Source organism: Indicator indicator, chromosome 12 (assembly GCF_027791375.1).
Source record: "Indicator indicator isolate 239-I01 chromosome 12, UM_Iind_1.1, whole genome shotgun sequence".
Taxonomy (NCBI): Eukaryota; Metazoa; Chordata; class Aves; order Piciformes; family Indicatoridae; genus Indicator; species Indicator indicator.
The window spans coordinates 3,572,320-3,714,602 of NC_072021.1; the positions used below are offsets into that span (position 1 = coordinate 3,572,320).

A 142,283-nucleotide genomic window follows, 5' to 3' on the forward strand; every position below is an offset into this window, starting at 1 on the left:
TCAAACCGTTGCCCTTCATCCTATCACTGCAGGCCTTTGCAAACAGTCCCTCTGCAGTCCCTTCCTGTAGCCCCCTTCAGGTCCTGGCAGGTTGCTGTTAGGTCTCCCTGGAGCCTTCTCTTCTCCAGGCTGAACACCCCCAGCTCCCTCAGCCTGTCCTCACAGCAGAGCTGCTCCAACCCCCTGATCATTTTCATGTCCCTCCTCTGGACCCTCTCCATCAGCTCCATGTCCTTCCTGTGCTGAGAGCTCCAGAGATGAACACAGCACTGCAGGGGAGGTCTCACAGAATCACAGGGTTGGAAGGAACCTCAAGGGATCATCCAGTTCCAACCCCCCTGCCCTGGGCAGGAACACCTCACACTACAGCAGGTTGCCCAGAGCCACATCCAGCCTGGCTGCAAAAACATCCAGAGCAAAGCTGCATTGTTCCATCAGGCACAGATGAGAGGAAGGGGATTTGTGCCTTCCTACTTTATGAAGCCTGCAATTCCTTAAACCAGATATTTCAAAAACATTAGAGGAATTCAGCAAAAGGGTTTGGAACTCTCAAGTTTTTGGTTTCTACTTGCTGGTTTTGGCTCCATATTTGTGATGTTCCACATTAACATCCCTTGAAAATATTTTCTTTCCACTCAAGTTGTTAGAAGTTAATACTAATAAACTGCTACACTTGAGTGGAAAAAGATAAAACAGGATGAAATTGGAGTTGAAAATGATAAAACAGGATGAAATTGGAGTTGAAAATGACAAAACAGGATGCAAGTTGAGTAAGGAAATGCTCCTAACATCTGGGAGAAAGGGGAGAAAAAAATGCAAGGAATAGTGAAGAAAAAAAAATAAAGCACTGGTAGGAGCAAGCTGTTCCCTAAGCACAGGAACTTCAGAAGCCAGGATTTTAATGGTTTTCTGTGTCACAGATGACTGACTATTAGAAATGAATTATGGAAAAGCTGCGCTGTGAATTCCCCTGGATTAGACATGGGAATGGAGAACAAATTCAACAACTGAGGATAAAAACTCTTCAGCTGGAGTTTGTGGTACCCAGAGGGTCTCCTTTTCCTTTGGGAGTGAGGGAACTCACTTTGCTCTGGGGACTGAGTCCAGCTCTGGAGAGCTCAGCACAGGAAGGACATGGACCTGATGGAGAGGGTCCAGAGGAGGGTCCCAAAAATGGTCAGGGGGTTGGAGCAGCTCTGCTATGAGGAGAGACTGAGGGAGCTGGGGGTGTTCAGCCTGGAGAAGAGAAGGCTCCAGGGAGACCTAATAGCAGCCTGCCAGTACCTGGAGGGGCTACAGGAAGGATGGAGAGAGACTGTTTGCAAAGGCCTGCAGGGACAGGATGAGGGGCAATGGTTTGAAATTATGCCAGAGCAGATTTAGATTGGATGTGAGGAACGAGTTCTTCACTATGAGAGTGGTGGAACACTGGAACAGGTTGCCCAGGGAGGTGGTTGAGGCCCCATCCTTGGAGATATTCAAGGTGAGGCTCAACAGGGCTCTGAGCAACCTGATCATGAGCAACCTGAGGATGTCCCTGCTGACTGCAGAGGGGGTTGGACCAGATGACCTTTGGAGGTCCCTTCCAGCCCAGACCATTCTGTGAACACATCTCTCACTAGGATCCTGTGATGTGTCAGCAGAACTGAACCTATCTTACATTATCTGCTCCCTCCTACCCAGCTGTCTGTCTCCATTATTTGCAGGAATGTCACGGGTTTAATACCATAACCTCCCTGCCCTGGGATGGACCAAATCCAGAAGGCATTAGGAGTGCTGGCAGGACACATTTGTTTGCACTTAGGCACGTATGAGGGGTGTGAAGAAGCCTTGATTCCCTAGTGAGACAAGCTGAAGCCTACAGGAATTTCCTGTGAGTTAGTGTAACACTGTCCATGTAATGATGTGGACAAAAAGAAGCCCCAGAATGGATGGGTGTTGCCCAGAGGGGCCTGGACAGGCTGCAGAGGTGAGCTGAGGAGAATCTCATGAAGGTGAATAAGGCAAAGTGCAAGGTCTTGCACCTAGGTCAGGGCAACCCTCGGTATCAATCCAGCCTGGGGAATGACAAGATTGAGAGCAGCCCTGCAGAGAAAGGCTTGGGGATGCTGGTGGAGGAGAAGCTGGACATGAGCAATGGGCACTGGCAGCCCAGAAGGCCAATGGCAGCCTGGGCTGCATCCAAAGCAGTGTGGCCAGAGATGGAGAGAGGAGATCCTGCCCCTCTGCTCTGCTCTGGGGAGACCTCACCTGGCTGAGACCTCACTTTTGTCCAGCGCCGGGGGCCACACACAAGACAGACATGGACCTGATGGATGAGGTCCAGAGGAGGCCACCAAGATGACCAGAGGGCTGGAGAACATCTGCTATGAGACAGGCTGAAAGAATTGGGGCTGTGCAGCCTGGAGAGGAGAAGGCTCTGGGCAGACCTCAGAGCTGCATTTCAGGATCTGAAGGGGACCTACAGGAAGGCTGGGGAGGGACTGTTCAGAAGGGTCTGTGGGGACAGGATGAGAGGCAAGGGTTTGAAACTGGAGCAGGGCAGATTCAGGTTGGACATCAGGAGGAAGTTCTGCACAGTGAGAGTGGTGAAATACTGAACAGGCTGCCCAGGGAGGTGGTTGAGGCTCCATCCCTGGACACACTCAAGCTCAGACTGGATGTGTCCCTGTGCAGCCTGCTCTAGTTGGAGGTGTCCCTGCTGAGTGCAAGGGGTTGGACAGTCCTTTGAGGGTCCCTTCCAACCTGATGCAATCTGTGAAGCTGTGACTTTTTCAGTGCAGTTCAGGGGGTTCTGTTCTGTGTCACACATCTCAGATCTGGACTCTCTCTTGTGTTTATTGTACAATTACAGAGCTTTCTGTTCTGCTCTCCATCTCTGCCACATGAAGGGAAATCTGGGGAGAGGACTGATGAGGGGACTGAAGGACTGTTTAGGTTGTTTATACAGGGAAAATCCTGCCACATCAGGTTGGTTGGGCAGGAGTTTGGGTGAGGTTTTGCTTGGAAAAGCAGCAAAAATAATTTCCACATAGGCTTGAGGAAAGAGGCTTTTATTGAAGAGAGGTTTGTATACACAGATGGGATGTATTTACAGCCAGCTTGTCTCAAACATGATTGTTTAAAATCCTTCACAGATCTGTCAAGGATGAAAGAAAAGGAGGCTCAGAAGCCCTGCCAGCCCAACCCCCAGACCCAGAGTAATGCCTGAAGGTAACTGTAATGAGATAATCACACAGAGAGATATTCTTAGGAAGCAAGAGGACTGTGACAGCCATCAATGGATGGACTTCAGGGCAAAAGCTTTGTTTGGTTTCATCTCAGAGCAGATGAACTCTAAAGTCAAATTCCAACAGACAGATGGGGACCTGCCTTTCCCCAGGGGACAGGCAGACAGATTCTGGCCCTTCCTCCCCTGGTCTCTGCAAAGACAAGTCACAGTGGCAACCTCTATGGAAAGAAGCTGCTGGTCCTCTGTTCCCCTGGGAAGCTTTTATCCAGAAAAAAGCAGGACAAGCTCCACTCTTCTTCAGTCTGCAGAGTGTAGTCAGTGTGCTGGGGGAGAGGACAGGCATCCTCCTCAGGAAATGTGGGGACTCAGATGCCAGCCCAGTCACAGGAGACACAGCCCCTTGGCTTCTTCTCCAAGCTGTGGCTCAGTTCTGCACTGCCCTTTACATGGCACAGGGTGCAATGGCATCAGCCTAGCTTCAGCCTGTTCCCTCCCCACCAAGTGCAGAGGAGACAACACAGGGGGAAACAATGAGAGGTAGAGACACAGGTTCCCTTTTCCTGCTCCCTTTCACCTAGAAGTAGAACCTTCATCAACCACAAAACAATCACATGTGCAGGAGGCACTTCTCAGGGGGGAAAAGTCCACCTCACACAAGCAGTCAGGGGTGGAGGAGGCCCTTCAGACAGATTCTCAGCACAACCCAGTCATAAAGTACATAAAGTACTTTATGTCCTGTCATAAAGTACATCTAAACTCCCCACCCTGATGTGTAGGAGAAACACTCAGAACAGGGCTGCTGATGCTGCAGGAAGTTCCATGCAGGAGTTTCCCACAGGCTGGGAACTCACCTCTTAGAACCTGCAATAATTGAGCTCCCACTCAGTAGGAGGTTGCAATATTTACAGGCACATAGTAGTGGGAAAAGAACTGCAGGTGAAGTGTGAAAGAGGCAGTTGTGTCACCATGGGACTTGAAAAGCAGGGATTTGGGAACCTCAACATACTGTTTGGGAAGTTGGTGGGGAGGAGGAAAGGTGTGCAGGCAGGACAAGAAAATGACCAGAAGTTGGGAAGAACTCTTTTTTTCTTTTGAGGGCTGGAATGGTTGCAGGCTGGGACAAAGTGAGTCCATGCAGACCACAGGTTCTGGCTTGATACAACATCTGAGAGTGCTTTGTCTATTCCCATTTCCCATACTTATTCTTCCCAATTAAATCTGTTTCCCATTAGGCAGGTTGATGAGAATGCTGCCTAAGACTCATTCTACTCTGCCCTGGTGAGGCCACATCTGGAATACTGTGTCCAGTTCTGGGCCCTCAGTTCAAGAAGGACCTCAGGGAACTGCTTGAAAGAGTCCAGCACAGAGCCACAAAGCTGCTGCAGGCAGTGGAACATCTCCCTGTGAGGACAGGCTGAGGGAGCTGGGGCTTGGAGCAGAGGAGCCTGAGGGCTGCCCTCATTGCTGGGGATAAAGATGTGCAGGGCAATGTGGGGAGGATGGAGCCAGGCTCTGCTCAGGGATGTCCAAGGACAGCACAAGGGGCACTGGGGGCAAGCTGGAGCAGAGGAAGTGCCACAGGAACAGAAGGGAAAACTTTTTCCCTGTGAGGGTGACAGAGCCCTGGAGCAGGCTGCCCAGAGAGGTTGTGGAGTCTCCTTCTCTGGAGACATTCAGAACCCAGCTGGATGTGTTCCTGTGTGACCTGCCCTGGGTGATGCTGCTCTGGCAGGGGGGTTGGACTGGATGATCTCTGGAAGTCCCTTCCAGCCCCTCACATTCTGTGATTTTTATTGCAGTCATCATCCCTCGTAGCAGAATAATGACTCAATAAATTCTTTCAGACCAGGAATTAAGTGGAATATCACTTTTCCTTTTTGGGACTTGATCTGTATTCTGAAGGTGAAAGTGGGCATCTGAGAAACACATTTGTAATGCTTTGGATGTTCCAAAGTTACACTCTGAACCTGACTGAGAATGCAAATTTCTACTTTCTCTAACACTGCATGTCAGACATGGTGGAAAAAAAAGCTCCTCAGTGACTACTGTGACCTTAATGCTACTCAGAAATGCTCTGAAAGTAGGGCACTAGGTTCTGAAACACTACTGTAGGTGCAGCCAATTATTAAAACTATCTACAGGGTTTAAATTATACAATTTAGGTTTCATTGTGTCAGCAAAACAGCAAAGTATAACCCACAGGGGTCAGCTCCTGGAAGTGAACTTGTCAAACTATTGCTCCAGTGTCTGCACAGATTAAAGCTATCCTCCTCCCTAGGTACACAGCACTCTCTTCACTTATGCTGACACATAAGGGGGTGGTGGATCTTTAGCAGCAGCTCCATTCACAGGATCATCATACGGTGGCAACAGGACCTGCAGGAAAGAGGAAAATAATTTTAAACAGTGATATTTAAAAAACAAACAAACAAAAAAGCCAGCTGCTATGATTTAGAGAAAAGAAAAGCCTCTAGGCTTTGTCCTAAAAAAAAAAGAACAAAAGGGTAATTTAGAGCTGAAGCAGAACAGAAAAATAAACAAGTATTAGCTTGGATGTCAGAGCATCACAGAATGTTAGGGCTTGGAAGGGACCTTCCTCCACTGGATCAGGTTGCCCACAGTCCTGTTGAGCCTCACATTGAGTTATCTCCATGGATGGAGCCTCAACCACCTCCCAGGGCAACCTGTTCCAGTGTTCCACCGCCCTCATGGTGCAGAACTTGTTCCCAACACCCAATCTAAATCTGCTCATCTCTAGTTTGAAGCCATTGTCCCTCATCCTGTCCCTGCAGACCTTTGCAAACAGTCCCTCTGCAGCCTTCTTGTAGCCCCCTTCAGCTACTGGCAGGCTGCTGTTAGGTCTCCCCTGATGGCTTGTTCCAAGCCACCAGCTCTGCAAGACAGTTTAAGAAACTGTAGTGAGGCAGCACAATGTTGTCAGCCCTCCAGAGAGAGGGGTAAATGGATGGATTGCAGAGGGATACATGGATCCATTGCAGAGGGTAATGGATGGATTGCAGAGGGATACATGGATCCATTGCAGAGGGGTAAATGGATGGATTGCAGAGGGATACATGGATCCATTGCAGAGGGGTAAATGGATCTGTTGTAGAGGGATTAATGGATCCATTGCAGAGGGATAAATGGATCTGTTGTAGAGGGATTAATGGATCCATTGCAGAGGGATTAATGGATCTGTTGTAGAGGGATTAATGGATCTGTTGCAGAGGGATAAATGGATCTGTTGTAGAGGGATTAATGGATCTGTTGCAGAGGGATTAATGGATCCATTGCAGAGAGATAAATGGATCTATTGCAGAGGGGTGAATGGATCTATTGCAGAGGGAGAAATGGATCTGTTGCAGAGGGAGAAATGGATCTGTTGCAGAGGGATAAATGGATCTGTTGCAGAGGGAGAAATGGATCTGTTGCAGAGGGAGAAATGGATCTGTTGCAAGGGCACAGCAATATTTATGGACAGACTGTGATTACCCTTATGTGGGAAGAAAATTGGATTCAGGACGCTGTTGTTTTTTTCCTTTATGTGCAGCCTCACACCAGTGCTCAGGAGTGAGGGTGTAATTCACTTCTGCTTTCAAAGGCATGAAGGGATGACCCACCTCGGGCCACAGGCACCTTGGCCAGCCCTCTCCTGCTGCATCTCTCGTTGTGCATGGTGGGTTTGTGTGGACAGGACAGGTCTATTTTTGCAGGTTTCCCATCCTTCTTTTCAAAGTCAGCCCTTGCTGGAGGAGCTCAGGCTCTCTCAGGGGGGTTCCTGCCTGCACATCACCAGCACTGCAGACCTGCATTGTGCCTGGGCTTTGTGTAACAAATGGTTGATGACTGGAGTGCAGAGACTGTGACAGAGTAATAATATTTTGATGGATTTGTTAATTACTAACTCCCATCTCTTTCTGACATTGCCTCCTGTGATGATTACACCATGTATCCCACTCTTCAAGGCAGCTGCTGTGGTCGATAAGTCTGAAGGACAGGATGGGTGCCACCCAAAGGGATCTGAAGAGGCAGTTAGCTGAGGAGAATTTCATGAGGGTCAGGGCACCTAGGTCAGGTCAACCCTTGATATCAATCCATGCTAAGGGATGATGAAATTGAGAACAGCCCTGCAGAAAAGGACTTGGGGATGTTGGTGGAGGAGAAGCTGGACAGGAGCCAGCAATGGGCACGGGCAGCACAGAAGGTAAATGGCAGCCTGGGCTGCATTAAAAGCAGTGTGGCCAGCAATAAAGAGAGGAGACTCTGCTCTGGAGAGACCTCACCTGCAGTGCTGCGTCCAGCTCTGGAGCTCCCAGCACAAGAGAGACATGGACCTGATGGACAAGGTCCAGAGGAGGGCACCAAGATGATCAGAGGGCTGGAGAACCTCTGCTATAGGGACAGGGTGACAGTTTGGGTGTTCAGCCTGGAGAAGAGAAGGCTCTGAGGAGACCTTAGAGATATATTTCAATACCTGAAGGGGACCTACAGGAGGGCTGGGGAGGGACTGTTCAGAAGGGTCTGTGGGGATAGGACAAAGATCAAGGGTTTGAAACTGGAGCAGGGCAGATTCAGGTTGGACATCAGGAGGAAGTTCTGCACAGTGAGAGTGGTGAAATACTGAACAGGCTGCCCAGGGAGGTGGTTGAAGCCCTGTCCCTGGAGACATTCAAGGTGATACTGGATGTGTCCCTGTGCAGCCTGCTCTAGTTGGAGGTGTCCCTGTTGAGTGCAGGGGGTTGGACAAGATGCCCTTTGAGCTGTGACCAAGATGGGAAGGTTATTTTATATATATATACACACATACACATTCTCTGTTTGCTAAGATTCAAGGACAAGTGCCAAGGAAGAGGACTTCACTTCAGGTAGAATATGAGAAGCTAGGGCAGCTGAGCAGCTGTTTGTTGGCAGAAGCAGACTGTTGTGATAGTTTTCTACAACTGAGAATCAAAAGCTGGGGGTCCTGGTGGATGGGACACACAGAATGTTAGGGGTTGGAACAGGCCTCCAGAGATCATCCAGTCCAAGCCCCCTGCCAGAGCAGGACCCCCAGGGCAGGTCACATCCAGGTGGGTTCAGAATGTCTCCAGAGAAGGAGACTCCACAACCCCCTGGGCAGCCTGCTCCAGGGCTCTGTGACCCTCACAGGGAAAAAATTTTTCCTCCTATTTCCATGGAACTTCCTATGCTCCAACTTCCACCACTGCCCCTTGTGCTGGCATTGGGCATCACCCAGCAGAGCCTGGCTCCAGCCTCTGGGCACTCCCCCTGCACATCTTTATCACCAGCAATGAGGTCACCCTCAGGCTGCTCCTCTCCAAGCTACAGAGCCCTCAGCTCCCTCAGGCTCTCCCCATGAGGAAGATCTTCCACTGCCTTCATCATCTTTGTGGCTCAGCATGGGACTCTTTCAAGCACTTCCCTGAGGTCCTTCTTGAAGTGAGGGGCCCAGACCTGGACACAATATTCCAGATGTGGCCTCACCAGGGCAGAGTAGAGGGGGACATCTGGCAGGAATGAAAGACCTAACTCTGCACTTCTCAAACAAGTTGCTTTGAGAAATGGAGAGCCAGCAGAAGTGTTGATAGATTAATTAGAGGCTACTTAGCTGATGTCATGTCCACAGAAGGAATGTATCTGCATTGAAGGAACAAGGAACTTATTAACCATTGTGGCTAAATGTGTGTCAGACAGGATCCACTGGAGCAATTTGCTAAAGTACATCAGGACCTAAATCCCACTTTGACAGGAGATTTATGGCTTTACATTTTATCCCCACTGGCAGCACGACCAGAGATGAAACTTCCATTGATTAACTTCGGTCAGAGTTAAAAAATAAACAAACTGAAATCCTTTGGCTGTCCAAGAGCACAAAGGAGCTGTTCCTGCTCCACAGAATGAAATCTTGAACTTTGGGTTATCCTTCTGCACTTGAATGCTGCCAGTTTTATCCAGACTGGACAAACATTTCCAAGGTCCCACTGGCAAGCTTAAATTAGTGTAGAAAATTAATATTCATCCATGGTGTGCTTGAGCAGTTGGCAGGAAAAAGCAATCCCAGACTGGGAAAGTGGGAAAAATAATCTTCTGATTACTGTGGTTCACCTTACTGCCATGACAAAATGTCCTGCAGATACCTCCAGAAAGTGAGAGGAGAAAAGTATTGGAAAAACACTCAGGGATTGACAGATTGCATTGGGTTTGAAGCTGGAGGAGGGGAGATTTAAGCTGGGCATCAGGAGGAAGTTCTGCACAGTGAGAGTGGTGAAATACTGAACAGGCTGCCCAGGGAGGTGGCTGAGGCTCCATCCCTGGAGACACTCAAGAGCAGATTGGATGTGTTCCTGGGCAGCCTGCTCTAGTTGAAGGAATCCCTGCTGCCTGCAGGGGGTTGGACAGGATGCTCTTTGAGCTGTGGATTTAAAACCATAGCTCACCAGTCTGTTGAATCTCAAGTTCCACCTCAACATGAGGAGAAATGTCTTTACTGTGGGGGTCACAGAGCCCTGGAGCAGGCTGCCCAGAGAGGTTGTGGAGTCTCCTTCTCTGGAGACTTTCTGAACCCACCTGGATGTGTTCCTGTGTGACCTGCCCTGGGTGACCCTGCTCTGGCAGGGGGGTTGGATTGGATGATCTCTTGAGGTCCCTTCCAAGCCCTAACACTCTGTGATTCTATGATTCTGATTAGTCAATATGACCAACAGATCACAGGATCACAGGATGCTGGAAGGGACCTCTGGAGATCTTCAAGTCCAACCCCCCTGCCAGAGCAGAACCATAGAATCCAGCTCAGGTCACACAGGAACACATCCAGACAGGGATGGAAAGGCTCCAAAGAAAGAGACTCCACAACCTCCCTGGGCAGCACTGGAACAGCACTGGAACAGGCTGCCCAGAGTGAAGTGAAGAAGTTCCTCCTCATGTTGAGGTGGAACCTCCTGTGCTGCAGTTTATACCCATTGCCCCTTGCCCTATCCCAGGGCGCAACTGAGCAGAGCCTGTCCCTTCCTTCCTGACCCCCATCCCTCAGTTATTTCTCTAGATGAGGGCTGTCAGAGGAGGCTGAGGAGCTGTGCTGTGAGCTGGAGGCGGGCAGGCCCTGGGGGCCCCGCAGCCTTACCGCGGTGTCGTTGGTGGTGATGTAGACCAGCACGTCCGAGTTGTTCCTGCTGCTGATGTAGCGGTAACAGTTCCACACGCAGCTGATCAAGTAACCCTGCAAAGCAAAGGCAGTGATCCTCCTCTGCACAAAACCAAACACACAAGCAAAAAGATGCCCTTTGAGGCTCCCTCCCAACCCAATGCAACCTGTGAATCTTCTCCTTTATGAGCAGGAGAGATTCCAGTTTGGCCTTCGGAGATCAGCGAAGTGGCTGGAAGGAAAAGAGGAGGCAGTAACAGGTATGTGTGTGTGGGGGTAAGAGTCAGATGCTCAGCATGCCAGGGACCAGGCTGGTGGGACTAAGCTTTCTGCTTCCCATGCAGCCAGACACAACAGTGATGAGGACAACAAGGTGGTTTGGTAGTGACCAACTTTATCTTTTCACCTGGGAGGTTCTGCACAGCAATTCCCTCTCAAACCCAGCGCACGCGAACGGAGCTGCCAGCGCTGCCTGCATCTGCATCTGTGTCCCACTGAGTGACTCACAGCTGTCTGACTCACTTGCACTGCTGACCTTCCAAAAGCCTCTTATCCTTCTGAGCTGCCCTCTGCTTCCTCTCCAGCCAGAGCTGCCACACACTGTGTGTTTTCCAGCATGCCACATGACTCACTGGTGGCTCTCTTGCAGATTAAGCAGAGGTTTTTTTTTTCTTCCCTACCAGGGCCAAGCTGGCTGAAATCCAGTCAGTCTGCTCCTTCTTCTTTATGGCATCATACAGACCATGGATGAATTGAAGTTGCTGTACACTTGGGCAATATTTTAGACTATCAAATGGAGAGAGCCAGCTGAAGCCCAAAGGAGGGTTTGGTTGGCTCTGCAGCCTGAGCTGTGCACTGTGCAGCTGTGCCAGAGGCTGCTGAAAGGAGGGGAGTAAAAGCACAGACATGGAGAGCTGCATGCCTTCCAGAGCTGAATAAATTGCCACTGTTAATCAGGAGCAGGAGTAAGTGGTTCAGTAGCTTTCAACACCCAGGCACCATGCACTGGGAAATGCATAGGAGCTAGCACAGAACAGAGCCTGAGTACAGAACAGAGCCTGAGTAGAGCACATTTCTGAGGGGGCACAGCCCATCCCTTTAGGAAGCCCTTTACATTGGCCTTATCTATTTGAAAACCCCTTGCTACACCCCTTCTGTGAAAACCCAGTGTGAGGGAAGCCCTGTTTCAGAGAAGAATCTTATCTGGGAGAGGCTAGGAGGAGAAATGTGTTTTATTCACTCCATTCCATGCAGTGAACACAACACGTTTAAACACTACAATGAGCTCCTACAGCTCTTCCAGCACTAATCAGCCTTGTTCCTGCATGCACCAGCTTTTTCTCAGTGGGTGAGGTCTGTTCCAGCCCTGCAATTAAAGAGGTCATCAGCCAGCACACACCAAATAATTGGCCCCAAGATACTGACCCACATACAGCCCAGAGTGGGGGCAGCTCCAAACATGTCCAAGTGCTTTGGACATGTGCTGCTGGCCTGGGTGTTGTGAGTCATGGAAACTTCTTTTCCTCATCTTGGAACCTTTTTAAGCTTGCTCCTAATCACTGTTTTTTACTGCTGCTGCTTCTGCTGCACCATTACATGGGATTGCTGATTCAGTTACCTGAAAGGCCTGGCTGAGGTTTCAAGTCCTGCTTTAAAACATGTGGCTGGACACACAGTGTATAAATGCATTGATTTTTTTTTTTTTCTCCTCTCAGGAGACCCAAGTTAAGGTTTGGAACAAGGCCCTACACAAGAGGCATTAAGTGACTTCAGCCTAATCCACCTTTAGTGGTATTTCTGCAGACACCTTTGTAGGGGCAGATGGAAGCCCCAGGTAGCTGTCAAAGAATCATAGAATTGTCAGGGGTGGAAGGGACCTCAAGGATCATCCAGTTCCAAGCCCCCTGCCATGGCCAGGGACACCTCACACTGCAGCAGGTTGCTCACAGCCACATCCAGCCTGGCTGCAAAACCCTCCAGGGATGAGACTTCCACCACCTCCCTGGGCAACCTGTGCCAGTGTCTCACCACCCTCATGGGAAGCATTTCTTCCTAACATCCAATCTGAATCTACCCATTTCTAGTTTTGCTCCATTCCCCCCAGTCCTGTCACTCCCTGACACCCTCAAAAGTCCCTCCCCAGCTTTCTTGGAGCCTCCTTCAGATACTGGAAGGCCACAAGAAGGTCTCCTCAGAGCCTTCTCTTCTCCAGACTGAACAACCCCAACTCTCTCAGGCTGTCTCCAGAGCAGAGCAGCTCCAGCCCTCTGCTCATCCTCCTGGCCCTTCTCTGGACACCTTCCAGCACCTCCAGATCTTTCCTGTACTACGGGCTCCAGAACTGGACACAGAGCTCCAGGTGTGGTCTCTCCAGAGTGGAGCAGAGGGGGAGAATCCCCTCCCTGGCCCTGCTGGCCACACTTCTCTTGCTGCAGCCCAGGCTCTGCTTGGCTCTCTGGGCTGCAAGTGCTCACAGCTGGCTCCTGTTGAGCTTCTCCTCCCCCAGCACCCCCAAGGCCTTTTCTTCAGGGCTGCTCTCCAGCCAGTCCCTGCCCAGCCTGTATCAGTGCCTGGGATTGCCCTGACCCAGCTGCAGGACCTTGCACTTGGTCTTGTTGACCCTCATGAGGCTGGCTTGGGCTCAGCTCTGCAGCCTGTCCAGGTCCCTCTGGATGGATCCCTTCCCTCCAGCCTGTCAGCTGCACCACACAGCTTGGTGTTGTCATTGAACTTGTTGAGAGAGCCCCACTGCCTCTGTCCATGTCACAAACATGTTAAACAACACAGACAGCTGAAAAGGCAAGCAAGGGCAGCTGTGCAAGAAGGGCTGAATGTGGAAACAGACATTGTGCCTACTTCTACCAGCTTTCAGCCTTCCCCTTTGAACAGTGGGAAAGTGCTGCAGCCCCTGAGGAGCTGCAAGGCACAAGAGCTGAGAGCCCTGCCTGTTGCTGGTGTTGCTGCAGGTGCACTTGTGGAGCAGCACAATGTGCTGCCTGACTTCTGCACCCCACACACGTACCAACCAGCTGACTCATGAGCATCTCTGTGGCAATCAGAGCCTGCTGGGTCCTGCTGTTCCTTCTAACAGCAAGCAAATGTCTGTGCCAATTTGGGTCACAAATCGCTGGCAGCAAGCAGGCGACGAATGCCGCAGAGCCAGCAGAGCCCCCTCTGTCCTAATTTATTCCCCAGCTGCCTTGAGTTGTCTATTTCTGGAGCTGGGCTGGACTCCAGGAGCTGGGGAAAATGGGATAAAGATCAACATAAACTGAAACAGAACCATAGAATTGTTAGGGCTGGAAGGGACCTCAGGGATCATCCAGTTCCAGGCCCCCTGCCATGGCCAGGGACACCTCACACTACAGCAGGTTGCTCACAGCCACATCCAGCCTGGCTGCAAAAATCTCCAGGCATGAGGCTTCCACCACCTCCCTGGGCAACCTGTGCCAGTGTCTCACCACCCTCATGGGGAAGAATTTCTTCCTAACATCCAATCTGAATCTCCCCATTTCTAGTTTTGCTCCATTCCCCCCAGTCCTATCACTCCCTGACACCTCAAAAGTCCCTCCCCAGCTTTCTTGGAGCCCCCTTCAGATACTGGAAGGCCACAAGAAGGTCTCCTGGGAGCTTTCTCTTCTCCAGCCTGAACAGCCCCAACTCTCTCAGGCTGTCTCCATAGCAGAGCAGCTCCAGCCCTCTGATCATCCTCATGGCTCTTCTCTGGATACCTTCCAGCCCCTCCAGATCTTTCCTGTACCAGGGGCTCCAGAACTGGACACAGTGCTCAAGGTGAGATTCTACCAGATTGGAGTAGAATATATAGTATAGAACATATAGTATATGAAGATTTCAGAGGGATGCCAATGGCAGAGCAGTTGGCCATGTGTATTTCACAGAATCACAGAATGTTAGGGGCTGGAAGGGACCTCAAGAGATCATCCAGTCCAACCCCCCTGCCAAAGCAGGATCACCTATACCATGCTAGTGCTGCAGGAGGAGAAATAATGGGTTGCTGTGCTGATGAAATCTGCAATCAAATCCATCTCCTCAGCACCCTACAATGTGTATGAGAACCCACTCCTTATAACTGCAAGGAAATGCTGTGAGTGAAAAGAATTAATGATGCCAAACCCAACCACTAGCCTGCAACACTTAAACAGTGTCTTATATGGGCCAGGACACCATCTGGCTCACAGGCCAGTGGAGGGTGAAAGTTGAATCAAACAACCTCTGCTTTAGAGATGCTTCTCCTACCAAAGAATCACAGAAGGTTAGGGGTTGGAAAAGACCTCCAGAGATCATCCAGTCCAACTCCCCTGCCAGAGCAGCATCACCCAAGGCAGGTCACACAGGAACACATCCAGGTGGGGTTTGAAAGTCTCCAGAGAAGGAGACTCCACAACCTCTCTGCGCAGCCTGCTCCAGGGCTCTGCCACCCTCTCAGTAAAAAAGTGTTGAGGTGGAACCTCCTGTGTTCTAGCTCGGATCCATTGTTCCTTGTCCCATCACTGGGCACCACCCCAGAGAGCCTGTCCCCTCCATCTTGACCCCCACCCCTCAGCTATTGACAGACATTGATCAGATCCCCTCTCAGCCTTCTCTTCTCCAGACTCAACAGCCCCAGGGCTCTCAGGCTCTCTTCATAGCAGAGATGCTCAAGTCCCTTAATCATCCTCCCAGCTCTTTCTTTGTTGGATCCTCTCCAGTAGATCTCTGTCTCTCTTGAACTGAGGAGCCCAAAACTGGGTGCAGTACCCTATAAGTGCCCTGTCACCAGCAAGCCCAGTGCTGGGACCTGTCCCAGGCTTTTGTGGAACAGGTGGCACCCTCCTGGCTCTCTGTGGGCTGTTCCTGGAAGCAAGGATCATAGCCTGGCTGCTTGGGTCCCCAGCTGGTCCCCACCTGCTGTTCCACTGCCCCTGTGGAATGGAGGCAGACACCAGAGCCCTGTGCAACCAGGCCAGGAGGCATCCCCCTGGGAAGAGCCACAAAATCCCTCAGGGTGAGCACAGAACTACATTCTGCATCACTCCTTACCACCTGCTGAGGACACCAGGACATGCAGAGTGGTCTCATCTTCAGGCTCCACACCTTGTCCATGCAGGCAACAGCCATATTATGGAGACCAGGGTTAATACTCAGCTTGCTGAAGCCACGTCTGTCTCACTGAGCTGGAACACCTTTCCTCTGCCCCACTGGCAGCTCTCTCTTCCTACCTCCTTTCCAGAAAACAAAAACCAAACCAAACCACAAACCAAACCAAACACAAAACCCAAACCACATACACCACCAAAAGAAACAACAAACAAAACTGATAAAAACCAAACCAACCAAACAAACAAAAACCCAAAAGCAAAGCTAAGCAAAGCAAAGCAAACCAGACCAAAGCAAAGCCAAGAAAACCAAACCAAACCAAAGAAAAACAAAGCAAAGCAGAGGAAACCAAACCAACCCAGACCAAAGCAAAGAAAACCAAACCAAAACAAAGCAGATAAAACCAAACCAAAACAACCCAGATCAAAGCAAAGAAAACCAAACCAAAACAAAGCAGATAAAACCAAACCAAACCAACCCAGATCAAAGCAAAGAAAACCAAACCAAAACAAAGCAAAATAAAGCAGAGAAAACCAAACCAAACCAAACCAGACCAAACCAAAGCAAACCAAAGCAAAAAAAAACCTTAAACCAAAGCAAAACAAAGCAAAGCAGAGAAAACCAAACCAAACCAGACCAAAGCAGAAAAAACCAAACCAAACCAAAACCAAAACAAAGCAAAGCAAACTAAACCAAAGCAAAGCAAAGCAAAGCAGAGCAAAACAAAACAAAGAGGCCAAGTTCTGCAGCTGCAGAGTGTTCAGGGCAGTCTGTTTGTGTTCACCTGAGCCAACTTTGTTTGGGCCTGAGGGCTTCACCCGTGGTGGAGAGCAGGTCAAAGCCTCAGCAGAACCAAGGCCCTGTCCCCCAGAGCAGCTGCAGAGGAGGGCATGATTCAGAAGTTGCCTATGTGTCCTCTGAAGTCTTGTGTAAAGAAATACATTGGTGCTGCTGGGTGTCCTCCCTCATGGACCACCTGAGTTTCAGGTTTGTGGTTCAGGCTGCAGACACCAGGGAGTAGTACAAAACATTTTGGTCCTACTCTGAGCAAGGTTCTGCAAGAAACTGCCTGAAATATCCATTAGCTGCTTCAAATCCAAGGAAGTCCTAAGTGCTAAACAGCCAAATGCTTTTGTGTGGTTTGTTGGCTTCCTTTCTTACTATTCTCTTGTCTCTGTTCCCCTTCTCACAAACCCCCTCTCCAATATCACTGTAACTTGATTGCTGCCCAGCAGTATTTTCCTTTCCTTATAGCTTCACACAAAGCAGAAGTGTTGCAGTGCCAAATGTTTCTGAGGAATTCTGTGATTCTCTTTCATATTTCCCACCAGCTGAACACAGCTTTTCCTACTGCAGCCATTCCCAGTTTATAATGCTTGGGTTTGTCTTCCTGCTTCTTGTGGCAGAGGGAGCTCAGGCATATTTTTATGCTCAGTACCTTTTCAGTGTCGGTATAGGAACATGGGTCAGGCCAACCCCAGGCACAAATCCAGGCTGCAGAGTGGGATGAGAGTAGCCCTAAAGAAAGAGCCTTGGGGGTGTTGGTGGCTGAGCAGCTCCCCAGGAGCCAGCAGTGCCCTCCTGCAGCCCAGCAGGCAGCTGTGTGCTGGACTGCAGCCAGAGGAGTGTGGGCAGCAGGGCAGGAGAGGGGATTCTGCCCCTTGGCTCTGCTCTGCTCAGACCTCACCTCCAATCCTGCCTCCAGTTCTGGTGTCCCCAGCAGAAGGACACAGAGCTGCTGGAGAGAGTCCAGAGGAGGTCACAAAGATGATCCAAGGGCTGGAGCAGCTCTGCTGTGAGGAGAGGCTGAGGGAGCTGGGGGTGTTCAGCATGGAGAAGACTCTGGGGGGACCTTAGAGCTGCCTTCCAACAGCTGAAGGGATCCTCCAGGAAGGCTGCAGAGGGACTTTTCCTGAGGGTGTCTAGAGACAGGACAAGGGGGAATGGTTTGAAGCTGAGGGAGAGCAGGGTGAGACTGGAGCTGAGGAAGATCAGTGTGAGGGTGGTGAGACTCTGGAATAGGCTGCCCAGGGAGGCTGTGGCTGCCTCCTCCCTACAGGTACTGGAAGGTCCCCCTGGAGTCTTCTCTTCTCTAGAATGAATGACCCCAGCTCCCTCAGCCTGTCTTCATAGCAGAGGTGTTTCAGCCATACTTCTCCACTGTGGCCTCTATGTCCAGGCATTTAGCTGTGACATTTTATGCTTTTTTTCCCCAAAAAATGTTTATCACTTTGCTTTGAATAGAGCTGTCATGCTGCCTGCTCTGGAATTCCCTGGATCTTTAAAGTCAGGCCTCCCAGCAAAGGACATTCCAGCTATGACCTGAAATAGACTTTCTACACAGTAATGCACTTACCTTGAAAGCCAAAATGATGCTTATGAAGAGGAGGATAATCACAACCAGACAGGTAGGGTTGACAGACATAATCTCTTCCTTGTAGGGAAAATTGCTGGGCTGCATAAACAAAAAGAAGCAAACCACTCTGAGTTAATCTCAGGAGTCGTTGAAGAGCCATTCAATTAGTGCCCTGGATAATGAACAGCTTACAGGAACTTGCTGTGAGCTGCTAAAGGAGGAGCTCTCTGCACCACTGACTGGTTTCAGAAAGTGTGGCTGGAACAGGCATTGTGAGAGTGAGCTGCCAAAGGTTCCCTGGAGGGCTGAGGAATCTTTGCTTTGCATGTGGTGTGTGCTCTCCTTTCCTCCGTGCACACATCTGCCACAAACCAGCAAAGGACACCTCTCTGGGAGCTTTGCAGCAGGGAACCTGCCATCTTCAGCAGCAGCAGGCAAGTCCTGTACTTACTAACTGAGCCTTACACTGGCTTTGGCTGCCAAAGACCAGGGACAGCTCCCTCCAGAATGCCAAAGCAGGAAAACATCCCTGGAGGTTTTTGCAGGCAGGCTGGATGTGGCTCTGGGCAACCTGCTGTAGTGTGAGGTGTCCCTGGCCATGGCAGGGGGGATGGAACTGGCTGAGCCTTGAGGACCCTTCCAACCCTGACAATTCTATGATGCTATGAAAGCTGGACATCGGGAGCCTTTGTCCTAAACATCTGATCCAAAGACACAGGGTCCATTCTGCCCCAGCTTACTCTGGCTAAATTTGGACTGCTTCTCCAAGAGCACTTGGTAGTGTTGCTGCTGGAGTGCACAGCCTGGGGAGGCAAGGGTCCTACGGGGAGGCAATGTCATGATTTCAAACAGAAACGTGCTCCAGGTCCTTCTGTTACCTCACACATGACAAGGAGGTCACAATCTTTCTGCTTAGGGTAGGCTCTAGTCACTTACAATCACACAGAATGCCAGGTTGGAGGAGACCCCAAGGATCATCAGCTCCAACCTTTCCAGGTAGCTGAAATGAGCTGGCCCAGCACCCTGCCAAGCTGAGTTTTAAATCTGTCCAATGGAAGGGAATCCACTGCTTCCCTTGGGAGGTGATTCCAACAATAACATGGAACAGCTCAAAAAAAAAATAATTCTCCCACTTCCATTTTCCCCTGCTGCTTTAATTATCCAGCACAAGTCTGCTCTCTCTGAGGGCAAAGATGCAAACCCAACTTAAACTTCAGATGGGGAGTAAGAGGACACCCCCCAGCTTTGCATTCTCTCCTGCAGATGCTGCTGAAACACTTTAGGATCACTGGCTGAAGAATCACAGAGTCAACCAGGTTGGAAAAGATCTTTGAGATCATCAAGTCCAACCTATCACCCAACATCATCTGATCAACTAAACCATGGCACTGAGTGCCTCATGCAGTCTTGTTTTAAACACTTCCAGGGGCAGTGACTCCAACACCTCCTTGGGCAGCTCATTCCAGTGGCCAGTCTCTCTTTCTGGGAAGACTTTCTTCCTCACATCCAGCCCAAACCTCCCCTGGCGCAGCTTGAGACTGTGTCCTCTTGTTCTGCTGCTGGTTGCCTGGGAGAAGAGCCCAACCCCCACCTGGCTACAACCTCCCTTCAGGTAGTTGTAGACAGCAATGAGGTCTGCCCTGAGCCTCCTCTTCTCATCCTTTGTCCTTGCAGCCAGCTCTGCTGGGGCAGGCAGGACCTGAGTGTGCTGCTCAGCTGGCATCTCTCAGTCCATCCATGCTGCTCTTTAGGACTGACAAAACCTCTTGGTGAGGCCAAGCCCAACCAGGGAGTGCCCTCTCCTGGATAGTAACTTCAGGATGTTTCAGGATGCTGTCTAAAGGCAGCAGTGTCCTGGCACCCAGCCCCAGATCCCTCCCCAGTGCAAGAGGAGAGGACCTCTCTGTGAGCTTCACCTCAGCTTGCAAGCTTCATTCTGCCCACGGGCTGGGAAAGGGATGAGAGCCACAAGCAGGCTACAGAGGAAGCTGAGGAAGGGAAGCTTGCTCTGGGGTCCACCACTGCCTCCTTGAGCACTCTCCAAGCTGTCACAGGTAGGAGTGGGCCCTGCCATTACAGACAGCAACTGGAAGCCACTGAAGGGTCTCACCAGGGGAGTTCAGCTTGGGTAAAGAACAACCTCTAAAAGATGTTTTGCTGTCTTTGTGCCTGCTGGAAGAAAACACAGCCCTTAAAATGGATGTTGCAGAAGACTGTTCTGAAAGACTGCAAGGCACAAGCTCCTGTTTCAGCTAGAAGAGAGCTTTGTTCACAGACAGAGCTGCAACAGTGCCTCATTAGAGCTGAATGCAGTAGCTTCTTCCATGCACCACCCCCTTTTTCCCTTACAGGTCTAATTATTTAACCAGGCCAGATCTGCTTCTTTTTCAGGGTGATTAAGCAGCCAGAGCTATCACTGTGCTCTTGGCCACGAGGGTGTAAATCCAGAGTAACCCCTTCAACACCTTTTACACCAGCACTCAGCCCTCTGCATCAGGAAATGGTCTCCTTTTTGACAGCTGCTAGTCAGAGCAGCTTTCTTTAGTGCTTCCCTGCACTGTTCAGAGTGGTTAACATCAACAGCAGCTGTAACCCTCTGCAGAGAAATGTTACATAAGCACATTTTCCACTTCTTCTTTCTGTTCCTGTGCTCAGTTTCAGGGCTGGAGTTTTTATCACGTTGTCTTTATTGAGGTATAGCTTTGGTAGCAATTTGGCTCATGCAGCCCAGGAGGGAAATTGTATCCTGGGCTGCAGCCAGAGGAGTGTGGGCAGCAGGGCAAGAGAGGGGATTCTGCCCCTTGACTCTGCTCTGCTGAGACCTCACCTCCAATCCTGCCTCCAGTTCTGGTGTCCCCAGCAGAAGAAGGACACAGAGCTGCTGGAGTGAGTCCAGAGGAGGCCAAAAAGATGATCCAAGGGCTGGAGCAGCTCTGCTGTGAGGACAGGCTGAGGGAGCTGGGGGTGTTCAGCCTGGAGAAGAGAAGACTCCAGGGAGACCTCAGAGCTGCCTTCCAATAGCTGAAGGGATCCTGCAGGAAGGCTGCAGAGGGACTTTTCCTGAGGGTGTCTAGAGACAGGACAAGGGGGAATGGATTGAAGCTGAGGCAGAGCAGGGTGAGACTGGAGCTGAGGAAGAAGTTTCTCAGTACCAGGGTGGTGAGACTCTGGAACAGGCTGCCCAGGGAGGCTGTGGCTGCCTCCTGCCTGGGGGTGTTCAAGGCCAGGCTGGATGATGCCCTGAGCAGCTGAGTCTAGTTGAGAGTTTTCCCTGCCCATGGTGGGGAGGTTGGAGTAGATGAGCTCTGAGGTCCCTTCCAACCTGAACCATTCCATGTTTACATTTTGTCTTTGTATTTAGCAATGCAGCACACAGTAATTACTGAACTTGGGTTCTCAATCAGTCCATCCTTAGTGCTATTTACCTCTTCATTAGGCTTTATTAGGAGTGATTTTTCTGCCCCTGGAAGTACAGAGAGGTGCTCATTTTGGGCAATGCAGGGATAGGGGCTGTCAGAGGATGACATAGTAATCCAAAGAATGGTTTGGGTTGGAAGTGACCTCCAAAAGTCATCTGATCCAACCCCCCTGCACTCAGCAGGAGCATCCTCCACTAGATCAGGTTGCTCAGAGCCTTGTCCAGCCTAGCCTTGAATGTCTTCAGGGATGGGGCCCCAACCACATCCCTGGGCAACTTTTCCCAGTGTTCCACCACCCTCATGGTGCAGAATTTGTCCTAACATCCAATCTAAATTTGCTCTTCTCTCATTTCAAACCATTGCCCCTTGTCCTGTCCCTGCAGGCCTTTGCAAACAGTCCCCCTGCAGCCTTCCTGTAGCCCCCTTCAGGTACTGGCAGGTTGCTATTAGGTCTCCTAGAGCCTCCTCTTCTCCAGGCTGAACAACCCCAGCTCCCTCAGCCTCTCCTTGTAGCAGAGGTGCTCCAACCTCCTGATCATTTTTGTGGCCTTCCTCTGGACCCTCTCCATCAGGTCCATGTCCTTCCTGTGTTGAGGGCTCATCTATCTTAGCCTCCTGCTAGAAGGCTCAATCCCCCTACACAGTGAACCTGGGGAAGCTCTCCCAGGGCTGATGTTCGCTTTGAGAACAGCCTCTTGGCTACCAAGGTTATTAATGGAAGCCAGGAAGAGAGTGAAATCTACTGCAGATGCCTGAAGACCTCTCTCTGCCCAAAATAGAAACCCACTGGCAGATGGTCAGCTTAGCCATGACCCTTGCAGTCTGCCAGCTAACCTCTCCCAATCCATCTGATACATCCTTTATTGATCTGGTGCTTTATTGTTGCTCTGAACATCATGCTGTGAAGTCAGATGCCTCACAGAAGTCCATTATGCCCTTGCCCATCTCTATTGATGAAGCCAGGAACCCTGTCAGGGACAGCAAATGAGTTTGCCTTGCTGCACAGCCGACTTTCCGTAAGGCTGGGCTGCCATTAATCACAGCCCTCTGCTCTAATCCTTTATCAATTGACTCTCCTCTCAGCCCTGCTGCTGTAATTCTGCTTGGTAGCAATGTCAGGCTAATCAGCCTATAATTAGCCTGGAAATCCCCCTTGCTCTTTTGAGCACTCCTGAAGGGCTGCAGCATTTCGTCACCAGTCCGGGAAATGATTTACACCAGCAAGGGAGAGATGAGTGCCACCAAAGGGCTCTGAGGCACCATTCCCAGCACCTTCCAAAGCCTGCTCCTGGTATTTCTGCTATGGCAGGGCCTATTATTTTTGTATCTTTCCCATGGGGGTAGTGGAACACGGCAACAGTTTCCTCAGGGAGGTGGCTGGCGCCCCATCCCTGGAGATATTCCAGGTGAGGCTCGAAAGGGCTCTGAGCAACCTGATCTAGTGGAGGATGTCCCTGCTGACTGCAGAGGGGTTGGACTGAGTGACCTTTGGAGGTCCCTTCCAACCCAGCCCATTCTATGATTCTCTTGAGTCACAGTGATCTTCTAGCAGGCATTTTGAGAGTATGAGTTGCTCTTTACCCTTCCAGTGAGCTGGCTCCAGATGTGGCACCAGGCTTGCAGCACAAGAGCAGAGGCTTTTTAGGTGAAGCTCCAGGCCTGCTCCTGTCCCCCTCACACTCTGGCACAGCGATCAAGACTAAGTAAAACTTGGTTACAACATATCCAGGGAGTTCTCTTCCCCCTCTACTCTGCCCTGCTGAGACCACACCTGGAATATTGCATCCAGTTCTGGGCTCCCCAGTTCAAGAGGGACAGGGATCTGCTGGAGAGAGTCCAAGGGAGGGCTGCAAGGATGCTGAAGGGACTGGAGCACTGCCTGGGGAGGAGAGGCTGAGAGCCCTGGGGGTGTTTAGTGTGGAGAGGAGAAGGCTGAGATGGGATCTGATCAATGTCTATCAATATCTGAGGGCTGGGGGTCAAGAGGGAGGGGACAGGGACAGCCTCTGCTCAGTTGCACCCTGGGATAGGACAAGGAGCAATGGATGGAAACTACAGCACAGGAGGTTCTCAACAGGAGAAGGAACTTCTTTACTGTGAGGATGACAGACCCCTGGAACAGGCTGCCCAGAGAGGTTGTGGAGTCTCCTTCTGTGGAAACTTTCCATCCCTTTCTGGATGTGTTCCTATGTGACCTGCTCTAGATTCTGTGGTCTTGCTCTGGCAGGGGGTTGGACTCAAAGATCTCCAGAGGTCTCTTCCGATCCCTAACATCCTGGGATCCTGGGAACTCCTGTCTGGGAGTGCTGGGAGTTGCTGCAGCCACACAGGCACTTGTTCTGCCACCAGAGCAGGGCTGGCAGCCATGCAGAAGGGAGGGACTGCAGGTGAAGGATAGGGAGGGACTGCAGGTGAAGGATAGGGAGGGACTGAAGGTGAAGGATAGGGAGGGACTGCAGGTGAAGGATAGGGAGGGACTGCAGGTGAAGGATACGGAGGGACTGCAGGTGAAGGATAGGGAGGGACTGCAGGTGAAGGATAGGGAGGGACTGCAGGTGAAGGATAGGGAAGGACTGAAGGTGAAGGATAGGGAGGGACTGCAGGTGAAGGATAGGGAGGGACTGCAGGTGAAGGATACGGAAGGACTGCAGGTGAAGGATAGGGAGGGACTGCAGGTGAAGGATAGGGAGGGACTGCAGGTGAAGGATAGGGAGGGGCTGCAGGTGAAGGATAGGGAGGGACTGCAGGTGAAGGATAGGAGGGACTGCAGGAGAAGGATAGGGAGGGACTGCAGGTGAAGGATAGGGAGGGACTGCAGGTGAAGGATACGGAGGGACTGCAGGTGAAGGATAGGGAGGGACTGCAGGTGAAGGATAGGGAGGGACTGCAGGTGAAGGATAGGGAGGGACTGCAGGTGAAGGATACGGAGGGACTGCAGGTGAAGGATAGGGAGGGACTGCAGGTGAAGGATACGGAGGGACTGCAGGTGAAGGATACGGAGGGACTGCAGGTGAAGGATAGGGAGGGGCTGCAGGTGAAGGATAGGGAGGGACTGCAGGTGAAGGATAGGGAGGGACTGCAGGTGAAGGATAGGGAGGGACTGCAGGTGAAGGATAGGGAGGGGCTGCAGGTGAAGGATAGGGAGGGACTGCAGGTGAAGGATACGGAGGGACTGCAGGTGAAGGATACGGAAGGACTGCAGGTGAAGGATAGGGAGGGGCTGCAGGTGAAGGATAGGGAGGGGCTGAAGGTGAAGGATAGGGAGGGACTGCAGGTGAAGGATAGGAGGGCTGCAGGTGAAGGATGGGAGGGACTGCAGGTGAAGGATAGGGAGGGACTGCAGGTGAAGGATAGGGAGGGACTGCAGGTGAAGGATAGGGAGGGACTGCAGGTGAAGGATAGGGAGGGACTGCAGGTGAAGGATACGGAGGGACTGCAGGTGAAGGATACGGAAGGACTGCAGGTGAAGGATAGGGAGGGACTGCAGGTGAAGGATAGGGAGGGACTGCAGGTGAAGGATAGGGAGGGACTGCAGGTGAAGGATAGGGAGGGACTGCAGGTGAAGGATACGGAAGGACTGCAGGTGAAGGATAGGGAGGGATTGCAGGTGAAGGATAGGGAGGGACTGCAGGTGAAGGATAGGGAGGGACTGCAGGTGAAGGATAGGGAGGGACTGCAGGTGAAGGATACGGAGGGACTGCAGGTGAAGGATAGGGAGGGACTGCAGGTGAAGGATAGGGAGGGACTGCAGGTGAAGGATAGGGAGGGACTGCAGGTGAAGGATAGGGAGGGGCTGCAGGTGAAGGATACGGAAGGACTGCAGGTGAAGGATAGGGAGGGACTGCAGGTGAAGGATAGGGAGGGACTGCAGGTGAAGGATAGGGAGGGACTGCAGGTGAAGGACACGGAAGGACTGCAGGTGAAGGATAGGGAGGGATTGCAGGTGAAGGATAGGGAGGGGCTGAAGGTGAAGGACAGGGAAGGAGTGCAGGTGAAGGATAGGCATTAGGGTTCCAGCCAGCAGCAATGCCAGCTGCAAACCCTCACCAAGCTATGACTGTAATTTGCTCTTTCCCATTTGTACCTCTCAGAAGCTTGTGAATTATTCCTCTGCCCTTCTCCCAGAGCACCACCAGCTGTGGATGCAGGAGGGTGTTAAATAAGGCAAAGGATAACAGGCCCCTGATGCATCCCAGCTCCTGCTGCCTTGACACACTGCCCCTTCCCACAGCTTTGTGTGGCTCCTTCTCAGGCTGCTGTTTCTCATTACCTGTTATTTATACTGCCCTCCCTGGTTTTCCATCCACATAACAAAGCTCACAGCCAAGCTAATCTGTATTCAAGCTCTCAAGGCAGATTTTCAGCACTGGCTTCTGCAGAGCTCTGCAGCTCCACCTGAACCTCACAGCACATGGTCCTGTGAGGAGACAGGCTAGTGGGCATCTCTTTACCCTGTGGTTGTAAGCTTACACAATACTGCTGATGGGTGTTTGGGCAAAGCAGACCATGGGAAGAAGGGAGCCTCTCATTGTCTCTGAGAATCCAAACCCATTTTCCAGCCCAGCCAAACCTATATGGAATCAAACTCCTGCCTAATGAAATCTGTGTTCAACCCAGTAAATAAACATGAAAGGAGCAACAAAACATCCTGGCAACAGCACCAAAAATAAGCCACTGGGTATCAACACCATAGCTCTGAACAGCAATTACTTATGATCTGTGCCTTGCAACATGAGTCTCATCCTGAAGAAAGTGGTGCTGAGAGCTACCACAGGACTGCAAAGCTCCAGCACTGTGCACAAATATTGGCATAAGAGTTAGAAATGTAACCTTGCAAGGGTGCTGAGCACAGACTTAGCAAGGACTGAGAGGACACTGTCAAAGGGTCCATGGCCAAGTGGAGGCCAGGGACAAGTGGAGTCCCTCAGGGATCAGCACTGGGACCAGTCTTGTTCAACATCTTTGTCAGTGACATGGACAGTGGCAGTGAGGCTCCCTCAGCACCAAGCTGTGTGGTGCAGCAGACAGGCTGGAGGGAAGGGATCCATCCAGAGGGACCTGGACAGGCTGCAGAGCTGAGCCCAAGCCAACCTCATGAGGTTCAACAAGACCAAGTGCAAGGTCCTGCAGCTGGGTCAGGGCAATCCCAGGCACTGATATAGGCTGGGCAGGGACTGGCTGGAGAGCAGCCCTGAAGAAAAGGCCTTGGGGGTGCTGGGGGAGGAGAAGCTCAACAGGAGCCAGCAGTGAGCACTTGCAGCCCAGAGAGCCAAGCAGAGCCTGGGCTGCAGCAAGAGAAGTGTGGCCAGCAGGGCCAGGGAGGGGATTCTCCCCCTCTGCTCCACTCTGGGGAGACCACACCTGGAGCTCTGTGTCCAGTTCTGGAGCCTCTGGTACAGGAAAGATCTGGAGGTGCTGGAAGGTGTCCAGAGAAGGGCCAGGAGGATGATCAGAGGGCTGGAGCTGCTCTGCTCTGGAGACAGCCTGAGAGAGTTGGGGTTGTGCAGTCTGGAGAAGAGAAGGCTCTGAGGAGACCTTCTTGTGGCCTTCCAGTATCTGAAGGGGGCTCCAGGAAAGCTGGGGAGGGACTTTTGAGGGTGTCAGGGAGTGATAGGACTGGGGGGAATGGAGCAAAACTAGAAATGGGGAGATTCAGATTGGATGTTAGGAAGAAATTCTTCCCCATGAGGGTGGTGAGACACTGGCACAGGTTGCCCAGGGAGGTCGTGGAAGCCTCATGCCTGGAGGTTTTTGCAGCCAGGCTGGATGTGGCTGTGAGCAACCTGCTGTAGTGTGAGGTGTCCCTGGCCATGGCAGGGGGGTTGGAACTGGCTGAGCCTTGAGGCCCCTTCCCACCCTGGCAATTCTGTGATTCTGTGACACCAAACAGGCTGGGCCATGGGCTGAGGCCAATGGGAGGAGGTTCAACAAGGCCAAGGGCAGGGTCCTGCACTTTGGCCACACTAAGCCCATGCAGGGCTACAGACTGGGGGTGAGTGGCTGGAGAGCACCTGGCAGAGAGGGACCTGGCAGTGCTGGGTGACAGCAGCTGGGCAGGAGCCAGCAGTGTGCCCAGGGGGCAGGGAAGGCCAATGGCATCCTGGCCTGGGTCAGGAAGAGTGTGGCCAGCAGGAGCAGGGATGGAATTCTGCCCTGTCCTGGGCACTGGGTGGCCTCACCTGGAGCACTGTGTGCAGCTCTGAGCAACACTGCAAGAGAGATCTTGAGGTGCTGGAGCAGGTCCAGAGGAGAGCAACCAGAGTGGGGAAGGGACTGGAGGGAAAGGCTGATGAGGAGAGGCTGAGGGAGCTGGGGGGGTTCAGCCTGGAGAAGAGGAGACTCAGGGGGGACCTTAGCACTCCCTACAGCTACCTGAAGGGAAGCTGTAGGCAGGTGGGGATCAGGCTCTGCTCCCAGGCAACTTGTGACAGGATGAGAGGGCATGGCCTGAAGCTGTGCCAGGGGAGGTTTAGGTTGGATGTTGGGAAGCACTTCCTGATGGAAAGGTTGATTAGGCACTGGGATGGACTGCCCAGGGAGGAGGTGGAGTCACTGTCCCTGGAGGTGTTTAAGGAGAGATTGGCTGTGGCACTCAGTGCCATGGTCTGGTTGGTGTGGTGGTGTCAGGTCATAGGCTGGACTGGATGCTCTCAGAGGTCTATCCCAGCCTCAGTTATTCGGTGTGATTCTGTGACCTTGCAAGGCCTGCATAGGAAGTTAACAGGAAACTGCTGGCTCCAAACAGAGGACAAGCAGTGCACCTTGCCCTGGGGTTTGGCCCTAAAGCCCTCCAAGGCTTGTGCACATCAAGGGATTTACCAGCTGGCGGAGGTAGTCCTGGATGCTGCTGGGATAGACGAGCACACTGATGGCAACCAGCGTGTTGAGAGCAAAGTCAAAGATCTGGTAGCAGAAGAAAGGGATGATCCAAGCTGCATGTTGCTAAGGAAGGAAAGAAAACAAGAAGTCATCAGCCACAGGTGACAACGGAAGGACATTTGTCCTTCTGCATGAGAACCTGAGGAATATTGGACACAATGCAGTGCTAAATCATCTGAAATAAACAGGACACTCCACCAAGAGGGTTGGCCAGGCCGAGCCAGTCTGGCTGCTGAACCACAGTGATCTGTGTGGTGGTGTATGTCCCACAGGTGATTTTACCTCTGCCATCCCCTCCCCCTAATTAATAGGATTAATAGAGGGACAAAACACAGACTTGGGAATGGAATGGGACAAAAAAAAAAAAAATCCCCTTTGGAGGGATTTGCACCCAGTTGTAGCAGGTATAAGGTTCAGTTCTCTGAATGCACAGTGTGCTGAGAGCTTGGTCATATCTGAACCTACAGACAGTCACCACCACTAAACATTTTTCCTGGCTGCAGTTCAGGTCTGCAGCCCCTTTGACCCTTTGTGTTTTGTGCTTTGGGTTTCTGGGTTTTTTTCCCCTCTCAGTTTTTAGCTAAATAAGAAATTGTTAGGGAGAAAAATGTCCTTAATTTTGTTTCTACAGAGCTGTGTAGCTCACTTGATTCCCACCTTCACTGCTCAGAATGAATTACCTTGTATGCTCCATACGTGGCCATGGCACAGATGAGAATCATGAGCAGAGAAATGGCTGTGGCAATGCACATATCTGGAAGAGAAACACACCACAATGATTGCAGAGAAGTCTGCAGTTTCCTTCAGCTCTTTTGCCAACTACCTCAAAGGGCAGGGTGGGCAGTGGGTGGAGATGGGGGCAGGTGCATCTTTTAGCCATTGCTAGAGGACATCTCTGGGCCTTGTGGGAAACCTCCTAAATATGAGAAGCATAGGAAGTGCTGGAGCAGGTCCAGAGCAGGGCCATCAAGATGGTCAGAGGGCTGGAGCACCTCTGCTGTTAAAGACAGGCTGAAAGAATTGGAGCTGTTCAGCCTTGGAGAAGAGAAGGCTCTGAGGAGACCTTGGAGCTTCATTGCAATATCTGCAGGAGACCAGCAGCAAAGTTGGGGAGGGACTGTTCAGAAGGGTCTGTGGGGATAGGACAAAGATCAAGGGTTTGAAACTGGAGCAGGGCAGATTCAGGTTGGACATCAGGAGGAAGTTCTGCACAGTGAGAGTGGTGAAATACTGAACAGGCTACCCAGGGAGGTGGTTGAGGCTCCATCCCTGCAGACATTCCTGATGAGACTGGATATGTCCCTGTGCAGCCTGCTCTAGTTGGAGGTGTCCCTGCTGAGTGCAGGGGAGTTGGACAGGATGTCATTTGAGGCTCCCTTCCAGCCCAATGCAATCTGTGAAGCTTTGTTTCCATGCTGTGAAACCAAGCTTGTTCTGAACAGACCAGGTGTAAGTGATGAAAGAGAAGAGGTGGAGATGGCTGCCTGTAGAAACTATCCTCAGTCAAAAGCTTTTGTCAACGAGGCTCTTTGATCACTCTCTTTATTTCCACCATCAGTTGGAAGGCACTGCTCATGTGTTTCTCCTGTCCATTCTTAACCCCAGTCACCTCCTAGCCTTGTCATTGGCAGCAGATGCAGCAGTCACAGGCCTTGCTTTGCCCCTGACCACAGCAGTGCTGGTTCAGAGCCAGAGCCTCACAGTCTGTGATAAACTTGACACTGAAACTCTGCTCTGACACTCTCATGCTCCCTACATCTCCCTAGCTGTGCTCCACCATGCCAGGTCCCAGTTGGCTCAAGCTGGTTCTTCCTCATTTAAGGCTTCATTGGGTTTTGGTTTTGTTTATTTGTGGGGCTTTTTTTTGTTTGCTTTTTTAGCTGTGTCAGCTTCAATTAATCAGAACAAAACCAGATATGAAGCACATTAAATGAGAAACAAACAGGGCAGTGGGGATATTTTTTCCAGCCATGCTGTGCTTCCCATGGCATTCATGGTTGGAATGGCTGTACCTGGATCACTGCAGTGCTTATGCAGCCTCTTGTCCTAGGCAGCTTGCTGGGGTTTCTGCTTGGCTTTAAAGAAACCAGTTCAGGTGTTTTTGGTGCAGAACTTGTTCCTAACATCCAATCTCAATCTGCTCTTACCTAGTTTGAAGCCATTGTCCCTCATCCTGTCCCTACAGGCCTTTGCAAACAGTCTCTCTGCAGCCTTCTTGTAGCCCCCTTCAGGTCCTGGCAGGCTGCTATTAGGTCTCCCTGGAGCCTTCTCTTCCCCAGGCTGAACACCCTCAGCCTGTCCTTATAGCAGAGCTGCTGCAACCCCCTGACCATTTTCATGTCCCTCCTCTGGACCCACTCCATCAGGTCCATGTCTTTGCTGTTCTGAGGGCTCCAGACCTGCACACAGCACTCCAGGTGAGGTCTCCCCAGAGCAGAGCAAAGTGTCAGAATCACCTCTCTGGCTCTGCTGGCAATGCTGCTTTGGATGCAGCCCAGGCTGCCATTGGCCTTCTGTGCTGCAAGCTCACACTGCCTGCTCCTGTCCAGCTTCTCATCCATCAGCACCCCCAAGTCCTTTTCCTCAGGGCTGCTCTCTATCACATCAGGATCATGGTCTGTGTGCCTGGGGAAGCTGAGGGAAGACTGAGGTAAAACCCTCTGGGAAGCCAAAATGATTTCCAGGGCTTTTCTATCTCCTGCCCAGAGTACTACACAGGGCAGCTCACACATTTCTATTTTCTCCTAGTCTAGCTTCTAGTTCATAAACTCCCTTAGCCCCTGAGGAAATAATAAAACCAAAGATGAGACTAAATGGGCTCAGCACAGGAGGAAGCCTAACATTTTGCCCAGCTCCCAGATGGAGCAAAACCAGAAACGAGGAGATTCAGATTGGATGTTAGGAAGAAATTCTTCCCCATGAGGGTGGTGAGACACTGGCACAGGTTGCCCAGGGAGGTGGTGGAAGCCTCATCCCTGGAGGTTTTTGCAGCCAGGCTGGATGTGGCTGTGAGCAACCTGCTGTAGTGTGAGGTGTCCCTGGCCATGGCAGGGGGGTTGGACCTGGATGATCCTTGAGGTCCCTTCCAACCCTGACTATTCTGTGATTCTATGATTCTGTGCTGGAGAGGCAGCCAAACCACACACTTCCATCTACCACCTGGCAACTGCTCACAGGCTTTTATTTTCCCTCCCCATTTTTTCCCTTTTCCAGTTTTGAAGGGAAAAGCTCAGGCAAATCTTTTCTCTGCTTAATCAGACAGACATATTATAGCCTCTGGTATTGCCCTGAGAACCAAGATGGATCCGGAAATGAAGGCTGAGCAGCCATTTGTAGAAGAACTGATGCTGCATTGGCATTTTCAAGCAGTCTGCACCAGGCTGGCTCTGGCTCTGGCTCTGGCTCTGGCTCTGGCTCTGCATGTGGCAGGAATTTTTCCCACTGCTGGAACAGAAAATTGAAAATTTGCCACAAACAAGTCCTGAGCAGAGCCAGAAATTAACAGCAGTACAAATACTGGGGGAATCCTGGTCCCTTGGAAGCCAAGGGAAATCTGTCATTAACTTCAGGCTAGCCATAATTCCACTACTGTGACTCAGCTGATAAATTTCTTTCCAACTATTCCACCTATTTTCAGATGTTCTTATGAAGGAGCCTGCTGGAGAAGGGAGGGAAAGAGAGGGACACTTTTCATGCAAATTCTGCCTGCTTTGTCTGTTTGCTATTGATAGGAATATCAAAAATGGTAACGAGAATAACAGCTGCTGGTATTTATTATCATTATTATCATTATTTATCAACACAAGTACATCTAGATAACAGCTCTGGGACCTTCCTTAGCATAAGAGCTGATGTACCTTCCTGTAGTTCAGCAATTTCACATCTGAGAATTTCAGCACACACAGCTGACCTCAGAAATGTTTCTTCATAAAAGGCAAATACAAGAAGGAGAAGAGAAGAGCATGGGGAATCCTAGAATGATAGAATGGCTCAGATTGGAAGGGACCTCAGAGATCGCAGGATCACAGGGTGTCAAGGGTTGGAAGGGAGCTCAGAGATCATGTACTCCAACCTCCCTGCCATGGGCAGGGACACCTCTCAACTAGACTCAGCTGCTCAAGGTCTCATCCAGCCTGGCCTTGAACACCCCCAGGGAGGAGGCAGCCACAGCCTCCCTGGGCAGCCTGTTCCAGATTCTCACCACCCTCACAATGAAGAACTTCTTCCTCAGCTCCAGTCTAACCCTGCTCTGCCTCAGCTTCAAACCATTCCCCCTTGTCCTGTCTCTAGACACCCTCAGGAAAAGTCCCTCTGCAGCCTTCCTGTAGGATCCCTTCAGCTATTGGAAGGCAGCTCTGAGTTTCCCCTGGAGTCTTCTGTTCTCCATGCTGAACACCCCCAGCTCCCTCAGCCTCTCCTCATAGCAGAGGTGCTCCAGCCCTTGGATCATCTTTGTGGAAGTTTGTCTGATGTTTTAGCTCAGAAGCGAACATTTCCTCAGACTTGAGCAAATATAGTCATACTTAAAGGGAAAAAAAAAAGATAAAAACCCTGATCTCATGCCAGCTATTTCCAGTAAACTCTATGAGCATTATTCAGCTGCCTTTACTCAGTGAGGCATTAAACCAGAGGGAGCCAAAGAATAAAAGGAGACGTCAATTCAGATGTACAGTCCTTATTTAACTGCCTGTGAAATGCTCCCTTTTGCCCCACAGAAATGAGGACCCTTGGCCCACGACCCATCCTCTTCACTCTTTCAGGGTTCGCTTCAGAAGCCTCAATAAAAAATATAAAATAATAAAATGAAATGAAATGAAATGAAAAAAAAAAAAAAAAAATATTAAAATGAAATAAAATAATAAAATAAAAATTTAAATTAAATTAATTAAAATGAAATAAAAAATAATAAAATGAGGTGAAATAAAATTAAAATATTAAAATAATAAAATAAAATATTTAAAAGAAATAAAATAAGAAAATGAAATAAAATTAAATATTAAAATGAAATAAAATAATAAAATAAAACAAATTAATAAAATGCAATGAAATAAAATGAAATAAAAATAAAATAAAATAAAAAAAATAAAATTAAATAATAAAATTAATTCAAATAAAATAAAAATAAATAAGATAATAAAATAAAAAACCATTAAATTGCAATAAAATAACAAAATAATTAAATGAAATTAAACAAAACCAGATAAAATTATAAAATAAAATAAAATAAAATAAAGTAAAATAATCAAAGGAAATAAAATAAAAACTAAATTAAATAATGAAATGAAATGAAATAATATATTAAATTACAATAAAATCATAAAATAAAATGAAATTAAATAAAATGAGATAAAATAAAAAATAATAAAAGGAAATAAAACAAAAACTAAATTAAATAATAAAATGAAATAAAGGAAAATATTAAATTACAATAATAAATAAAAAATAATAAATAAAAATAATAAATAAAAATAAATAAAAATAAAATAAAAATATAATAAACTAATAAAATAAAAACTATAATAAAATAAAATATTAAAATAAAATAATAACATAATAAAATAAAATAAAATTATAAAATTATAAAATAAAATAAAGTAATAAAAAGTAAAATAAAATAAAATAAAATAAAATAAAATAAAATAAAATAAAATAAAATAAAATAAAATAAAATAAAATATGAACCCAATTCAGAGAAAATAAAATGAAAGATGAAAAACTCCAGTGTTTGAAGTGGAGATGGCAATCCCCCCAACGTACTTGATCTGGCAGCTACTGCATTACAAAACAGAATTACTCCTTCAAAGCCTTGGGCACTGACAGGCCTCTGATGTCAGCTCTCTAAGTCCACGCCGACAGACAGTCATTACCAAGGTTAATCTCTGAGAATTAGGACAAGGCAGTCAGTTTGAATATGTCAGAGCCAGCTAGGAGCCCATCTGTACTTGCTATGGGCCTTACTTTCTTCAATCCAGTTACATAAAAAGATGTTTGTTTTTTTTTTTAATGGGAGTGGGAAGTCGTAGGTGGTTTGATTTGAACAAGAAAATAGCAACTGTCCCTTATTAGTAATTAAAAGCACAGAACCCTCAAGGCACAGCTGTTACTGAAATAAGCACCCCTTAAGCCAGCAGCTCTAATACACCATGGGGTGCAATTATTTTCCTCCTCTCTGGGGCTATTTCTTTTCCTTCTGTTACTTCTGTTGATTTCAGGATGAGTGAGGAAAGTCCTAGAAGCCTTTTGCTGCAATTCTGAGCAGCAAGACTCAAGCAGGAGACCCTCGTCTCAGATTGCTGTGGGAAAAATGTTGAATGCAACAATCTTGTGAGCAGAAATTAAAACAAAAAAATAGAAAGAAAGAAAAAAAAAAGACAAAAAAGAAGACATGTTAATCAAAATTAGATGGAGGGAAAACTTTTCTAGGGATGAATTAAATGGTTAAAGCAGCTCAACAAACTAAACGTCACCAAATAACTTCACAGAATTGTCAGGGTTGGAAGGGACCTCAAGGCTCATCCAGTTCCAACCCCCCTGCCATGGGCAGGGACACCTCACACTACAGCAGGTTGCTCACAGCCACATCCAGCCTGGCTGCAAAAACCTCCAGGCATGAGGCTTCCACCACCTCCCTGGGCAATCTGTGCCAGTGTCTCACCACCCTCATGGGGAAAAACTTCCTAACATCCAATCTGAATCTATCCATTTCTAGTTTTGCTCCATTCCCCCCAGTCCTATCACTCCCTGACACCCTCAAAAGTCCCTCCCCAGCTTTCTTGGGGCCCCCTTCAGATACTGGAAGGCCACAAGAAGGTCTCCTCAGAGCCTTCTCCTCACCAGACTGCACAACCCCAACTCTCTCAGGCTGTCTCCATAGCAGGGCAGCTCCAGCCCTCTGATCATCCTCCTGGCCCTTCTCTGGACACATTTGAAACAGCCATGGACAAAAATTTAAACAATCATGGACAAAAGGAACATTTGCAAAGGACAGGAGGTTTTTGCAGGAGATATAAATGTCCTGGACCATGCTTCCTTGAAAGTGTATTGGAAGATCTGCTGTGAGAAGAGCCCTTTTGTGGGAGAAGGAAGCAGCCCTCTGTTATCACTATGTACAACTGCTGACTGCAGTGGGGAGTTGGACAAGAAGACCTTGGAGGGTCCCTTCCAACCCAATGCAACTGATTCGTGCAGATCATGCCATGTACAACGAGGGCTGGAGGTCAGGAACGAAGGGACAAGGGACAGGCTCTGCTCAGTTGTGCCCTGGGATAGGACAAGGGGCAATGGATGGAAACTGCAGCACAGGAGGTTCCACCTCAACATGAGAAAAAGAACTTCTCTACTGGGAGGGTCCTAGAGCACTGGAACAGGCTGCCCAGAAAGGCTGGGGAGTCTCCTTCTCTGGAGTCTTTCCAGCCCTGTCTGGATGTGTTCCTGTATGACCTGATCTAGATTCTGTGGTCCTGCTCTGGCAGGGGGATTGGACTTGATGATCTCAGGAGGTCCCTTCCAACCCCTAATATCAGATCCTGTGAACAGCAGCATGAGAGAAGCTGCATGCAGGCATGAGGGACAAAGGCAACATGTGCTGAGGCTGGGGCTGGCACCCTCAGCCACTGCTGCTGCTTCCATCTGTGCTGGGAGAAAGAGCCAGCAGCTTTGGTGGGATGTGAGGCAGCTCTGCTGGAGGAGAGGTGCAGGATTTAAGATGCAAGGAAGCAACCTCCTGTCCATCAGAGAGAGCAATCTGGTGCTTAGAGACTATGCAATGCACTAAGGTAGGAGTGAGTGAGCTGCCAGCTTCTGCACATCATTTGTTCCACACATCAGCACTGAACTGTGGTGACCCCTGGAGATAAGATGCAGGAGAGAAGGTGTCAGGAACCACAGCAGGTGATGAGAAAAGGAGTACTGCTATCATTTCATGCCCTTCACAGAGGTGCAGCTGCATGGTCTCTGTCCCAGCTTATCCGGGATTAATAAATACCATAATAATGATAAATATAATTAGAATGCTAATAAGGCTAATGGGAGCCTGGGGTGCATTCAGAGGAGTGTGTTCAGCAGATCCAGGGAGGTTCTCCTCCTCCTCTACTCTGCCCTGGAATATTGCATCCAGTTCTGGGCTCCCCAGTTCAAGAGGGACAGGGATCTGCTGGAGAGGGTCCAAGGGAGGGCTCCAAGGATGCTGAAGGGACTGGAGCACTGCCTGGGGAGGAGAGGCTGAGAGCCCTGGGGCTGTAAGCCTCTGAACACGGATGAACACATTGAGCCAGCTACATCAAGAGCAGTTTGGGTTCTTGTGCACATGCAGGCACCACAGGACATGGTGCTAAGGAGGCACAGGGACTCTGTATCTCCTTGTGTCTTGCAAAATCCTACCAGGGCTTCAACCTCATTCTCAGGGATAACATCTCCATGGGAAGGGTTTGCTCTGGCCCTGCCCAGCCATGATGCAGCAGAGGAAATGCAGTCCTGACAGACAGCAGACAGGATTGCTGCTGGGTAACCAGTTTGCCCTGTGCCATGGATACACCTTGCACAGTAAAAGTGCATCTGTAAGATACCAAAGGGGGAGCAGTAAAGGGAATGGAATGAAGGGTCAGTGAGAGAAATGCTAGAGCAATGAGTGCTAGTCTTCAGGCAGTTTGTACTTACTGGCATCATCCATAAACTCGAATTCCCCCCCTAATTCAGCACTGGTTAGGTGGTACTGGTCAGGGTCAGTCAGGGCGCTCAGCAGAATCATCAGAACCACTGAATTGATAATCTGCAGGAAAGGAAAAAGGGAAAAGGGTCAGGCTGTGAGAGCAATACATCAAAAGACCTCTGGGCAGCATGTGCTTAGCACAGCCTCTGGCAGAGGCTATTCTCCAACTCTACAACTGTAGTATGCAACTAACACTGCAGTTAATCTCTCTGACTGTGTGTAAACAGGACCAATTTCTTCTCCCAGTGGCTGCAGGAAAAGGCAACAAAACTTGCAGCACCCCTTTTTGTTCTGAGATTCTCCCACACCACCAGAAGCATTCCCACTGCTCTTTCTAGGTTCCTAAAATGTTTTAGCACACCCACTGCAGTTTGTTCTGCTGCAGAAAGCTAAAATCAATTAAAAGCAATCATTTGGAGAGTGTTACAAACCAGTGACGTAGTCAAGGATTATCAGCATGGCAGAACTGGAACTGGGCATCTGACAGATGATCAAAGAGGAGCTGGTTTGCTGGAAGAGGTGGAATTTCAAGAGGCCACAAGTGATGAGGTGATTCACAGGAGTTGCTAAATCAGGAGGACTTGGGGGGATGGGAGTGGGAGGCAGTCTCAGCCCAGTGCCTGATGTGCTCTTCCTGTGGTGCAGAGACACTTCCACATGCACTGAGGCTTTGGCTATGAAATGCAGCAAGTGGAATAAACAGCAGAACGTGGTAAAAAGTGATTCAGTACAAGTGGACTGTCAAGTATCAGCTAGGAGAGGAATGCAGGGGGAGCCAAGAGTGGTGTGTTGGAACAAATCTGAACAAAACACTATCACTTGGAAGTGAAGAGGGTCATTTGGAAGTGAAGAGGGATGACTGCAGAAGAGAGGATTGCTCAGCAGGGAATAACACAGCCTGGTTAAAAGGTTACTCTGCAGCACTAGGAGAGCAACTAATAAACAGGAAAATGAGGAGAAGAAAGCTGGGAACAGAATATCACAGAACATCACAGAATCACAGAGTGTTAGGGGTTGGAAGGGATCTCCAGAGATCATCCAGGCCAACCCCCCTGCCAGAGCAGGACCAGAGAATCCAGAGCAGGTCACACAGGAACACATCCAGATGGGTCTTGAAAGTCTCCACAGGAGACTCCACAACCTCTCTGGGCAGCCTGTTCCAGGGCTCTGTCACCCTTACAGTAAAGAAGTTCCTCCTCATATTGAAGTGGAACCTCCTGTGCTGGAGTTTCCATCCATTGCTCCTTGTCCTATCCCAGGGTGCAACTGAGCAGAGCCTGTCCCTGTCCCTTCCCTCTTGACCCCCAGCCCTCAGCTATTGATAGACATTGATCAGATCCCCTCTCAGTCTTCTCCTCTCCACACTAAACACCCCCAGGGCTCTCAGCCTCTCCTCCCCAGGCAGTGCTCCAGTCCCTTCAGCATCCTTGCAGCCCTCCCTTGGACTCTCTCCAGCAGATCCCTGTCCCTCTTGAACTGGGGAGCCCAGAACTGGATGCAATATTCCAGGTGAGGTCTCAGCAGGGCAGAGTAGAGGAGGAGGAGAACCTCCCTGGCTCTGCTGGACACACTCCTCTGAATGCACCCCAGGACCCCATTGGCTCTCTTGGCCACCAGGGCACATTGCTGTCCCATGCAGAACTTGTTGTTCACCAGCACTCCTAGGTCCTTCTCCACAGGGCTATTATTATTATTAGCATTAGCCTTATTAGCATTCTAATTATATTTATCATTATTATGGTATTTATTAATCCCGGATAAGCTGGGACAGAGACCATGCAGCTGCACCTCTGTGAAGGGCATGAAATGATAGCAGTACTCCTTTTCTCATCACCTGCTGTGGTTCCTGACACCTTCTCTCCTGCATCTTATCTCCAGGGGTCACCACAGTTCAGTGCTGATGTGTGGAACAAATGATGTGCAGAAGCTGGCAGCTCACTCACTCCTACCTTAGTGCATTGCATAGTCTCTAAGCACCAGATTGCTCTCTCTGATGGACAGGAGGTTGCTTCCTTGCATCTTAAATCCTGCACCTCTCCTCCAGCAGAGCTGCCTCACATCCCACCAAAGCTGCTGGCTCTTTCTCCCAGCACAGATGGAAGCAGCAGCAGTGGCTGAGGGTGCCAGCCCCAGCCTCAGCACATGTTGCCTTTGTCCCTCATGCCTGCATGCAGCTTCTCTCATGCTGCTGTTCACAGGATCTGATATTAGGGGTTGGAAGGGACCTCCTGAGATCATCAAGTCCAATCCCCCTGCCAGAGCAGGACCACAGAATCTAGATCAGGTCATACAGGAACACCAAGGAGGGATGAAGATGAAACTTATATGCCTTTAAAACAGCAGCACAATGTAGGGTCATAGTTTCTGCTGTGTTGTTTTGAGTACTTCTCTTAAGTAACATCTTTATTACTGACATATGCCCTCCAGCCTTCCACCAAGGAGTATAAAGAAAGCAAGTTCACCAATGAGAGCAAACTGGGGGTGGCTGACACCTATCAGGCTGTGCTGACATCCAACCAGAGCTGCACAGGCTGAGAGCTGGGGGCAGGCAAACCTCATCAAGTTCAGTAAGGACAAGTGCAGGGTCCTGCAGCTGGGGAGGAACAACAGCAGGCACCAGGACAGGTTAGGAGCTGCCCTGCTGGAGAGCAGCTCCATGGAGAAAGACCTTGGAGTGCTGGTGGACAGCAAGTTCTGCATGGGACAGCAATGTGCCCTGGTGGCCAAGAGAGCCAATGGGATCCTGGGGTGCAGCAAGAAAAGTGTGGCCAGCAGGGCTGGGGAGGTTCTGCTGCCCCTCTGCTCTGCCCTGCTGAGACCACAGCTGCAATCCTGTGTCCAGTTTGGGGCTCCCCAGCTCAAGAGAGACAGAGACCTGCTGGAGAGAGTCCAAGGGAGAGCCAGGAGGATGCTTAGGGGACTTGAGCATCTCCCCTGGGAAGAGAGACTGAGAGCCCTGGGGCTGTTTAGTGTGGAGAAGAGAAGGCTGAGAGGGATCTGATCAATGTCTATCAATAGCTGAGGGGTGGGGGTCAGGATGAAGGTGTGATGGTCTCTTTTTGGTGCTGCCCAGGGATAGCACAAGGCACAATGGGTAGAACAGTGGAAGGTCCACCTCAGCATGAGGAGAAACGTGTTTATTGTGAGGGTGACAGAGCCCTGGAGCAGGCTGCCCAGGGAGGTTGTGGAGTCTCCTTCTCTGGAGTCTTTCAAAATCCTACCTGCATGTGTTCCTGTGTGACCTGCCCTGGCAGGAGGGTAGGACTGGATGATCTCTGGAGGTCCCTTCCAACCCCTAATATTCTGTGGTTCTGTGAATTGGATTGTGGATTGCAATATAAAGTTATACACAGTAGGGTTTTTAGAAGGTAGCTTTGAACCTGAACAATCATCAGACCTGCCTTCAAAGCCAAGACCAGCCTGTCTATGACTTCAGCATTCCCAACACAAAGCCGTTTAACTGTTTTATGAAAAAAAAAATGCAGTGTTGGAGCACTCTGACCCCCTCCAGTCAATCTCTTCTGCTAGCCAACTGTTCTTATTGTTCAGAAGCTGCCTAACCTACACTTCCTTTTGCTGTCATTTAAATCTGTTATTTCACTTAGCTCCCAGTATATGAGGAGAAAAGTCTGTTGCCTCCTTCTTTTCCTTGCCGTCTTGCACATAGAAGACTGAGAGCATCCCCCTTCCCCATCTCCTCACTGAGGAACCCCAGTTTTTCATAGAATCATAGAATGGCTGAGGTTGGAAGGGAGCTCAGAGATCATCTCCTCCAAACTCCCTGCCATGCCCAGGGACACCTCTCAGCTAGACTCAGCTGCTCAAGGTCTCACCCAGCCTGGCCTTGAACACCCCCAGGGAGGAGGCAGCCACAACCTCCCTGGGCAGCCTGTTCCAGAGTCTCACCACCCTCACAATGAAGAATTTCTTCCTCAGCTCCAGTCTCACTCTGTTCTCCCTCAGCTTCAAACCATTCCCCCTTGTCCTGTCTCTAGACACCCTCAGGAAAAGTCCCTCTGCAGCCTTCCTGCAGGATCCCTTCAGCTATTGCAAGGCAGCTCTGAGTTTCCCCTGGAGTCTTCTCTTCTCCAGGCTGAACACCCCCAGCTCCCACAGCCTCTCCTCACAGCAGAGCTGCTCCAACCCTTGGATCATCCTTGTGGCCTCCTCTGGACTCACTCCAGCAGCTCTGTGTCCTGTTCCTGCTGGGGACACCAGACCTGGAGGCAGGATTGGAGGTGAGGTCTCAGCAGAGCAGAGTCAAGGGGAAGAAAATGCATAGTTCAGCTAATTCAACCTCCTTGATTCTCCCCCCTCTACCTTTGCCTTCCCACTGGCTTTGTTCTCTGCATCTTTCTTGCTTTTTTTCTCTTAGAATTGAAAATATCAATAACATCAGGAGTGCTCTTTTGCATCTAGAGGACACAAGAAGCCTACAAAAGGGGGAAAAAACAACACTAGTTCAGGGTTTAACTCAGTAGTTCAGGGTAGATTTGCCACAGCTGGGGCTCCTTTTCTAAACTCCTGGTTTAGCATTCATGGTGAGTTAAGATTTATGATTTAGAGCCTCATACAGGCAGATTTTTCTCCTTGCTCTCTCTCTCTTTCTGTTAGGCAAGGTAATTTTATTTAATTTTATTTCTTATTAAGGAGAAAACAAAGAGGCAATTTTAGCACTAGAGGTTTTACAGCTGTCTGAGTGCTGTGGAGAGCAGGCAAAAAACATGAGAAGGAACCAAGTGTCCTCTCTATGTGCCCAAGGTTCTTAACAGCTCTCCTGGCAATGACTCAGTCTTCCTCCTCAAGGCACACAGGACCCAGGGGCTACATCTGAGCACACCTCAGTCAGTGGTTTGAGCTCCTGGGAGAGGAGAAGCAAGAGGGCCCTGGCTGGCAGGGTGGATACCTCTTTTTTTTTCTGCTAAGCAAACCCTTCTGCACCATGCTAATGAAAATGTTTCAGCTCTGCAGTGCTGGGGGACAGGCTGCAGAGGTGTTAGTGATGCACACCTCTAGTGTGAGGTGTCCCTGCCCATGGCAGGGGGGTTGGAACTGGATGATCCTTGAGGTCCCTTCCAACCCTGACAATTCTATGATTCTATGAACTCAAGGAATAGTTCCAGGAAGGAAACCTAGCCACACTTTGTTATCTTTTCACCCAGTCTGGAGGGAAGCAGAAAGAAAGTTGGATGAAAAGGGACTCCTTCTCCACTTTCAGCACTGAAACTCATTACCTGGCACCATAAGTGAAGCCAAAAGGTTGAAGGAATACCAAAAATTATGAGCTGTTTGTTCAGGAAACTCAAGTGCTTAGTCCCATTACAAAGCATCTTAAACCCAAAATATAAACCTTCCAGCTTCAGGTTATTGCCCAACATGAAACTAATAAGGGCAGAAGAAAACATTGTCCCTGCTGCACAAGTTGGTTTGCCTTACTTCCCTGTGTGGTTGATGACCTTGAAGAAGACACAGAGTGTGTCAGCAGTAAGTCACAGATGGCATCAGGTTAGGAGGAGTGTTGACCTGCACCAGGGCAGGGAGGCTCTGCAGAGGGGCTTGGAGAGATTGGACCCACAACCAATGTTACCAGGATGAGCTTCAACAAGGCCAAGTGCCAGGGCCTGCCCTTGGGGCACAACAACCCCAAGCAATGCTCCAGGCTTGGGGCAGTGTGGCTGGAAAGTGCCTGGCAGAAAGGGACCTGGGGGTGCTGATGGCCAAGTGGCTGAAGAGGAGCCAGCAGTGTGCCCAGGTGGCCAAGAAAGCCAAAGGCATCCTGGCTGGGATCAGCAATGCTGTGTCCAGCAGGAGCAGGGAGGGGATTGTCCTCTGGCACTCAGCTCTGGGGAGGTCACACCTGGAGTGTTGTGTCCAGTTTGGGGCAGCTCAATCCAAGAGAGATGTGGAGGTGCTGGAGCCAGGGCAGAGGAGGGCAAGGAAGCTGGGAAGGGCCTGGAGAAGAAATCTGATGAGGAGAGACTGAAGGAGCTGGGGATGGTTAGTGTGAAAGAGAGGAGGCTGAGGGGAGACCTCATTGCTGTCTACAACTCCCTGAAAGGACCTTGTGGAGAGGTTGGTGCTGGTCTCTTCTCACAGGGGATTAGTGACAGAACAAGAGGGAATGGACTCAAGCTGCACCAGGGCAGGCTTAGACTGGGCAGCAGGAAAATTTTTTTCCCATCAAGAGTGGTCAGGGATTGGAATGTGTTGCCCAGGGAGGTGGTGGAGTCCCCAAGCCTGGATGTGTTTAAAGGTGGTTTGGATGTGGTGCTTGGGGATGTGGTTCAGGGGTGAGCCTTGTGGAGCAGGGTTAATGGTTGGACTTGGTGTTCCTGAGGATCCTGAATGATTCTGTGATTCTGATTCTCAAGAGTATGTTTCTGGCTGCTACCTTAAAGACTATGCTGGAATAGGGAGAGCATTAGTCCAGTCAGAAGGGGCAATGAAGGTTTTCTGTTCTTTGATCTGGAGAAGAGAGGGTAGAGCCCACAATTCTCATTGCTTAATTTTTCCATGGTACTTCTGATGAAAAGTCAAAGAATGATCCAAGAAGGCTCAGGCTGGTGTGATCCAGAGTGCATGTTGTAGAAAGCATAGCATAGAATAGAAAGCTGCATAAAATATTTTTAATCAGATTTTCTAGGTAATTCCAGCTTTGATTACTACAATGATGCCAAGCATTGAACTCCAAAGGCTCTGTTGATTAAATTGATATAGGAAGTCCAGCATAATTTATCAGCACTCTTCTATACAAATGACTCAAACTGCTGCCTACTGCCAGCCTTTTAAAGTCATAAAACCCAAACCACAAGAGCTCTCTTATTAATGAAATATGGTAATGACTAAATTTAGTTTAAAAAAAAATAAATTAATAATCTGACAGACTCTGCAGGATGCACACCAGAGGTTTCTTCCTCCCTAGAGACAGAGTTTAATTTGGTATATGCTTAAGGTTTAAGGAAATAGGATATTTGTATGCAAATTGAGCACTGGGCTCTCTGTTGCTTTTATATTCTACTTAAAGAAAGTGGAAGCTGTACCCTGAGCAAAGTCCTGCAACTGATTGCTGAGGTCTTCTCCTCAGCCCTGGGGAAATCCATTCACATGCCCACATTCAAGGTGCCACCCTGGCAGACCAACTCAGAGCTGCTGCCAAAGCACAGCTTGGTTCAGGATGCTGCAGAGAGCTGGCAAAGACTCAGTGCACACAAAAACCTTGTCAGAAACAGAGGTGTTTGACTGGGCTCTTGGGATTTGTTTGCTTTCTGCCTTTGGCCTTTGCTTCCAAAAATGGATTTGTCAGCCTTGCAGGGGCCTGTGAAAGGCTGAGGGCAGACCTGATGAATTGTTGTTGTTTGATGCGAGCTGTGGCAGCCCCCATGGGCCTGAAGCTCAGTGTGGACTCGTGGCAGGGGATGTGTCAGTCAGTGCAGCTGGAACTGAGTTCCTGGGCTGGCTTGCCCAGGGCAGCCCACAAGGCTGTCTGTGCTCAGACTCACCTCTACCCTCTCTGGACTTGTCACTGCACTGGTGGGAGGACTGTGCCCAAACTTCTGAGAGCAGCCACACATGCCCACTTGATGAGATAAAAACCTCCAAAACATACCAAACCTTGGCTCAGCTATTCCTAGGTAGTCACCACAAGCAATATCCACAGAAGCCATGCAAGGGACCAGGGCTGTCAGCACCAAACTGCATCCTTCTATCACTCTGCCACCCGAGGCAGGGATTTAGTTATGCAAGGAAGAGGCAGGCACACCACAAAGGATGGCGCAGCACAGATAATGACTGAAATAGTAAACAACATCACCACATGCATCCAACCCGAGTGCAGCTCTCTCATGGAAGGGAAATGCACCTCCACAAGGTGAAAACCTCCCACAAACTTCTGCTTCTGCCAAAAGCAGTTGGCCTGTCTGTTTTAAGCAGCTTAATCTACCTCCTGACAGAACAAGAGCTTGCTCAGCACGAGCCAGCAAGGAAATGACAAACAGTACTCTTCAAAGGCAGAGGACTAGGATCAGGGTAGGCAGTGGATTAAGATAAGGGTAGGCAGAGGACTGGGATGAGGGTAGGCAGAGGACTGGGATGAAGATAGGCAGAGGACTGGGATGAGGGTAGGCAAAGGACTGGGATGAGGGTAGGAAGAAGACTGGGATGAGGGTAGGCAGAACTGACTGGGATGAGGGTAGGCAGAGAACTGGGATGAGGGTAGGCAGAACTGACTGGGATGAGGGTAGGCAGAGGACTGGGATGAGGGTAGGCAGAACTGACTGGGATGAGGGTAGGCAGAGAACTGGGATGAGGGTAGGCAGAACTGACTGCAGACATCCAAAAGAGGAGGGCCACAGGAGGTCCAGTAACAATGTAGTGAGCTCAAGTTCAATCATTTCTTCAGGGATGCCTTCCTGCCAGAGTCACTGCCTCAGATCAACCAGAAGATCATGCTCTTGCACCTGCAGCAGGGAGCATGGTTTCTTTCTGCTACCTACTCTGCTGTTCGGAGATTTGGGGCTTTAAACCTCCAACCCAGGTGCAGAAGAACAGAGAAAACCCCATGGACATTTTCAGAGCTCAGCCACTTTAACTTGCAGAGTTTGAGAGTGAAAGCATCAGCCTCCTGATAAAAGCAGAGACAAAAAAGAAAGCAATCAAGGAAATGAATTCCTGGCTGGTTCGCAGCATCCGTTCCATATGTCCAGGAATACATAAGACTAATTGCATTTCCACTGACGTCACTCTAATCAACCAGCAGTTTACCCAGCTCAATGTGTTCCCCTCTGCCTCACTAGGAGATGCACATTAACCTTCAACAGGACTTCTAAACAGATTTCACTTCATTAATGCAATACCTCCTCTCCTTCCTATAAAGACATTCGTGGCTTGGGTATCGAAACTGAATGTAATCACAGCATAGAATCACAGAATTGTCAGGGTTGGAAGGGACCTCAAGGATCAGCCAGTTCCAACCCCCCTGCCATGGGCAGGGACACCTCACACTACAGCAGGTTGCTCACAGCCACATCCAGCCTGGCTGCAAAAACCTCCAGGGATGAGGCTTCCACCACCTCCCTGGGCAACCTGTGCCAGTGTCTCACCACTCTCATGGGGAAAAACTTCTTCCTAACATCCAATCTGAATCTCCCCATTTCTAGTTTTGCTCCATCCCCCCCAGTCCTATCACTCCCTGACACCCTCAAAAGTCCCTCCCCAGCTTTCTTGGAGCCCCCTTCAGATACTGGAAGGCCACAAGAAGGTCTCCTCAGAGCCTTCTCTTCTCCAGACTGAACAACCCCAACTCTCTCAGTCTGTCTCCAGAGCAGAGCAGCTCCAGCCCTCTGCTCATCCTCATGGCCCTTCTCTGGACACCTTCCAGCACCTCCAGATCTTTCCTGTACCAGGGGCTCCAGAACTGGACACAGAGCTCCAGGTGTGGTCTCCCCAGAGTGGAGCAGAGGGGGAGAATCCCCTCCCTGGCCCTGCTGCCCAGCATGCTGGACTCTTAGTGGGTTTCTTCCCTTGAACAAGCATTCCTGTAAAGGTTGCTCATCTTACAATCAGCTATCTGTTTTCTCACAACTATTCCATGTAATCCCAGTGGATTTTTTATCCAACTGAAGGCCTTGCTAAGAAAAAAACAAAAAAAGAAACACACCATTTTACAGAAGTTTGCAATTTATTAATTGATAACTGTCATGATAAGAAGAGACAGCTGTGTCATTATAGAGTCACAGAATGCTTTGGGTTGGAAGGGACCTCCAAATCCCATCCAGTCCAACTCCTCTGCAGGCAGCAGGGACATCCTCAACTAGATCAGGTTGCTCACAGCCCTGTCCAGCCTCACTTTGAATATCTCCAGGGATGGAGCCCCACCACCTCCCTGGGCAACCTGTTCCAGTGTTCCACCACCCTCATGGGGCAGAACTTGTTCCTCACATCCAATCTAAATCTGCTCTGCTCTAGTTTGAAGCCATTGTCCCTCATCCTGTCCCTGCAGCCCTTTGCAAACAGTCCCTCTGCAGCCTTCTTGTAGCCCCCTTCAGGTACTGGCAGGTTGCTATTAGGTCTCCTTGGAGCCTTCTCTTCTCCAGGCTGAACACCCCCAGCTCCCTCAGCCTGTCCTCATAGCAGAGCTGCTCCAACCCCCTGATCATATTTGTGGCCCTCCTCTGGACCTGCTCCATCAGCTCCATGTCCTTGCTGTGTGGAGGGCTCCAGAGCTGGACACAGCACTGCTGGTGAGGTCTCTCCAGAGCATAGCAGAAGAGCAGAACCATCTGCTGGCCACTCTGCTTTAGATGCAGCCCAGGCTGCCATTGGCCTTGTGGGCTGCCAGTGCCCATTGCTGGCTCATGCATGATGCTGGACAAGTGATGCAAGCTGTTTACTGCCATTGCCTTGATTCCTGTGCTCTGTGAAAAACCCCTAGTGTGCTTTTTGGGGATATTAAGGAAAAATTGGGCATCTAAGGGGATGAGAGCTTAAAGACACCCCCAGAAATCCTTCTGTTGTGTGACAGTGAATGCATGGACTGCCCAAAAAAAATGCTTACAAGAAATTTTTATCCCTCCAATGACTTGTCAAAAGGTTTTTTTTTTTTAAAACAAAAACCATGAATAAACCCAGGGATATGTGGCAGAGTCTGTGGATGACTCCTCCTCTCTGCAACACAGCAAGCACAAACCTGGCTCTTTGTACTCAGAACAGAAAGCAGAGGTAACCTGGGCTGTGGTATACCAAGGAATCCATCCTCTGTGCACAAAACCTTCCTGATCTGTCACCTACAGGTGAGTGATGAGGCTCTTTGCAAGCTGCCTTATTTACTGTGTGATTTAAATTCATGTGGTACTTCATCTTGTAATCTAACTGAAGAGGGTCTGAAGCATGAATTGGAGAAGGGAGGTGGGATAAGGTCCTGAACTGCAGAAACCAACCTGGGTTGGTGCCTGGTGAGGAGGAGTTCTTCAAGGAATTCTCCAGAAGCCATTCCTGAAGCCAGTAACTGTTATGCTAGTCAGAGCTCTCTCTCTAGATGAGTTACAGGCAGAATGTAGCTGTTGAGAAGGTCCTTCAGGCAAGATGCATTTTGTTCATGCTCCTGATCAGAGTCTCTGCTCTATCATGTCTAAAATGCATCCAGGTGTTCAGGTTCTTCAACATGAGGAGAAACTTCTTTACAGTGAGGGTGACAGAGCCCTGGAGCAGGCTGCCCAGAGAGGTTGTGGAGTCTCCTTCTGTGGAGACTTTCCAAACCCCTGCAATCCTGTGTCCAGTTTGGAGCTCCCCAGCTCAAGAGAGACAGAGACCTGCTGGAGAGAGTCCAAGGGAGAGCCAGGAGGATGCTTAGGGGACTTGAGCATCTCCCCTGTGAAGAGAGACTGAGAGCCCTGGGGCTGTTTAGTCTGGAGAAGAGAAGGCTGAGAGGGATATGATCAATGTCTATCAATAGCTGAGGGGTGGGGGTCAAGGGGAGGGGGCCAGGCTCTTTCCAGTGGTGCACAGTGAGGGTGCCAGAGCCCTGGAGCAGGCTTCCCAGAGAGGTTGTGGAGTCTCCTTCTCTGGAGACTTTCCAAGCCCACCTGGATGCATTCCAGTGCAGACTCCCCTGGGTGATGCTGCTCTGGCAGGGGGGTTGGACCGGATGATCTCTGGAAGTCCCTTCCAACCTCTGTGATTGTGCTGAAGAAAATACTGTTCAGGCCCTGAGCTGAGCCTTTTGTCTTGGGTCAGTCATTTATTTCTTGCTGGTCTTGAAGAAGGTAATGAAATGGATGTGATCCACTCCAAGAGCAAATACCCTGACCCTCCTCCAGCTCCAGTCTCAGCTGGATATTCAATGAGGGCACCAATCAGACAAAGGAAGCCTTTGAAAGCAAGATTCACATACTATTTTTTTTTTTATTCATCATGAATCCCAAGTTTCCTCTCCCCTCTTCTCAAGAGCAAGCATCCCCCTAGGAAGTCTCCAGCTGTCACTTGGGAATGTTTTGGGTTTTCTTCAGGCTCACAGCTTTCATTTTTATGAAAGAAGAAAATGTATGCAATAATGATCATGTTTTACAGACATGGGGAGACCTCATTGCTGTCTACAACTACCTGAAGGGAGGCTGTAGCCAGGAGGGGTTTGGTCTCTTCTCCCAGGCAAGCAGCACCAGAACAAGAGGACACAGTCTCAAGTTGTGCAGGAGGAAGTTTAGGCTTGATCTTAGAAAGAAATTTTTCCTAGAAAGAGAAGTTGGCCATGGGAATGTGCTGCCCAGGGAGGTGGTGGAGTCGATGTCCCTGGAGCTGTTTAAGAAGAGCCTGGATGAGGCACTCAGTGCCATGGTCTGGTTGATTAGATAGGGTTGGGTGATCAGTTGGACTTGATGATCTTGGAGGTCTCTTCCAACCTGCCTGATTCTGTGATTCTGTGATCTCCTGCTAAGGGATGGAAATTAGCCACTGGCACCACCCAGCTCTTCCCCAACACACTGCCCAGGTCTGGGCCATGGAGGGGCAGTCACCTAGTGAGCTCAGGAGTTGTCTCCCCAGTGCCACCAGTACTGGACTCTTTGTGGAGATGCTAAAGTCAGCATTACCTGCAAGGAAACCTGACCCAACATCCCAGCTACATCACACTGGCACGACATGGGAAGCAACATTCCTGGTTGGTGTGATGGAGCCTTCAGTGAGCTGGCTGGTCATGGGATCCCAGGATGTTTGGGGGTGGAAGGGACCCCTGAAGATCATCGAATCCACTCCTCCTCCCCCCACCAGAGCAGGACCATAGAATCCAGCACAGGTCACACAAGAACACATCCAGACAGGGCTGGAAAAGCTCCAGAGAAGGAGACTTCAAAATCTCTCTGGGGAGCCTGTTCCAGGGGTCTGTGATCCTCACAGTGAAGAAGTTCTTCCTCATGTTGAGGTGGAACCTCCTGTGCTGGAGTTTCCATCCATTTTCCCTTGTCCTATCCCAGGGCACAAGTGAGCAGAGCCTGTCCCTGTGCCTTCCTTCCTGACCCTCAGCCCTCAGATATTGATAGACATTGATCAGATCCCTCTCAGCCTTCTCCTCTCCAGACTAAACAGCCTCAGGTCTCTCAGCCTTTCCTGATAAGGCAGTGCAAAGTAAAGCTGGAGATCCTTTCTCCTTTGCTCATTCCACATAAAAGCAAAGCAAGCTGATTTTTCCTAGGAAAATACCAGGCCTCATCCCCCAGCTTGGCACTGGGATAACAGTTTCCACTTCCCTGTGACACCAGGCTTTCTAAGGGGGCAGTTTCCCCCTTTCCACAGTTTCAGTTCTCTTTTTCACTTTACAAACTCCCCCTATTGTCATACTTTTCCCCAAAATGAATTTCATTTTTTTCTTAGAATGTCTTTATTTTTCCCCAAAAGGGCCCTTCCATCCCAGTCAAGGGCCCCCCACTTACAGACATCCTCTGTTAATCATCCTCTGTTAACTATGTGGGAAGTGGAGAGAACTGAAAAGCTACAGAAGTGTAAGGCCAAGTTGGATGAGGACTGGAGCAATCTCATCTAGTGGAAGGTGTCCCTTCTAGTGTCAGGGGGGCTGGAACTAGCTGATAGGATGAGGAGCAAAGTGGTTTGAAATGAGAGAAGAGCAGATTTAGACTGGATGTTAGGAAGAAGTTCTGCACCATGAGGGTGCTGGAACACTGCAACAGGTTGCCCAGGGACGTAGCTGAGGCTCCATCCCTGGAGACATTGAAGATCTGGCTGGACCAGGATCTGAGCAACCTGATCTAGTGGAGGGTGTCCCTGCTGACTGCAGAGGGTTGGACCAGATGACCTTGGAAGTCCTTCCCAACCCAAACCATTCTATGAGGTCTCAGAGGGTGTAAAGGTTGCAGGAGTGGAGACAGAGCAGCCTGGAAGGACCCTGCTGTAGGTGTCTGTTGTTTACATGAGCAGTCAGTGCTGAGCTCTGCTCCCTGCTGACTAAGCCAAGATTTCAGTAATCTTCTGACTGGTGGTTAAGCACATTGCCAGACATGATCTTTTGCACAGGGCTTGAAAGAGGCAAGGAAATCATTGTGGCCCAGTTACAAGACATACACCTTGATTCTCTTTTTGCCAGCAGGATAAGTGCACCCTCCTGAGCTCAGTGGGGTGTTTAACCCAGAAATCAAAGAGGCTGTGGCAAAAGTGCTTTTGTTGTGCTTTACAGCAGAAAGAGGCCTCTTCCAGAACATCTTTTCACCCATTAGGATTCAATCCTTTCATTAAAAATCGACTGGGATGCAGGGTTCTGCAGGGTTTGGACTGTATATTCAGAAAAGCCCAGCACCAGGATGTCACAACCAGCAGCTCAGGCTCAGCTTGCCACAAATCACAGAATAACAGAACAGTAGAGCTTGGAAGGGACCTCCAGAGTTCATTCAGTCCAACCCCCCCTGCCAGAGCAGGGTCACCCACAATAGGTCACACAGGAATGCATCCAGGTGGGCTTGGAAAGTCTCCAGAGAAGGAGACTCCACAACCTCTCTGGGCAGCCTGCTCCAGGGCTCTGCCACCCTCACTGTGAAGAAGTTTCTCCTCATGTTGAGCTGAAACCTTCTCTGTTCAAGTTTGTCTCCATTGTTCCTTGGCTTATTCCTGTGCACCACCCAAAAGAGCCTGGCCCCCTCCCCTTGACACCCACCCCTCAGCTATTGATAGACATTGATCAGATCCCTCTCAGCCTTCTCTTCTCCACACTAAACAGCCCCAGGGCTCTCAGGCTCTCTTCACAGCGGAGATGCTCAAGCACATAAAACAGCAGCTCAGAGCCACCCTGGCTGAAAACTGGGGGCCGCTCCATTTACCTCCTTGCCGCACGGCCTCAGAGGAGCTGCCACAACTCGGCAGCGCAGCTATAAAAGGTTCTCAGCCTTCCATTAGCTTTTATTTTTAGCCCCCGGCTGCCGCGGCTGCGGGGAGGGCAGCTCGGGCAGCTCAGGGGCGGCTGGACAGCTCCCGCCGTGCTCCGGACCGGCGCTCCGGGGGACCGGGGCACGGCCAGCTCGGGAGCCCAGGGCGATGCTGCTGCGAGGTGGGGAGCAGGTGGCACATGGAGCTCAGAAATGAAAGCTCCTTAGAATCTTAGAATTGTTGGGGTTGGAAGGCACCTCAAGGATCATCCAGTTCCAACCCCCCTGCCGTGGGCAGGGACACTTCACACTGCATCAGGTTGCTCAGGGCCCCCCTTCTTGTAATGCTTTCAGTTTGAAATCGATGCCTTAAAGATTCATCTCCCAAGTCGGTGGGAAATAATTGCCATTGTCCCAGTTGGTGCTGGTGGAGTCTTGGGGGTGTCTATAAACCCACTGCCATGTGTGGGGAGAGAGGGGAATCCTTCTGTGACACTGTCAGCACATCTGGTGGTGTTCCTCCTTGGTGGCTTAGATAAAGGAAGTGGATTCCCTTTACTCAGGAAGAAGCCATGGTGTGTTCAGAGCTGCTGTTACTGACAGGGATGCTCCCCGACTCACCAGCACCAACTGGACCTGAACAAAATCACAGAATCATAGAATGGGCTGGGTTGGAAGGGACATCTAAAACTCATCCAGTCCAACCCTCTGCAGTCAGCAGGGACATCCTCAACTAGCTCAGGTTGCCCAGAGCCCTGTTGAGCCTCACCTTGAATATCTCCAGGGATGGGGCCCCAACCACCTCCCTGGGCAACCTGTTCCAGTGTTCCATTACCCTCATGGGAAAATGTTGGTTGTGCCCTGGATTTCAGCACCCAGGGGACACTGGAACCTAACTTGGTTCATTTCAATGCTACCACAGCCTCAGACATCACACTGACACAACTGGCTAACAAAACATGCCCTTCAGGGTATGACAAAGGATATGACAAGTTGTAAAACTTCTGTGCCCAAAAGACCTTCTGCTTTATTTCTTCTGACCTTTAATTTCATGTTGTAATATAGAGAAGCATAAAGCCCATGCCAGTGGGGTAAAAATCTGAGATTAATAACCAGCTGAACCAAACCACTCAGGTTTTGAAACTAATATTAGCCTCCAGCCAGCCATATTAATGCCTTTTAATCTTCAGCATAATCACAGAATCCCAGAACGTTAGAGGCTGGAAGGGACCTCCAGAGATCGTCCAGTCCAACCCCCCTGCCAAGAGCAGGATCACCCAGGGGAGTCTGCACAGGAATGCATCCAGGTGGGGTTTGGAAAGTCTCCAGAGAAGGAGACTCCACAACTTCCCTGGGCAGCCTGCTCCAGGGCTCCAGCATCCTCACTGTGCACCACCCAAAAGAGCCTGGCCCCCTCCCCTTGACACCCACCCCTCAGCTATTGATAGACATTGATCAGATCCCTCTCAGCCTTCTCTTCTGCAGACTAAACAGCCCCAGGGCTCTCAGTCTCTCTTCACAGGGGAGATGCTCAAGTCCCCTAAGCATCCTCCTGGCTCTCCCTTGGACTCTCTCCAGCAGGTCTCTGTCTCTTTTGAACTGGGGAGCCCCAAACTGGACACAGGATTGCAGCTGTGGTCTCAGCAGGGCAGAGCAGAGGGGCAGCAGAACCTCCCTAGCCCTGCTGGCCACACTTTTCTTGCTGCACCCCAGGCCACAAGGGCACAGTGCTGCCCCTATAGTATTTGTGTCCAACACAGCAGCACCCCCTCTTAAGCTTTTCTCTCCAAGGCAGTACACCAGTTCTTGAAGTGCAGGGTATTCTACAACCTGATCAGATCTTCTTTTTGGGAAGTTTCCTCTAGATTCTGCACCCTTTACAAGTTACTTTTTACACCTGAAGCACCTCAGTGCTCTGTGATAGAACCCATCTTGTATCCTGTGTATTGTATTGCAACAGCATGCAGTGGTATCTTGTATTCATAGATCCATAGAATGGTTTGGGTTGGAAGGGACCTTCAAGATCATCCAGTTCCAACCCCCCTGCCATGGGCAAGGACATCCTCCACCAGCCCAGGTTGCTCAATGCCTCATCCAACCTGGCCTTGAACAGCTCTAGGGAGGAGGTGTCCAGAACCTCCCTGGGCAACCTGTTCCAGTGTCTCACCACCCTCCCTCTAAAGAACTTCTTCCTACTCTCCAGCCTAAATGTGCCCTCCTCAAGCTTCAATCCATTCCCTCTTGTCCTATCACTGCAAGCCCTTGTCAAAAGCCCCTTCCCATCTCTCCTGTAGCCCCCTTCAGGTACTGGAAGGATGTTCTAAGGTCTCCCTGGAGCCTTCTCTTTTCCAGGCTGAACAGCCCCAACTCTCCCAGCATGTCCTCATAGGGGAGATTCTCCAGCCCTCTAATCATCCTTATGGCCTCCTGTGGACCCTCTCCAGCATCTCCACATCCCTGTCATGCTGGGAGCACCAGAACTGGAGGCAGTGCTGCAGGTGGGGTCTGAGCAGAGCAGAGCAGAGCAGAAGGGCAGAATCCCCTCCCTGTGCTGCTGGCATCTATGGTCTCAAGCCATATGATGTTATTCTAGACTGCACACCTGTGGCTCTTGAAGGAAGAAACTACAGACACACAATAACTAGAGACACATTAGCATTCTGAGATCCATTATGTTCCAAAATGGAGAGAAGTTAAATATTTATTTCCCAGCTACTGATAGTTTATGAGACTATTGTAAGCATCCATAGCTGCTGGCCATGCACACAACCTTCCCTCCCCTCACCTGTGTGGCAAAGTGCTCCCAGCACACAGCCCTGATGACTCCAGCTGCACTCCTCTCCCCACTCTCTCCTTTCTTTTTGCAGGATCCCAAACATTAAAACTAGAGAGCTAAAACATCATCCCAGAGAAAGGCACTATTTGTTTCCACATTTATTCAGACATGAAATCACAGAATCACAGAACTGTCAGGGTTGGAATGGACCTCAAGGATCATCCACTTCCAACCCCCCTGCCATGGCCAGGGACACCTCACACTACAGCAGGTTGCTCACAGCCACATCCAGCCTGGCTGCAAAAACCTCCAGGGATGAGGCTTCCACCACCTCCCTGGGCAACCTCTGCCAGTGTCTCACCACCCTCATGGGGAAGAATTTCTTCCTAACATCCAATCTGAATCTCCCCACTTCTAGCTTTCTCCATATCTGCCTCTTGTAATTCTGCTAACTCCAAAGTGGTTCAACGTGTGAAAATGTTACTTTAAATGCCTGTTAAAAGTTTTAAGCTACTATTTTCCCCTTCTTCAGAAGCCCCTACTAGTGAATTATCACAGTCACATAGAATTAATAAAACTTCCACTTCACAGAGAGTGAGATGTGAAAATGCAGCCAGGGTTTAGCATGGTTAATTTTGCACCACTGTAACTGTCATTTACAGTTGAGTGCACGAGAACAACTGCAAGGTCAGGGTAATCCCAAGCACAAATACAGGTTAGGTGAGGAGTGGCTGGAGAGCAGCCTGGAGGAGAAGGCCTTGGGGGTGTCAGTTGGTGACAAACTCCCCAGGAGCCAGCAGTGGTCCCTGGCAGCCCAGCAGGCAGCTGTGTGCTGAGCTGCATCCAAAGCAGGGAGAGCAGCAGCACAGGGAGGGGATTCTGCCCCTCTGCTCTGCTGAGCAAAAGGGTTTTTTTCCTCAAGTAATTTCCTGTAAAGCACAATAGGAAAGCAAACAGAATGCTGGTGTGGTGGAAAATCTAAGAGTTTGTTTTTGGGATTTACTTGAGGTAATGCTCATAGCTCACACATGGTTTGGAGTAATGCAACCACCCAATATGCATGCAGAGCAAAAATTTGCCACCAGAACAGCATCTATTCTTATATAAACCCTCAATAACAATTCATATCAGACCATAATTGTTCATCTGAGATCACAGAATGTTTGGGGTTGGAAGGGACCTCCAGAGATCATCCAGTCAAGCCCCCCTGCCAGAGCAGCATCACCTAGGGCAGGTCACACAGGAACACATCCAGGTTGGCTTTGAAAGTTTCCAGAGGAGACTCCACAACCTCTCTGGGCAGCCTGCTCCAGGGCTCTGGCACCCTCACCATACAGAAGTGTCTCCTCATGTTGAGGTGGAACCTCCTGTGTTTCAGCTTATACCTATTGTTGCTTGTTCCATCACTGGACACCACAGGAAAGAGACCTTCCTCCTTACACCCACCCCTCAGATATTTATAGATATTGATCAGACCCACTCTCAGCCTTCTCTTCTCCAGACCAACAACCCCAGGGCTCTCAGTGTTTTTTCATGAAGAGATGCTCAAGTCCTGACCTTTCAACCAAAGTAGCTATTTACTCAAGGAGCTTCCTAACTTCATAAGCTAGCAAGAATCACAGAACTGTCAGGGTTGGAGGGGACCTCAAAGATCATCCAGTTCCAACCCCCCTGCCATGGCCAGGGACACCTCACACTACAGCAGGTTGCTCACAGCCACATCCAGCCTGGCTGCAAAAACCTCCAGGCATGAGGCTTCCACCACCTCCCTGGGCAACCTCTGCCAGTGTCTCACAACCCTCATGGGGAAGAATTTCTTCCTAACATCCAATCTGAATCTCCCCATTTCTAGCTTTGCTCCATTTCCCCCAGTCCTATCACTCCCTGACACCCTCAAAAGTCCCTCCCCAGCTTTCTTGGAGCCCCCTTCAGATACTGGAAGGCCACAAGAAGGTCTCCTCAGAGCCTTCTCTTCTCCAGACTGCACAACCCCAACTCTCTCAGGCTGTCTCCAGAGCAGAGCAGCTCCAACCTCTGATCATCCTCATGGCCCTTCTCTGGACACCTTCCAGCACCTCCAGATCTTTCCTGTACTAGGGGCTCCAGAACTGGACACAGAGCTCCAGGTGTGGTCTCCCCAGAGTGGAGCAGAGGGGCAGAATCCCCTCCCTGGCCCTGCTGGCCACACTTCTCTTGCTGCAGCCCAGGCTCTGCTTGGCTCTCTGGGCTGCAAGTGCTCACTGCTGGCTCCTGTTGAGCTTCTCCTCCCCCAGCACCCCCAAGGCCTTTTCTTCAGGGCTGCTCTCCAGCCAGTCCCTGCCCAGCCTGTATCAATGCTTGAGATTGCCCTGACCCAGCTGCAGGACCTTGCACTTGGTCTTGTTGAACCTCATGAGGCTGGCTTGGGCTCAGCTCTGCAGCCTGTCCAGGTCCCTCTGGATGGATCCCTTCCCTCCAGCCTGTCTGCTGCACCACACAGCTTGGTGTGGTTGGCTTAGCATTTATTATCCACATGTATCTAAATTTCTATTCATAACAGTTAGCCTTAAAAATGTAAATATTTGCAACAGAGGAGAAAGAGCAGAGAGCAATGGGCACCTCTGAGCCAGCTTGAAATCTGCCCTGAAAAATCTACAGAAACAGAAGTGGCAAAGTAGGAAAAGTCATAAATCAGGAAATAGAAAATCAGGAAATAGTTAACCATAGAAAATTCAAACCCAGATTTTGCAGAAAAAAAAGAAAACTATTTGAAATGGGGGCTCTGGGATTTAAATGCAGTGGTCTGAAAAGCTGTCAGGCTTTTCTTTGAATCTAAGGCCAGCTGATGCACTCATTTCCCTCTTTCTCCAATATCTTTAGGTTCACTGAACAGCTAAAATATCTGCAGCCCTGCTTTTGTGGAGCCGATGTGAAAAGGCTGCATTCAGCTGAAGGCAAAAGAAATAATAAGCACCCTGGAAGAAAAAAGGGGAAACAAATGTTCAAAAAAGCTTTCAGGTCACATTAAAACTAAGTGGAACTTCCTGGCAGGCAGGGAAAGAGGGGCATCTTCTCCAGTGCTGTCACTATTTCAGATACTGCAGGCTAAGTGTATTGCATTCAATTGTGTTCTATTTTAGGGTGTCAGGTAGGGATAGGACTGGAGGGAATGGAGCAAAACTAGAAGTGGGGAGATTCAGATTGGATGTTAGGAAGAAATTCTTCCCCATGAGGGTGGTGAGACACTGGCACAGGTTGCCCAGGGAGGTGGTGGAAGCCTCATCCTTGGAGGTTTTTGCAGCCAGGCTGGATGTGGCTGTGAGCAACCTGCTGTAGTGTGAGGTGTCCCTGCCCATGGCAGGGGGGTTGGGACTGGCTGAGCCTTGAGGTCCCTTCCAACCCTGACAATTCTATGACTCTATGATTAAACCAGTAGCAAGAGACAGTTCAACTAAAGCAGCCTTTCCTCAGTGGTGAAATGTGTATTTATAGGACATGGAGCATTTTAGACACCATTTCTAGGACATAAATGCCAACCCAAGCCTTTTTTATTACACTGATTGAATCTATTTAATGAGCTGTCCTACAATGGAGGCCACCCCTGCATTTTTCACTTCCTTCTGGAGGGAATTTCAGTAGTTAGCAAAGAAGCCTGGGTCTAATCTGCTTCCGTCTGCAATCACTTGAAAAATGCTGCTTGGCAAGCAGCTCTGCCGTCAGACAGAGACTGGTATCTCACACCAGGAAGGCTGAGGAGGCTGAGAATCACATCTACATAACCCCAAGCGAGGGACCAGCTCTTTTTATTCTTGTGACACGTTTGCAAACCCTGTGACAGTGGCAAGGGCGGCTCTGGGAAAGCCTCTTTTCCTGCAGTGCTACCCAAGGGATTGAGAAAAGACTGTCAAAGGCAGCAGAGGAACTAAGGGCTTAATACACCTCCATCTCACCCAGCCTTTTCCCTGGCTGAATAATCAGGTATGGAGCCACCTCTGGGTCTGGTGGTAACCCACTAGAGCTGTGCCCCGAGGGTCAATGCTTCACTCTAACCCTCGCAGAGAACAGAAGTCTTGCAAGTACCTGATAGCAGCTGTCTGAAAGGTTCCAGCTCTCTGCCAGGCAGACCAAGACACCACTGACAAACAATTATCTAACCAACAAGGAGCAGCAGTGGCAAGAACAGCCGACTCCTTTATCAAGCAGCAGCCAGATAGGATGAAACAAGATTTCCAGAGCAGCATGGGCAGGGGCCAGGAGGCCTTGCTGGAGCAAACCATTCAGTGCTGCAGGCAGCCCCAGCCTCACACACACTGCTCTGAAGTTTGGAGGGAAACCCCCCCTCACTCCAAGCACCTTCACTCATCACCTTTTCATGCCTCAGACTGCTCTTTTTGCTAAAGACTTTGCTGACTCCCCCTTGTATTTCTTACCCCCGATGCCCTACCCCTTAAACACAGACATGAATCATTCCCCACTTTAGGCAGAGGCTAAACCGCAGCCTTCGCTCGCCGGGGGGGAAGCTGCTGCGGGTTAGCAGCGGGGAAGGCTGGAGCCGCTGAGCATTAGCTGCTGCTAACATGATTCCTCGGAGGAGTAGCTCCGAAATACGCCTCGGCCGCTGCTGCGGGCACCCCTTCTGCGGAGCATCAGCAGCCCACGCTGCCCCTGCAGCCCGTTCCGATCGCCGCAGGGTGGAAGAATCCCTGGGGTGGGGGTCGGGGGCAGCCGAGAGGCGCTTACCAGGTACCAAACGCCGAGGATGATGGTGCCAGTGCGGACATGGCAGCAGAGGCAGCAACTGTTGGAGTAGAATCGCGCCCAGGGAGAGCTCAGCATCTCCGCAGCTTCTCCGCGCTCCGCGCCGCTTCGGACTTCTGGCCGCGGCGCTCCGCGGAGGCGGGACCGGGGCCGGGGCCGCCCCTGCTGGCGGGCGGGACCGAGAGCGGAGGGACGCAGCCCAGGCGGCGGCGGGCGGGGGTGAAGTCGCCGCCGGCTCCCCCGGCAGTAGCTGCACCGCTGCGGACCGCGATGCTGCCCTCAGCCCGTCATGGCCAAGGGGCATCGGCAGCGACCAAACGCCTGAAGGACCCCGGAGGTCGCTGGCAAAATGCGAAGCTGAGGGCATTCAGCGAGCTGCCAACCTGGCCTTGTCTCTTTCAGGCTTGGTTTTAGGCAGAAGTTCTTCCCAGAAAGAGAGACTGCCCATTGGAATGGGCTGCCCAGGGAGGGGGTGGGGTCGATGTCCCTGGAGGTGTTGAAGAAGAGACTGGATGAGGCACTTAGTGCCATGGTCTGGTTGATTAGATAGGACTGGGTGATCGGTTGGACTTGATCTTGGAGATCTCTTCCAACTTGGTTGATTCTGTGATGATTTTGTCCCGGCGTGTGGCAGAGGACGGAACGATGCCACCCTCCTGCCGCTGCCACCCACCCTGCCCGGAGCTGGCGGTGCCCGGACCAGCCCCATGGCAGTGCTGCCCTAGCAAAGCATCCAGCAGCTCTTGACTGGCAAACCAGCGGAAGCAAAACTCCATTTCAATACGAAAGAGATCTTGGAACGCTTTGGATTTGTCCCAACTTCTGAACCCAGGAGCATTTTTCCTTTCGCAGTGCACTCCTAACCCGCTCCCAAAGTCGCTGCTAGTAAGGAGGCTGGAATTGCCCTGTGCAAACTTCGTCGTCACCACCACCACCCTGATAATGGGGGAGGGATGAGGGGGAAGCAGCCTTAGGAGGAAGGACCCAACGCTGCGTTTTCAAGCACTGAGGCAGGTAGAAGCTAAGCATTGTACCAAACGTATTTAATCCTTTGATGCTTGTATCACTCTCTAGGGGAAACAATGAAGAAAACTACCAGGAGGTCCATGTGCCCAGCCTGACGTTAAGAACAGTTTATTTAGTGCCATCTAACTTGGCTTCCTACCAACTTGGCTTCCTACCCACAATTTATATAATGCTGAAAAGAACTTGAATGTTTCCCTTCATGGCTGCTTTGGGGCTCTTCTTTATTTCATACAAACGTCTGCACAGAACAGGAACTCCAAGATAAAAGCCAGCTTGGCAAGGAGGAACATAGCCAGTCATGCTTTATCCCTACTTGTAAAGCTGCACCTGAGAAGGAAGAATAAGCTGCAGTAGTACAGGTTGGGAGGTGATCTGCTGGAGAGCAGCCCTGTGGAGAAGGACCTGGGAGTGTTGGTGGACAACAAGTTCTGGAATATTGCATCCAGTTCTGGGCTCCCCAGTTCAAGAGGGACCGGGATCTGCTGGAGAGAGTCCAAGGGAGGGCTCCAAGGATGCTGAAGGGATGTGTCCTATGAGGAGAGGCTGAGAGCTCTGGGACTGTTTAGTCTGGAGAAGACTGAGAGGGGATCTGATCAATGTCTATCAATATCTGAGGGCTGTGGGTCAGGAAGGAAGGGACAGGCTCTGCTCAGTTGTGCCCTGGGATAGGACAGGGGGCACTGGATGGAAACTACAGCACAGGAGGTTCCACCTCAACATGAGGCAGAACTTTAGTGTAAGGGTCACAGAACACTGGAACAGGCTGCCCAGAGAGGTTGTGGAGTCTCCTTCTCTGGAAACTTTCCAGCCCTGTCTGGATGTGTTCCTGTGTGACCTGCTCTAGATTCTATTGTCCTGCTCCGGCAGGGGGGTTGGACTCAAAGGTCTTCAGAGGTCCTTCCAACCCCTAACATCTTGTGATCCTGTGACTCTAAATCACATGTTGTGTTTTCCAGTTTGATATTCAGGAATGACACTGAAATTCTAGCAAAAGGAAACATCCATATTGCCAAACCAAGCAGTAGGGAGACCAAAGGTCTGGTCTGCCTCATTGATATCCTCAGCAAACCTTCTCCTTTAAGACCAGAAAGTCAGAAAGTTAGAAACTAACCCTTTGCACATACACCTTGTAAGTGTCTGTGGCAGATAAGAGCATCTGCCTCATGAGGGTTATCTGACCAAGGACCTGAGTGTTTCAAAGCAAAAGGGATAACAGATAAAAGGGGACACAGAGATAAAAACCCTGGTAGAAAAGGGACAATGGAGGCAATGCCAAAGACTGAAAGTCTCTGGTTACTGATTGAAGAGCTCCATTGAAGAGCTCCAGGTCCTGCTTTGCAGGTGGTCAGCTGGACTTTGTAACTGATAAAACAGGCAAACAAGTGCAACATGAGAATTCAGGATATTTGAGGGGGACTCTGCAAAACTTAGGAAGGAATGACAGGAGGAATGGGCTCAGGAAGGAGAAAAAGTGGGGATCAGACAGAAAGGGTTATGAGAGGGGTCAGCTATGTGTCTGACTGCCTCATCTGAGCCTCCTTCCTCATCGCCCTCTCTTCCTCTGTAGCCTTTCTTTTAACTCTCTGTGCAGTCTCACTCTCCCCAGTGTGTGTGGGGGCTGCAGGGAGTAAGTGGCAGCTATGGGGGGGATCAGCATGGCTTAGGTACATCAGAGGCTCAGTGCTGGCAGCTGGGGTGGGACCCTGGGTCACAGCCTGAGTGCCTAGGGCTGGCTGCTGGGAGGGTGAGAGCTGGTGTCTGCCCCAAACCATGCCCGTGTGTTATCCACTTGCAAACTTCATGCTGGACCATCCCCTCTGGCCTTGGGTCTTCTGTGAGTCCCACATGCAGGAGACACAGCTGAAGGCAACACCTCTTGTGGCCCTCTGTGTTGGCATCTCCGTCAGTGTCCTGGCCCCGCAAAAGGCAAGGCAGCAGCAGCAACTACCAGCCTGGATTGGGCACAAGCTGGGCTCCAGCATCCAGACAGGATGAGCCCCAGGCTCTGGAGCTTCTACAGGCAGCAAGTAGCTGCTTATAACATCCTGCAGCTCTTCTCTCTGAGAGGAGAAATTACTGCATGTCTCCTTTCTGCTTATGATTTCCCATCAATGGCTTTAACCTGGATATCCTCAGAAGAGAAAGGAAGGCAGAATGAGAATCATACAATCATAGAATTGTTAGGGTTGGAAGGGACCTCAAGGATCATCTAGAAGGTGAATGCTAATTACTTCAGAGCAGTTTCCTGTGTAATTATTAAGTCCACTCAAAAAACCTGATGGGGAAGATCAGGAAGCTTAAGGCTTCGTTTCACACTCCTGGTTTTTACCCAAGTCTAGAAGTCCAGGAAGGTATAAAGGCAGAGTTTAGAGAAATGATGAAGTCTGCTTCCAGTGTGGAATAAAACAGGACTGCTGCCCCAATTCCAAAGGGGTTCCAGAGGTCACTTATGCCTCTGGTTTGTTTAACAAGCAGAGAACAGGATTTCCCTGCAGCACATTACAACTCAGAAGACATCATGGAAGCCTCCTGGAAAGGCATCATGATGACACAGCTTGGTGTGCATAGAGCTAACCAAATTCTCATGGTTCAGTACCAATCATAGAATCCTAGAATGGCTCAGGTTGGAAGGAACCTCAGACATTGTCTACTCCAACCTCCCTGCCATGGGCAGGGACAACTCTCAGCTAGACTCAGCTGCTCAAGGCCTCCTGGAGAGGAGAAGGCTGAGAGGGGATCTGATCAATGTCTATCAATATCTGAGGGCTGGAGGTCAGGAAGGAAGGGACAGGGACAGGCTCTGCTCACTTGTGTCCTGTGACAGGACAAGGGGCAATGGATAGAAACTCCAGCAAAGGAGGTTCCACCTCAACATGAGGAGGAACTTCTTCACTGTGAGGGTCCCAGAGCCCTGGAGCAGGCTGCCCAGAGAGGTTGTGGAGTCTCCTTCTCTGGAGCCTTTCCATCCCTGTCTGGATGTGTTCCTGTGTGACCTGCACTGGATTCAACGGTCCTGCTCTGGCAAGGGGGAAGGTCTGGATGATCTCCAGAGGTCCCTCCCAACCCCTAACATTCTGGGATCCTGTAAAGACTCAGATTGCATCACATCGTCCCATACAGGAGCAACATGGAGGGGAAGCACAACGCTTTCTGGGAGGCAGTGTGTGGTGCTCTCAAGAGATGTTAGCTTTACAGTGTCTTTACAGCAGATCATTGCAGCCCAACACAATGCTCTCTGGCACCACAGGATGAGGAATCCCAGAGGCACACTAGCACCGTGTTCAGGTTTTTAGTGCTGGAGTTATTAATGCAAAGTGAAGCACTTGTGATCTTGCTTCCATGTGTCAGCCTTGTGCTGCGTGACAGACATCCTGCCTGCAAGCAAACAGGCAAAAAGCTGGTTCCTGACGTCTCACACAGGACTTCTGACCAAGTTTTCAAGGTGAGGGTGCCAGAGCCCTGGAACAGGCTGCCCAGAGAGGTTGTGGAGTCTCCTTCTCTGGAGACTTTCCAAACCCACCTCGATGTGTTCCTGTGTGACCTGCCCTAGGTGATGATGCTCTGGTGCAGGGGGTTGGGCTGGATGATCTCTGGGGATCCCTTCCAATCCCTCCTATTTTCTGGTTCTGTGTGATTCTCTGAAGTTTCCCATAGCCTAGGAATCATGGGATGTGACTGCAGGAACACCAAACATCAGACAATCCCTGGTTGGTTGTCTGTCTCTCTCTGCCACCGATATGCCAGGCTTTGCAACCCTTCAGTCATGCATCTCTGCCACGGTCTGTGAGCATTTTTATGTTCAAGACCATACAAGCTAAAACTCACACAGATCCATACAGATTGCATTGGCTTGGAAGGGACCCTCAAAGTCACCTTGGCCAACCCCCCTGCACTCAGCAGGGACACCTCCAACTAGAGCAGGCTGCACAGGGACATATCCAGTCTGACTTGAATGTCTCCAGGGATGGAGCCTCAACCACCTCCCTGGGCAGCCTGTTCAGTATTTCACCACTCTCACTGTGCAGAACTTCCTCCTGATCTCCAACCTAAATCTCTCCTGCTCCATGTTTCAACCCTTACAGACCCAATCACTAAATCTGCTGGTGCCTCCTAAGGACTTGTTCCTTACAACATGGTAAAGAAGTTCCTCAGTTAGCAGCAGGCTGTATGACTTGGATGACTTTGAATCACATCCCTGTGGTACATGAATAGGAAACAGCACAGTATTGATTTGCCAGCTCAGGTCTACTGCTGAGCATCTTGAGCCCACTCCAGAAAAGCACTTAAGGACATTTCACATCTCTTACTGTTCCAAAGTGTTCAATCCCCAGGTCAGATCTGAGGAATATTATTTTTGCTTATTAAGAAGACAGGCTGCTTGAGTTTTCTTTGCTTCACTTTCAGGCAGAGCTGAAGGCACAGCTTTGCTTGCTAGCTACAGGGTCAAGGAAATAGCACAGTTCAAGTGAACCAAGCTGTGGCAGCCTCAGTCAGGAAACTCTGAAAAATGCTCTGAATGTCACAGAATCACAGAATGTTAAGGATTAGAAGGGACCACCAGAGATATCCAGTCCAAATCCCCTGCCAGAGCAGGGTCACCCAGGGCAGGTCACACAGGAACACATCCAGCTGGGTTCTGAATGTCTCCAGAGAAGGAGACTCCACAACCTCTCTGGGCAGCCTGCTCCAGGCCTCTGCCACCCTCACAGGGACAAAGTTTTCCCTTCCGTTCCCATGGCACCTCCTCTGCTCCAGCTTGCCCCCAGTGCCCCTTGTGCTGTCCTTGGACATCCCTGAGCAGAGCCTGGCTCCATCCTCCCCACACTGCCCTGCACATCTTTATCCCCAGCAATGAGGTCAGCCCTCAGGCTCCTCTGCTCCAAGCTCCAAGCCCCAGCTCCCTCAGCCTGTCCTCACAGGGAGATGTTCCATTGCCTGCAGCAGCTTTGTGGCTCTGTGCTGGACTCTCTCAAGCAGTTCTCTGAGGTCCTTCCTGAACTGAGGGGCCCAGAACTGGACACAATATTCCAGATGTGGCCTCAGCAGGGCAGAGCAGAGGGGCAGGAGAATCTCTCTGGACCTACTACCCACAGCCCTTCTATTCCACCCCAGGATGCCCTTGGCCTTCTTGGGCACAAGAGCAGATTGCTGGCTCCTGGGCATCCTGCTGTGCACCAGGACCCCCAGGCCCCTTTCCCCTCTGCTGCTGACAGATCAGTCCTCAGCCTATCCTGGTCCCTGGGGTTGTTCTTTCCCAGATGCCAGACGCTACCCTTGTCCTTGTTGGATTTCATTCAGTTCCTCCCTGCCCAACTCTTCTCCCTGTCCAGAGATTACAAATAATCAATCACTTAGCTCCAAGTCAGAGCCTGTGGAAAATCCAGTGGAAACTGTGTGCGGAATTTGCTGTCCCTGAGCAAGCAGGAAACAGTTTTGAACAAGTTTATGAGTTCATTGTGGTGAGGACTTTCTGAGAGGTCCATGACTTACCCTCTGCCATGGACTGGATTACAAATCCTCAGCCAAGTTAAGAGGCACCCCCTTGATGCTAGAATTAGGGCAGAAAACGTGCTGCTTGTGAGCTGCAGCTGTTCCTAACCACACTTTTTTTTTTTTTTCATCTGCATGAAACCCTAATTTATGTTAAAGGTTTTTAATTCAATTTTCCTTTCCAGAACACACCAAAATTGAAGACATCATTGTCTCACTAAAGAAAGCTGATTTGCAGTCAGCCAGAAACCTTCAACTTGGGACAACTAAGCAGTTGGAAGAGAAGCTCACCAGTTTCATAAGTGGAAGGGACAGACTATGGAGACCACACAACTTCAGTGATTCAACCAAGCTTCAACAGCCTCAACCTGTGAACCATGAGGTACAGACAACACCACCCCCACCACCTCTGCTGCCCATCTAACCCAACCCAAGGTCTCCTCCTTTGTCCTCCACACCCATCCCAGCTAACAGCAGCTCTGGTAGTCCTGCAGGGCACAGAACCTGTGGGAACTCTGCACTGGTTTCAGGGTAAGAATCCTTGGCTGCACAGCCCTGCCCCCCACCCCAGTTCACTCACTTGATGCTCTGAAGTCTTAAATGAATGGCATAGGTCAGAAGGGACCTCAGAGATCATCTCCTCTGCACTTGTCCTTATTACAGGGTCCCAGGATGTTAGGGGTTGGAAGGGACCTCTGGAGATCTTCGAATCCACACCATCCCCACCCTCCCAGCCAGAGCAGGACCATAGAATCTAGTGCAGGTCACACAGGAACACATGCAGACAGGGCTGAAATGGTTCTAGAGAAGGAGACTCCACAACCTCTCTGGGCAGCCTGCTCCAGTGCTCTGGGACCCTTACACTAAAGAATTTCTTCCTCATGTTGAGGTGGAACCTCCTGTGCTGCAGTTTCCATCAATTGCCCCTTGTCTTGTCCCAGGGTGCAACTGAGCAGAGGCTGTTCTTGTCCCTTCCTTCCTGACCCCCAGCCCTCAGATACTGATAGACATTGATCAGATCCCTCTCAGTCTTCTCTCCAGAATACAAAGCTGATGGAACTGAAGCTTGTGTAAACCATGCCCTCTGCCCTTCTCCAAAGCCTTATCCAGAGAACAATCCTGTGGCTAGGAGCTGTTTCTGATGAGACGCAATTCCCAGGTACAACACAAGAGCACTAGAAGGATTGCTATAAAGTTTGAAATGTTTTTAATATGTACATTCTTTCTTAGTAAATATTAAAGTAGTGCCTTCCTCTTGCACTTTTTTGTTTTCTTTAGACTTCTAAAAGGGCATCAGGAACATTTCAAGCCCCTCCAAAGCAGTGCACAGCTGTTAGCTTTGTAACAAGTACATCAGAGCTCTGTACACCTCTCCCTCCCCACACAAGGAATAAAAATATGCCATGACTGTCCCATTACACATCATCACAACAAGGTTAAATTATGCATACAAAGAATTCCAGAGTATTCAGAAAAAAAAAACAAAACAACAAACCCCAAACCAAAATAAAACACAAAACAAAAACACAACAGTTTGGATTTCGGAAACCATTCCATGCATTCAACAGAAAAAAAAAAAAAGAAGCTGGGGAGAAGAGGGAAAAGGGGAGAAGAGGGAAAAGGGGAGAAGAGGGAAAAGGGGAGAAGAGGGAAAAGGGGAGAAGAGGGAAAAGGGGAGAAGAGGGAAAAGGGGAGAAGAGGGAAAAGGGGAGAAGAGGGAAAAGGGGAGAAGAGGGAAAAAAAACGGAAAGGGAAAAGAAAAAAAAATGAAAAGGGAAAAGGGAAAAAAAAACGAGAAAAGGGGAAAGGAAAAAAAAAAACCCAGAAAAGGGGAAAGGAAAAAAAAAACAGAAAAGGGGAAAGGAAAAAAAAAACAGAAAAGGGGAAAGGAAAAAAAAAAACAGAAAAGGGGAAAGAAAAAAAAAAACAGAAAAGGGGAAAGGGAAAAAAAAAAACAAAAAAGGGGAAAGGGGAAAAATCAAAAAGAAAAAAAAAAGGAAAAAAATCAATCCCAAATCCAGGAACAAAGTTCAAATGCCAAAGTTTCTTTCCCTGGTGTTTTCCCTTTCTCCCCAAGTACCAAAGTGTGGATTCAGTGTCTCATCAAGACTAAGCATTGCTGGAGTCCTAGAAACATGACACAGAGCAGCACGCTTCTATTTTTAGACAGCTACTAGACAGTCACTAGACAGTTACTAAGTTCTTCCAGGATGCCCAATGAAGCAATCCTCGCTTCCTCAGACGTTGCAAGTGCACATGAAGGGAAGAGGAAGAGGAGCTGCTGAACAGGAAGCTCTGCATTGGTACCCCCCGAGCTAAGTGGGAGCAGTTAATGGGCAGGGCTCCTATGTTGTTAGCTAGTTGGTTTCTTCCCCCTCCCAAATGAGAAGCTAGAGCTTTAGTAAGCCAGGCACATCACCAATTTTATCTTCAGGAGCAGAACTTGTGCAGTGAATGCCCTTTGAGGGGGAACTCTCTCCTGCCAGCAAAATCTTTTGTGTTTTCCTACAAGGGAGGCTTGCGGCACGACACACAGACTGGGAACACGGTTTGGACACACAGACATCACAGACCTGAATTCAGAGGGTGCTCTTTCAAACCCTCTGAAGACAAGCACAACGAGAATATTATTTACATGCAAAGGACTCTGCATGATTGGTTTTGTGGCTTGTTTTTTTTTTTTTTTTCTCCCTAACACCTTGTTTGTTTACTCCTTGCAAAGCTGGACTTCAGTTCTCAAGCTTCTGGACTTTTCAGTCTGGGTTTATTTTACAGGACAGGTACCAGTCTCAGGCATTCCTCCCTTCCCAGTAACCAAAGCAACACTGGCAATGTGCTCAATTCTTTTTAACACACCCATTGAGGGTCACATCTTCCTGCTACACAGAGGGCAAACCTGTGCCAGTTAGTCATTAGGAAAGCTCTCCAGTAGCAAGTACTCAGTTACTAGGAAAGTTCTCCAGTACCAAGTACTCAGTTACTAGGAAAGCTCTCCAGTAGCAAATACTCAGTTATTAGGAAAGCTCTCCAGTAGCAAGTACTCAGTCATTAAGAAAGCTCTCCAGTAGCAAGTACTCAGTCATTAGGAAAGCTCTCCAGTAGCAAGTACTCAGTCATTAGGAAAGCTCTCCAGTAGCAAGTACTCAGTCATTAGGAAAGCTCTCCAGTAGCAAGTACTCAGTCATTAGGAAAGCTCTCCAGTAGCAAGTACTCAGTCATTAGGAAAGCTCTCCAGTAGCAAGTACTCAGTCATTAGGAAAGCTCTCCAGTAGCAAGTACTCAGTCATTAGGAAAGCTCTCCAGTAGCAAGTACTCAGTCATTAAGAAAGCTCTCCAGTAGCAAGTACTCAGTCATTAGGAAAGCTCTCCAGTACCAAGTACTCAGTTACTAGGAAAGCTCTCCAGTAGCAAATAGTCATTTGGAAAGCTCTCCAGTAGCAAGCTGCACTTTCAGCACAATTAAAGCCAGCTCCTTGCATTCATTAATCTCACCTTGCAAGTTTGCAGTCAAGTACAATAAGACCAAGAGGCTGTTGATCAGTACCATGAGTTACAGCTGTTAACAGTTCTGCTTGTGCCACAAAAAAAAAAAAAAACAAACAACCCAAAAATTTGAAGTCAATCATTTAAGGGAAAAAAAAAAATCTTGGCTCTTCTTGAACTGAATTAACTCCCATCCTTGGTCACCAGAAGTTTGGGAAGGCTATTTACAGTGTCCATGGCTGAGCAAGCACCTTCCAGACACAATCTGCCAGTTGGATGCCTGAAAACCACAAGAAACCTTCAACACCATTTTCATCACCAGTTTCCAGCAGGAAATGGTCTTTATTTTACAACTGCTATGCTTGCATGGGTTTTTTTATTGTCTTTTTTTTTTCTTTAATATATATAAAAACACTAAGTCCTGTCCAGAAGTCTAGACACATTCTACATACTACAGGTTAAGGCAGTAAAAAAATGTGTTCCTGATAACTGGTCTTGACAATGTCAATTAAAGCTGTCTGAAGCCATTTTAGCTCTCCAACAGATCTTTGAAATCCAAAATAATTTGTGTGAGAACAAAAAAAAAAAAAAAATCACCTGGCTTTCTTCAGGGCTTTAGGAATGGAGAACAGAATTGGGGATGAGGAAAAAAATCACTTTGATTTCTTCAGTTTTAGGAATAGAGAACAGAACATAATTGAGGATGAGAAAAAAAAATCACTTTGCTTGAGAGTTTTAGGAGCAAAGAAGAGAACAGAATTGGGGATGAGAAAAAAAAAACACTTTGCTTTCTTCTGCTCTCTTCAGAGAACAGAACAGAATTGGGGATAAGAAAAATAGTAATTCACTTTGCTTTCCTTAGAGTTTTAGGAGCAGAGAACAGAACAGAACTGGGTATGAGAATAAAAATAAGTTTTCTTTCTTCAGGATTTTAGGAACAGAGAGCAGAATTTGGGATAAAAAAAATAATTCACTTTGCTTGCTTTAGAGTTTTAAGAGCAGAGAACAGAACAGAATTAGGGATGAGACAAAAAAAAAATCAAGTCTTCTTTCTTCAGGGTTTTAAAAATAGAGAACAGAACAGAATTGGGGATGAGGAAAAAAAACAACACTTTAATTCCTTCAGGGTTTTAGGAATAGAGAACAGAAGTGGGGATGAGGAAAAAAATTCACTTTGCTTTCTTCAGGGTTTTAGGAACAGACCAAAACAATTGGGTATGATTAAAAAAAACCATTTGCTTTCTTCAGGGTTTTAGGGAATAAAGAAGAGAATTTGGTATGGCAGAAGAAAATTAGGCATAGCGAGTTCAAAAGTGTTAAGGGAAGGGAACATTTGATTTTGATTCATTCCATGAGTTTAAAAGTTGGAAGGAACAGTTTTATCTGGGAGTCTGAATCAACCAAGAACTGGATGGAATGAAGGAGAAAACCCCCAAAAGGTTATGCACATTGACTGCATTCTTAAAAATATATCTTCCAAGAATTCAAGTAAGGTAATAGACATTATCAAAAATAACTTCATGAGCCCATACTACTCAAGTTTCAAATCACATTCTCAAGCTTTTAACCCAAAGCCTTTTTTCTTTTTTTTTTTTTGTTTGTTTGTTTGTTTTTATTGGTATTAACTTCATAGAATAAACCACGAAGGTCTTGGACTGTACACATGGTTAATGATTTTTGCACTTGTGATTCCTGTCCTAGCTAGCAGATCCTGCTAACCAGCTTCCTGGAAAGATATGGCAGATTATGGAATTCAATCAAAGCACTTGGAGTTAGGCATGAAAGAAATTCAGATGCTTGACATTCTGTGCTTCTTAGCCCCCCAAGCAGAGGCAAGAAACACCCCAACACTATTGTAGAGACAATTAGGTTTTTGTTTTGTTCTGTTTTGTTTTTTTACAGAAAACCTTTCCTTGAAATACATCTTTTCTCCACAGCTGTAGATGAGTTTAATCTGTTGTAAACAGGGCACTGTTGTCAAACCAGTTTGTTTGTTTTCTTGTATTTTTGTTTTTTTTTTTTTTAATTAAGATCTCTCTCCAAAAAGTTGGACTCTTCAGAAAGTTTTTCCCATGGAGCATGTTTTCTGCTTTGCTCCAGCATAGTTTACTTTGCCTTGGATTTCCTTGCTCAAGATGGTTGTGTTCACAGCAGTTCTGTTTTTTTAAAAATTGGTTTCAATTCCTATAAAATTCTGTACATGTTCACAAATTATTGCATAAACAGCATGATCTTCATGACAGTATTCAGCAACAGGTGTCCATCTCTGCAGCTTCACGTTTCCCTTCTTGCTTTTTTCTTCTTTTTCACTTGTTTGGGGGATTCCCAGCTTTCTTCAGACTTTGCTAAAACCAAAACATAACTACAGAGTTAGGACTGGGGAAAAAAGCTGGCACAGACCTGACTTTTCAAATCCTGGAGAGGGCACCCCTGTGATGGTTTGAAACTGTCTTTTTAATTTTTTTCTTTGCAAAGTTCAAACAGAAAAAGTGAAAGAACCTAAATAAGTCACTATTGGGTGTAAGAAAGCAAAATACTGATTGTTCTAAACACTTCCATTGGATAGATAGAAATGTTTAAGAACTATTACCCAAAACAAAGTAGGCACTCTGCACATTCTGCGTTCGGCAGTGGGGGCAGTTGCTGGGCTGTCTGGCTGCTGTTTCTTCTTCTCTTCTGGCTGAAGATAACACACTGACCTTGGCAGCTAAGTTAACAACTTTCTGCTTAACTAACTCTGCTTCTCTGTCCAGGAGGGTCTGGGGGGGAAGCTCCTGGGAGAGGGAGCCCCCTTTGGGAAGGGTCCCTTTGGGGGAAAGCAAAGGGAGATCGATTGTGCTTTTTCTGTTGATTGTATATATTTGTGAAGTGTTGTGAATTTTGTATATTTGTACATATTCATTGCATTTCATCTGCTTGTAAATACAGCCTTCATTTGCTTCCAGACTGGGCTAGCCTGGTTATTGTCGGGAGGGGGCTGGAATTTCAGCTCACACCGACACATTTTTATTCTTGGTGCCCAACGTGGGGCTCGAACCCACGACCCTGGGAATGGACTTCAAAGGTCATCCAGTCCAACCCCCTGCAGTCAGCAGGGACATCCCCAACTAGATCAGGTTGCTCAGAGCCTTGTCCAGCCAGATCTTCAATGTCTCCAGGGATGGAGCCTCAGCTACCTCCCTGGGCAACCTGTTGCAGTGTTCCAGCACCCTCATGGTGCAGAACTTCTTCCTAACATCCAGTCTAAATCTGCTCTTCTCTCATTTCAAACCACTTTGCTCCTCATCCTATCAGCTCGTTCCAGCCCCCCTGGCACTAGGAGGGACACCTTCCACTTCATGAGGTTGCTCCAGTTCTCATCCAACCTGGCCTTAAACTCTGTAGCTCTTCATCCAATCTCAATCTGCTCTTCTCATTTCAAACCATTGTCCCTCATCCTGCCCCTGCAGGCCTTTGCAAACAGTCTCTCTGCAGCCTTCTTGTAGCCCCCTTCAGGTACTGGCAGGCTGCTATTAGGTCTCCCTGGAGCCTTCTCTTCTCCAGGCTGAACACCCCCAGCCCCCTCAGCCTGTCCTCATAACAGAGGTGCTCCAACCCCCTGAACTTTAAGCCCCATCCTGACTTCCTTTCCAACTTGTCTGTCTCCCCAAGTGAGTACTTCAATACAAGGACTTCTGCTCAGTACCATGGAGGACACATTTGACACCTTGGGGCACAGCAGGTTTTTCAAAGCAATAGACCTGCAGAAGATCAGCCTGATGTATGTTAGGTTACAACAAACAAAAGTGCATAGCTCCCAGATTAGCAACTCTTTTCCTCCATGATTACTACATTTCATGGAAGTATATAGAAAAGGTTGTTAATGATTTAAGAAGTCAAAAAAATCCCCAGTGGGTTGAAAATTGAATGAGTTGTATTTTTTCCCCAGATTTCTGGTAGTTCAATATCCTATCAACTGCTAGATTAGCATCCATCTGTTCCACTGATGGCTAGCAAGCAGGCATTTGAAAGAGTGTTGGCAGAACTGCTTAGTCACAGCATGGAGCTGCAGTCTGGCAAAGAGGATGTCCAAATGTCTGTCAAGGACTGATCAAGGCAAACAGACATTTTCAGTCAGTCCTAGAATGGCTCAGGTTGGAATGGATCTCAGTGATCATCTACTCCAGGGATGCAGGCAGGTGAGCCTCTCAACTGGACTCAGCTGCTCAAGGCCTCATCCAATCTGGTCTCAGTTGGATAAGGCATCCACGGCCTCTGTGGGCAGCCTGTTCCAGAGTCTCACCACCCCCAGAATGAAGAACTTCTTCCTCAGCTCCAGTCTCACCCTGCTCTCCCCCTCAGCTTCAAACCATTCCCCCTTGTCCTGTCTCTAGACACTCTCAGGAAAAGTCCCTCTGCAGCCTTCCTGGAGTATCCCTTCAGCTATTGGAAAGCAGCTCTAAGGTCCCCCCAGAGCCTTCTGTTCTCCATGCTGAACAACCCTGATGTCCTCAGCCTGTCCTCATAGCAGAGCTCCTCCAGCCCTTGGATCATCTTTGTGGCCTCCTCTGGACCCACTCCAGCAGCTCTGGGTCCTCCTCCTGCTGGGGACACATCACATACTCACGTTTCAAGCATTCCAACTAGATCCAACCTACAGGAAAAGCAAACATCCTCCCAAATTCAGACAAAGGAATTGAGTGATACTTACTCTGTGGAGGAGGCACACTGTTTTGCTTAATATTGGGACTAGAAATATCTGTCTGTTGCAGCATCTGTGGCACTTGGGAAGTGATCTTGTCAGAATCACTCTCTGATACAATTACAGATGGCTCAGTAGAAACAGCAAGTGAAGGAGCCTCCTCAGGCTGTTTGAAAAACAGGGGGGGAAAAAAGCCAGAAGTTTGTTAAAAACAAAAAAAGAAAAAAAAATGAAGTCAATATTAAAAGCCTTCAAAATGTTCAAGAATCTGACTGCCATCTAGTGCCAGCTCTTCTTGCTGCACACAAAGAAATCACACAGATAATTCTTAAGAAACAAAACACACACAAAAAAGAGAGAACAACCTAAAAAGAAATCATTAAGACTCCAATAAATATTCTAGAACACAGAAGAGATGATAGACAGTGACAGGCTTCCATTGGTTGCAAACTGTCCAGGTTTAAATGCACAACTCAAACCCCAGAAGAAATCAAAATTTTATGTTTGCAGATACTTGCAAGAGCAGCCAGGAAGTACTGCAGTACTGGGCCCAGTTCTGTTCAGTATCACAGAATTGTCAGGGTGGGAAGGGACCTCAAGGATCAGCCAGTTCCAAGCCCCCTGCCATGGCCAGGGACACCTCACACTACAGCAGGTTGCTCACAGCCACATCCAGCCTGGCTGCAAAAACCTCCAAGGATGAGGCTTCCACCTCCTCCCTGGGCAACCTGTGCCAGTGTCTCACCACCCTCATGGGGAAGAATTTCTTCCTAACATCCAATCTGAATCTCCCCATTTCTAGTTTTGCTCCATTCCCCCCAGTCCTATCACTCCCTGACACCCTCAAAAGTCCCTCCCCAGCTTTCTTGGAGCCCCCTTCAGATACTGGAAGGCCACAAGAAGGTCTCCTCAGAGCCTTCTCTTCTCCAGACTGCACAACCCCAACTCTCTCAGTCTGTCTCCAGAGCAGAGCAGCTCCAGCCCTCTGATCATCCTCAGGGTCCTTCTCTGGACATGTTTTTTGGCTTTACTAATGACCTGGAAGAGGGCATTGAGAGTACCCTCAGCAAGTTCTGATGATACCAAACTGGGGGTGGCTGACACCTGTCAGGCTGTGCTGACATCCAACCAGAGCTGCACAGGCTGAGAGCTGGGGGCAGGCAAACCTCATCAAGTTCAGTAAGGACAAGTGCAGGTCCTGCAGCTGGGGAGGAATAACAGCAGGCACCAGGACAGGTTAGGAGCTGCCCTGCTGGAGAGCAGCTCCATGGAGAAAGACCTTGGAGTGCTGGTGGACAGCAAGTTCTGCATGGGACAGCAAAGTGCCCTTGTGGCCAAGAGAGCCAATGGGATCCTGGGGTGCAGCAAGGAAAGTGTGGCCAGCAGGGCTAGGGAGGTTCTGCTGCCCCTCTGCTCTGCCCTGCTGAGACCACAGCTGCAATCCTGTGTCCAGTTTGGGGCTCCCCAGTTCAAGAGAGACAGAGACCTGCTGGAGAGAGTCCAAGGGAGAGCCAGGAGGATGCTTAGGGGACTTGAGCATCTCCCCTGTGAAGAGAGACTGAGAGCCCTGGGGCTGTTTAGTCTGCAGAAGAGAAGGCTGAGAGGGATCTGATCAATGTCTGTCAATAGCTGAGGGGTGGGGGTCAAGGGGAGGGGACCAGGCTCTTTTGGTGCACAGTGAGGGTGCCAGAGCCCTGGAGCAGGCTGCCCAGAGAGGTTGTGGAGTCTCCTTCTCTGGAGACTTTCCAAACCCACCTGGATGCATTCCTGTGCTGACTATCCTGGGTGATCCTGCTTTTGGCAAGGGGGTTGGACTGGATGATCTCTGGAGGTCCCTTCCAGCCTCTAACATTCTGTGATTCTATGAAACACTGCAGGAATAGCCAGCAAGTAACAGATGCTTCTAGAGCAAATCCTACAGGATAGCCAAACTTAGATGGTTCTAATGGTGCCCAGTGGTTAGCAATCAGCAGCTACACAAAGACATCTAACAAAATTGATGTGGCCTCCAAAACAGAAAGGGGACTTAAAGCTCTTAATTGTGCAAGGTGATTGATTCAGGTCACTGGCATCATAGATTCATAGAATGGGTTGGGTTGGAAGGAACATTAAAGATCATCCAGTTCCAACTCCTCTGCCGTGGGCAGGGACACCTCCCACCAGCCCAGGTTGCTCAGAGCCTCATCCAACCTGGTCCTGAACACCTCCAGGGAGGGGGCACCACAACCTCCCTGGGCAACCTATTCCAGTGTCTCACCACCCTCCCTCTAAAGAACTTCTTCCTGCTCTCCAATCTAAATCTGCCCTCCTCATGCTTCAATCCATTCCCTCTTGTCCTATCACTGCAAGCCCTTGTCAAAAGCCCAGTGTCTCACCACTCTCACTGGAAAGAATTTCTTCCTAATCTTCATTCTCAATCTCTTCTCCTCAAGCTTCAATCCATTCCCTCTCACCAAGACCTTGTAAAAAGTCCCTTCCCAGGGAGAAGTGGAAATTGAAGCAGTAGTCCAAGAAGACAACACCCACTATCATAGTTTTGTTAGGACAGAATCACTCTCCACCCACAGGGAGAACAACCCAAGAATAAGATGACACAGAGGTGTGTCAGGGTGACTAACAAACATGTTAGAGCTTGAATGTGAAAGCACATGAAGTAATGATGCAGTTACAGCATGATGTGGACCTTCTTCCAAGTCCTGTATTTCTGTTTTGGATGAGAGGAATGGAATAACATCAAACACTAAGAACTGGATCCTACTTTTTGCTGAGATGTTCTGTGTTACCAACTCTGTTCAGAAGGGAAACTTGAAACCCTGAATGAAGCCTGTTTGAGAACACAGCTGTATGCATCACTCTACAATTCATTAATGAATCACAGAACGGGTTAGGCTGGAAGGCAGCTCCAAAGGGCATCTAAGTCCAACCCCCACTGCACTCAGCAGGGACATCCTCAACTAGAGCAGGTTGCTCAGAGACTTGTCAAGCCTGACACTGAGTATCTCCAGGGATGGTGCCTCAACTACCTCCCTGGGTAACCTGTTGTAGTGTTCCACCTCCCTCATGGTGCAGAACATCCAACCTAAACCTCCTCTTCTCTAGTATCAAACCACTGCCCCTTGTGAAACTGTTACCTGTTAAAACAAATGCTCAGCAATTAAAAACTCAAGAGTCTGACAAATCCCTGTGGTACCAAACTGTTATCTCACTTTATGGAACACAAAGCCACTACCACTAGAAATGTGGAATACTTTACTTCTTCCTACAGTGTGATGCTTGCAGGTAACTGTATTTTAGATCTCTGCCAGCTGGAGAAGGTTTAAGGAACTTGCATTCTCTGGAGTATTTGTTTCACCTGTGAGCTGAAGCAAATGGTGAATTGTTTGGAAGAACTTTTCTTAGTCATTAACACAGCCAGTAAAAATCAAATCTAGACTGCATTGAAGACAGAAGAAGTGAGTAACACTTCATCCTATTGCAATGAAACAGCAAAATGTACTTTTGCTCAGACTTAGTAGTTCTTAGGTTGCCAGATTACATAGTTTGGAATTCTTGCCTGAATAATAAGAAAAATAAGAAAATCCTTGACAGTTCATGAGTATTTGTTTAGAAGATGACACTTTTCAGAGCAGACATCCTTTGCAAAACTCCTAACTGATCTATACCTAAAATTATAAAATCATAGAATTGTTAGGGTTGGAAGGGACCTCCAAGGATCATCTAGTTCCAACCCCTCTGCTATGGGTAGGGACACCTATTAGATCAACTTAGCCATCACAGAATGGTAGGGGTTGGATGGGACCTCCACAGATCATCCAGTCCAGCCCCCTGCCAGAGCAGGATCACATAGGGCAGGTCACACAGTAAGGCATCCAAATGGGTTTTGAAAGTCTCCAGAGAAGGAGACTCTACAACCTCTCTGGGCAGCCTGCTCCAGGGCTCTGGCACCCTCACCGGAAAGAAGTTTCTCTTCATGTTGAGGTGAAACTTCCTGTGTTCCAACTTGTACCTGGAGCACCACCAAAAAAGAGATCATCACCTTCATCCTGACCCCCACCCCTCAGCTATTGATAGACATTGATCAGATCCCCTCTCAGCCTTCTCTTCTCCAGACTCAACAGCCCCAGGGCTCTCAGTTTCTCTTCACTTATACTCATTTGTTTTTTCACTTCTCACCCTTACACTCAGAAACACCCAGGCTGAAGCAGGATTGCCACTGTAACCTCACCTACCCTGATGAATGTTTCAAGGGACTTCTAAGCACTTCCAAATCAGAACTGGTAAGATGACCTCAGTTTTGCAGCCCTACCTTAGCTGGTTCACTAGTACTTATGGTCTTCCGAGAAAAAGATCTTTCCTGCTGTGGTTGAACTTTTGAGGTATCCTCCTGAAATTGCTCTCCAGCTTCTCTGTCCAGTTCTTCAGTGTCCTACAAAAGGGGAATGGGAAGGGAAAAACAAACAAACAAAAAGAGCCTGTGTTTGCAGTAAAGTTCTGACTCTTCTTCCCTGCACATCAAGTTTTGTTGTCATAATTGGCATCAATAGCTATGAGATTCTAGCTTTAAAAAAATAACTCAGTATTTATAGAACATGATACAAAAGTACCCAAAGAACCCAATGAGGCACAAAAAGCAGCACTCTTCATGTGACTTACTAACTAAACTTCTGGATTACAGGCTGGGTGCAGAGTGGGATGAGAGCAGCTCTGAAGAAGGAAACTTAGGGGTGTTGGTTGCTGAGCAGCTCCCCAGGAGCCAGCAGTGCCCTCCTGCAGCCCAGCAGGCAGCTGTGTGCTGGGCTGCAGCCAGAGGAGTGTGGGCAGCAGGGCAAGAGAGGGGATTCTGCCCCTTGGCTCTGCTCTGCTGAGACCTCACCTCCAAGCCTGCCTCCAGTTCTGGTGTCCCCAGCAGAAGAAGGACACAGAGCTGCTGGAGGGAGTCCAGAGGAGGCCACAAAGATGATCCAAGGGCTGGAGCAGCTCTGCTGTTGTTCAGCCTGGAGAAGGGAAGGCTCTGGGGTGACCTTAGGGCTGCCTTCCAGTAGCTGAAGGGATCCTACAGGAAGGCTGCAAAGGGACTTTTCCTAAGGGTGTCTAGAGACAGGCCAAGGGGGAATGGTTTGAAGCTGAGGTTCAGCAGGGTTAGACTGGAGCTGAGGAAGAAGTTCTTCACTAGGTGGGTGGTGAGACTCAGGAACAGGAGGTTGTGGATGCCTCTTCCCTGGGGGTGTTTAAGGCCAGGCTGTCTGAGGCCTTGAGCAGCTGAGTCTATTTGAGAGGTGTCCCTGCCCATGGCAAGTATGGCTGCAGAGATACTTTCCCCTCTCTCGTTTGTAAGGAATGCAAATGATGAATGGCTGCCACTATAAGCAGGAGCAGGATATATGCTCAGCATGAGCTATTAAAAGCCTTTTTTCCTGTTAGGAAAGCACTTGTTTTCATCTCTTCAAACCTATTCCCTTGCCAAGTGAAGTGCAATCTGCTTTTGCTATTTTTACAACAGATCTGTTTCAGTGTAATTCTTTGAAAGCTATTTAAGTGACCCAGAAAACTCCAACAGCCTCCTCTACAAATACTGTGTCATCCTAGTCTGACTCAGGGCAGTTCCCCACATTGAGCTGAGGTTTTGGTACCATTTCACCTGCTCTAAGCCTAAGAAGAAACTTCAGTTTCTCTTGTTCTCCTAGCTAGGTATGTCACCAAAGCAGGAGTCTTTCATAGGACAGGAGGAGAAGGCTTCCCATGGGCAGGAAAGTTCCTCCTGGGAGCAGCTTTACAGCACAGAATCCTGATTTAATAGCAAATAACTAATTCAGGATAAGTAATTGCCACACATTTCACATTTTCCATAAAGGCAGCAAAACCACACTGTATTCACAAGCCACATAGGAATAATTCAAACCAAAGGAAATACTACTTGGACTCTTCAGAAATAACAGCAGACATAAGGACATAATGATATAAGGAAATTAATTTCCCTAAAGTAATTTTTGGTTAGGATGGAAAGGAAAAATGAACAGAAAGACAGGGAAGGGAGAAGGGGGAACAGAAAGACAGGGAAGGGAGAAGGGGGAACAGAAAGACAGGGAGAAGGGAGAAGGGGGAACAGAAAGACAGGGAGAAGGGAGAAGGGGGAACAGAAAGACAGGGAGAAGGGAGAAGGGGGAACAGAAAGACAGGGAGAAGGGAGAAGGGGGAACAGAAAGACAGGGAGAAGGGAGAAGGGGGAACAGAAAGACAGGGAGAAGGGAGAAGGGGGAACAGAAAGACAGGGAGAAGGGAGAAGGGGGAACAGAAAGACAGGGAGAAGGGAGAAGGGGGAACAGAAAGACAGGGAGAAGGGAGAAGGGGGAACAGAAAGACAGGGAGAAGGGAGAAGGGGGAACAGAAAGACAGGGAGAAGGGAGAAGGGGGAACAGAAAGACAGGGAGAAGGGAGAAGGGGGAACAGAAAGACAGGGAGAAGGGAGAAGGGGGAACAGAAAGACAGGGAGAAGGGAGAAGGGGGAACAGAAAGACAGGGAGAAGGGAGAAGGGGGACCAGAAAGACAGGGAGAAGGGAGAAGGGGGACCAGAAAGACAGGGAGAAGGGGGAACAGAAAGACAGGGAGAAGGGGGAACAGAAAGACAGGGAGAAGGGGGAACAGAAAGACAGGGAGAAGGGGGAACAGAAAGACAGGGAGAAGGGGGAACAGAAAGACAGGGAGAAGGGGGAACAGAAAGACAGGGAGAAGGGGGAACAGAAAGACAGGGAGAAGGGGGAAAAGAAAGACAAGGGAATGGAAATAAAAAAAAGGGGGGGGGAAAGGAAAGAAAGGGTAAAATCAGATGATTTTTTTTTACCTGTGCAGGTGAGTTAGCTTCTTCACCTTGCTTCTTCTTTTTCTTCTTCTTTTTCTTGGATTTGCCACTTGTAGTACCCTGAAGAACTGCCTCTGCTTTTTCTCTTTCGTTATCTGAAGCCTTCAAGTAGGAGTAAAAGAGATTTAGCATTTCAGATGTCCATGAAACACACCTTTATACAGACTAAAAAAAAATTAAGAGCTACAAGGAATTGAATTGCATAGAAAAATCATAAACAAACTCTTATCTGCTGAGCTCATTTTAAGAAGCCCACATTCTTTCCATGCTATCTGCTAGCAGAGGTATAGGAGCTGGGAAGTAGAAAGGCAAGAAAGCAGCAGGAAATGCTGGTTTGCATCCAGGGAAATATTAAGAAGCATTTAGGAAAACAGATTTAAATCCTCTCTCAACCTATGATGATACAGTGAGCCTCATACTATCATAGAATCATAGAGTGGACTGGGTTGGAAGGGACCTCCAAAGCTCATCCAGTCCAACTCCTCTGCAGTCAGCAGGGGCAGACTCAACTAGCTCAGGTTGCCCAGAGCCCTGTCAAGCCTCACCTTGAATATCTCCAGGGATGGGGCCCCAACCACTCCTTGGGAAACCTGTTCCAGTGTTCTACCACCCTCATAAAGAGCATGTTCCTCACATCCAATCTCAATCTGCTCTTCTCTAGTTTCAAACCGTTAGCCCTCATCCTGTCCCTGCAGGCCTTTGCAAACAGTCTCTCTGCAGCCTTCCTGTAGCCCCCTTCAGGTCCTGGCAGGCTGCTATTAGGTCTCCCTGGAGCCTTCTCTTCTCCAGGCTGAACACCCCCAGCTCCCTCAGTCTGTCCTCATAGCAGAGCTGCTCCAACCCCCTGATCATTTTTCTGGCCTCCTCTGGACCCTCTCCATCAGATCCCTGTCCTCCCTGTACTGAGGGCTCCAGATCTGTACATAGCACTCCAGGTGAGGTCTCACCAGAGCAAAGTGTCAGAATCACCTCTGTGGATCTGTTGGCAATGCTGCTTTGGATACAGCCCAGACTGTGATTTGCCTTCTGTGCTGCAAGCTCTCACTGCCTGCTCATGTCCAGCTTCTCATCCACCAGCATCCCCCAAGTTCTGTCCCTCAGAGCTGCTTTCTATCACCTGATCCTCTCGTCTGTATTGATAGGGTGAGGTTTGAGGTGGAGTTAAGTGGCTTCCACATTCTCAATAGCAAAGCTCAGCATTTTCCTTTTCTGTGTACACGTTTGAGTTGTGCTCCTCTGCTCAGTGTCAAAGAGAGATTACCTTTATCATCAGCATTAAGCTCCTTTAAGAAATAACAATGGTAAGGGCAAAGTCTTGGAGCTAAGGAGAAAATATCACCTTTTACCTTCTGAACATCAGATATCTCTTCAGCTTGAGGAACAGAAGCAGTTTTTTCTTCATCTACCCAGTTTCCCCACTCTTCTGCTGGTGCATTCCAGTCAGAGCTGGGATCAGCTGAAGAAAGTCCATCTACAAAGATGAAAAAAAAAAAAAAAGACTTTTCAGGAATGTCTCCTTACTTTTCAGGAGCAATTTGAGATTTTAAATAAAACCCTACATACTGGTTACAAGACAGTTCAGGAGGTGAATTTAAGGCTGAAAGCCTTCTTCAGGGTGTTTCCCCAGTAAACATACAGGAATTGCTTTCACTTTATTTATATCACAGCCCTGTGTAGGGAGCGATTTGTGGTAAGAACTACAAGAGTATTTTAAAAGCAGCAGGGAGGGGAAAGAGGAGAGGAAACACCAATTTTACTACAATTCTCAAGTAAATTGAGTGCTTTCTATACATGACAGAACATTCTAATGTCTGCTAAAGGAACAAGCAAATCAGACTAAACACAAGTTGCATGACGTGAAGTTTTTCGATCAGCTACAAACCTGTCAAAGCAAACTGTAACACAATCTGCTAAATACATCCTCTGCAGACTTGCAGGAGATTTTCCTCACCATTTGCAGTAAGATCTCTGATGACCAAGGTTTTCTAGCAAAAACTAGAACTATCTTGTAAGAGCAGGAGCTCTCTTTTACTTCCAAGTTTCAATATCCAAGAACTTTTCCTCAAGATTACACAATGGAGTGCACAGATGCTGAAGGGACTGGAGCACTGCCTGGGGAGGAGAGGCTGAGAGCCCTGGGGCTGGTTAGTGTGGAGAGGAGAAGACTGAGAGGGGATCTGATCAATGTCTATCAATAGCTGAGGGCTGGGGGTCAGGAAGGAAGGGACAGGGCCAGGCTCTGCTCAGTTGTGCCCTGGGATAGGACAAGGGACAGCAGATATAAACTCCAGCACAGGAGGTTCCACCTCAACATGAGGAAGAACTTCTTCACTGTGAGGGTCACAGACCCCTGGAACAGGCTGCCCAGAGAGGTTGTTCTCTGGAGACTTTCCAGCCCTGTCTGGATGTGATTCTGTGCAACTTGTGCTGGATTCTATGGTCCTGCTCTGGCAGGGGGTTGGACTGAATGATCTCCAGAGGTCCCCTAATACCCTGTGAGCCTGTCAAAATTAACCATTGCCTTAATTTTCAAAATATTTCTTCCTGTCAAGCTAACTGACAGGTTGAAAAAACCAGAAGTGGAACACTGCAGGTTTTTTCCTCAACTGGCTAAGCTCATACAAGCAGTTAGTGTCAGTGACAACACTTTAAAGCCACAGTAACAAAGCTTTCTTCATGAACATTTTAGAGGAACATACTTAACCCAGACCATTCGTCATCGACAGGGGGTTGAGCATGATCCCACTGAAAGTCAGAAGTACCAGCCTGAGAAACTGTCTCACTGTTGGATCCTGGAAGGGAAGAAAGAAAGTTGTAAGTGAACAAGCTGCCCGGGTTTTCTTGGGTAAAGACATTTGAATCAAAGTAGGAAAGGAAGGCAGAAGGTTCAAGGAAAAAGAAGTCTGGACTGCACAGGATAGGGAAACTGCAAGGGTCTTGAAAATGAGATGTAGTCAGAAAACAGGGGTACTGAACAAGGTTGAGAAAGTTAACTCAGAAGAACATGGGAAAAAAAAAAGATAAGGGTGAATAACAACAGCAGGCTTTAAGGCTTACAGCAGTCTCCTCAAGCTGAACAAGACCATGGAATTTTATGGGTGGTAAAATTGTTACCCCACACCTCTTCTCCAAACTGAACAACCCCAGCTCTCTCTGTCTGTCCTCATGGGAGAGGTGCTCCAGCCCTCCAATCATCCTTCTAGCCCTTCTCTAGACCATGGTGTTTATAACTTCTTTGTTAGTCTGGCTCAGATAGATGTGTACAAATAAATGAAGCACACTGAGCATGAGTTCCCCAGGTAAAGGGTTGTAAATTGCAATACAAGTAAACACAGCCCAAGTGCATAAGCACACCACCATCTACTCCCAAAATAAAAACAGCCCCACTGAGCTTGAGGGATAACTAGAAAAAGCAAGAACAGAAAACCTGCCATATGATCTCTTTCTCTAATACATCACTGTAGCACTGATGCCAGTAGTTCAACAGAAGACCTCATGATTCCCATTACAAGAAAGATCTGGAACATATCCAGAGAAGGGCCAGGAGGATGATCAGAGGGCTGGAGCTCCTCTGCTATGAGCACAGAGTGAGAGAGTTGGGGTGGTTCAGTCTGGAGAAGAGAAGGCTCTGAGGAGACCTTCTTGTGGCCTTCCAGTATCTCAAGGGGGCTACAAGAAAGTTGGGGAGGGACTTTTGAGGGTGTCAGGGAGTGATAGAACTGGGGGGAGTGGAACAAAACTAGAAATGGGGAGATTCAGATTGGACGTTAGGAAGAAATTCTTCCCCATGAGGGTGGTGAGACACTGGAAGAGGTTGCCCAGGGAGGTGGTGGAAGCCTCATCCCTGGAGGTTTTTGCAGCCAGGCTGGATGTGGCTGTGAGCAACCTGCTGTAGTGTGAGGTGTCCCTGCCCATGGCAGGGGGGTTGGAACTGTCTGATCCTTGAGGTCCCTTCCAACCCTGACAATTCTGTGACAGCACTCGATAGCAATTTCACCCTTCAAAAGAACGAAACCTCAGAGTTCAGCTTTCTCACCCATCAGGGAAAAGACTCAAGACTTCAAATACTACCTCTGGAACATATTCTGAAAGTAATGCTTCTGTTTTTTGAAAGGGAAAAGCTCAACCAGCAAATAACAAATCTCCCAGAAGATCAGAGTAAAAGGACTTAACTAGAAAGGAATTTTTGAATCTCTGACTTGAGATACCGTAAGAGTGAGCAATTTCTTGTGCCTGTTGTTTAGACACAACACACAAGCAGGAAGGCTAAATAAACAAACAAACATCACCTTGATTGTCAATTTGAAACAGTTTACTGCAAAATCTCAGCTTAACAGAAAAGCTTTCAAGGCTTCTTCCATCTCTTTCCAGTTAGCAGTACTATTATCAAAGAACAACAAGATGCAGACTAATAAAAATTGGCAAATCTCTTCCCACCTGGTGGAGAAAAAAAAAGGACTGGAAAAAATCTTTGGAGAGGCATACATACCAGAAACCCCAGGAGTTAATCCAAATGAAGAGAAAGAAGTAGAATTCTGTTCAGAGGTATTAATCCTTGTATCCATGTTCCAAGCAGCTGCAAGGAAAGGGAAGAATTAAAAAAGAAGAAAAAAACCCATACCAACAATAAAACCCCCAAACAAACACTTCACACTGCTGCAATATTAATTATGAACATGGTCAAAAAGCAGTGGACTTTCCAGCCAGGTTAGCATTTCACACAGCAGAGGGCATCAGGCAATCAGTGCCAACAGAAACGCGACTGTGTGCAGGACTCAAGGTTATGTGAGATGGTTTCTTCAGCTGAAAGCTGATTTAAGGGGGGACAAATAACTGAAACATAACATGCATGGGTGACAGGACACTCCACTGCAAGTGTTTGCACAAAACTGGGAAGGGGTTACAAGCTGTATTAGGAAAACTGTCTTGCCTATAAAATAAAGTTGTGAAAACTCTGCAGAGATAAATCACAGAATGGCTCTGACTGGAAGGGACCTCAGCCATCATTTACTCCAACCTCCCTGGCAAGGCCAGGGATGCCTCTCAACTAGACTCAGCTGCTCAAAGCCTCATTCGATCTGGCCTCCAACACCCCCAGGAAGGAGGCATCCATGACCTCCCTGGGCAGCCCATTCCAGAGTGTCACCACCCTCAGAATGAAGAACTTCTTCCTCAGCTCCAGTCTCACCCTGCTCTGCCTCAGCTTCAAACCACTCCTCCTTGTCCTGTCTCTAGACACCTTTAGGAAAAGTCCCTCTGCAGCCTTCCTGTAGGATCCCTTCAGCTATTGGAAGGCAGCTCTAAGGTCCCCCTGGAGTCTTCTCTTCTCCAGGCTCCATCAGCCTATCCTCCTAGCAGATGTGCTGCAGCCATTGGATCATCTTTGTGACCTCCTCTTGACTTGCTCCACCAGCTCTGTGTCCTTCTTCTGTTGGGGACACCAGAACTGGAGGCAGTACTTGAGGCAAAAAAATTGTACTGGAGAAGACTAAAACCAATTTGAAACACTGAAAACAGTGTAACACTAAATGTTACAAGAGCTGAACAAACTGAGACTAAACATCTTTCATAAACACAGCTGATTTGATGGTGCTGGATCAGAACAGACTTATGTTGACCTAGGTTTTAAGACATTCATTGAAAAGAAGTTGCACTTCAGAATGACCTGGTAAATGACTTAGGGGCAATGGCCTGAAATTAGAAAAGGGTAGATTTAGATTAGATGTTGGGAAAAATTCTTTACATGAGGGTGGTTGAGCACTGGAACAGGTTGCCCAGAGAGGTGGTTGAGGCCCCAGTCCTGGAGGTGAAGATCAACAGGGCTCTGGGCAACCTTATGTAGTTGAGGATGTCCCTGCTGACTGCAGGGGGGTTGGACTGGATGACCTTTGGAGGTCCCTTCTAACACAGGTGATTCTATGACTCTAAGAATTTTAGCAGTTTGATATTTAAGACTAGCTCCCTTCACAGAAACACTTTCATCCCAGTTAAACCTAAGAACCCAGCGAAACTGTTAGCAGAGACAGAGATGTTAAGCTCTCAGAACTTAAGAGTAAACTGGAAGCTACTCAGCTGATATTTCAGTGGAGCACTCCAAGACATTTAGAAGGTATAACCTCAAAGCTATTTAAGAGCTTCACTACTGAAAAATGCCTTTCTGTAAAAGTGCTTAAGTGCAGCAAGTCTCCTTTGGCACAGCTTACCCATAGGAGTGAACAGGGGACGCTCTTTCCAGGGCCTGCCCACCAGGGTCACACCCCAGTCCTTTCCATTGCCATTAGCATCCCCAGCGTCCTGGCCCCAAGCTGGTGGCTCAGCCTTCCTCTTCCCAGCTGCAGCTGAAGGAACAGATGTCCATTTCTCCTCCCCTACACCAATCTGGGAGGAGATTTTTACTGACTTTTCGTTCCAGCTTCCTCCGTTTACCGTATGGCTTTCACTCAACCCTGGAGAAACTTGAACACAAGCATAAATGAAAGCATTATTTCAAATCAGGGATTAAAGCATCACCTATGTGCACATACATTTGAAAATCAAAAAAGAATAAATTAAATAAAGCACGAATGAATAGCAGCTTTGCTACATCAGGGTGATATGAAAGAGCTGCTGCTCTGTCTCAGCTGACTTTCCAGTTCAGATGATAGGCACCATCTGTCTATTACCTTGAAGAGTCTCCTGATAACCTTCTTGTCTCCCACATTTCCATGACAAGAAAGTTATCACGAGTAGCCAACATGGATTTACCAAGGGGAGATCCTGCCTGACTAATCTGATAGCCTTCTATGAAACCATGACCAAATGGGTAGATGAGGGAAGAGCAGTGGATGTCTCCCACTTTCCAGATGAATATATTTAAAGCATGCCTCTCAAAAGAGAATGTAGCAACCTGGAGGAATTCATGTGCATAGCCTGAAACAAGGGCAGACATTGCAATCATCAGGACAGGTGTCTGAGCTCTTTGCAATTATATTAAGTTTTTCTTTGAAGAAACTCACTTTTTTGCTAATGAATGTGAAGTTTGAAAAACTAGCATGAAGAATTCTGGAGCTCAGCAATAAGCTTCACTGTTCTATAAGCAATAATCTGTATAATAGATGACCTGCCTGAAAATTCTAGATACTAATTTATTTTTCTACATGTAACATGTAACCATGAAAACTGGTTTCAGCCTTTTAAGAAGGAACTGCAGCTTAGAAGGGTAACATAGAATCAGAAAGAAGAATAGAATTGTCAGGGTTGGAAGGGACCTCAAGGATCATCTAGTTCCAACACCTCTGCCCACCTCACACCAGACCAAGTTGCACAGAGCCACATCCAGCCTGGCTGCAAAAACCTCCAGGGATGAGGCTTCTACCACCTCCCTGGGCAACCTGTTTCAGTGCCTCACCACCCTCATGGGGAAGAATTTCTTCCTAACATCCAATCTAAATCTCCCCTCCTCTAGTTTGGATCCATTTCCCCCAGTCCTATCACTCCCTGACACCCTCAAAAGTCCCTCCCCAGCTTTCTTGGAGCCCCCTGCAGATACTGGAAGGCCACAAGAAGGTCTCCTCAGAGCCTTCTCTTCTCCAGACTGCACAACCCCAACTCTCTCAGGCTGTCTCCAGAGCAGAGCAGCTCCAGCCCTCTGCTCATCCTCCTGGCCCTTCTCTGGACACCTTCCAGCACCTCCAGATCTTTCCTGTACTAGGGGCTCCAGAACTGGACACAGAGCTCCAGGTGTGGTCTCCCCAGCGTGGAGCAGAGGGGGAGAATCCCCTCCCTGGCCCTGCTGGCCACACTTCTCTTGCTGCAGCCCAGGCTCTGCTTGGCTTTCTGGGCTGCAAGTGCTGGCACCTGTGGAGCTTCTCATCCATCAGCACCCCCAAATCCTTTTCTTCAGGACTGCTCTGAAGCCAGTCCCTTCCCAGCCTGTATCAGTGCTTGGGATTGCCCCATCTGCAGAGCCAAACAAGCCAGCTGCATCACAAGGTTTCAGATCAGTAACTGCACCAACAATCCGTATTTTCACTTCTGTAAAGCAATTTTCTACTTCCCTAGGATGCCTAATAATGAAAGCTTTTTACCTTGTGGAATTGAGGACTCCCCCTTTGCAGGTTTAGAGCTGCTAACCTGTGCATTCAGAAGTGCATCACCTGATTAAAAAGAGGAAACAGAGCTCAAGTAAATTCTTCCAACTAGCAACATCTGTAAAAAAAAAAAATTTTCTAAGAGTACCCATGACTGTTTTAAGGAAAAAAAAAGTATATAAAAAACAATACCTCAGCAAATGAAGACATTTCCAGAAAACTTAATTAAAATGCCCTAGGTTTTATTATTTGTGTTTATTTTGCAGACTGAATGAACTCCAAACTGATTCAGGGCCCATAAACCAAGTAATTGCAGATTTCAAAGAGCTCTAAGCAGTTCCCTCAAGAATGGAGAGCAAAAACCTAAAATTCAGGCTACCATTTTCAAATCAAGGGCAGCTCTAATTATTTTGGAAGCATTTCTATTTCTGACTCCCATCACTAGGTAACAGCTGAGCTCTTTCAAGGTTAGCTCAATACAAAGTGATAGAGAAGATATAGGATGCATAAAAGACTTGGCTGAAGAGGTTACAGTAGTAACAGCTATTCACAGAGCTAAACAATTTGTATTTTCAGATTCTTTTAGATTCTTAAGCTATTTCTCAGCTGCAGCCAAATAAGAACTCCTGTGGCCACAAAGGGTTTGAAACAGCCCATGCAACTCTTTGTCTTAAACATTAGCAGCCATGGAAGCTGAAGTCTACATTTCTTAGTTGAATCTTTAGCTGCAATAACTGATGTGCACCTCTATTATTAACTTTTCTTTTTTTTTTTTTTTTACAGATACTACTAAATCTGTAGAAAACAGGTCTACATGTTAAGCAGTGAATGACCTGTAATGAGAACTAATGGGCATAATCTTCCCACAAGCAAGCAATCAAAAAGTTGGTGCTGCCTGCAGCAGTGCTGAGGGTATCTTTGAAGTTTCCAGAAACAGAAAGGGCAGAGTCAGTGGAGCATAAGTGAAGGAACAGGGATGCAAGGAAAAAGTTCTCTGCAATGAGGGTGGTTGAACACTGTAACAGGTTACCCAGAGAGGTGGTTGAGGCCCTATCCCTGGAGATATTCAAGTTGAGGCTTGACAGGGCTCTGGGCAATCTGATCTAGTTGATAATGTCCCTGCTGAGCACAGCAGGGTTGGACTAGATGACCTTTGGAGGTCCCTTCCAACCCGGGTGATTCTATGATATGCCCATGCAGCTGTGCAGCTACTGACAGAGTAGCAGAGTGGAGGCCAATGTCTCAGCCACTTACTCTGAACACTCTGTTCTGAGCTACCCTGAAAGCACAGCTCAAAAGAGGGAGTTTTGTACAATGGAAAGTACCTTTACACAGCTTGAAGTAATTTCCTCAAGAGCTACAACTCCAAATACACCTAATCACACGTCCAGAACAGAGTCACTGCTTAAGCATTCAAGTCATCTTTACTTAGGACGAGGGGCAAAGGCTTCAAAGTAGAGAAGAGCAGATTTAGATTGGATGTTAAAAACAAGTTCTGCACCATGAGGGTACTGGAACACTGCAACAGGTTGCCCAGGGAGGTGGTTGGGGGCCCATCCATGGAGATATTTAAAGGTGAGGCTGGACAGGGCTCTAAGCAACCTAATCTAGTTGAGGATGTCCCTGCTGACTGCAGAGGGCTGGATGATCTCTGGAGGTCCCTTCCACTCTGTGATTCTGTGATCTTTCTAGAACACATTCACAGACCTGTTGACCATCATACCTTTATTTTTCCTGAGTCCAACTGGAAGTGATGGTGCAGGCATCAGCTGTTCAATGGATACAGTAACTGCATTTTCCACCCCCTGGAGATTTGGCTCTCCTGAGCCACCGTCGGTCAGCACCTTGTCTCGCTTACGCTGCTGGCGCTTCTCTCTGTTACTGATTTTTGTTTCCCAGGTTCCTAAAACATACCCCAAATCAGAACACCACCACATAAGTCAGCAACAAGGAAATGGTTTTAGCTTGGTTTGCATCAAGCTGAAACCTGAATCTAGGTTCACCCAACCTCAACATATTCGACAACATGAAAGATTGGCCAAGGGTGAGTTTCTCTGGATGCAACGTGGTAACACTTTGCTGCACAGAGGAACTTCAGTAAATAAATAGGACAAAATGAGTTTTCTCCTATTTCTTTATGAAGCACAAGTAGATATTACACAGCATTTAAGGCAAAAGATGTCTTATTGCATTGTGTATGTGTGTGTGTGTTTAGTACCTTCATCGACTTCCTTTCCATCGAGACGTGATGTATCTTGAACCGTTTTGGCATCTCCCTTTGATTTCTTTTTTTTCTTTGACTGGAATAAAAATAGAAGATTATTAGTAATAAATTTAATTAACTAAGGGATCATGTGTCATAGTGGCTTAGAAACATCCCATGCTCAAAGTAAATTGAAATAGATTTTCCTGCACAACCCTCTGCATGGCCAATCCCCTGAAAGGAGGGACTGGAGCAGCTCTGCTGTGAGGAGAGGCTGAGGGAGCTGGGGGTGTTCAGTCTGGAGAAAAGTAGACTCCAGGGGGACCTTAGAGCTGCCTTCCAATAGCTGAAGGGATCCTCCAGGAAGGCTGCAGAGGGACTTTTCCTGAGGGTGTCTAGAGACAGGACAAGGGGGAATGGTTTGAAGCTGAGGGAGAGCAGGGTGAGACTGGAGCTTAGGAAGGTCTTCTTCAGCAGGAAGGTGGCGAGACTCTGGAATAGGCTGCCTGGGAGTTGTGGATGCCTCCTCTCTAGGATTTTCAAGGCCAGGTTGGATGAGGCCTTGGACAGCCAAGTCTAGTTGAGAGGCATCCCTGTGCATGGCAGGGAGGCTGGAGCAGGTATCTCTGAGGTCCCTTCCAACCTGAGCCATTCTATGATTCTATGAAACAAGCTCTGCTGATGGCATCCCACTTGGAGTAATGAACTGTTTGGCAGGCAGGTATCACCCTGGCAATCTTTGTTTTCTGCAGAAGCAAGTATAAAGTTATACATGGAAAATAAACAATACCAGTGATTCCTTAAAAAAAGTGGTAAGAGAATTCCAACTTGGAAAATTACTTCTCTTTTCCAGGCTGGACAGCTTCAATTCTTTCAGCCTGTCTCAGGCTGTCAGGAGAGGTGCTCCAGCCCTCTGATCATGTTTGTGGCCCTCCTCTGGACCAAATCCAGCAGGTCCATGTCTCTATTGTGTTAGGGGCCCCAGAACTCGACACAGTACAATACAAAGTGGTAAAAAAAATAATACTGAGAGGACAAGAAAAAAATGAAGAACAACTCAAGATATTGAGAGAGAGGATACTGCACAATGCCTTGGAGCTTAACCTTTTGATAAGCTAAAGTGATGGCAAATTGACTTGACTGTCTTCTTAGAAAGAAAATACAGCACTAAAAAGCTTTTCAGTCTAGTGAAGGGAAGTGTAAGAACTACCAGACAAACCTGAATGAAAAAGCACAGACTTGATTTGAAGAAAGGTGGCTATCCACTCAAATGTTGTAAGGGGAACTATTCTCTCATTCACTCTCTGGAACATCTGAATAAGGAGATTCTGAGAGTGCTGGATATATTTCGGAGCAAGACTAACAATTGCCAGCTTTATACATGACTTCGAGCTCTACAATTACCTACTCTTAGATGGCCAAGTGTAACACAACCTGTCCAGAATTTAGCAGTCCTAATGCCTAAAATCATCACCACAGCTGCAGCAGGTATCTTATGGGCACACAATGACATGCAGTTCACTTGTCTTTGAGTTAGCATGCCCAAAAAATGTCTTGTAGCTTCAACACAGAATCATAGAATTGTCAGGGTTGGAAGGGACCTCAAGGATCATCCAGTTCCAACCCCCCTGCCATGGCCAGGGACACCTCACACTACAGCAGGTTGCTCACAGCCACATCCAGCCTGGCTGCAAAAACCTCCAGGGATGAGGCTTCCATCACCTCCTTGGGCAACCTGTTCCAGCGTCTCACAATCCACATGGGGAAGAATTTCTTCCTAGCATCCACTCTGAATCTACCCACTTCTAGTTTTGCTCCATTCCCCCCAGGCCTATCATTACCTGACACCCTCAAAAGTCCCTCCCCAGCTTTCTTGGAGCCCCTTTCAGATATTGGAAGGCCACAAGAAGGTCTCCTGGGAGCCTTCTCTTCTCTAGACTGCACAACCCCAACTCTCTCAGTCTGTCTCCATAGCAGAGCAGCTCCAGCCCTCTGATCACCCTCCTGGCCCTTCTCTGGACACGTTTCAGGCACCTCCATAGGTGCTGGAAGCAGTTTAGCCTACTAGTACAGCACCAAAACATCACTGTTTAGATGCAGTGCAGTGCTACAACATCTCTAACACTTAGGAGCTGAAGGGTTAACTCATGGCTTACAACCCTAGGGATCCACAATTCAGATGGAACCACACTGAACCATCTCACTGGTTTGCTCAGTGCTACCTTTACCCACATAACAGCTATCTCATTTCTGAAAGGTCTCCAAAGGAGAAGGGCAGAGTTCAAAAGCAACCCAAGAAGAATTATTTCTAAGAATAGAAACAAGCCAAATTATTTGCTAGAGCACTTTCTAAGGAACAAATTAAAAAGTGAAGTGAAAAACAGCATGAAAAGCAGTTATGAATTGCTTCTTGGAGCTCAAGCAGAGGATTAGTTATGTTTATACTTCCATTTCCTATTTTCAGCTACACTGAGAATGGAAGTTGAGATCTTCCAAGCTCCCACCCACAAACCATAATGACCCAATTATTTTCTGAAGTCATTTCAGATGTCCTTTCAGTGGCAGAGGTCTCCCAAAGGGCAGTTTAAGACGACTGCTCCTCCAAGTTCTAACTCAATTTCTTAAATAGCTACCATCTACAGAGGTATCAACATGAAATTTCACACTTCTCATGAAAGCCTCAGAGCTTAACAGGTTTAAAAATAAGCTTGTTACTAACAAATACTGTTTTTAAGAAGATGAAAAATTCCAATTTTGAAAACATATTTACCCCTTTAACCTGAGTTACTGGAACCTGATTTGAGAAACCAGAACCATAATTAGTCATCCAGTTTACTCACCCATCTGCCAAGCTCACTGCTCTGAACAGTTGCTACCTCAGTACCAAATTGCCTAACCCAACAAGTGATGTTAAAGGTTAGGGAGCAAGCTAGCTGGTCACTTTGTAGAAGTCTACTGCTTCAAAGTGTCACCTTCTGCAACCTAGAAAGCTGCCAGTGTTGGCTCTGCCACCAGTCAAAGAGCACATGAGGAACTCAGCAAGGCTGCCAAATTTTTTAAGTCTTTAAGATGCAGTGTCCCCCATGCAAGGACAATAGAAAAATAAACCTTCCTTACTCATCTCTAACAGTCTGGTTATTTGTAGTACTCAAAACAAGGCAGTTGGTAAGTCTGCAAGCAGAACAGGCAATGAAATTTTAACATCCTGCAAGCTCATCCACAGAGTCACTTCTTAGCTCCTTACACTAAAACCTAAACCAAACCACTGAACTGTGCAAAAGAAGAAACTCTTCACAGTGGCAAGAGAATCATAAACCCTATGAACAACCCAGACATTACCCAAAGCTTTCTGTGGCCCAAAGCACAACAAGAGGATACAACTTAAATTACTATCCTGGAACTTAAATTACATCCATGGAATTCACAATCCTGAAGCAGCTAAGAAATACAGAAACACAAGAGGGTGTGGTTTTCATTGCAAGCATATAGTCAAGCATAAAAAAAATAAAATCATAGAATGGCTTAGGTTGGGAGTGATCTCAGAGATCATCTGCTTCACCTTCCCTGCCATGAGCAGGGATGCCTCTCAACTAGACTGAGCTGCTCAAGGTCTCATCCAACCTGGCCTTGAACATCCCCAGGAAGGAGGCAGCCACAACCTCCCTGGGCAGCCTATTCCAAAGTTTCACCACCCTCACACTGAAGAACTTCTTCCTCAGCTCCAGTCTAACCCTGCTCTCCCTCAGCTTCAAACCATTCCCCCTTGTCCTGTCCCTAGACACCCTCAGGAAAAGTCCCTCTGCAGCCTTCCTGGAGGATCCCTTCAGGTACTGGAAAGAAGCTCTAAGGTCCCCCTGGAGCCTTCTCTTCTCCAGGCTGAACAATTCCAGCTCTCTCAGCCTGTCCTCATAGTAGAGGTGTTTCAGCCTTTGGATCATCTTTGTGGCTTTCCTCTGGAAAAGGGCTGGAGACACCAGAACTGGATGCAATATTCCAGGTGGAGCCTCACAAGACCAGAGTAAATGAGCAGAATCCCCTCCCTTGCTCTGCTGGCTACAGTCCTCTTGATGCAGCCCAGGATCCAATTTCCCTTCTGGGCCTCAGGAGCACACTGCTGGATGATGTAGATTCTATGCATTCAGATGTCTAGACACATGCACATGCTACTGAAATCCCACCCATCCCAAGCTATACAAAGCCACGCACACAGAGGACCCCCTGCAACCTTTTAGGAGGTTTATAATGTTACAAATGCAATGAATTCCCCCAGAGGCTTAACCAAGAAAAGAGAAGCCTGTAGAGTTCCCTGTATGTTAAAGAAAGATCTTAGGTATGTTTTTAACTGAGGAGTAACAACTGTGCTTTGTCCAGGGTTCCCTAAAGTGATACAGAACCATAAATGGTTGAGTAAGCATCCATAGCCCTACAGTGATACTGAGCTGCAGCTCCCACTCAGTATTCTAAAATTCAGATCACTATGTTGCTCTCTATAGCTACCTGAAAGGAGGTTGTAGTAAGGCTGATGTTGGCCTCTTCTCCCAAGCAACTAATGACAGGACAAGAGGTAATGGCCTCAAGCTGCATCAGGGGAAGTTTAGACTGGGTATTAAGAAGAATTTATTTAGAGAAAGAGTGGTGAGGCATTGGAGCAGGCTGCCCAGGGAAGTGGTGGAGTCACCATCCCTGGAAGCATTCAAAAAATGAGTAGGTGTTGCACTTTGGGACATGTTGGGTAGGTGTTGGGTAGAATGTTGGACTGGATGGTCTTAGAGATCTTCCCCAACCTTAACGATTCTATGACTCTACGCTTGCAATTTCAGACTTAAGCTCGAGTTTAGCATTTGAACATTTCACCTACATGGACACCTGCTTGAGGTAAAGTAGAAGTTGGGAAGAAAACTGCAGTTATTCCTTCAGGAACTAATTTTGGTCTGTTATTGAAAAACCAGCCCAAAGTCAATCTGATAGTGACATGTGGAGAAGACAAAAATTGTAGGCCAAGCCCATTTCACAGAGAACTCGACTTGTCAATGCTAGAAATGTTTAGAACTCTACAGCCAGGTAACAGGATTTGGTGTTTTACCCAACAAAACAACCACAAAATGAGTTAGTCAAGTAAGTTAGTTAAAGCTTGAATTAGCTAAACATGTACAGAGAGGGGCCACAAGGCTGGAGCTCTTCTGCTATGGAGACAGAGAGTTGGGGTTGTTCAGTCTGGAGAAGAGAAGGCTCTGAGGAGACCTTCTTGTGGCCTTCCAGGATCTGAAGGGGGCTCCAACAAAGCTGGGGAGGGACTTTGGAGGATGTCAGGGAGTGATAGGACTGGGAAAAATGGAGCAAAACTAGAAATAGGTAAATTCAGAATGGATGTTAGGAAGAAATTCTTCTCCATGAGGGTGGTGAGACACTGGCACAGGTTGCCCAGGGAGGTGGTGGAAGCCTCATGCCTGGAGGTTTTTGCAGCCAGGCTGGATGTGGCTGTGAGCAACCTGCTGCAGTGTGAGGTGTCCCTGGCCATGGCAGGGGGGTTGGACCTGGCTGATCCTTGAGGTCCCTTCCCACCCTGGCAATTCTGTGAAATTACAGCAATCAGCTAGTGATTTTTGACTCCTCATGGACAATCATTTACATTTCCAACACTCCTCAGTATCGTTACAACAAATCCACCTTGTTGTATAAATCAGAAATCCACAACAGCAGGAACATTTCATGCAAAACATTAGCAAAAGAGCCAAGTCAAAAATGACTGCCAAAGGCCTACCCAAAGGATATCCACACTGCCCACAACCAACAGCATTCATTCTAAGGCTAGAGAAGGTCTTAGCCATCACAGTGCAAAAAAATAACATTGCCATCAGCATGGTTACCTTTTGGATAAAGCCACAGGGCAAGCTTAAAAAAAAAGATGTGTTTAAGGTAGCTGTTCAATTTGCATAACAAAAAGTTCACATTGGAATTCAAAGACCTTATTTGTCAGCAGAAATTAAGGACTCTACTCACTAATGGATACATCTGACAAAAGAAATAAGCAGGCACATGGTCTTAATCCTTTCAGTACTAGGCCCCCCAATTGTTAGACCACTTCCAAGCCCCTCAGCAATACTACCATTATGTTGCATCCCCACAGAAGCAGCAAAAGATGAAACACAAACTTCATTTTCACATGGTGAACAGAGACAGTAAGTGTTTAGTGAGGAGGTGGGGACAGGGGTTGGCTTGATGCAAACATTCTATCACAAGGCATGATCTGAGAAGTTAAGAACATAATACCTCAGCTCTTTCCAAGACCAAAATTGATTAGTACTCTTCATTCATGTAAGTCACAGTATTTCAAATCACAAATAGCTATGAGACACTGAAATACTATGCACTGAAGCGTGGCATTGCTGTTTCACAGCCCACAACTGACCTTTTCATTCTTCTTTTCTGTGTCCACAGGCTGCTTTATGTTGTCCTTCCGGGCAGTTTGGATGACTTCCTCCTCAGATATGTCAAGGAAAGACCGTCCATTAGGCTGGGAATGATAAAAACATTGGAGAAAGCAGATGAAGCAAAGCTCAAATGACACTATTACTGAAATGCTGGAATTTCTTGACTGGAAAATGCTCACAAGATGAAGTAAAGCAGTCAGACTTATGGATTGGTGCTCAAAAAAAGCTACTGCAAATCTGTAGTCACCAAACAGAAAGGAAAGAAAACAGATCTCCTCCTCCAGTACTATTCAATATATTCATCAATGACCTGACTGAGGGCACTGTCAGCAAGTTGGCTGATGACACCAAACTGGGAGGAGTGTCTGACAACCCCTCAGGCTGGGCTGAGTTAGGGAGGGGAAAACTGAATGAAATCCAACACGGACAAGGGTAGTCTTGCATCTCAGAAAGAAGAACCCCAAGGACCAGAAGAGGCTGGGAACTGAGCTGTTGGAGAGCAGTGAAAAGGCTCTGGGGGTCCTGGTGGATGGGAGGGTGACCATGAGCCAGCAATGTGCTCTGGTGGCCAAGAAGACCAAGGGCAGCCTGGGGTGGGTCAGAAGGGCTGTGGTTAGCAGGTTGAGAGAGGTTCTCCTGCCCCTCTGCTCTGCCCTGCTGAGGCCACATCTGGAATATTGTGTCCAGTTGTGGGCCCCTCAGTTCAGGAAAGACCTCAGGGAACTGCTTATGAGACTCCAGTGCAGACCCACAAAAATGGTTAAGGCTTTCCTATGAGGAGAGACTGAGGGCTCTGGGGCTTTTTAGCTTGGAGCAGAGGAACCTGAGGGGTGACCTCATTTCTGGTGATAAAGATGTGCAGGGCAGTGTGGGGAGGACAGAGGCAGACTCTGCTCAGGGATGTCCAATGACAGGACAAAGGGCACTGGGGGCAAGCTGGAGCAGAGGAGGTGCCACGGGAACAGAAGGAAAACTTTTTCCCTGTGAGGGTGGCAAAGCCCTGGAGCAGGCTGCCCAGAGAGGTTGTGGAGTCTCCTTCTCTGGAGACTTTCCATGCCCACCTGGATGCATTCCTGTGCAGACTCCCCTGATGAAGCTGCTCTGGCAGGGGGGTTGAACTGGACGATCGCTGGAGGTCCCCTCCAACCCTAAGACTCAGTGAGTCCTACTCAATACAAGAATTGCTTATCAGAAGGTAAATTTCTGAGAATCCCCAGGTTTCAGAACAGTTACAGCTGATGTACCATGCATTACCTAATTAAATGAACACAATTACCACTTTGCAGCAGTTTAGCAACAGGCTGAATTTTAAAAGTAATTTCTACCTTGACCGAATTTCAGCAATTTCTACTTAGGCATATTCCTCACAGCTCATTTCCTTAACAAGTTCAACTCCATTGTAGAACAGAAATTAGAAGTCAAACACAAAGCATGACTAAGCATGACATCCCATTGTTCTTTTCAGACAGATTTGATTATAGGTGCTACATTAGTCTACCCTTTTCCCCTCACATAATAAAGGAAAGAAAATTAGCATGCATTATTTAACATGGAAGGTTACAACTCCACAGGCATTAAATTAGTCTTTATCATCACCTTTGATATCAAAGGCAGACATCTTAGCCCTGCATCTGCGTTGGGCCAACCCCAGGCACAAATCCAGGCTGGCTGCAGAGTGGGTTGAGAGCAGCTCTGAAGAGAGAGGCTTGGGGGTGTTGGTTGCTGAGCAGCTCCCCAGGAGCCAGCAGTGCCCTCCTGCAGCCCAGCAGGCAGCTGTGTGCTGGGCTGCAGCCAGAGGAGTGTGGGCAGCAGGGCAGGAGAGGGGATTCTGCTCCTTGACTCTGCTCTGCTGAGACCTCACCTCCAACCCTGCCTCCAGTTGTGGTGTCCCCAGCATCAAAAGGACACAGAGCTGGTGGAGAAAGTCCGGAGGAGACCACAAGGATGATCCAAGGGCTGCAGCACCTCTGCTAGGAGGACAGGCTGAGGGAGCTGGGGGTGTTCAGCCTGGAGAACAGAAGACTCTGAGGGGACCTTAGAGCTGCCTGCCAATAGCTGAAGGGATCCTCCAGGAAGGCTGCAGGGGGTTTCTAGAGACAGGACAAGGGGGAATGGTTTGAAGCTGAGGCAGAGCAGGGTTAGACTGGAGCTTAGAAAGAAGTTCTCCATTCTGAGGGTGGTGAGACTCTGGAACAGGCTGCCCAGGGAGGCTGTGGATGCCTCCTGCCTGGAGGTGTTCAAGGCCAGGCTGGATGAGGCCTTGAGTAGCCGAGTCTAGCTGAGAGGTGTCCCTGCCCATGAGGTCCAAGCTAAACCATTCTATGATGATTCTATACAGTTCCTAAAAGCATTAATACTGTTTTGCTTAAAATTGTTTATTGTGACAAACTGCTCTGACTGAAGTTACTGTGCTTAACTGCAGAAAGGACGAAAATAAGCAAAGCATTATGTGATTGTCAGGCATTTATTTCACTGAATGAAAAACTATTGTCAAGAGTAGCAACTGCTACTGAGTCCCTACAAATTCCATACCGATTCAGATACAGACTGAAAGCATTAAGCATAAAGAAGTACCTCCCAGTTGCATTAATTTCTGCAATTTCTTTTAAAATAAATATCAAACTAGACTGTCCTTATTTTTGTTATTAAAGAAACAAAAGCTCTTTTCACTCTGTATCACATGGACCTGATTGCTTTAAATAAAGGCTATGTTACAGCTTAATGTGACCTATTCCTTTGAATACCAGATTTGATCCTCAGTTTAAGTGGTACAGGCTTGCATGTCTTACTATGGTTATATATTATGCTCACAAATCACCCTTGCTATGATTTCACCAATGCATACCATAGTAATCCTTCCCATAGTTAGCCAGTATACCAACCTCTGATTTTGTAACTATTAATAGAAATTGAAAGATCAGGTCAAATAACCACTCTTCTCCTGAAGCCACCAGGGTTAAAGGTAGGCTTTTCACATAGAGTTGCAGTTTCTCACAGCATTTTAAAAATAATCTGTATTTTACAGACCTGTGTCTCCAACTCTAGAAGTTGCTCTCAGCAAAGCTCACAGTACTCAGCTCCAATAGGACTGCAGAGACCTGACATTCAATCTTGAAAATAACCTGCTGCCAAAAAGCAGTTCTCCAACGCCTCTGTCGCCTCCAAATTCTGCACAGTCACGGTATTTGTGGTGTGATGCCTTTCAAACCACGCTAGCACCCATGACAAACGTGTAAGATCTCAAGCTGGGGACAGAATCACTATTTCTAAGTTATTTGCCAGTAGTTTTAGATAACAGAATTGCTGCATCTACTGCTGGACTCCTGTCAAAAATGTTTCAAACCAACTAACTTTTGATTCTGTATCTTGCTTTGCTTCTTTGCTACATACATACCCTCCAGTGAAACCCACCTTTTTTAATCCTTCTCAAAAATTCAACAGCTAGAAGTTTTCATCTTTAATTTCAAAACCAATTCAGCCATTTCTTTGAAGTAATAAATTAATTCATATTCATTAAGAACCCTCTGGAAAAAAAAAAAATTATCCACATGACTGTTTAAAATCAGATGAGCTGACAGCATTATGTAAACATCAACCATTAGAAATATGTTTAAAACTCGCTACTTTGATCTATTTCTCCCTGAACTGTGCAGTCTCCTTTTCTGTAGAAGCTTTTCCACATTTAACTTTCTGCCCACAGATGAATCATAGAACTTTAACCAAAACTCATGTGACCATTTTGGGCCATACCAAAGATAGCAAGAGAAGCAGGAAAGAAAGAAGTTTTTCCTATAATATTCAGAAATGTTTCTTCTAAAAGACAACAGCTAAAAAGATTAAAAGTTTAGGCTAATACACTAAATACCACTGACAATATTAATCCATTCAAATTGTGCAATTTATTACATGCCATTTTTTCCCCTCTCATCCTAAAAGCTATGGGGAAAATGCAACAAGGCAGAAATAGCTCTGTCAAAACCACTACTGATGCCTCAACATGTTTCTTGCCTGCTGACCTTAAAATCTCAATATTTAAGCAAATCTTCTTCACACACATTCATTTGAGGGCATTAAGATAATCCAGAAGTAGACTAAAGGGTTTGTGGAGACTGGTAAAATGAAAAACTTTGTCCTTTAAATATGTTACAGTGCAATGGATAACTCTTGAAGTTTCACACTTCAAATGGCAGTACTGAAATTGCCATCGTTTGAGCCTCCCAAGGCTGCATCAGCCAAAGTCCTTAGTTACACATTATAAAGCTACTTAGATTATCTTTGGCCAATGAAAGAATCTATTTATCAGTATTACTTTCTGTAAGCTTCTCTTAAAGAAACTAAGCAATTTTTTCTTTTGAGCACTGGAGGATCTTGCAGCACTACTTCTCCTGCAATTTGACAATTAACACCTACACAAACCCAACCTCTATCAGCTGGAACCATGAAAAAGTCTTTCTGCATTTTTAAGTGCAGTAAGCAGGAAAGTAATAGCTTGAAAAGTTAGTTTCTTATTTGTTCTGCATGAAAGTTCTCAAATGCAAATGCTTCTGCTAATATGTGTAGCATTTACTGTCCAGGTGTACTTCAAACCACAGGAAGTGCACAGTCAATTTGGGATTTTCTGTCTCAACAGGAGATGCTTTGAATTGCTTTCTACAGTTGTAGCAGAGCACTCGAGTTTCTGTGGTGTTTTGCAGGTTGCACAGCAGCCACGTAACAACATTTTCACCTTTTTCTGTTGAAGGTTTAAAAAATAGAAGAGAGGCAAAGCAATTATTCAGAAGGGAAAGGGATTTAAGATCAAGAGAGTTTTGAAAAGAAATTAAACATGAAACCAAAAGCTTTGCCTCTGCCAGGAGCTAAAAACCCTATTCATTAAAAAAAAACAAAGAAAAAAGAAGCTTCAAGTTTAATCCATAGAATCTAAAGTAAGGATACCATGATACTCCCTTGCTCCAAGCAGCTGAAGAAAGCTGGAACTGGCTCCTTAAACTACAGCATTAATGAATGCTAAACTGGTTCATCATTCTTTCCTCAGTCTGCCCAGAGCAAGTAAATAAACAGAAACTCATAGTTGCTACTGTATCCAGCCAAGGCAGGGATGGTCCTCATTTTACAAAAAATATCATTTCAGTAGTACCCTACCTATGCAGGAATCCAATAAAGCTATGTGCAGGAAACCAAAGCAATAATACCCTTCTTCAGAAAGGGTTCAGTGAAGAATATTACTGATCCTGACTGATGACAGTTACACATCACCTGCCAGACAATGAGCTCAGTAATTCTGTATTAAAGTAGCCCCTACAGCTTTTAATTAGACATCTGTAGTGTGCTCTTTAACGCTGCACACCAGTTGCTCTAAGCTCTCCAAAACGCCTGCAATGGAAATCTAGACCCTGGCATAGCAAACCTTGTAGTAAATCTATTGATAATAGGCTTAGTCTTTTCCCTTCACAGACCTCAGCATTAGCATCAGAGCACACAAAACCACAAGATAACAATGACGGGACAGCAATCTTTAAGATTTTTTATTATCTAATCTTTAGATTTCCAATGTTATTTTGAGAATCTTTTCTCTGTAAGTCAAAAAATATTGGAACATGCTAATAGAGGTCTCTATGAACTTACCTTGGACACCAAGCATGAGGCAGCCCTATTAAACTTTGCTATAAACTTATTCGCACTGCAGTTAATGATTCAGTTTGTTCATTTTCTTTTTGGAGAAGGTGGTTTGGTTTGTTTCACCTCTGCATAGAAATAAAGCACTACAAAAATCAAAATCTTAAAACAATACAGAATAACAGCCTGACACCTGAAAAACTATTTCACTCTCTTGATTATAAAAAGGTTTGCTTTTACATAGCCTTAACTTTTTGTGCTTGAGTAAACCAAACCTGAAAGAGCAAGCATTTCTATTCACCAAAAATGTTAGTTAACTTTTGTATAAAATACAAAGTTTGCTTTTATGAAGCCCTGCATTGCAGAATGTTGTCAAGCTAATAGTGCATCTACCCCTTCACTGTATCCTCTGTTGAGGCATTTTTAATGTCATCAATGATGACTTGCAAGAGTTTATGCTTTGTTTTTATAATGGAGCTTAAAGAACATGAAAAAAAAAACCCTGTTTTTAAAAAGGAATCACCAAAAAAAAAAAAATCTACCAAGTCTTGAAGGATTTGCTGTTCAAGGTGGCAAAAAACCTGCATCTTTAAACGTGCCTTCTCCAAAATGGAGATCTAGCTATAATGGAAACATTCTGAATCACAATGCTTCCTCCTTCAGCATTCAGTCTTACAACTTTCACAATCAACTTCAGCAAGTTCACTTCCCATAAGCAGGTTTATAGTATATGGCAGACTTTTTTTGGTTTTAAGATATCTAGCCTTAACTTCTCATAAAAACACCCCAACAACCAAACTTCTCAAGTCTTAATAGTGCCACAGACTCAAATGAAAGTATAAACCCATTTTCTGGGCATTAGGTAAACAATTCAGATTTTTATAGAGCAAGACACAATTAAAAGACACAATTGTAACAAGCTAGGGACATCTGCTGCACTTTCATTTCTATAATCCATTTGGACATAAATAGGATTACAAACATACTAACAATATAAAAGCTAGAAAAGCAATCCCTTCAAGCTCCAAAACTGTGATAACTGGAAGCTTTAAAATGCTAGTTGATAGTTTCTGCATGCTACTCCTTTTCTCATGAAATGCACAAGTACTGTCAAAGATGGAAGGTTCCCACACCACATAGTGAAGGTTTAGGGGAAAAAAAAAAAAAAGACAGGAATGATCTGTTTTTAAGGGGTTGCTAAGACACAGATTTCCTTATTAAAGGAGATGATCCTTACTGTAACAACTAAATCAGACATATTCCTACTGAGGCAAGCTCACCACGAGATTAATGTTAACATGTTCTGTCAAAAACACAGCAAAAAGCCTTCCTCAAGTTTGAACCATCACAGTATTTATGGGGCTTACAACGCTGCTTTCAGCAGTCTGTACCTGCCTGGACTGCCACTCTTGGCTTGAAATTCTAAGTCACTAAGGTCTCCACTACTAATTCCTGACCCTGCAGGCATTTGATGAAGGTTTAGCGGAACCCAAGGGACGTGATACAGGTCCGAAGCAGTCAGGACCCCCCCTATCCCTTCTGCTGGCAAATAGCACCCAGGTGAGTCGCACGGCGGCTCGGGGCGGGGGGACACACGGGACTGTACGGCCTCCAGACCTTGCAGTCAGTTCTCCCCGTTCTGAGCGGCGCCGATCTGACCCGCAGTCATTTCACCGAGACGGTGGCAGCGGGGACAGGGTATGGGAAAAGTCGCGCTTGGGACCGCTCGCCAGACGTGACCTCCCCTCTGCCCTCCCGCAGCCGTCTCGCCGCTCCCGGCCGGGTGCCGCGGCAAACGCCGCCGTCCTCATCCTGCCGCTGTCAATGAGCCTTTCATCCCCCATGCCCCGCCGGCGCACGGGCCCAGCCACCTCCCCGCCCCAGCGTGTCCCTTCACCCCTTCCTTCCCGAACGGTGCGGCCGCCGCAGCCCTCCTCACCCGCGCCGTTTTTTCTGGCAGCTTCTTCTTGTTCCGTTTCTTCTGCTCGTCGCTTTTCAGGTGCAGCTGCCCGGGGCCCAAGCCCGCCGACTTGCCCTGGCCCCCGCCGGCTGTCAGGCCCGCGCCGGCCGCCTCGTCACCCTTCCTTTCCGCCGCGCTCCGCGTTGGCTTCTTACGGAGGCCACCTCCGCAGGCCACGACAAGGAACAGCCCCAGCAGCCCTAGCCCCAGCGCGGCCGGGACCACCAGGGCGAGCCAGGTAGGCAGGCCTTGCGGGTCGAGGCCCAGCTCGAGGCCCAGCTCGGCACGCAGCAGGCCCAGGCCGCCCGACAGGACGTCCCGCACCCGGGCCGCAGCCTCCTCGGCCTGCTGGGCCGCTGTCTCCTGCCAGCCCTCTGCAGCCATCGCAGCCCCCTGCCCCGTGAAGGCCCAAAGCGGGCGGGGCAGCGAGGGAGAGCTCAGGCCAAGTACATCGCAGCTTCGGGAGAGCCGCGGTTGCCTGCCCGAGCCGGAGCCAGCGGGGGAGAAGAAGGACGGGACACGAGCGGCAGCTCAGCGGGAAGGAGCTGCCTCAGCCCTAGAGGCGCCCAGGTCTCCTCCTCTTCCTCCCCGCCCTCCACCGACCGCGCAACGTCACCACCCCGCCGATGAGCCCTCGCTGCCGCAGCGCGCCGCCATCAGCGCCTCGCACGGGCCGGAGGCTGACGCCTGAAGGGCGGGGACAGGACTCCTCACTTCCCACCCCCTCAGCAGCTGCCCACACCGCTGCCGTCGTTCTCCTTCCTCCCTGCCTCCCCTCGGCCCGTCCTGCCCTGCCCTGGGCGGTGCCGGCCGCCGGGCGGGCAGGCAGGGGGTGGTGCAGAGGGGCGGTGCGGCGAGCAGCCGCGACGTGGCACTCACCGAGCGGGGCGGAGGAGGCGGCCGAAGGGTTGCTTGTCGCCGCCCGGCGGTGAGGCCGCGCCGCCCCTGGGGATAGGAGGGGAGGTCCCGCGGCGGTTTAGACGGTGGCGCCGCCCGGCGGTAGGGCCCGGCCATGGCGGCCGTGCGGTGTGGCTGATGGTCAGCGCCTACCGAGGTTTCAGCGGGCCGTGCCCCTTCCCTTGTGGGCAGTTCCCGCAGTAAGAGGTCCGTGCCGTGTGGAGTACGAGCAGCACGGAGCGGGCCGCCTCCCACCGGCCTGGTGCGGCGCTGAGGCCGTGGGTGAGAGCCGGCCTCGGCGCCCGTGCCCCTTGCCCCAGCGGGGCCTGCCAGCCCCCGCGCAGCGTGGGTGCATTTCCACGGTAACGGTCACGAATCAGCTCTATTTTAGCTGGCGGTTGCCCCAGAGAGGCGACGCGGCTCCGGGGTGGCTCCGTGAAGTGCCGGTGTGTGGGTGCTGCTGCCAGCGGGGTAATCCCGGCTGCGGCCCCGGGGCCCTGCCAGGGCTCTGGTGCTTGCAGGTAGGCGCTTTTCTCTGGCAGGCTTCAGGCCCCTCAGAGGCCCTCTCTTCTGCAGAGAAAGCATTTGAAAACGTTGCAAAAAAAAAAAAAAAAAAAAAAAAAAAAAAAACAACAAAAAAACACCAGAGAAGGTAATACAACAACACAGGCATTTTGTGCAAGCCATGTTTTGTATCTTAGCTCCCACAAACTAGCTTCATACATCAAGATCACAGAATCAAGCAGGTTGGAAGAGACACCCCCAAGATCATCAAGTCCAACCGATCAGCCAACCCTAACTAATCAACTAGACCATGGCACTAAGTGCCTCATCCAGGCTTTTCTTAAACATCTCTAGGGACGTTGACCCCCACCAGCTTAAATACTTTTATGAAAAATACAGCAGTGTGTATCCCACCGGGAGTGGTTTTATGATAAGAAATTCCCCAAACTATGTTTCTTGGTTTAAAACTGGGCCCTAAAAAATCTGACCCAAAATGCATGTCTTGATTTTTTCAGAAACCCTGTAGCACAGCACCCAGAGCTCCTACAGAGCCTGAGCTGTCAGAACCTCTGAGCTGATGGCATTGAGGGGCATTACAGTGTAGTCTTCAGCAGTGATGTATTGCTGGAAAGTTATATTGTGTCCCATTCTTTCCATTTGCACTTCTATGTTTAATGAATGTTCCTTGGGCATGAATAACAGCAGGCACCAGGACAGGTTAGGAGCTGCCCTGCTGGAGAGCAGCTCCATGGAGAAAGACCTTGGAGTGCTGGTGGACAGCAAGTTCTGCATGGGACAGCAATGTGCCCTTGTGGCCAAGAGAGCCAATGGGATCCTGGGGGACAGCAAGAAAAGTGTGGCCAGCAGGGCTAGGGAGGTTCTGCTGCCCCTCTGCTCTGCCCTGCTGAGACCACAGCTGCAATCCTGTGTCCAGTTTGGGGCTCCCCAGTTCAGGAGAGACAGAGACCTGCTGGAGAGAGTCCAAGGGAGAGCCAGGAGGATGCTTAAGGGACTTGAGCATCTCCCCTGTGAAGAGAGCCTGAGAGCCCTGGGGCTGTTTAGTGTGGAGAAGAGAAGGCTGAGAGGGGATCTGATCAATGTCTATCAATAGCTGAGGGGTGGGGGTCAAGGGGAGGGGGCCAGGCTCTTTTGGGTGGTGCACAGCAAAAAGCCAAGGAACAATGGAGACAAACTTGAACAGAGAAGGTTTCAGCTCAACATGAGGAGAAACTTCTTTAGAGTAAGGGTGGCAGAGCCCTGGAGCAGGCTGCCCAGAGAGGTTGTGGAGTCTCCTTCTCTGGAGACTTTCAAACCGACCTGGATGCATTCCTGTGCAGACTCCCCTGGGTGATGCTGCTCTGGCAGGGGGGTTGGACTGGACGATCTCTGGAGGTCCATTCCAACCTCTAACATTCTGTGAATCTGTGATTCCTCTCTCATAGCCTGCTAGAAAAAACAATTTTGAAAGCTGTGTGGAATACTTGAAATTCAAACTGCAATAAAATAAAAATAATTTCTTTTAAACAGCACAGTGAGAGCTCACGCTGCTTTCATACACTCATAACTTTGCTTTTATATCACAATCTTTTACACCTGTTTTTTACTGCCTTCAAAGGTTTTTAATAAACTACTTCCAAATTGCTTCTGAGTCTCTCTCTCTCTCTTTTTTTTTTTTTTAATTAAGCCACCAGGCAGTCAGGTCCTGCTTTCCTAATTGACTTCACTTGGAACAAAGGATATTGCTGGAAGTTGTAGCTACAGTCTTGGGCAGGGCAGTTTACTGGTAGACATTTATATACCTTTAGAAGATTAGTATTTTTAAATTCAAGTTCATAATACTGTCTATTTTAATAAGGCTTTTGTGCTTTAGCATAGAGCATGCATGTTGATTAGAAAATACTAATCATCATTGTGCTCCTTGGTGCACTCTAATGTGCCAAATAGATCATTCTAGAAGTAGTTTCTTCATTTAAGATGTTCCCCTATATAAGTAGAGGTCAGATGTGGTTTGAATTCCAAATAGAGGAGGTAAAAAAAACATGCCTAACAAATCTGAAAGCTTCATTTGGCTCCAGTGGGTTGATTATTTTCTTGGTTTAGTTGGTTGTTTTTTAAACCAAGGCCACAGAACAGCAGATACTGTTCATTTGAAAGAAAACACTGCAAGAACCTGCTGGGGTTGAACTCCACAACACAGCATCCTGGGTGTAATCAGCAGGGCTAGGGAGGTTCTCCTCCCTCTCTGCACTGCCCTGCTGAGACCACACCTGCAATACTGTGTCCAGTTCTGGGCTCCCCAGTTCAAGAGAGACAGAGACCTGCTGGAGAGAGTCCAAAGGAGAGCCAGGAGGATGCTTAGGGGACTTGAGCATCTCCCCTGTGAAGAGAGACTGAGAGCCCTGGGGCTGTTTAGTGTGGAGAAGAGAAGGCTGAGAGGGATCTGATCAATGTCTATCAATAGCTGAGGGGCGGGTGTCAGGATGAAGGCGATGGTCTCTTTTTGCTGGTGCCCAGTGATAGGACAAGGAAAAAGTACAAGCTGGAGCAGACGAGGTTCCACCTCAACATGAGGAGGAACTTCTTTATGGTGAGGCTGATGGAGCCCTGGAGCAGGCTTCCCAGAGAGGTTGTGGAGTCTCTTTCTCTGGAGACCTTAAAAACCCGCCTGGATGTGTTCCTGTGTGACCTGCCCTAGGTGATGATGCTTTGGTGCAGGGAGTTGGATTGGGTGATCTCTGGAGGTCCCTTCCAACCCCTGACACTGCGGTTCTGTGACTTGGAGAGCTGCTGAAGCTTTTTCAATACAGCAGCGTGGCGCCACCGCGTGGCAGCACGGCGAATAGCCGAGCAGTCGTCCTCTTGCTCTTGAAACCTTTGCCATAAACAGCGTTAAGTCGTCAAAACGAAATTGTTGTTAAAACTGGTGGAGCTCACCAGTTGTTGGGAGGTGCAGAACACTTTGGTAACGCTGTTTGTGTTCAAATTTCTATCACCTCTAAGTACTGAGAAAAATAAACATGCAGAGACTTGCTATCCAGCTGAGAAAAACCTCCCTTCAAATTAATGACAAGCAAACCCCAAATTCTAAGGCTCATGTCACCACTACTACAAAATTGTTTTTTGCACTTTTTTTACATATGCATTAAATATCTCCTGCAGTAAGTCTCCTAGTATTTATCTGTGGAGAGTTTTCCTGGCTTTATTTTATAGGCAAGAGAGTCTTCTGAATCCAGCATTTTAATCAAGAGGTGGTTGCTGTTCATACAGAGGGCACCAAGCAGACTTGACACTGTGTGGTTCATTTAGCAGCAATACAGTTACAGAATCCAGGTGTGCAGGCTCCTTTCTGCCTTTTACACTGCAGTCTACGTTGCTGACTCTCCTGCTCTGTCAGGACCTGAGTGACAGAAACAGCAAAGATATCAATGTAGACATTTTCAGGCTCTTCTAGCTGTTCCTGTAAGATAATTTTGGTTTAGGTGTGAATTGGTATCTGTCATTCTAGCCTAGAGATGGGTGGGAACATTGCAAAATAAGAAATGTTATCAGAACACCCAGGTTCAGGGCAATTACAGAATTCCTGAGGGCAAACATCTCTGTTTCAGTGAGGTTTTGATGAAGCATACCTGGGGCTCCCACAGGAAGCATCATCTGGTCCTGTTCTACACAGAATCACAGAATGTTAAGGGCTGGAAGAGACCTTGAAAGATTGTCCAGTCCAACCCCCCTGCCAGAGCAGCATCACCTAGGGCAGGTCACACAGGAATACATCCAAGTGGGTTTTGAGTATCTCCAGAGAAGGAGACTCCACAACCCCCCTGGACAGCCTGCTCCAGTGTTCTGTCACACTCACAGTGAAAACGTCTTCCTCATGTTTCCATGGAACTTCCTGTGCCTCAGCTTCCACCCATTGGCCCTTGTCTTGTCATGGGGCCTTGTCTTGTCATTGGACTTCTAATGGTTCAGAAGTCTGAACACCCTTGGCTGTGAAGCTTACCACAGAGAAGACCTATTCAAGGCAGCTGTACTCTTGAAAACCCAAACCCTTGCCTGAGCTAAGATATCATGGGTTTTCAGTCCCTTTTTTTCACTAGGTGGAAAGCTGTGCAGTCCCAAGGGAGGAAGACAAGAAACCCAGCCAGGCATGAAACTGTGAATAATCAGCCCAGTCTGCATTGTCAGTGCTGGAGATGGAGTTCCCTAATTTTGGGGTACTTGATTTGACAGTCTTCATTATTCTCAGTGTGAGAATTTCCATGCCAGTTGGGCACTTCAGAAAATCAAACAGGAGAAGAAGCTTACAGATTTTAAAATCTACTTCAGACTGAAGTAACTCTGGGCCACTCAGTTCAAGGATAAGGAACTGCTTGAAAGAGTCCAGCACAGAGCCACAGAGCTGCTGCAGGCAGTGGAACATCTCCCTGTGAGGACAGGCTGAGGGAGCTGGGGCTTGGAGCTTGGAGCAGAGGAGCCTGAGGGCTGCCCTCATTGCTGGGGATAAAGATGTGCAGTGTGGGGAGGATGGAGCCAGGCTCTGCTCAGGGATGTCCAAGGACAATGCCCCAGGACAAGGGGCAATGGAGGCAAGCTGGAGCAGAGGACCTGCCACAGGAACAGAAGGGAAAACTTTTCCCTATAAGGGTTGCAGAGCCCTGGAGCAGGCTGCCCAGAGAGGATGTCTGAAGACATTCCAAACCCAGCTGGATCCTGTGTGACCTGTCCTGGGTGATCCTGCTCTGGTGGGGCAGGGCAGGGGGTCTGTTGGAACTTTGGAGGTCCCTTCCAACCCCTAACAATCTGTGACTCTGTGAATTCCTGCACAGAGAACAAACCTGAGCCTCACTTACACCTCCCTGAAGATCACCCTGGCTGTGCTGTGACTGTCTGCAGTGCTCAGTAAAACAATGCCAGGGAGTGTTGCAGCTCCTGGCCCCGGGCTGGCACGCACTGGCTCACACCCACACTGCGTCAGACTGTAGCTGCTGAGCAGTGTCCATCCTCAATGGGTTGTGCCCCTGGGGTTGGTTTGAGTACCATGTGATGCTCCTGTGACCCTAAGAGATAGCTGCTAATATTGGTGAGCTTTTTAACAGTTAAACTGTCTGAAGTTCTGTGAGGGCTGTGTTGCAGCTTGCCAGAGGGAGGATTTTGTGGAAGGAAATTGAGGGGAGTATGCTTTGCTGTGTGCCATAAGGATCTGTGGAGATGTTTCAACCCACGAAGGCTCTAGGTCAGACAAAGCCAGGCCTTGTCACCAGTGCTTACAGTAAACTCTCCCGAGCATGCTGCCTGAATTTTGGTTGGAATTCTGGCTGGAGTGATCCTAAAAGGGAGCCAGGAGGACTGTGAATGCTCAGAGTAAATGATTCAAATTTACTCTGTGCCCTCTTTAATTTATATAAGAAGACCTATCTAAAACATTGAACCACAGCTACTGGCAAGAAAGTTGGCTTTTGAAAATTTCCTCCTAGACTTTAGCTGAGCTCAACCTGAAAGCCTAAAGCAAGAGCATGAAGGACCACCTAGACCTGAAGTTTTGTGCACTAGTTTTGTGAAGTTCTGTGCACTAGCTGCCAGACCAATGTATTTTGGCAATCAGGTAGCTGTTGCTTAATCATTCCACCTATGGTCTTGTTCAAAACCAGGGCACTACTATACAAAACATCCACATTTAGAACTAGAGAGTAAATGAGGTTGGGATGACCCAACTAATTCTCCTCCCCTGTACAAAGCAGGGCTAACTTTTGTCAGTCTGCTCAACCTTGCCCAGTCAGGTTGTGAAAGCCTCTGGTGGGCTGACTCTCCAAGAGTGGAGATTTCTCAAGGTCTCCAGTTTTGATTTTGAGTGCTTGCAGCCATTGCCTCTTGTTCTTTTCGTTGTGCACACCTGAGAAAAGTCATAGAATCACAGAATTGTCAGGGTTGGAAGGGACCTCAAGGCTCATCCACTTCCAACCCCCCTGCCATGGCCAGGGACACCTCACACTACAGCAGGTTGCTCACAGCCACATCCAGCCTGGCTGCAAAAACCTCCAGGCATGAGGCTTCCACCACCTCCCTGGGCAACCTGTGCCAGTGTCTCACCACCCTCATGGGGAAGAATTTCTTCCTAATATCCAATCTCAATCTCCCCATTTCCAGTTTTGTTCTATTCCCCCCAGTCCTATCACTCCCTGACACCCTCAAAAGTCCCTCCCCAGCTTTCTTGGAGCCCCCTTCAGACACTGGAAGGCCACAAGAAGGTCTCCACAAAATCTGACTCTGGTCTCTACAACTGCTTTAATTAGGTGAACACAGCAATTAATGCAATTAATTTCCTCTTAGCCTTCTCCAGGCTAACAAAAACCAACTCTCCTTTTTTGTTTGTTGCATATTTCAGCCTTTTGAGCATTGAAAAAAAACTGAGGAAAGAGTGAATTTTACACTGAGGAAATACATTACAGAGCTTGAAAATCAGTGTGTAAATAGAAAGCTGGGAAATAGGCAGAGGGGTTTGGTCTGGATGACCTTTGGAGGTCTTTCCAACCCAGACCATTCTATGATTCTATAATTTTGGTCTGAAAGTTAAAGAACAATGGGAAGTGTGGCAAAAAATCCTTTCTGAAAAGGCAACACCTCAGTTTTGACCAATCTAAATTTGAAACATGCTTTTTCCTCTCTTTCATTTAGAGATGTCTTATGCTCAGTCTTGCTTTCACTTAGGTTATTTTTAAAATAAGAAAATGTTATTTTGATACAAAACAAAAAATAAAAGTATATTTTAAAGCTTTTGGTATTCTGGACAGAAAATATTTTATGGCAAAGAAGTTGAACTGTTCAACCTATATGGATTTTTCCACCTTGTCTTCTAGCTAAAAGTGCTGCTCAGCAGTTTGACTCAAATTCATGAACATTTCCTTTAATTTCCATTTTACCACATGGGCTATTAATTGATTCTTCTGTCTGCTGAACTTTGAGAAGCATTTTAGAGCTTCCAAAAGGTGAACAGGCTTGAGCATTTCATCAAGAAAAATAAAGACCTAAAATGTCACAAGGTCTTTAATTCCACAGATTTCTGAAAGCCTGCTCGTGATCATGGACCAGTAGATTCATAGAATGGGTTGGGTTGGAAGGGACCTCCAAAGGGCACCTGGTCCAAACCCCTGCAGTCAGCAGAGACATCCTCCACTAGATCAGGTTGCTCAGAGCCCTGTTGAGCCTCACCTTGAATAGCTCCAGGGACAGGGCCTCAAACATCTCTTACCTTGAACATCTCCAGGGATGGGGCCCCCAACCACTTCCCTGGCAAACCTGTTGCAGTATTCCAGTACCCTCATGGTGCAGAACAGACCTGACTTTTCAAATCCTGAAGAGGACACCCCATATGATTATGAAGTGATTCAGATCAAGCATAGAATGGTTTGGGTTGGAATGGACTTCAAAGGTCATCCAGTCCACCCCCCTGCAGTCAGCAGGGACATCCCCAACTAGATCAGGTTGCTCAGAGCCTGGTCCAGCCAGATCTTCAATGTCTCCAGGGATGGAGCCTCAGCTACCTCCCTGGGCAACCTGTTGCAGTGTTCCAGCACCCTCATGGTGCAGAACTTGTTCCTAACATCCAGTCTAAATCTGCTCTTCTCTCATTTCAAACCACTTTGCTCCTCATCCTATCAGCTCGTTCCAGCCCCCTGGCACTAGGAGGGACACCTTCCACTAGATGAGGTTGCTCCAGTCCTCATCCAACCTGGCCTTAAACTCTGTAGCTCTTCATCCAATCTAAATCTGCTCTTCTCATTTCAAACCATTGTCCCTCATCCTGCCCCTGCAGGCCTTTGCAAACAGTCTCTCTGCAGCCTGCTTTTAGCCCACTCAGGTATTGCCAGGCTGCTATTAGGTCTGCCTGGAGCCTTCTCTTCTCCAGGCTGAACACCCTCAGCTCCCTCAGCCTGTCCCCATAGCAGAGGTGCTCCATCCCTTGGATTATATTTGTGGCCTCTGGATCCACTCCATCAGGTCCATGCCCTTCCTGTGTCGAGGACTCCATACTGGATGCAGTATGATGCAAATGCTGCAGACTACAAGCCGGAATTTCTGAACAGCAGCCCAGCTTCCTCCCTGCAGCTCTGCTGTCTCCATGCTGCTAGCATCTCTTACTGGCCTATGGGCTTTGACTTAGAGAAAATTCTTCATGTCCCTTTGTCTTCTTTGTTGCATTTTACTTGTAAAGTCACTTTTAAGTAAAAAGAAAACAAACACACGAAAATCGAAACCCAAACCAAACAGCAACAACAAAACAAAAAACCACCACCACCACCACAACAACAACAATAATAATAATAATAACCTATAGCAGTTCTCTATCCTAAGGACTAGCTTCTATGCTACTTAGCTTTATTACATGCCATTTATGGAGAGTACTCAACAAATGCTATTGTGTCCAATTTTGGGCTCCCCAGTTCAAGAGAGACAGGGATCTGCTGGAGAGAGTCCAATGAGAGCCAGGAGGATGCTTAGGGGATTGAGCATCTCCCCTGTGAAGAGAGACTGAGAGCCCTGGGGCTGTTTAGTCTGGAGAAGAGAAGGCTGAGAGGGGATCTGATCAATGTCTATCAATAGCTGAGGGGTGGGTGTCAAGGGGAGGGGGCCAGGCTCTTTTGGGTGGTGCACAGCAAATAAGCCAGGGAACAATGGAGACAAACTTGAACAGAGAAGGTTTCAGCTCAACATGAGGAGAAACTTCTTTACAGTGAGGGTCACAGAGCCCTGGAGCAGGCTGCCCAGAGAGGTTGTGGAGTCTCCTTCTCTGGAGAGTTTCCAAGCCCACCTGGATGCATTCCTGTGCAGACTCCCCTGGGTGATGCTGCTCTGGCAGGGGGGTTGGACTGGATGTTCTCTGGAGGTCCCTTCCAACATCTAACATTCTGTGAATCTGTGATTGCTGCTCTATTCTATTTACTGTGTTGAAATCATACTCCCAAGCACTTTCAAGAAGTCTAGGATGTTCTTTGGGGAATTATACTGCACAATAAGAAGCAAATATTCAGAGGCTATCAGCAGTCTGTGTGCATTTGAGAAGAAAGAGCAGCTGCTCTAGAAGTTTTACAAGACAATGGACCCCCATTAAAATCCAAGATTTATGCTGATGGTAAAATGCCTCCTGTTGGAGGCAATTCTTAGTGCTGGATAGTCTTTTACAGTATATTTATTTATGGTGACCATTTTTAGCAAAGTTCTGTGGGATAAATTCTTCAGAAATTTCTTCTTACTTTCTGAAAGTACTTCTGAAAATCCTGCCTCCAGTTGTGGTGTCCCCAGCATAACAGGGACACAGAGCTGTGGAAGTGAGTCCAGAAAATGCCACAAAGATGATCCAAGGCTGGAGAACCTCTGCTATGAGGATAGGCTGAGGGAGCTGGCGCTGTTCAGCCTGGAGAAGAGAAGACTCTGGGAGGACCTTAGAGCTGCCTTGTAGTACCTGAAGGGATCCTCCAGGAAGGCTGCAGAGGGACTTTTCCTGAGGGTGTCTAGAGACAGGACAAGGGGGAATGGTTTGAAGCTGAGGCAGAGCAGGGTGAGACTGGAGCTGAGGAAGAAGTTCTTCATTCTGAGTTTGATGAGACTCTGAAATAGGCTGCCCATGGAAGGACCTCCAAAAATCATTGAGTCCACCCCTCCTGCCAGAGCAGGACCATAGAATCCAGCACAGGTCACACAGGAACACATCCAGACAGGGCTGGAAAGGCTCCAGAGAAGGAGACTCCACAACCTCTCTGGGCAGCCTGCTCCAGGACTCTGAGACCCTTACACTAAAGAAGTTCCTCCTCATGTTGAGGTGGAACCTCCTGTGCTGTAGTTTATATCCACTGCCCCTTGTCCTATCCCAGGGCACAAGTGAGCAGAGCCTGTCCCTGTCACTTCCTTCCTGACCCCCACCCCTCAGCTATTGATAGACATTGATCAGATCCCCTCTCAGTCTTCTCCTCTCCACACTAAACACCCCCAGGGCTCTCAGCCTCTCCTCCCCAGGCAGTGCTCCAGTCCCTTCAGCATCCTTGCAGCCCTCCCTTGGACTCTCTCCAGCAGATCCCTGTCCCTCTTGAACTGGGGAGCCCAGAACTGAATGCAATATTCCAGGTGAGGTCTCAGCAGGGCAGAGCAGAGGGGGAGGAGAACCTCCCTGGCTCTGCTGGACACACTCCTCTCAATGCACCCCAGGACCCCATTGGCCTTCTTGGCCACCAGGGCACATTGCTGTCCCATGCAGAACTTGTTGTCCCCCAGCACTCCCAGGTCCTTCTCCTTGGGGCTGCTCTCCAGCAGATCCCCTCCCAACCTGTCCTGCTGCAGTTTATTCTTCCTCCCCAGGTGCAGGACTCTGCACTCATCCTTGTTGACCCTCAGTAGGTTCCTCTGTGCCCAGCTCTCAGTCTGTCCAAGTCTCTGAATGGCCTCACAGCCTTCAGGTGTCTCAGCCAAGCCTCCGAGTTTGGTATCATCAGCAAACTTGGTGAACAGACACTGTCTGTCTGTCTGCCCCTCATCAATGTCATTGATGAAGATGTTGAACAGGACCTGACCCATTTGTTTGTTTGTTTCTGATCTGGTTCCTCCTGCCAGTAATTAGCTGCAGCACATTAAGACAGAGCTGCTACTGCACAGCATTGCCTGGCCACTAGGCAGCAATACCACAGGACTCTCTTTGCTCTCACATGAACCCACGATAGCAACAGGCAAGGTTGATGAAAGATGAAAGAAAATAGCCCAGAAATTAGGGGAAGCTGAAAAAAAAAAAAAATCTCTTTTTGATCACTCAGGAAAGATTTGGAGCCTGGGAATCTTTGCCACCAGAGAGCAATGGAAGCCTTGAAGTACCCACATCAGTCACTTAGCTGCAAAGACTTCCTTGTCTGTCACTGAAAAACATAAGTTCTTCTTTCATGTTTGTTCTATATCCAGGCTACAGAGACTAAAGATCAGTTGTGGAAGCTCTGGCAAAACTCTCTTAAAATTACATTCCAGGTACACATGAAATATTTTAAACATTTGATGCCTTTTTCCTTTTTTTTTTTTTTCCCCTGCACCAGTTAAGCAAACCACACATTTTTTACAGGATGGTAGAGATTTTATGAAGCAGCTTTGCAGGGAGCAGTGAGTCAGTCCCTATTCTAAAGCCACTCATTCATGACTAAGTTTCTTACAGTTTCCCCTGCTTTATATTTCCTCTTGCTCTCCTGGCAAGGGGCGTTTTCACAGCAGTCTTCAGTGGACAGGAGCAAAGCTTCTGTTTGTATCTGCATTAATTCACAGAATCACAGAAAACACCCAGTTGAAGAGACCTCCAAGCTCATGCAATCCAACCTTCCACCCAGCACTGCAGGGTCAACACCAAACCATGTCCCTAGGCAGCAGCTCCACACACTGCTTGAACACCCCCAGGGATGGTGACTCCAGCATTGCCCTGGGCAGACCATTCCAATGGGTGAGAGTCCTCTCTGTGAAGAAATATTTCCTAGCATCCAGCCTGAGCCTCCACCGGTGCAGCCTGGAACCATTTCCTCTGCTCCTGTCCCTTGTCACCAAGGAGCAGAGGCTGTCCCCTCCTCACTCCAACCTCCCTTCAGGGACCTGGAGAGAGCAATGAGGTCTCTCCTCAGCCTCCTCTTCTCCACACTGAACACCCCCAGCTCCCTCAGCCCCTCCTCATAGCCCAGGGGCTCCAGGCCCTTCTCCAGCCTCATTGCCCTTCTCTGGATCCCCTCCAGCCCCTCAATGTCCTTCCTGCAGTGAGGGGCCCAGAGCTGAACACAACACTCCAGGTGTGGCCTCCCCAGTGCTGAGCACAGGGGATGGTCACCTCCTGTCCCTGCTGCCCACCCTGCTTCTGACCCAAGCCAGGATGCCTTTGGCTTTCTTGGCCACCTGGGCACTGCTGGCTCATGGTCAGACAACTCTCACCCAACACCCCCAGGTCCCTCTCCAAGCTGCAGCTTTCCAACCACACATCCCCAAGTCTGTAGCTTGCCATGGGGCTGCTGTGACCCAGGTGGAGGAGCTGGCACTTGGCCTTGGTGAACATGGTACCCATGAGCCTTGTGCCCTGGGTCCCACCTGCTCCCCCTGCTTTACAGCTGCATCCTCTTCATTGCTGAAGGCACAAAATAAACTCTGTGCTAACCAATAATCCCCAGATAATGTTTGTCAGTGCAGTGCCACTGAGACCAGTGTGGTGTTCAAAAATTATCAGTAAACTGATGAGGAATTCTTCAGATTAGCTTTCAGACAAAACCAGTGCAGGGCCAGAGCTGCAGTGGCATCTTCACTGCTGCAAGAAATGTGGCAATTTCCAGTCAGCTCTTGGCACTTGCTGCAAGCTGCCCACAGCTCTGCCCATGCATCTGGGCCTCCCCTGCTGGTGGTTCTTGATGTGCTGGCTCTGAACATGAATCACAGAGTCACAGGGGCTGAAGGGACCTCCAAAGCTCATCCAGTCCAATCCCCTGCCAGAGCAGGATCACCCAGGGCAGCTCAGAAAGGAACACATCCAAGTGGGTTGTGAATATCTCCAGAGAGGGAGACTCCGAAACCCACCCTGGGCAGCCTGTTCCAGTCTTCTGACACCCTCACAGGGAAAAAAATTCTTTCTTCTGTTTCCATGGAACTTCCTATGCCTCAACTTCCACCACTGCCCCTTGTGCTGGCATTGGGCATCACCCAGCAGAGCCTGGCTCCAGCCTCTGGGCACTCCCCCTGCACATCTTTATCACCAGCAATGAGGTCACCCTCAGGCTGCTCCTCTCCAAGCTCCAGAGCCCTCAGCTCCCTCAGGCTCTCCCCATGAGGAAGATGTTCCACTGCCTTCATCATCTTTGTGGCTCTGTGCTGGACCCTTTCAAGCAGTTCCCTGAGGTCCTTCTTGACCTGAGGAGCCCAGAACTGGACACAATATTCCAGATGTGGCCTCAGCAGGGCAGAGCAGAGGGGCAGGAGAACCTCTCTGGACCTACTGACCACAGCCCTTCTAATCCCCCCCAGGATGCCCTTGGCCTTCTTGGCCACCAGAGCACATTGCTGGCTCATGGTCACCCTCCCATCCACCAGGACCCCCAGGGCCTTTTCCCCTTCACTGCTCTCCAACAGCTCAGTCCCCAACCTATCCTGCTCCATGAGGTTGTTCTTTCCCAGGTGCCAGACTCTCCCCTTGCCCTTGGTGAATTTCTTTCCATTTCTCCCTGCCCAGCACTCAGCCTGTCCAAATCTGGCTGAATGACCTTATGCTTTTCAGCTCTCTTCATACCAGAAGCAGCATGAAAATGATGGAGGTTCATTTGTTAAAGCAGCACAGAAGAATGAGGAGGCACCTCTATGATAACCTGAGTTGATAGATTGCTGTGCCTCCCCCTTCCCACTCTCTGAAGGTATCCTAGGAGCCATGCATGTGCACACACACACACACACACACACACACACACACACGTACAACCTTTCGGAGGGAAGTGATAAAGGCAGGTCAAAACTTCCTGTCTTTGGTAGGTGTTTGCTGAAAGGCAAGACTTCAGCCACCTCTGCTCGTGGCACATCCTGGCCAGGCAACTGCATGGTTTCCTTTCCTACCCGAGCAGTAAATACATCAGCAGAGCAGAGCAGTGAATGAGACAGGAGGAAAAGGTGGTGTGCAATGGTGTCAGTTGGGGATGCCTTCGACATAGTCCACTGAGACATGTGTCCCCTGTTGCTGAAGGGCTCTAGGAATAACTGATGGCTGGGTATAGTCAGTCTGACAGACTTCTCGAGCCACTTATCTCTGATCTAAGTGAATCCCAGCTCTGCTCCCATGCCTCTCTGCTTGACTGGTTGCTTTGCATTCATCAGCTCATGTTTCCATGATTCCCTAACTCCTCACCTACTCTTTTTTTCTTCAGCTTCCCCATTCACAATGATGTGCAATCTGCTATCATTTGAACTCTGCTCCTTGTTCTAAGTACCTTTTCCTAGACACTCCCTACTTCCACACAATCACAGAAGCAACCAGGTTGGAAGAGACCTCCAAGATCATCAAGTCCAACCAATCACCCAACCCTATCTAATCAACCAGACCATGGCACTGAGTGCCTCATCCAGGCTCTTCTTAAACACCTCCAGGGATGTCAACCCCACCTCCTCCCTGGGCAGCCCATCCCAACGGCCAACCTCTCTGTCTGGAAAGAACTTCTTTCTGAGATCAAGCCTAAACTTCCCTTTGCACATCTTGAGACTGTGCCCTCTTGTTCTGTCCCTGGTTGCCTGGGAGAAGAGACCAAACCCCACCTGGCTGCAACCTCCCTTCCATAGCTTCTTCCCACCAGCCTATTTGCTCACTCTCAGACTCCTCTAGATCTTCAACTTGATCCTGTCTCAAACTAGATCTTTAGCTACCCACCTTTGCTTTTTGTTTCCTCTCAGTTGTTCCCATCTTACTGCTCTCAGTACCTTGGCAGCCCCTTCCAGCTTTCCCCTCTCATAGAATCACAGAATTATTTGGGCTGGAGTAGACCTCTGAGATCATCCAGTCCAGCCTATGACCTGACACCACCACACCAACCAGACCATGGCACTGAGTGCCACAGCCAATCTCTCCTTAAACACCTCCAGGGACAGTGACTCCACCTCCTCCCTGGGCAGTCCATCCCAGTGCCTAATCAGCCTTTCCATCAGGAAGTGCTTCCCAACATCCAACCTAAACCTCCCCTGGCACAGCTTCAGGCCATGCCCTCTCATCCTGTCACAAGGTGCCTGGGAGCAGAGCCTGATCCCCACCTGCCTACAGCTTCCCTTCAGGTAGCTGTAGGGAGTGCTAAGGTCCCCCCTGAGTCTCCTCTTCTCCAGGCTGAACCCCCCCAGCTCCCTCAGCCTCTCCTCATCAGACTTTCCCTCCAGCCCCCTCCCCAGTCTGGTTGCTCTCCTCTGGACCTGCTCCAGCACCTCAAGATCCTTCCTGCAGTGAGTGCCCAGAGCTGCACACAGTGCTCCAGGTGAGGCCACCCAGTGCCCAGGATAGGGCAGAATTCCATCCCTGCTCCTGCTGGCCACAGCAGAAAGTAGCAAAGGCAGTGTGCAATTTGAGTTAGCTCAGAGGTGATGATAATATTTTGCTCCATTCATTCCCCTTATGGGAATGTTCAGTTGAAGCCTAACAGAATGCTTTTTGCAAGGCATTCTAAAGCACAGCCCAGTCACAGAGTTCTATCAAAATGCCAAAGAGAATGAACGTGGAAGGCTAGGTGCATGCAGCATTTGTGTAGCAGTAGCCAGCTGGATCAATAATACCACTCTAGGAGTACTTTACTAGGTAGTAGAGGCTTTAACTGCCTCTTCCAGGTATTTAGAATCAAAGGTAACTTAAATGCTTTGCTTCTTGTGTGAAATAAGAGAGGAGGGACATCCTCTTCTCTTCCCATCTGCAGGACTGCTGCCCTCTGTCTCTGGCAAATCCCTGCAGGGTGGGCAGTGGAAGAAGGTTTCCCAGAATCACAGAATGTTAGGGGTTGGAATTTCACAGAATCACAAATTGCATCGGGTTGGAAGGGGCCATAAGGACCCCTGTGGTCAGCAGGGACACCTCCAACTAGAGCAGGGCCACATCCAGTCACATCTTCAGTCTCTAGGGAGGGTTGTCTCTAGGGACAACCACCTCCCTGGGCAGCCTGTTCAGTATTTCACCACTCTCACTGTGCAGAACTTCCTCCTGATGTCCAACCTGAATCTGCCCTGCTCCAGTTTCAAACCCTTGCCTCTCATCCTGTCCCCACAGACCCTTCTGAACAGTCCCTCCCCAGCCTTCCTGTAGGTCCCCTTCAGATACTGAAATGCAGCTCTAAGGTCTGCCCAGAGCCTTCTCCTCTCCAGGCTGCACAGCCCCAATTCTTTCAGCCTGTCCCCATAGCAGAGGGGCACAGGCTGCATTCCTCAGGTCATCTTGGTGCCCTCCTCTGGACCTCATCCATCAGGTCCATGTCTGTCTTGTGTTGGGGTCCCCAGAACTGGACACAGCACTGCAGGTGAGGTCTCCCCAGAGCAGAGCAGAGGGGCAGGATCTCCTCTCTCCATCCCTGGCCACACTGCTTTGGATGCAGCCCAGGTTGCCATTGGCCTTCTAGGCTGCCAGTGCTCATTGCTAGCTCCTGTCCAGCTTTTCCCTGGGGTTTGTGAGCTAAAATGGAGCAGTGTGTGGTTCCATAGAGAAAAGTGGATTAGGACTTGGATCAAGTCTCTAAGCTTCTTCCATTAGTTTGCTCTGTACACCATTTCTCTTCTCTGACTCTTTTCCCCACTGCTAAATAGCAGGAGGAGATTTTCATTTTGTGGCACATGAAGTTTTTAAAGTTCCTCAGCTCCTAGAGTGCTGTCAGTTAACTTGCCCTGTATTTGGCCACCAAAGAACGTCTGTGCTAGAAAACGTGCTTCCAGCAGATGGCAGATCTGGCTTATCTATTGCAATCCTGTCCTTCAGCTCAGCACTGCCACCGTGGGACCTGGAGCACAATAAAAGCAGGAGCTAAAACCTCAATAACCAATCCTCAAGCACATTGCTGGCTCCTGGTCACCCTCCCATCCACCAGGGTCTTTTCCCCTTCACTGCTCTCCAGCAGCTCAGTCCCCAACCTCTCCTGATCCCTGAAGTTGTTCTTTCCCAGGTGCCAGACTCTCCCCTTGCCCTTGGTGAATTTCCTTCCACTTCTCCCTGCCCAGCTCTCAGCCTGTCCAGGTCAGGCTCAATGGCAGCACAACCCTCCTGTGTCAGACACTGCTCCCAGTTTGGTGCCAGCAGCAACCTTGCTGCCAGTGCTCTCTGTGCCCTCATCCAGGTCATTGATGAATATATTGAACAGTCCTGGTCCCAGCACTGACCCCTGAGGGACTCCACTAGACACAGGCCTCCAACTGGACTCTGTCCTATTGACCACAACTCTCTGACTTCTTCCCTTCAACCAGTTCCCATCCACCTCACTCCCTGACCATCCAGACCACACTGTCTCAGTGTAGCTGTGAGGATGCTGTGGGAGGCAGTGTCAAAGGCTGGACTGAAATCAAGAGAAACCACAGCCACTGCTCTACCATCATCCATCCACCTGGTTATGTCCTCACAAGAGGCTATCAGGTTGGTCAAACATGACTTCCCCTTAGTAAAACCATGGTGACTGCCCCTAATGACCCTCTTGATATGCCTAAGGACAGTGCCAAGGGTAAGTTGTTCCATCACCTGTCTGAGGATGGAGGTGAGGCTGACCAGTCTTGGGTAGCATGATCAAAGTCTGCCTTATTTTTAATGTGTTTGTTATGTGTGCTGCTCTTCAGTTACCCTTTCCATGCTGAAAGAGTTTTGGTTAAAGTGAAGTAATGAGAAGTGCTCTTGGTGTTCAGACCCGAAGGGAGCAGCTCTCCTTGGGCTGTGTTTATGGCATCCAAGTACTAATACTTCATTTATTGAATCACATGAATTGTCCCCAGTGATGATGAGTCAGAATTCTTTCAGAAATGAAGTCATCAGCAATCACAGAATGGCTCAGGTTGGATAGGACCTCAGAGATCATCTCCTCCAAGCTCCTCACCATGGGCAGGGACACCTCTCAGCTAGACTCAGCTGCTCAAGGCCTCATCCAACCTGGCCTTGAATACCTCCAGGGATGGGGCATCCACAACCACTCTGGGCAATCTGTTCAGGTGTCTCACCACCCTTGGACTGAAGAACTTCCTCAGCTCCAGTCTAACCCTGCTTTCCCTCAAGCTTCAAACCATTCCCCCTTGTCCTGTCTCTAGACACCCTTAGGAAAAGTCTCTCTGCAGCCTTCTTGTTCCTAACATCCAACCTAAATCTGCTCTTCTCCAATTTCAAACCATTTCCCCTTGTCCTATCTTTCCAGGCCTCTGTAAACAATCCCTCTGCAGCCTTCTTATAGGATCCCTTCAAGCATTTTAAGGCAGCTCTAAGGTCCCCTCAGAGTCTTCTCTTCTCCAGGCTGAACACCCCCAGCTCCCTCAGCGTCTCCTCACTGCAGAGGTGCTCCAGCCCTGGGATCATCTTTGTGGCCCTCCTCTGGACTCACTTTCCTTTAAGTCAGCTGAGCATTTTGTAACAGGGGCAACTCATCTAAGCCTGGCCAACATATCACAGATTTAAAGCTTTGATACACTTCATAGCAAATCCTGGAATTTGCTTTACTGTAATTCATCCTACTGCACTTGGCAGTTCCCTCTATACTTTACCAAGATTCACAAAGGCTGGGCACAGAGAGCACTGGCAGCAAGGTTGCTGCTGGCACCAAACTGGGAGCAGTGTCTGACACAGGAGGGTTGTGCTGCCATTCAGCCTGACCTGGACAGGCTGAGAGCTGGGCAGGGAGAAAGGGAAGGAAATTCACCAAGGGCAAGGGGAGAGTCTGGCACCTGGGAAAGAACAACCCCATAGGGAACTATAAGTTGGGGACTGAGCTGCTGGAGAGCAGTGAAGGGGAAAAGGCCCTGGGGGTCCTGGTGGATGGGAGGGTGACCATGAGCCAGCAATGTGCTCTGGTGGCCAAGAAGGCCAAGGGCATCCTGGGGGGGATTAGAGGGGCTGTGGTTAGGAGATCCAGAGAGGTTCTCCTGCCCCTCTGCTCTGCCCTGCTGAGGTCACATCTGGAATATTGTGTCCAGTTCTGGGCTCCTCAGTTCAAGAAGGACCTCAGGGAACTGCTTGAAAGAGTCCAGCACAGAGCCACAAAGATGATGGAGTGGAAGATCTTCCTTATGAGGAGAGCCTGAGGGAGCTGAGGGCTCTGGAGCTTGGAGAGGAGGAGCCTGAGGGTGACCTCATTGCTGATGATAAAGATGTGCAGGGGGAGTGCCCAGAGGCTGGAGCCAGGCTCTGCTGGGTGATGCCCAATGCCAGCACAAGGGGCAGAGGTGGAAGCTGAGGCATAGGAAGTTCCATGGAAACAGGGGGAAACATTTTTTCCCTGTGAGGGTGCCAGAGCCCTGGACCAGGCCTCCCAGGGGGATTGTGAAGTCACCGTCTCTGGAGACTGAAAACCTACCTGGATGTGTGTCTGTGACCTGCCCTGGGTGATGCTGCTCTGGCAGGGGATTGGACTGGATGAGCTTTGGAGGTCCCTTCCAACCCCTAACATTCTGTGACTGTGAAGTTAAAGTTCACCTCATGCTGTAGGAAGCATAAAATGGAGCAGCTGATGGAAAGCTCCAGTTTTACTGGAGTTCTTCATTCCATTATTATTTATCCACTTCTTAAGAAAAACTTTTCCACTTGGGGAAAGACAAGGCAAAGGAAATAGGAGGAAAGAGATGGATATTTGCAAACAGTCACAATCCAGTGACCTCCCTTGCATACACTGAATTAGTTTTCAGATCTGAATTCGTGGTATGAAAGACAACAAATTCCATCCAATCTACTTTCTGTACTGATTTTCATTTGGCATTTTTCTGAATCAAAGCTCCCAAGCTCCAACATGGGAGCTATTATAGCACCTAGGCTTTTATTCATCAGCTGTGAAGACAAAATTATCCTTCCTTGGTACCCTAAAAATTATATGCAAAGGAAATTAATGAGTTTTGTACTTTTTTTTTTTTTTTTGCTTGGGAGTTTGGTTTCTGTTTTCTACTGCCTGTGCTATTTGGGTGATGTGATTTTCCAGGAGACCATTTCTTCCCCATATTTTATTTTCTATTTTCCTCAGTCCTGTTTCTGATCTTTTATTCAGTGGAACACTCATTAGAGAATAAATCAGCTTGTGCCAGGACAGGGATCCTTCCCAGGCACTATCTTCATTCTTGATGGGAGATGTTTCATAGCTGTTTACTGTGGTTCTGTGAATATAGATTAAAATGCTCCATGAACATCTAGAAATAAACAAGTCTGTCTTTATTAGGCTAGCAAGTTTCTTGGCAAAACTAGATGGTGATAGATGATGCATTATTGATGTTAGTACTATGTGGGTGGGAGATTAACCCACACTTGACACTGAAGCTGTTCCACACAGAAGGAAGTATCACAGATTGGAAGACTATGATTCCATTGGTTATCCAGCATAAACTGGAGACCACATCTGGAATATTGTGTCCAATTCTGAGCCCCTCAGACCAAAAAGGATAAGGAACTGCTTGAGAGAGTCCAGCACAGAGCCACAAAGCTGCTGCAGGCAGTGGAACATCTCCCTGTGAGGACAGGCTGAGGGAGCTGGGGCTTGGAGCAGAGGAGCCTGAGGGCTGCCCTCATTGCTGGGGATAAAGATGTGCAGGGCAGTGTGGGGAGGATGGAGCCAGGCTCTGCTCAGGGATGTCCAAGGACAGCACAAGGGGCACTGGGGGCAAGCTGGAGCAGAGGAGGTGCCACAGGAACAGAAGGGAAAACTTTTTCCCTGTGAGGGTGGCAGAGCCCTGGAGCAGGCTGCCCAGAGAGGTTGTGGAGTCTCCTTCTTTGGCGACATTCAGAACCCAGCTGGATGTGTTCCTGTGTGACCTGCCCTGGGTGAGCCTGCTCTGGCACGGGGGTTGGACTGGATGATCTCTGGAGGTCCTTTCTGACCCCTAACCCTCCGTGACTCTGCAATCCCCATGGTCTGTAGAAAGAGCAAACAATTTTTAAGCTTGTGGCTCTGCAGTGTTAAGAGCTTGAGGACAGGACAGATGTGCTCCATTTGTTTTGAAAATGCTATGGTGCTGTGCAGCTAAATAGACCTGAGCTGTGACAGTGGTCAGAGCATTGCTATTTGTGAGGTAATCATCAGCCTGCTTTCCTTGCAAGCTCCAGTTAACCAATATCCTTCCTTAAAGGATGCCATCATCATTTCTGTTTACATCCCACCACACATAAGAAGCCTTCAGTGCCTCCTGCTCGTTCCTTACCAAGAGGCAGCGAATTTGGGCAACAGGCTGAAGGGCAGAACTGAGATCTAGAGGATGCCAGAAAGCCCCAGTGCTGCCCACAGGAGCATGCTGCTGCATGAAGGCCTGAGTTGCCTTTGTTCTGCAAGTTATGAGCTCATACATCAACATGGGAAAACAGATGTTTAGCTGAAAGAAAAATATAATGAAAATAAAGAAAAGGCAGAAGGAGGAATGTGGCCAAGTTCCTCTGGCTTTTGTTCAGGTGTTCCATGGACATCAGTCTAGCAGATTGAGGGAGGTTCTCCTCCCCCTCTACTCCGCTCTGGTGAGACCTCATCTTGAGTACTGTGTTCAGTTTTGGGCTCCCCAGTTCAGGAGGGACAGGGACCTGCTGGAGAGGGTCCAGCAGAGGGCTCCGAGCATGATTAGGGGACTGGAGCACTGCCTGGGGAGCAGAGGCTGAGGGACCTGGGGGTGTTTAGTCTGGAAAAGAGAAGACTGAGAGGGGATTTAATAAATGTTTATAAATATCTGAGAGCTGAGTGTCAGGAAGGAGGGGACAGGCTCTGCTCACTTGTGCCCTGTGATAGGACAAGGAGCAATGGATGTAAGCTGCAGCACAGGAGGTTCTTCCTCAACACAAGGGGGAACTTCTTTACTGTAAGGGTCACAGAGCACTGGAGAAGGCTGCCCAGAGAGGTTGTGGAGTCTCCTTCTCTGGAGACTTTCAAGGCCCATCTGGATGCCTTCCTGTATGACCTGAGCTAGATTCTATGGTCCTGCTCTGGCAGGGGGGTTGGACTTGATGATCTATTTGGGTCCCTTCCAACCCCTGACATCCTGTGATCCTGAGCTAATGGGGATCATGTGGAGTGGATGGTTATCACTGGAATCAGATGGGGGTTCTGTAGCTGCAAAAAAAGGGCAAGGAGCAGTTGTGCTGTGTCCACAGACATCTTTGATTGACTGCTGGGCTTGGGGAAAACAGCCTTGCACTGCTTATTAAGAGAAGGGTAAAAGTTAATTGACAGAACGCAGCTGGTTTTCATCTGTGCCACAAAAATTTGTTCTATGACTTTATTAGGAGATTTATCAGACCTGTTCCTGTATGTACCTATCAAGATGAAAGTCCTGGCTCTCCTGGCCTTTGCTCCTCAGGTAGTCATCTGTGCAAAACCACAGCAGTTTTGTCACATTTTGGTACAGACAAAACATTCTGCTCGATGTGCAAAGATCTGGGAAATGATTTCCTGCATTGTCCTTCATTATCCCATTCCAGGGCCAGTTCTTACTTATCCCTGACTGAAGTGCTGCCAAGCTCTTCTGCTGCAAGAGTTATGTCCCTGGTCTTTTTTATTTTGCCTTTATTACCTCATGGTGAATCACAGATTCATAAAATGGTTTAGGTTGGAAGGGATCTTGAAAAACATGCAGTTCCAACCCCCCTGCCATGGGCAGGGACACCTCCCACCAGCCCAGGTTGCTCAATGCCTCATCCAACCTGGATGTGAGCATCTCCAGGGAGGAGGCATCCACAGCCTCCCAGGGCAACCTGTGCCAGTGTCTCACCACCTTCACTCTAAAGAATCTCTTCCTCATCTCCAGTCTAAATCTGCTCTCCTCAAGCTTCAATCCATTCCCTCTCCTATCACTACAGCCCTTGCAAAAAGTCCCTTCCTGGCTTTCCTGCAGCCCCCTTCAGGTACTGGAAGGTTGCTTTAAGGTCCCTCCAGAGCATTCTCTTTTCCAGCCTCAGCAGCCCCAACTCTCTCAGCCTTTTGCCATAGGGGAGGTTCTCCACTCCTGTGATCATCTTTGTGGCCTCCTCTGGATCCACTCCAGCAGCTCCATGTCCCTCTTGTGCTGGGGGCCCCAGAAGTGGAGGCAGTGCTGCAGGTGGGGTCTGAGCAGAGCAGAGCAGAGGGGCAGAATCCCCTCCCTGTGCTGCTGCTCTCCCTGCTCTGGATGCAGCTCAGCACACAGCTGCCTGCTGGGCTGTGGGCTGGCCAGTGGCTGCCTGGGCTGTGGTGTCTTTTGCAGTCCCTCTGCTTAGGAAGTCTCTGGAGTCAGAGGGAGTAATTTTTTCATAGGGCTCCTATTTTCTTCTTCCCACGAGCTATTTTTGTTTTCTTTTCTCTTAGTTGCCTCACGCCATTCTCTTGCAGGATGATTCAGCCACTTGCTTTCTTGGACTGCAGTGTCAAATGCTGCACCTTTCCCAGCTGGTTAGATAGCAGATGTTGCTCTCTCTTGCTCTCAGCTTCAAAGAGCAAACACAACTTCCTGTCACAGAGAATCTTTTTTATTACAACTTTGGGACCCTGTTTCTTTTATTTTGTTGTTTTCATTTGCCATAGAATCTTGAATGCTCATCCTTCTACACCTCTGCAAAACAAATATCTGAGGGGTGGGTGTCAAGTGGAGGGGGCCAGGCTCTTTTGGGTGGTGCACAGCAAAAAGCCAAGGAACAACAGGTTCAAACTAGAACAGAGAAGGTTTCACCTCAACATGAGGAGAAACTTCTTTCCAGTGAGGGTGCCAGAGCCCTGGAGCAGGCTGCCCAGAGAGGTTGTGGAGTCTCCTTCTCTGGACACATTCAAAACCCACCTGGATGCATTCCTGTGCAGACTCCCCTGGGTGATGCTGCTCTGGCAGGGGGGTTGGACTGGATGATCTCTGGAGGTCCCTTCCAACCTCCTATATACTGTGATACTTTCAGATGCTATCTCAGGTCACAATATTCTATGGAACATACTGCTAGGAAATGATATTAAAGGAATCAGTTATGCCACACTCTTCAGACTAGAGAGCTTCATGCAGCAAACTTTGCTGAGTTTGGAGGTGGCAGACTCTTCTCCTTGGTGGCAAGAGACACCCTGAGAAGGGGCTGAGGGAGCTGGAGGTGGTCAGGCTGGAGAAGAGGAGGCTGAGGGAGACCTCATTGCTCTCTCCAGCTCCCCGAAGGGAGGTTGGAGTGAGGAGGGGACAGCCTCTGCTCCTTGGTGACAAGAGACAGGAGCAGAGGAAATGGTTCCAGGCTGCCCCAGGGGAGGTTCAGGCTGGATGCTAGGAAAATTTCTTCACAGAGAGGGTTCTCAGCCATTGGAATGGTCTGCCCAGGACAGTGCTGAAAGTGTTCAAGCAGTGTGTGGAGCTGGTGCTTCGGGCCGTGGTTTGGTGTTGACCCTGCAGTGCTGGGTGGAAGGCTGGGCTGGATGATCTCGAAGGGCCCCTCCAACCTGAAATGTTCTGTGATTCTGTGAGGGTTTTTTGGAGAGAGATGAATCCACAGCCCACAAAGGACTGCTGAGTGCCTGCCCTGCCTGCAAGTTTATGCTGAGAGATGGCTTAGGTATATTTACAAAAAGTAATTCCAGAAGAATCTGCTCTAAGATCTCTCCTGCCGCCCTGCTTGCCAAGAGATGTTGTTTTTAGTATTACTTCAACATTCTTCCAATTTATTAATTTTGTGATTAAGTTTTTTTTTTTTTTTTTTTTATGCCCAAGACAATTCATCCTGACCTTAAAATGAAATGGAAAGAAATGGTGCCAAGAAGTTAAAAGTCAGCAAGGGAGGGATGCTCCGTGACTGTCATCCCTGCATCCAGAGGAACAAGCTGAAGAGCTGGGTTGTCAGCTGTGCTAAGGCAGCTGGGAGGGAGGGTGGGTGGGGGAGCAGAGCTCTGAGCTGCCTTGATTGTTCTTCTGCCTGGGAAAAAAAGATGATTCTCAGATTTGCTGGGATTTAACATCTATTAGAGCAGCCCTGCACCTCCCCATATCACCATGGTGCTTCCTTGGCCTCCAGAAATGATATTTTCCTGCCCAGATTGGTTTCAAAAGGAGGGAGCAGTCTCTCCATTTCATACCTCAAGTCTGCTGGATTTTCTTTCTCTTGTTTCTCTCTCTGTTGGGCCAGCTGGGTTAACTTGCCTGTCTTCTGACATCTCTCATTTCTAATGCCTGTTTTTTATCTCTAACCCCAAAGCATCCCTTTCCCTTTTGCCATCACCTCCTGACCTCAGCTGACCCCAGCTCCTGGCAGTTGTCAGTGTGAGGATGACAAATCTCCATGGCACCCTGGCTGGGCAGCAAAGATGTGCTTGGCCTAAAATGAATGTGACAACATCTGACTTGTCACCACCTGCACCCAAAATGTCTTCATGCCTATCTCCACGTGTTCTCTTTACTTCTCTTACTGCCCCAAACCTCCTAGAGTGGTTGGCTCCAGGCAGAATGCAACTGCTTTGTGACTCAGTACTTGTTGCCTGGAGCATTTGGTGCTTGCCAGGCAGCATTCATGACAGACAGTGCAAGGACACCCCCCAGAAAGCAGCTGAAGCCACAGCTGGAGAGGTGGCTGCATTAGAAACCCAGCCAGTGCTGACAGTTTAGCCAGGCTTGGGATGTGTGCTGGGGGTTGGGGAGGAAAGTTTCCCTTCAGCTCAAACTCAGAGCACTCAGGGTATTGGGAATAGCAGAAAGATTAGAAGTCAAAGCTGCCAGAAATCTTTGCTTCACCTTCCTACCAGGGAGTGAAAGACCAGCCAACAGGATGCTCCTTCCACTCCCACTGCCAGAGGTCATCCAGCAGTATGGAGAATTGGATTAGTTCTTAAAAGCTCAAAGGTGGAAAGCACGAAATAGCCACTCAAATGCCAGCCTGAAAGGATTTATAGTCCCAGATCACAGAATCACAGAATCAGTCAGGGTTGGAAGGGACCACAAGGCTCATCCAGTTCCAACCCCCCTGCCATGGGCAGGGACACCTCACACTACAGCAGGCTGGCCAGAGCCTCATCCAGCCTGGCTGCAAACACCTCCAGGGATGGGGCCTCAACCACCTCCCTGGACAACCCATTCCAGGCTCTCACCGCTCTCATGGGGAAGAACTTCTTCCTCACATCCAGCCTGAATCTCCCCACTTCCAGCTTTATTCCATTCCCCCCACTCCTATCACTACCTGAGAGCCTAAAAAGTCCCTCCCCAGCTTTCCTGTAGCCCCCTTCAGATCCTGGAAGGCTACAAGAAGGTCTCCTGGGAGCCTTCTCTTCTCCAGACTGAACAGCCCCAACTCTCTCAGTCTCTCCTCATAGGAGAGGAGCTCCAGCCCTCTGCTCATCCTGGTGGCCCTTCTCTGGACACCTTCCAGCATGTCCATATCCCTCTTGTACTAGGGGCTCCAGGACTGGACACAGTGTTCCAGGTGGGGTGTCCCAGGGTGGAGCAGAGGGGGAGAATCACCTCCCTTGTCCTGCTGGCCACACTTCTCCTGATGCAGCCCAGGCTCTGCTTGGCTTTCTGGGCTGCAAGATGGCAGGGAATGAGTCCAGAAAGCAGCAGTCATTGGCTAAGGATGAAATCCATCTTATCTCAAGAAGCAGGAGTAAAGAGCTTCCAAGGGGGAGGCTTCTGAGGTTAAACTTTTCCCCTCCTACCCAAAGGGCAGCTGTGGGCTGATTCACAGCACAGTCAGAGCACATGCTTGTGGAGCATGCCTTCCTGTGGTGGCTCCAGGATTCAGAAGGAAGCTGTGGATTTCTCTCTGCTACCTTCCTGCTCGTCAGCAACTCCCTCTCCAACGTGGGATTGTCCTGTTCCTGCTGCTCCCGGAGGCTCTCCGGCTGCAGGATGAATGCGAGTTGTGCTTCAGCCCAAATGATCTCATAGAACAAACTACCCCAAAGCTGCTTTCAATAAAGGGAAGGAGAGAGAACAAGACTGCTAACAGACAACTTTATGAACCTTTTCAAATGCCTCCTGCAATCTTGATTGGGTTCCAGTTTCTCATTTGCAGCATTTGCTGCTTGCTGTATAGATGAATTCCTCCTGGCGGCTGGAGGCATCCAGCGAGCCGTGGCACCACCCAGAGCTCTTCTTTTCCACCAGACCATTGTCTTGGACAGAATCCCCAGTGATGTCAGAGATTAATATGTCAAAGGAGGAACACCCCACAGACATAAAGCTGGAAGAACTTTGGAGACCCTCTGTTTAGAAATACCACCAAAGCAGTCAGCCCTGCACTGGGGAAGTGAATCAGTCAATGATTGCCTGCTGCTGGCAGCAGATTATTAAGCACTAGGATTAAACACCACCTAGAAGGAGAAAGAACTGGTTAGGCCAAAGGTAGGCAAGCAGCCTGTCCCTGACAGCTGGAGAACTTCTGTAACAACATCTAAGAAAGGCTCAGCATGAGATGTTTTCTTCCTTGACAGGGAGGTTGTTTTCCTTCCAACCTTTGACTGTTCTTACTAGGAAACAATTAATATCCACTACCAAGGTTTGGGGGTAGAAAAACAGAGAAAATACCAATCAGGTTCAACCCTCACGGGTAGTACTTGGGGATTTTTAATTCACAAATAATATTTCTAAAAGAATCAGTTAATGGAATTCTGAATAACATTCCATGTTTATATTGAGCAGACACCCAAGAACCCCTCTACACTGCCCTGGTGAGACCCCACCTGGAGCACTGTGTCCAGTTCTGGAGCCCCTAGTACAAGAAGGATCTGGAGGTGCTGGAAGGTGTCCAGAGTAGGGCCATGAGGGTGATCAGAGGGCTGGAGCTGCTCTGCTATGGGGACAGACTGAGAGAGTTGGGGTTGAAAAAGAAAAGCAAGCTGTGGAGGGACTTTTGAGGGTGTCAGGGAGTGATAGGAGTGGGGGGAATGGAGCAAAACTAGAGGAGGGTAGATTTAGATTAGATATTAGGAAGAAGTTCTTCCCCATGAGGGTGGTGAGACACTGGCACAGCTTGCCCAGGGAGGTGGTGGAAGCCTCATGCCTGGAGGTTTTTGCAGCCAGGCTGGATGTGGCTGTGAGCAACCTGCTGTAGTGTGAGGTGTCCCTGGCCATGGCAGGGGGGTTGGAACTGGATGATCCTTGAGCTGCCTTCCAACCCTGACAATTCTGTGATTCTGTGCATCAGTCAGTTTGTAGCTGAACTTAATTATGACTGGACAGCGTGTGATAATCTTCTTGTGTGATAATTCAGTGCCAAAACAAAATATTATTTCCCAAACCTTGGAGCTAAAGATGTTAAGGAACATTTCAAACAGGGTACTAGAGAGCTGTAGTTCAAGAAGGACCTCAGGGAACTGCTTGAAAGAGTCCAGCACAGAGCCACAAAGATGATGAAGGGAGTGGAACTTCTTCCTTAAAAATAGAGCCTGAGGGAGCTGAGGGCTCTGTAGCTTGGAGAGGAGCAGCCTGAGGGTGACCTCATTGCTGGTGATAAAGATGTGCAGGGGGAGTGCCCAGAGGCTGGAGCCAGGCTCTGCTGGGTGATGCCCAATGCCAGCACAAGGGGCAGTGGTGGAAGTTGAGGCGTAGGAAGTTCCATGGAAACAGGAGGAAAACATTTTTTCCCTGTGAGGGTGCCAGAGCCCTGGACCAGGCCTCCCAGGGGGATTGTGAAGTCTCCCTCTCTGGAGATACTGAAAACCCATCTGGATGTGTTCCTGTGTGACCTGCTCTGGGTGATCCTGCTCTGGCAGGGGGGTTGGACTGGATGAGCTTTGGAGGTCATTTCCAACCCCTCACATTCTGTGATTCTGTAATTCTGTGAAATGAAATTAGCAATGTTCCTGCACGATAACTTGGAGATTTCAAGGAAGACACATGGAGATGGTTTCATTCTTTTCTAAGTGTTAATGAACCTCTTATTTGTTTAGAGGACTGAATGAAGAACATTGGCTTAAGATACAAGATCAAATTAACTACTCCTCTGAGAAAGATTTTTCCTTAAGAAACTTTTTTAAGTCTGAAATAAAAGTGGTTTTTGAAAAATTAATGACCAAAAGAAGACAGAGAGAGAGAGTTCCTGAGGCAGAGGAGCATGAAGAGCTGACATGCTAGAGAGCCACTGTGGTACTATAAAGTTCTTCAGCATGAAGGTGGTGAGACTCTGGAACAGGTTGCCTAGGGAGGCTGTGGATGCCCCCTCCCTGGAGGTGTTTAAGGCTAGGCTGGATGAGGCCTCAAGCAACCAAGTCCAGTTGAGGCATCCCTGCTGATGGCAGGGGATTGGAGTAGATGATCTCTGAGGTCCCTCAGAGCTGCTCCAGCCCTTGGATCATCCTTGTGGCCTCCTCTGGACTCACTCCAGCAGCTCTGTGTCCTTCTTCTGCTGGAGACACCAGAGCTGGAGGCAGGATTGGAGGTGAGGTCTCAGCAGAGCAGAGTCAAGGGGCAGAATCCCCTCTCCTGCCCTGCTGCCCACACTTCTCTTTCTGCAGCATAGACACCTGACCCAAGTATGGAGTGGAAGTCTGTGTCACTGCACAACCAGAAGATGAATTCTAGCTTTAAATCATCTTGGAAAGAAGAATAAAATTCCAAGTAAAGAAGAGAAGAAGAAAATGAGGAGCAGTTGCTGGAGCAGGGGAATCATAACACATCAGGCCAGATGTTGTACTTAGACAGCATGACAATAGACCTGGTTTGGATGCTGCAAGCAGGGGAGAGAAGTCAGTGTGGCATTGCACTTGTGCCAGTTTACTGTGACTATTATGCTGCTGGCTCCAGGCTAGGTCACTGCTGTTGGCTCATGACACCACACTCCCTGACCCACAGCAGACACAGAAATGCAACCAGCAGAACTCTTGACCAGATTTTTATGACCTGATGCTCAGGAAAGCAAACTTCTGATTCAGTTTCAGCGAGACTGGAGGCAAACATTTTGCCTTGCCCCAAGAGCTGCCTCAAGCACACACTCATGAAAGCCTCTGCTGCTCCATGTAGGGGAAAAAAAATCCAAATGAAGAGGAGGTTGGTGTAGGGCAGTGATAAAAACAAAGCCAAACAAATTACAGCTTCACATTTCAGGTTTATTTTGAACCCTACATGGTTCATGGTTTTTTTTCTTCATTGGTTTCATATACCACTTAGATGAGGGTGAGGAAGTTCTTACTGGAAGTGCTGAGTGTCTTGTGTTACAGCTCTGGAAAAGTTTCTTGGCTGTTTGTCACCCTTTCCAGTACCATGTTATGGTGTAGCACATGGATTCAACAGCAATCAGGAGATGTGAACCACAGGGGGTGGGAGAGTTAACTGCCACCAGGACATGTGAGAAACCATGCTGTCCTACAGAGTCATACCTGCTTTCATGGGGAAGAAAGTGGCCATCTCACTACAAAAGCACATCCCTGTTTTTTTTCTGGCCTCACTGCTCTTGGAGAAACTCATCTCTTCAGTCCCCTTGAATGTTGTTTTTCTTCCCAGTTTTGGGCCACCATTGGGTGACAAATGAAGACACCAACCCCACTGCTGTATAGCAATGAGATTCCAGAAATGCAGAGAATCTCAGAAGTCCTCCCAGAGTGCTTTATTGGTGCAGTGGAGAATCCCCAACATTACAGAGTCTCAGAGTCCCACTTACAAAAAAAGTCCTGGAAGCTCTTAACAGACGAAGCAGCTAACAGAAGTCCTGAGCAGAATCACAGAATCAATCACAGAATCAGAGAAACAATCACAGGATTAATCACAGAATCAATCACAGAATCAATCACAGAATCACTGAATCATCACAGAATCATCACAGAATCACAGAATCAATCACAGAATCACAGAAACAATCACAGGATCAATCACAGAATCAATCACAGAATCAATCACAGAATCACCGAATCATCACAGAATCAATCACAGAATCACCAAATCATCACAGAATCAATCACAGAATCATCACAGAATCATCACAGAATCAATCACAGGATTAATCACAGAATTAATCACAGAATCAATCATAGAATCATCACAGAATCATCACAGAATCACAGAATCAATCACAGAATCATCACAGAATCACAGAATCAATCACAGAATCAATCATAGAATCATCACAGAATCACAGAATCAATCACAGAATCAATCATAGAATCATCACAGAATCAATCACAGAATCATCACAGAATCATCACAGAATCATCACAGAATCAATCACAGAATCAATCATAGAATCATCACAGAATCAATCACAGAATCATCACAGAATCACAGAATCAACCAGGCTGGAAAAGACCTCAGAGATCATCAAGTCCAACCTATCACCTAATACCTAATGCCTCCTGACAACTAAACCATGGCTCCAAGTGCCATATCCAAGCTTTTTTTGAACACCTCCAGGGATGGTGACTCCACCACCCCCCTGGGATGCTCATTCCATGGCCAATTACTCTTTCTGTGAAGAACTTTCTCCTCACCTCGAGCCTATCCCTAGCAGCAGCCCTGCACCAAAGCCCTATCCAGAAGCAGCTAACTAACAAACCCAGAGCTCCCTAGCAGCTCTAAACGAAGCCATTCCTAACCTAAATCCCTAACCCAAGGTAACTCTTGCTCAGAGTGGCTTTTTTTAACACTCTTTGCTATCAATCCCTTAACCAGTAAAACCCAACCACATACCTAAGCTACAATCTTTTCCCAACAGGAGGTGCCAGCATGCCAACGAGGTGGCTTCTGCAGCATGTTCCAATCACAGGGTGCCAAGGTGAGGATGTTGTTCTTGGCACCCATGGAATGTGCAGCTAAGGAATTGGTCAGCTAAGGAATCCTGCACTCTGCACCCATCCAGCAGCTGCCCCCAGAGCAGTGGCTGCAACACTTAAGTACTGGAGCATGGTGTTAGTTTCACAGCTCCTCTAGAGTAGTATCTCCTTGTCACCACCAAGTTCAACATGTGGAGACAAGGACCATAAAGTGGGAGGCAGCTTCCTGCTGCTGGAGGGCTTCCATCCACTCTGATAGCTGAACTTGCCTAGCGCTCTCCTTAACCATCCTTGTTGATGTCTGTCAGCCTGGGTCTGACCTCCTACCTATGCTTCTGATTGCATTTAGGCTCTTCTCTTCCCTGGCTGGAAGCATGTCCCTGTGTGGTGGTCTGTGAGCCCATGCATGCTCTCCTGTCCTTCTGAGTGCCAGTGCAACGTACTCAGTCTTCTGCTCCAGCCTGAACTGCAAAAGAAGTCAGAGCTTCAGGACTGTGCCTGGGTGAACTATGACTATCAGCCAGCATTTCCAGAGCACTACGGGACAAACCTCTCTGCAGCTGTAGTGATAAACCAGCTAAAGTGGCTAGAGAAAACCAAGGGGTCTCCAGCTGGTCTTCATTCTGTGCTCTTCACAAGCTCACAGGATGTCAGGGGTTGGAAGGGACCTCAGGAGATCATCGAGTCCAACCTCCCTGCCAGAGCAGGACTATATAATCCAGCACAGGTCACACAGGAACACATCCAGACAGGGATGGAAAGTCTCCAGAGGACCTCTCCGGGCAGCCTGTTCCAGGGCTCTGTGACCCTGACACTAAAGAAGTTCCTCCTCATGTTGAGGTGGAACCTCCTGTGCTGTAATTTCCATCCATTGCCCCTTGTCCTGACACAGGGTGCAACTGAGCAGAGCCTGTCCCCTCCCACCTGAGTCACTGCAGCCCCAAACTGAGAGCTATTTGCCTCTTAAAATCAAGTTGCTTTTAAAATAAACCAACATCAACTTACTGAACTCTCACATACTTTCTGTGCAGGACATGACCAAGAAATGTGTTGTCATCTATCATCTACATTTTCTTAGCAGGAGGACATTTTAGTTCTTCAACTTTATTCAGGGTCACCTGAAGTAGCTGTTACCACCCTTGCAGTGATCAGCCCCCAAGAGCAGAGCTGAAACATTTGTTTTCTTTAGAGAGAAAATAACCCTTGAGGCTAATCTAAAGAAAATAGTCTCTGAAGTCATGAAAGCAAAAGGTCAACTTTTAATGTATAGGGGCTGGTAATGCATATAGAAGCCTGTCTCTGCCCCGTGGCCTTTTATATTAGGCTAAATTTGATACAGTTACATGGACTCTGCAAAAGCCCTCTTGATATTTGTTGTTGGGATGCTGACTACAGAACAGTTCCTTGTGACTTTGATGGGAAGGGGCAAATGTTTCAGCTAGTACAGCAAAGCCTCTGCAGAAGGCTGAGCTGCTCTCCTGTTGTGCTGCTGCATGTTATGGGAGGTGATCATTGTGATACTGCAGGGCCACTGAGAACCCTTTCACTGTGAGCTAGGAGGAATCAAAGTGGTCCTAGAGCCTTACAGCAAAGGTAGAAAGAGATTCCAGGACTTACTAATCAGTTCCTCCTGTTCCACTGTACAGAGAGCCTGCTTAAGCTGGAGGATAGCACACCTTCAGCAGTCAGCTTGCACTTTCAAGTGAGTTGTCTGTGTAGTTACCTATAGATGTAGATAGCACGTGCCAGGGATACAGAATCACAGGATATAGCTGGTTGGAAGAGACCTCCAAGCTCATGCAGTCCAACCTTCCACCCAGCACTGCAGGGTCAACACCAAACCATGTCCCTAAGCACCAGGTCCACAGCTGCTTGACCTCCTCCAGGGATGGTGACTCCAGCACTGCCCTGGGCAGACCATTCCAATGGCTGAGAGTCCTCTCTGTGAAGAAATATTTCCTAGCATCCAGCCTGAACCTCCGCTGGTACAGCCTGGAACCATTTCCTCTGCTCCTGTCTCTTGCTACCAAGGAGCAGAGGCTGTCCCCTCCTCACTCCAACCTCCCTGCAGGGAGCTGGAGAGAGCAATGAGGTCTCCCCTCAGCCTCCTCTTCTCCACACTGAACACCCCCAGCTCCCTCAGCCCCTCCTCATAGCCCAGGGGCTCCAGGCCCTTCTCCAGCCTCATTGCCCTTCTCTGGACATGCTCCAGCCCCTCAATGTCCTTCCTGGAGTGAGGGGCTCAGAGCTGAACAGATGAAGACATGCAAGGTGAACGAGCTATGCTGCTACACTGAACTGGACCTTTCAGAGCTAGACATGCCATTTTAAGTTAGAAAATCTGGGGGCTACATTTACTACATGAGCTCATTAAAGGCACCATTGCCTCAGCTCTAGTGCCCAGGGCTCTTCCCTGAAAGCAGTGCCACCTTTATTCATCAGCTGGCTCCTCAAGGCTAGTGTGGCTGTAGCTGGCTGGTTGCATCTTTCCCTCGCCACAAGCTCTTTTCCTGGCTGACCTCTTGCTAACAGAAGCCTGAATTTATCCTGGTAGAAACCAGCAAAAAGCTAGCAGGGATTTAAATTTGTATCCCTTGAATTGGGGTGAAACAACCCACCCCAAATCAAAAACCCTTTCAAGGGAGCTGTAACACTATCAGCCAGCAGCATTCCAGAGCCCTTTGCTTCTGGAGTCAAAGGTGTCTGCTTAAATTGCTAATTAGCTTTGCTCCTGTTATAATTTTTCTTGACTTAAATACTCTGCTTGGAAGCATTTTTCATACCTCCTCCAGTTGCCATAGCATCCATCACTGAACAGTTCAGCTGCTCTTCTGCCCTTGTTTCATTATCAGCTATAATTTCTCAAGGAAGGGAAGGAAAACAAAACGAACAAACAAGAAAAGTTTCCTTCCAAAGCATAGAATACAAAAGTTAGGAGGCCCTAATAAAAGCTCCAATAAATTCCTCAGCTGGCAGCACACTGAAAATATCTTGATTCCTGGCATGACAAAACCAGTGTGGAGCTCTCTCTTCCTTAGAAAAAAAGAAAGAAAAACAGAAAGAAAGAAAGAAAGAAAGAAAGAAAGAAAGAAAGAAAGAAAGAAAGAAAGAAAGAAAGAAAGAAAGAAAGAAAGAAAGAAAGAAAGAAAGAAAGAAAGAAAGAAAGAGAAAGAAAGAAAGAGAGAAAGAAAGAAAGAGAAAGAAAGAGAGAAAGAAAGAAAGAAAGAAAGAAAGAAAGAAAGAAAGAAAGAAAGAGAAAGAAAGAGAAAGAAAGAAAGAGAGAAAGAAAGAGAAAGAAAGAAAGAAAGAGAGAAAGAAAGAAAGAAAGAAAGAAAGAAGGAAAGAAAGAAAGAAAGAAAAGAAGGGAAGAAAGAAAAGAAGGGAAGAAAAAGAAGGAAAGAAAGACAGAAAGAAAAAAGAAGGAAAGAAAGAAAGAAAGAAGGAAAGAAAGAAAGGAAGGGAAGAAAAAGAAGGAAAGAAAGACAGAAAGAAAGAAAAAAGAAAGAAAGAAAGAAAGAAAGAAAGAAAGAAAGAAAGAAAGAAAGAAAAGAAGGAAAGAAATAGAAGGAAAGAAAAAGAAGAAAAGAAAAGAAGGAAAGAAAAAGAAAGAAAAAGAAAGAAGGAAGGAGGGAAGGAAGGAAGGAAAGAAAGAAAGAAAGAATGAAAAGAAGGAAAGAAATAGAAAGAAAGAAAAAGAAGAAAAGAAAAGAAGGAAAGAAAAAGAAAGAAAAAGAAAGAAGGAAGGAAGAAAGGAAAGAAAGAAAGAAAGAAAGAAAGAAAGAAAGAAAGAAAGAAAGAAAGAAAGAAAGAAAGAAAGAGAGAAAGAAAGAAAAGAAGGAAAGAAGTAGAAGGAAAGAAAAAGAAGAAAAGAAAAGAAGGAAAGAAAAAGAAAAAGAAAGAAGGAAGGAAGGAAGGAAGGAAGGAAGGAAGGAAGAAAGAAAGAAAGAAAGAAAAGAAAGAAAGAAAGAAAGAAAGAAAGAAAGAAAGAAAGAAAGAAAGAAAGAAAGAAAGAAAGAAAGAAAGAAAAAGAAAGAAAGAAAGAAAGAAAGAAAGAAAGAAAGAAAGAAAGAAAGAAAGAAAGAAAGAAAGAAAGAAAGAAAGAAAGAAAGAAAGAAAGAAAGAAAGAAAGAAAGAAAGAAAGAAAGAAAAAGAAAGAAAGAAAGAAAAGGAAAAAAAAAGAAAGAAAAAATAAAGGGGAAAAAAAAAAAAAGCACAGGCAACCACAGCACCAGGATGTGGGCAGCCTTCAAGCCTACTGTGTACATCTATGCAGGTCCAGTCTTCTGGGAACCAGCTTGGCTTTAATCATAAAAGACCCCTTCAAGTACATTTAATGAGGAGTTAGCTGAGGAATTTATGCTGAAACCTTAAACTATGTGTAAATTCCTGAGGCTCAAATTAAGTTGAAGGTAAATAATGCGCAGAATGGGGATTCAGTCAAGGCTGCCTAAGAGCTGGAGACACAAGGATCCTTTATTCATTTTTTTTTTTTAACAGCTAGAGAAGGAGCACCCTTGACTGCTCTTCTTGAAGGAGCAGCCCAGA

At 48.3% G+C, this 142,283-nt stretch overlaps 2 protein-coding genes across 2 annotated transcripts; both read right to left on the reverse strand.

Moving 5' to 3' along the window:
• Window positions 1–5,530: 5,530 nt before the first annotated feature.
• Window positions 5,531–59,338, reverse strand: LAPTM4B (lysosomal protein transmembrane 4 beta). The gene is made up of 7 exons (XM_054385506.1): window positions 59,185–59,338; window positions 36,780–36,891; window positions 28,805–28,878; window positions 28,065–28,187; window positions 17,827–17,925; window positions 10,353–10,448; window positions 5,531–5,608 (listed from the first exon to the last, which is right to left on the reverse strand). The coding sequence occupies exons 1-7, from the start codon at window positions 59,278–59,280 to the stop codon at window positions 5,531–5,533; spliced, it is 678 nt and encodes a 225-aa protein (XP_054241481.1). The 5' UTR covers window positions 59,281–59,338.
• An 11,926-nt stretch (window positions 59,339–71,264) lies between these two features.
• Window positions 71,265–105,402, reverse strand: MTDH (metadherin). The gene is made up of 13 exons (XM_054385308.1): window positions 104,998–105,402; window positions 97,421–97,525; window positions 91,027–91,108; window positions 90,532–90,711; window positions 88,806–88,874; window positions 86,943–87,194; window positions 85,229–85,315; window positions 83,439–83,531; window positions 82,086–82,210; window positions 80,722–80,841; window positions 78,189–78,308; window positions 73,892–74,048; window positions 71,265–71,546 (listed from the first exon to the last, which is right to left on the reverse strand). Exons 1-13 carry the CDS (start codon window positions 105,400–105,402, stop codon window positions 71,476–71,478), a joined length of 1,866 nt encoding a protein of 621 aa, XP_054241283.1. The 3' UTR covers window positions 71,265–71,475.
• Between the last annotated feature and the right edge of the window lie 36,881 nt (window positions 105,403–142,283).

Coding starts and splice junctions, on each gene's coding strand:
- LAPTM4B (XM_054385506.1), bottom strand. CDS start 59,280: ATGCTGAGCTCTCCCTGGGCGCGATTCTACTCCAACAGTTGCTGCCTC. Junction 28,188..28,804: donor CCACGTATGGAGCATACAAG/GTAATTCATTCT, acceptor TTCCTTCCTTAG/CAACATGCAGCTTGGATCAT. Junction 10,449..17,826: donor GCATCATTTTGGCTTTCAAG/GTAAGTGCATTA, acceptor TTTGCTTTGCAG/GGTTACTTGATCAGCTGCGT.
- MTDH (XM_054385308.1), bottom strand. CDS start 105,402: ATGGCTGCAGAGGGCTGGCAGGAGACAGCGGCCCAGCAGGCCGAGGAG. Junction 87,195..88,805: donor GGAGTCCTCAATTCCACAAG/GTAAAAAGCTTT, acceptor CTTGTGTTCAAG/TTTCTCCAGGGTTGAGTGAA. Junction 83,532..85,228: donor ATTAACTCCTGGGGTTTCTG/GTATGTATGCCT, acceptor CTTCCCTTCCAG/GATCCAACAGTGAGACAGTT.